At 34.0% G+C, this 144,179-nt stretch overlaps 1 protein-coding gene across 1 annotated transcript; it reads right to left on the bottom strand.

Moving 5' to 3' along the window:
• Window positions 1-33,284: 33,284 nt before the first annotated feature.
• On the bottom strand, window positions 33,285-124,337 carry LOC148941091 (interferon-induced very large GTPase 1-like). Its single transcript, XM_089104871.1, has 5 exons — window positions 124,144-124,337; window positions 121,627-121,752; window positions 95,585-95,749; window positions 57,556-57,654; window positions 33,285-38,470 (listed from the first exon to the last, which is right to left on the bottom strand). Exons 1-5 carry the CDS (start codon window positions 124,300-124,302, stop codon window positions 34,001-34,003), a joined length of 5,019 nt encoding a protein of 1,672 aa, XP_088960997.1. The 5' UTR covers window positions 124,303-124,337; the 3' UTR covers window positions 33,285-34,000.
• Window positions 124,338-144,179: the final 19,842 nt, after the last annotated feature.

Below are 144,179 nucleotides of genomic sequence, written 5' to 3'. Positions count from 1 at the left end.
GTCATTGACCCGATAGTGGATCAATCATCCATGAATAAATTATAACTTGTCAGCTTTAGTCTCGATTATAGATGGAAGCACATGTGTTCGTCTAGTATCTATTGGGGCCTCCCTACTTATGCCTTCCCAAGGTCACAACATAATTTGTGCTTTACTGAAAAAAATACAAATGAATGTGCATTGTCAGTTTTATATACATATACTGATATTTAGTAATCAAAATGTTAATATTATTTTATTTATTAAAGTTATAAAAGTAAAAACATTTATATTTTTTCAGTAAAGTGAAAATTATGTTCTGGCTTTGAGAAGGCATAGGGGTTTTGAGCCCAATTTATGTTAATTTCTGCTCGTTTCGAGGTTGACTCGGTTATTTATTGTGATTTCGGTTCTTTTTAGGTGTTATTTATTTATCAATTTTGTTTTTTGGTAATTTCACTTTTTGCAGATAATTTGATGGTATCTTTGCTCCTTTTTTGTTTAATGTAGTTATTTAATTTTCTTTGAAAAACTTAGTTTGAGAAAAAAGTTTTTTTTAATTAATATTGATCAAAATCACAACACACCATGTGTATTAAGTTGAAATCTTCATGAGTAGTTGATAAATGCCTGAATCTTCAAGGAATACTTGGGGGAAATTTATGATACGTAAAAAAAATTATATGCATCCGGGCTATAAACAGAGTGGATTTGAAATAACTTAAGAGCAGTTAAATGTCAAAATATCAATCAGAAGACGCTATGTGTATCTTAGTTGTGAGAAGGGTGTAAACGAGATATCCAAGGAACGACTAATGACATTTAGTAGCAATTTTCAAGGTTAGTTGAGATGGTGTTTAAATAGCTTAAAAGCCGCTAATTAGATCGATTATGGCAAGAAATTTTAGTCTTTCACAGTTAGCTAAGGGTGAAAAGGGCATTAGCCAAATTCCTGTTTGTAGTAATTAAGTAATTGATTAATTAAAGTAAGTAATCAATTAAAAAAAATCCGGAAAAGTAATTTTCAGAGAAAAGTAGAGAGCCATAAACTTAAATTTAAGGCCAGTAGAAATAGATCACTATTATAATTGAAATTTAAAATGACCGAAAAATTACTATTGAAGAATAAATGAAACCCAAAATGAACAAAAAATAAAAACAAGCAATCCAAGAAAACATAGAGATAGCATATACTAGAATCGATGAATAGACAAACCTTTAAACAAGTAAAAATTAGATTAAATATTGAAGTCAAACTGAAAAAGAGCAAAAGTCACTTCAAAAAGAAGTCTGTCAGCTACCCTTTTCCCCCTTCCCTAACCGTAAAAGCATAAAGCTTATTGCGTTATTTATGCTTTATTGAAAACTATATATATCTTAAACATTATAATTTTGTTTTTTAAAGTATTGTCGGAAAATCAATAAAATCACTATAATAATCAAGACGACTGAAAATAACAAATAATAAACTGAATATTTAATATATAATTATATTAATTCTTGGGAAACTCGGCAATTCAAAATTTTATTTCACTGTAAGTTTTTATTCTTAAGCCTATTTTTTAATGTTGTGAATAAAAAAGAAAACGTATGTAATATATTTTGCTTTCATTAAAACTACAAATATAAAATGTTATGGTGTGCTTTACTTTTGGGGGGTAAAGTTCTGGTTCATGGGCTTTTTAAGATTTAAAAAAGTAGTTGAGCTAGGTCATTGGAACTTTGGGAATGCATCCTGATTCTCAATGATCACATGCGAAGGTACTTTGAGGCACCTATTTCCATTCCTTGTAGTTTCAGAGGGTACTAACCTCTGATTATCTTTAAAAACTATTGTTACAAAAGTGAAATCGTCAAAATAGATATTCCGCTGAAATGGAACTTATGAAAAGTGATTCCAGCCTCGCATATCTCTTCAATCCCAATTCATGGAGTGTTGAAGGTCTGTAAATCAGCCACTTGTAGGACCAAGAATTTTGTTTTGCGTTGGATTTGAACACCTTCTCATTAAAAATATTTGCAAAGTATGAAAACCAAATCAGTATTTCTCTTGAAAAAACTTTATGCGACAATCAAACAGTTCGCAGTAATGAACTGTAAGTAAGAAGCAACTCGACTCAATAGCAACCGAAACTCTAAAACAAGGAATTTTGATATTAATAGATGTATCAAAATATTTTTCTTATTATGCTGATTCCAAACATATAAAATTCATTAAGTTTAGTGTTACTCATAAGAAGCTACGAGCCTGAAAATTTGTCTGATTTTGTAAAACAAGGGGTTGGATTTCCTGGCACTATTTAAAAACAATTAGAAATTAAATAAGAAATACAATTTTTTTTAACTGAGATTAAGGAGTAACATCAAAACCTAAAACGAATAGAAATTATTATGTATTGAAAGGGGTTGCCCTCTCCTCTTTAACGCTAAGGTTTGATTTTCTGTCCCAATTCTTTAAGAACGTCTCTTGAAACACAAAAGCTGTTTAAATATAACAATAGGTTTTTTTTAAACTTTATAAGAAACTCTAGCGTAAGGAACGAGGTCTTGAGGATGGGGTAACCCCTTTCGTATACGTATTAATTTCTTTTTGTCTTAGGTTTTGATGTTGCTCCTTACTTTTAGTTAACAAAAAAACTATTTTTTTAATTCTCATTGAAAACGGAAAGGTGGAGTGACAAATCATCAAAAGAGTAGGAGAAAAGGATAGATCCGATGGAGTCACAGAAACCTGTGTAATTGCTGACGGCAGTTGGTTCACAGCAGCTGAGTTGGAGTTACAGCAACCGATATAGCGCATTGTTGGGTTGTGATACTGTCATAGGGCTCCACTCAGAAAATCTTTTGCCCATAGGGATCAGGAAAATGTTTTTCAATATCTGTATGAAGTTCCAAATAAGAATAATATTTCTATAGCTCGGCACAAACTTATTTTGAATTTTACAAAAGAGATTTCTTAAGTCTTTTGAGCATTTATAGGAACTGGCAAATATCTACCCACCCACGGATAATCCTCTCACTAGACAGTTACTCCTAAAAAAATTCTTCCTGTGCATAAAATTTTCCTTATTTGGTAAAATTACCCTTTCGATCAAAACGTCCTCTAAACGCAGCAAGAAAAAAAGGACAATAATATGCATACAAAGTACCAGGAATCCAGTTAAAATGCTAACAACAAAAGTACGAAGAACAATAGGGAAATCTTTTTGCAAGACAGTGGAGATAATTTGAATAAATATTTCGGCCCTATGTCCAAGGGCCGTCCTCAGCAGGACAAAAATATATGAAAGAAAAAAGACTCACAACAACATGCGTCCAATAAAACCAAAAAGTAAAAAATTTTTCAAAGCAGTCCCAGCATCCTTACTTCAGGGAAGTTCAACCAGGACTGAAAAAAAGTGAGGTAAAACAAGGCAATTCAATGAGATGAAAGAAAAATAAGTTTAAAACACGTTCTTATTACTAATCTAGCCTTTTTGGCCGCTAACCTCAAAAGTCTTTTTGTGACCGGTTCTGTGGTAATATCTATCGGTTTTTTAAAATATTTTGTAAGATCATTTTTAATTAAATTTGTGTATAGAGCATTTAGTGTATATTCCCAAAGTTCCTATTTAAGAAAATATTATTATTAATCTTAAGTCTGATTTCAATTGATTCTCGGACTACCTGCTTTATGCCTAGGTCATTGCTAGTAAGGACGGATTCATCAAAAGTATATTGTGGTTAGGATTTTCAAAAATATGGCTGCCTAATGCAGAATCCGATGAAACAGTGGAAATATTAGAATTTAGAGCTTTGACAATATCATCTTTATGCTGTTGTTTGCGCTTTTCTAAATTCTGGTGTGTTCTACCTATACAATATTTGCCACAATCGCATGGTATTTGAAAGACCCCTCTTTGGCGAGTAACTGGGGTTTTATCTTTACCAGAATTTAGAAAATTTATGATTCTAAAATTATTTGTGAATACTACATACAGATTATTTTTTTTGCAAACTTTTTTAAGATATGTAGTGATTTTTGGGATATAGGGAAGGTAAATTATGTTTAAGGGCTCGTCAGACATCTCACTTGGTAAACTATCATTAATTTTACGGGAAGGTCTTTTCAGTCTACAGTTAATTACACTATTAATCAATAAAATAGGATACCCATTTCCAAAAAGTATGTCCTTGATAAAGTTTAATTCTGCTGTGATGTGGGAATCAGAACAAATATTTAGGGCACGTTCGATAAGGGATATTACGACTGCTCTTTTAACTTGTCGGGGGTGTTTTGATTTAAAATGCAAATATCTATTATTTTGTGTTGGTTTTCTATAAATAGTAAAATTGAGTTTATCGAAGCTACGAAAAACTAACACATCTAGGAATGGGATTTTATTTGCGATTTCGATTTCTAAAGTAAACTGTAAATTTCTACCGTACGTATTAAGGTGATCTAAAAAACCCTTAAGCTCATTTTCCCCGTAGTTCCAGAGTGAAATTACGTCATCCATGTAGCGTCCCCAAAAGATATGTTTCAAAAAATACGAATCTAATGCCCAATTTTCAATATGTCCTACATAAATATTCGCCACTAGCCTGGAGAAGGGCACGCCCATCGCTAAGCCATTAATTTGCTGGTAAAAAGAATTACGGAATTGGAAATACATTGAATACTTGTTACGGAGTTTAACCAAGGTCATTAAGACATCACAATTTATTCCTGCTGCTGAAGCTTCTATTAAGTGATAATTTTCTTTGATTTTATTTTCTAATTACTGTTCAGATACTGTGACATCAATATTTGTATACATTGAAACAATGTCAAAGCTACTTATAATTGTATTTTCGGAGATATTTTCGCTTTTTGAGTTTTTCAACTAAATCTACCGAATTACTTATATAGGATTTTTGAGAGTAAAGTAAAGGTTTAAAGGTTTTACATAACTATTCACCCATATTGGATGTGTGGGCTTTCGTACAAGCTATTATGGGCCTTAAAGGAATGCCTTGCTTTTGTAATTTTGGTAGACCATAAATTTTTGGGCAAAAGCTACCGTGGGGGAAAAATTTATTGTATAGCTGTTGAGTAATTTTACCATTTTACCATTTATAATTTTGTTTGCAAATTGATCAGTATGATCGTGGGTTGTAGTTCTATATGTTGTCTCGTCATTTAGATGAGAATAGATTTTTGTATCGTAATCTTTCGTATCCATGACAACCAGAGAATTGCTGTTATCTGCTTTAGTTATAATAATGGATGAATCTTTACGGAGATTAGATAGTATTTTAAGGTCATACAAATTATCTGGTTTTTGATTGGCGGAAAAATTAATCTTTTTTTGTTTGTTGTAAAGGGTATCTATAAGACTAGCCCTAACTTCATCTGGGTTGGGTATAGATGCATAACATTTGAGCACAGAAGATTCTAGAGATGAAATTAAATCTGCCACAGGGACATGTCTTGGAAGAAAAGAGAATTTTGGACCTTTTTCGAGAATTTGAATTTCTTTTGGTTCAAGCATTATAGAGGATAGATTAACAACAGCCGGTCCAGGAGTGAATCTTGGAGTGTAAGTAGGGCTATTCCTCGAAAATTCATATCTGAGGTTTTCCAATTTCTTAATAAGTCGTTCCCTTCATAAGCAGAAATCATGACTAAACAAATTTCTTTCCAATCTAGCAACCTGGCTAAAATCAAAAGAGAACAAATTTTGAAATAAAAATGTTTCTAAGGATTCTCTTTCAGAGGAAATAGTGGATCTTTTTTGTTTTTTGTCTTTAATAATGTGTGTTAATGTTTTAAATTGTAGTGTGCGAGCAAATTGCTCTTCTTTCCGGGTATTTAAGTGTAATCTGAATCTTAAAAACTTGGGAATAAGATTTTCACTTTTGCAAGATTCCAAGAATTTTTGCTGGTTAATAATATTAGCATGTTTTTTGCCTAAATTAATAAAGTAAAAGATATCATTGGTCAATTGCTCCCCATTAGCAAGACGAAAATAGCGACGAAGACCACACTGCCTTTCCATAACAAACAACAAAAGTACGAAGAACAATAGGGAAATCTTTTTGCAGGACAGTGGAAATAATTTGAATGAAATTTATTCTCATCTAAATGACGAGACAACATATAGAACTACAACCCACGATCATACTGATCAATTTACAAACAAAATTACAAATGAATTAAAAACTTTAAAACAAAATGGTAAAATTACTCAACAACAATACAATAAATTTTTCCCTCGCGGTAGCTTTTGCCCAAAGTTTTATGGTCTACTAAAATTACACAAGAAAGGCATTCCTTTAAGGCCCATAGTAGCTTGTACGAAAGCCCCCACATCCAATATTGGGAAATGGTTATGTACAGCCTTTAAACCTTTGCTTTACTCTCAAAGATCATATATATATAATTCGGTAGATTTAGTTTAAAACCTCGCAAATGTAAATATCTCCGAAAATACCATTATAAATAGCTTTGATAGTGTTTCAATGTATACAAATATTGATGTCACAGCATCTGAACAGTTATTAGAAAATAAAATCAAAGAAAATTATCACTTAATAGAAGCTTCAGCAGCAGGAATAGATTGTGAAGTTTTAATGACCTTGGCTTAAACTCTGTAAGAAATACTCAATGTATTTCCAATTCCGTAATTCTTTTTACCAGCAAATTAATTGTTTAGCGATGGGCGCGCCCCTCTCTGGGTTACTGGCAAATATTTATGTAGAGCATATTGAAAATTGGGCATTAGATTCATATTTTTTTAAACATATCTTTTGGGGACGCTACAAGGATGACGTAATTTCGCTCTGGAACTATGGGGAAAATTTGGTTAAGGGTTTTTTAGATCACCTTAATACATACGATAGAAATTTACAGTTTACTTTAGAAATCGTAATCGCAAATAAAATCCCATTCCTAGATGTTTTAATTATTCATAGCTTCGATAAACTCAATTTTACTATTTATAGAAAACCAACACAAAATAATAGATATTTGTATTTTAAATTTAACCACGCCCACGAGTTCAAAGAGCAGTCGTAATATCCCTCGTCAGCCATTCCCTAAATATTTTTTCTGACTCCCACATCATAGCAGAACTGAACTATCTAAGGGACATACTTTTTGAAAATGGGCATCCTATTTTATTTATTAATAGTGTAATTAACTGTAGACTGAAAAGACATTCCCGTAAAATTAATGATAGTTTATCAAGTGACATGTCTGACAAGCCCTTAAACATAATTTACCTCCCCTATATCCCAAAAATAACTACAAATCTTAAAAAAGTTTCCACAAAAATAATCTGTATTTAGTATTCACAAATAATTTTAGAATCATAAATTTTCTAAATTTTGGTAAAGATAAAACCCCAGTTACTCGCCAAAGAGGGGTTTATCAAATACCATGCGATTGTGGCAAAATATTATATAGGTAGAACACACCAGAATTTAGAAAAGCGCATACAACAGCATAAAGATGATATAGTCAAAGCTCTAAATTCTAATATTTCCGACGTTTCATTTGATTCTACATTAGGCAGCCATATTTTGAAAATCCTAGCCACAATATACTTTTTGATGCATCCGCCCTTATTAGCAACGACCTAGGCATAAAGCAGGTAGTCCAAGAATCAATTGAAATCAGACTTAAGATTAATAGTAATATTTCTTTAAATAGGGACTTGGAGGAATATACACTAAATACTCTATACACAAATTTGATTAAAAATGATCTTACAGAATATTATAAAAAACCGATAGATATTAACACAGAACCGGTCACAAAAAGACCTTTGAGGTTAGCTGCCAAAAAGGCTGGATTAGCAATAAGAACGTGTTTTTAAATTATTTCTCTTTCATCTCATTGAATCGCCTTGTTTTACCTTACTTTTTATCAGTCCTGGTTGAACTTTGCTGAAGTAATGATGCTAGGACTGCTTTGAAAAATTTTTCACTTTTTGGTTTTATTGGATGCATGTTGTTGTGAGTCTTTTTTCTTTCATATATTTTTGTCTTGCTGAGGACGGCCCTTGGACATAGGGCCGAAATATTCATTCAAATTATCTCCACTGTCTTGCAAAAAGATTTACCTATTGTTCTTCGTACTTTTGTTGTTTGTTATGGAAAGGCAGTGTGGTCTTCTTCGCTATTTTAGTTAAAATACTGTATAAGGCCCCAAGAAAATTCTGTACATGTACACCACAAAGAAGTAGTTACCGATCCCTAATAAATGCTGCCGGGAGCTAAGGGATCTTATCTGCTCAGAACAATGTCTATATCGTTTTTATTTTACAAAAAGTGGTTGATCCGGTTATACATATGAGCAAAGAGAGTGCCACCAAAAAACTATTCCTTTGGGTTGAGTCATTTCTGTTAACAAATCTCCATTGTTTTTTCATTCTCTATGACCACGGTTGCCTAGGATTTCAACAGACTAGTTTCTATCATTAGTAACCTCTTTGTTGAAGACTCGCTTGCAACAGACGGTGTAATATATGGCTGTATTTTGGAAGACAGGGGTGAGTCTTTACAACAATCCATCACTCGTGTGTGCAGGGAATGACATAAGAGCTAATCTAGTATGCCTCCCGTGGAATCAAATATTTATGGCGTAGTTACTTACAAGTTTCCGAAATTTAATTTTTTTTACTATTTTTAAAATGACTTTTACCTCTCCAGTTTCACTTTTTGTTTCATAGCCAATGGAGATTGAAGTAGAGATGCACCAGAAGGTCCGATACAAGATTTAATGTCCTTGGTAAAAGCCTGTACGAGATTTAATGTCCTCGGTAAAAGTGTTAAATCTATACCAAATCAGAGGCCTACAATCTTTGTACGAACAAGATCACGAGCCTCTTTCTAGGTCAATCACCGGAATTTATGTAACAGGATGCTATCGAAATCAACCTACGTAATAACTGTTTGTTATGATTCCAGACTTTTTTTTTATAAAATCCTCTTATCTGATTATCGATGATTCTTGAAGTAGAACTTTCATAGGGGATGAAACAAAGCTAGATATTATTCATATTTTTAATTGAATTGTATGAAAGGGAATAAAAGAGTTAAAAGCGCGTAACAGTTAAGGTAAGTCTGAGAGGATGGTAAGTTTAAAATGTATCTGTGCACCGTTGCCAGAACATAGGAAACGTCAGACATTAATTGACATTTTAGGGGATTAGGGTTTTCTGTAAATTGTAAAATCCAGTTTATCAGTGCTACGAATAATTAATACATCCAGAAACGATAATTTATTTGCATTTTTCAATTTCTAAGGTAAATTGTAAATTTCGATCATACAATAATAATTTAATAATTAATAATTAATAATAATAACAATAATTTATTTTTGACCCACTAACAATTATACAAAAGTGGAGTAACAAAAGAAAATAAAAAGTAAAGACATACAAAAACAAAACACATGCAAAACAATATCAATATAAAAACTACAAATACAAATCAAAACAATCGCACAAGAGGATGAAAAGGACCCAACCGCTTGCAGGCCTCATCTTTTAACTTGGAGTCCAACTTGTTATATGACGTCTATATATCAGTTGCATTAAACATTCAAATAATCTTACGGTTTCTATACCAACGAGGCAAATACAAAAGATATTTACAATAACGGATATACAAAACTCTAATATCCTGCATATCATTAATATTAAAAAATGGGTGCAAACCTGATAGAAAAGAATGGAATGGTCACAATACGTAGAATAGAGTTTATCCAATGCCTTACGAGAATGTCGGCCACGATTTGGAACAGTTTTAGCATAACCTGCTTTAAGCTTATTCTTAATATCTGCAAGTGCACTAGCACGGATAGCTGAAATAGAAGAGCAGATACTAATCCCGAGCCAACGCAGCGCAGGAGCCAGCTTAACTGAAAAAGAACTACAACTCAAATCACTACTTGGGTTTTTAGCATTGAAAACTAAATATTCACATTTTTCAGCATTAAGCACGAGGCCAATTTTTTCCAAAAGCTTAGAAACAAACTGGGTAGAATTAGCTAGGGTGAATTTTAAACGGCTAATAAGTAATAAATCATCTGCATAAGCAATATAAGATAAATTAGTTAGACCCGTAAAACACGACGGAAAAATACGAGAAAGCCCAGGGTATAAACAAGCATTAAAAAGGTGTGGTGACAGAACCCCTCCCTGCCTAAGTCCAGACGGAATTGGAATATTACCAAAAAGATCTCTCCAGACTGAAGTCGAACATATGAATTTGCATACCAAAAACGAAGGACACATATAACAGATGAATTCACTCCTAGCTGGGTAAGAGAATACCATAGTTGGCTGTGACAAACCGAATCAAAAGCTTTTGAAATATCTAACGCACATAAATGAATTTCCGATCCATCTTTTTGTGCTTGAATTAAAAAAGAAGTAAGAATTCAATGCGCATGTTGGCATCCAATATTTGGTTTAAACCCAAATTGATTGGACACATAATCAACATTTGGAAGAATTTCAGGAAGCAGGACATGTATTAGGGTGATCTAGAAAGCCCCTAAGTCCACTTTCCTCATAATTCCAGAGTAATATTGTATCATCCATATAACACCCCCAATAGACATGTTTTAAAAAATATGAATTTAAGTCTCAATTTTCAAGGTGTTCTACATAAATGTTTGCAAATAATCCGGATAGCATTTCTCTCAAAGAGAGACCATTATTTTTGTTGATAAAAAGAATTACGGAACTAAAAATACATTGAATACTTATTACAAATTTTGACTAGGGGGGTTTAAATTTTTCCACTAACTCTAGCGAATTACATATGTACGATTTTTGAGAATAACGAAAAAGTTTGAAGGCTGTACATAACCACTTTCCAAATATCGGAGGCCTGGGGCTATCGTATATGTTACAAATAACCTTAAGGAAATACCTTGCCTATATAATTTCCGTAAACCGTAAAACTTTGGACCAAAAGCTACCTCGAGATGCCTTTTAGGTTACTTTTTCTCAAAATGACATAAAATATGCTTACGGCTGTACTAGTCCACTTTAAGCCTTTTTTCCATATTATTTTATTATTTTTGTGACTCGAGTTCAGAAGAAAATTTTATCATATATTATTAGTATTTTCAACGGTTTTTTGGTAGCCTTGATGGTGCATTTTCCTTCTAAATTAGCTACAATAGCAATACCATCTATTTTTTTTTAACTTCTGGCTGTTTTCCAAATCATACCCGGACACATCCAAGATAAAATTTGAGGTATCAGCCCATTGAAATCCAGATTAATTATATTTAAAACATGTAAACAAATACCAATATTTAAGGTATTGCAAAAACATGAAAATAAGGGGGGAGGGGACATGGAAATGTCTGAGGTCAACAAAAGTACGATTCATCGAGAAAATATCAGAAAATTTATACATTATACTATGAATGACATGGAATAAAATGAAATACTACTACTACTACTAGCAACTCACTGCAACATAGGGACACCTGAGGCCAATACATCTACGTTCTATCAAGAAAATATCTGAAAAGTTTGAGTTATAGTACAAATGGATTGCAAAAACATGAAAATAGAACTACTACCAGCAACTTGCTACAACATAAGGACACCTGAGATCAATACAGATACGTTTTATTATGAAAATATCTGAAAATGTTGAAGGTATAGTAAGAAAGGCTTGCAAAAACATGATAATACTACTAGTACTAACAACTTACTGCACTACGAAGCCATCTGAGGTCAACAAAAGTGCGCTTTATCGAGAAAATATTAGAAAATTTATAGATTATAGTATGAATGACATGCAAAACATGAAATACTACTACTACTACTAACAGCTCACTGTAACAAAAGGACACCTAAGGCCAATACAACTATGTTTTATCAAGAAAATATCTGAAAATTACACCTGAGGTCAATGCAACTACGTTTTATCAAGAAAATATCTGAAAATGTTTAAGATAAGGTACAAATGGATTGCAAAAAACATGAAAATAGTGCTACTACTAGCAACTTGCTGCAACATAAGGACACCTGAGGTCAATACAGATACGTTTTATCATGAAAAATATCTGAAAATGTTGAAGGTATAGTAAGAAAGGCTTGCAAAAACATGATAATACTACTAGTACTAACAACTTACTGCACTACTAAGCCATTTTAGGTCAACAAAAGTACGATTTATCGAGAAAATATTAGAAATTTATAGATTATAGTATGAATGACATGCAAAAACTTGAAATACTTCTACTACTACTAGCAACTCATTGCAACATAAGGACACCTGATGCCAACACAACTACGTTTGATGAATAAAACATCTGAAAATGTTTAAGATATAGTACAAATGGATTGCAGAGAAAATGAAAATAGAACTACTACTAGCAACTTGCTGCAAAATAAGGACACCTGAGGTCAACAGAGATACGTTTTATCATAAAAAATATCTGAAAATGTTGAAAATATAGTAGGAAAGGCTTGCAAAAACTTGATAATACTATTGGTATTAGCAACTTACTGCACTACTAAGCCATCTGAGGTCAACAAAAGTAGGTTTTATCGAAAAAACATTGGAAAATTTATAGATTATAGTATGAAGAACATGCAAATACATGAAATACTACTAATACTACTACTAGCAACTCACTGCAACATAAAGACACCTGAGGCAAATGCAACTACGTTTTATCAAGAAAATATCTGAAAAGGTTTAAGATATATTACAAATGGATTGCAAAAAACATGAAAATAGAACTACTACTAACAACTTGATGTAACATAAGGACACCTGAGATCAATACAGATACGTTTTATTATGAAAAATATCTTAAAATGTTTAAGATATAGTAAGAAAGGCTTGTAAGAACATAATAACACTACAAATGCTAACAACTTACTGCACTTTTAAGCCATCCGAGGTCAGCCAAAGTATGGTTTTTCAGGAAATTATTAGAAAATTTATAGATTATAGTATGAAAGACAAGCAAAAACATGAAATACAACTACTACAACTAGCAACTCACTGCAACATAAGGACACCTGAGGTCAATATAGATACATTTTATCATGAAAAATATCTGAAAATGTTGAAGGTATAGTAGGAAAGGCTTGCAAAAACATGATAATACTACTAGTACTAACAGTTTACTGCACTACTAAGCCATCTGAGGTCAAGAAAAGTACGTTTTATTGAGAAAATATTAGAAAGTTTATCGACTTTAGAATGAATAAAATGTAACAATATAAAATACTGCTATTACAACTAACACCTTGCTGTAACATAAGGATGGCAGAGGTCGATACAACTACATCTCATCAAGAAAATATCTGAAAATGTTTAAGATATAGTACAAATGGTTTGCAAAGAACATGAAAATAGAACTACTACTAGCAACTTGCTGCAACATTACGTACGCGCACGTAACCTATTTTAAATTAACCTTAAAAATGAAACAAAGTAAGCTAACTTTTTTTCTCTTTTTTAAGAAAATTCAGAAGAAAACTTGAACATTTATGTACTTCTTTGAGAAAACTCAGAATTAAAGTGGAACTCTTTATCTTCATGGTGAATATTCATAATCAAAATAAAACGTTTTTTTATCTTTTACGAGAAATTTAGAAAAGAACTTTAAATTTTTGTCACCTCTTTGAGAAAAATCAGAACTGAAGTGGAACCTTTTTTTTCACTAGAAAAAATTAGAATTGATCTCTAACTTATTTTTTTCTTTGAGAAAATTCAGAAGAGAACTTTTCTTCACTTCATTGAGAAAACTCAGAATTAAAGTGGAACTTCTTATCTTCAGAAGAGAACTTAAACTTTTCTTCACTTCTTTGAAAAAAACTCAGAATTAAAGAGGAACATTTTATCTTCATGGTGAATATTCGCAATCATAGTATAACTTTTTTCTATCTTTAATAAGAAATTTAGAACAGAACTTTAAATATTTTTTCATCTCTTTGAAAAAAAACAGAACTCAAGTGGAGCCTTATTATTTTGTATGGAAGAAAATAGAGTCGATCTGTAACTTAGTTCTTTTCATTGAGAAAACTCCAAAGAGAATTTGAACTTTTCTTCACTTCGTTGAGAAAACTTAGAATTAAAGTGAAACTTTTTATCTTCATGGAGAATATTCACGATCAAAGTATAACTTTTTTCTATCTTCTATGGAAAAATTTAGAACAGAACTTTTAAATTTTTTATGTCTTTGAGATTTTAGAACTGAAGTGGAACCTTTTTATTTTCTTTGGAAAAAATTAGAATTGAACTTTAAATTTTTTCTTTTCTTTGAGAAATCTTAGATGTAAAGTGGAACTCTTTATCTTCATTGCGAATATTCGCAATCAAAGTATAACTTATTTTATCTTCTACGAGAAATTTAGAACAGAACTTTAAATTTTTTTCATATCTTTGAGAAAAATCAGAACTGAAGTGAAATATTTTTATTGTCATTGGAAAAAATTAGAATTGATCTGTAACTTTTTTTTGAGTAAATTCATAAATAAAAAGAGGAACCCTTTTAATTTTTAAAAATTAGAATTGATCTGTATCTTTTTCATTGAGAAATTTTTCAGAAGAGAACTTGAACTTTTCTTTCCTTCATTGAGAAAACTCAGATTTAAAGTGGAACTTTTTATCTTCATGGAGAATATTCACAATCAAAGTATGACTTTTTCTATCTTCAACAGAAAAATTTAGAATAGAGCTTTAAATTTTTTCACCTCTGAGAAAAATCTGAACTGAAGTGGAAGCTTTTTTATTTTCTTTGTAGAAAATTAGAATTGAACTGTAACTTTTCTTTTCATTGACAACTTTTCAGAAGAGAAATTGAGTTTTTCTTCACTTCTTTGAGAAAACTCAGATTTAAAGTGGAACTCGTTATCTTCATGTCGAATATTCGCAATCATAGTATGACTTTTTTTCTATCTTTTACGAGAAATAAAGAACAGAACTTTTTTTTTTTTCACTTCTTTGGAAAAAAAACTGAACTGAAGTGGAACCTTTTTATTTTCTCTACGAAAAATTAGAATGTATTTGTAACCTATTTTTTTTATTTGTGAAAATTCAGGAGAGAACTTGAAGTTTTCTTCACGTTACTGAAAAAACTCAGAATTAAAGTGGAACTTTTTGTCTTCAGAAAAGAACTTGAACTTTTCTTCACTTCTTTGAGAAAACTCAGAATTAAAGTGGAACTCGGTATCTTTATGGTGAATATTCACAATCATAGTATAACTTTTTTGTCTTTGATAAAATTCAGAAGAGAACTTGAACTTTTCTTCACTTTATTGAGAAAACTCAGAATTAAAGTGGAACTTTTAATCTTCAGAAGAGGACTTGAACTTTTCTTCAACTTCTTTGAGAAAACTCAGAATTTATGAAAAATTAAGCAAGAAAAACGGGTTTTAATTTTTATAAAGCAGTGAATACAATAAAATAAACACTTAATTAAACAAAAATACTCTAAATATTTCGGCCCAATGTCCGGGAGCCTTTCTCAACGGAAAAAAAGAAAAGAAAAAAAAATGAAACAAAAAATATTCTTTTTAAAAACCTTAACTTAAATCAAAATAAAACATACTAAACACATAAAGAGAGAAAAAAAGACATAAAGAGAAAAAAACAACACATTTATATACTGTGAGGAGGCGTGTTTGAATCAATATAGACATTCGATTTTGTTTATACGCCAGGTATTGGAAGTGTTTATTTAATATATTTCCATTTATATACTGTGAGGAGGCGTGTTTGAATCAATATTGACATTCGAGTTTGTTTATACGCCAGTGAAAGGAAGTTTTTATTTAATATACTTCCATTTATATACTGTGAGGAGGCGTGTGTGAATTAATATAGACATTCGATTTTGTTTATACGCCAGTGAATGGAAGTGTTTATTTAATATGTGAGTTTTGTTTCCTATTTATTTATATTTTTTCTTTTGTTGTTTTTTTTCTCTTTATGTACTTAGTATGCTTTTATTTTGATGTAAGTTAAGGTTTCTAAAAAGAACATTTTTTGTTTAATTTTTTTTTTCTTTTCTTTTTTTTCTGCTGAGAGGGCTCCCGGACGTGGGGCCGAAATACTCGGAGTATTTTTGTTTAATTAAGTGTTTATTTTATTGTATTCACTGCTTCATAAAAATTAAAACCCGTTTTTCTTGCTTAATTTCTCGTAAATGGAAAAGCAGTGTGGTCTAATAAATTAAACTCAGAATTAAAGTGGAACTCGTTATCTTCATTGCGAATATTCACAATCATAGTATAACTATTTTCTATCTTTAATAAGAAATTTAGTTCAGAAGTTTAAATGTTTTTTTCATCTCTGAGAAAAATCTGAACTGAACTGGAATCTAATTATTTTCTGTTAAAAAAAAGTAGTTCTGTAACTTATTTATTTTCATTGACAAAACACAGAAGAGAACTTGAACTTTTCTTCACATCGTTGAGAAAACTTAGAATTAAAATGGAACTTTTATCTTCATGGCGAATATTCACAATCAAAGTATAAATTTTTTCTATCTTCTATGGAAATTTTCTCTGGAAAAAAAAAGAGTAGATCTGTAACTTATTTCTTTTCATCGAGAAAATTCAGAAGAGAACTTCAACTTTTCCTCACATCATTAAAAATAATTAGAAATAAAATAGAACTTTTTATATTCATGGCGAATATTCAAAATCAAAGTATAACTTTTTTCTATCTTCTATGGAAAAATTTAGAATTACAATCCATTTGTACTATATCTTAAGCATTTTCAGATATTTTCTTTTCAGATATTTTTTTGATGAAACGTAGTTGTATTGGTCACAGGTGTCCTTGTGTTGCAGTGAGTTGCTAGTAGTAGTAGTCGTATTTCATGTTTTTCGTGTCATTCATACTATAATCTATAAATTTTCTAATATTTTCTCGATAAAACGTACTTTTGTTGATCTCAGATGGCTTAGTAGTGAAGTAAGTTGCCACTACTAGTAGTATTATCATGTTTCTGCAAGCGTTTCTTACTATACCTGCAACATTTTCAGATATTTTCATGATAAAACGTATCTGTATTGACCTCAGGTGGCTTTATGTTGCAGAAAGTTGCTAGTAGTAGTTCTATTTATACGTTATTTGCAATCCATTTGTACTATATCTTAAACATTTTCAGATATTTTCTTGATAAAACGTAGTTGTATTGGCCTCAGGTGTCCTTATGTTGCAGTGAGTTGCTAGTAGTAGTAGTAGAATTTCATGTTTTTGCATATCATTCATACTATAATCTATACATTTTTTAATATTTTCTCGATAAAACGTACTTTTGTTGACATCAGATGGCTTAGTAGTGCAGTAAGTTGTTAGTACTAGTAGTATTAGCATGGTTTTCAAAGCCTGTCATACTCTACCTTTAATATTTTTAGATATTTTCATTATAAAACGTATCTATATTGACCTCAGGTGGCTTCATGTTGCAGCAAGTTGCTAGTAGTAGTTCTATCTTCATGTTTTTGCAATCCATTAGTACTATGTCTTAAACATTTTCAGATATTTTCTTAATAAAACATAGTTGTATTGGCCTCAGGTGTCCTTATGTCGCAGTGAGTTGCTAGTAAAAGTAGTAGTATTTCATGTTTTTGCATGTCATTCATATTATAATCTATAAATTTTCTAGTATTTCCTCGATAAAACCTACTTTTTTTACCTCAGCTTGCTTAGTAGTGCAGTAAGTTGTTAGTATTATCATGTTTTTGGAAGTCTTACTTACTATATCTTCAACATGTTCGGATGTTTTTCACGATAAGACGTATCTGTGTTAACTTCAGGTGGCTTTATTTTGAAGCAAGTTGCTAGTTGTGGTTCTATCTTTACGTTTTTGCAAACCATTTGCAATATATCTTAAACATTTTCAGATATTTTCTTGATAAAACGTAATTGTATTGGCCTCGGGTGTCATTTTCAGATATTTTCTTGATAAAACATAGTTGTTTTGGCCTCAGGTGTCCTTATTTTGCAGTGAGTTGCTAGTAGTAGTAGTAGTATTTCATGTTTTTGCATGTTATTCATACAATAATCTATAAATTTTCTACTATCCGGGTTGCAGCGGTAGCTAGCAACCTAGTAAGAGACGATCACCTCCAATGTTAAGAAATATAAAACCCCCCAACTCCTAAAAAAAGAGTCAGATCAAAACAAAAAGTACACCATTAGAACCGCCTTGTCCGAATCCTCTATAAAGGAAACTTACCGCCCTTTGGCTTGAATAACAAAGAAAATATATTGGCTTGAAAATCAAGAAAATTGACTTTTACCACGTTATTCTCCACAAACGGGATATTTTTTTCTTTCCGCTTTTTTTCCTCCTCAGCTAGCTGGGCACCGGAAAATCATAGAGAGCTGTATAATAGCTCATTTTAAAGGCAATTGCAACATCTAGTGCCTTTTGTAATTAAAAATAAAATACTTTTAAAGTGGAATCAATTTTTTCAAAAAAATTGCATTTTTGATGTATTTTCATACTGCAGTCTTTTCAAAGATATTTGAATTTTTAGCAATCAAACAGTTCATGGTAATGAACTCTATAGTAATAATAGCTACTTGTCTCAATAGTAACCGAAACTCCTGGAACCAAAATTTTCTTTTTTGGCTTAATCGCTAAAATTATTATGTAAACTGCAAAAATATTTATGATGCCTAATCAGTAATTTAAACAACAAAAATACATGAAAATTTTATAATTAGTTTTACTTTTTGTCTCCTGGAAAAATTTTTTTTTTATCTCAGTTCAAAGTTATTATTGTATCCTGGAACCAAACTTTTTTTGGTTTGTAACCCGTAAAGTACGTATCTCCATATTATTGTCTTATAATTGCTTACATTAAAAGACGATCATTTGAATAACAAAGTATTGCTGACATTGGACTTAGTTAGATATTTGATTGTTTGAGGTTCGTCTCTTACTCTTTCAATGAAGAAAAAGCCATAGGCTTTTTCCAGTTCGTAATCATATAGCATATAAAAAACCCCAGCTGCAACTGATGTCATTACATAAAAGCTTGATTTAGTTAATTAAAACTTAGGATTATATAAGTACAATCAATGTCATGGTTGTAGAGATTGCTGAAACCTAGGAAAGAACAATCCGGGTTGCAGCGGTAGCTAGCAACCTAGTAAGAGACGATCACGTCCAATGTTAAGAAATATAAAAACCCATAGTTCCTAACAGAGGAGTCAGATCAAAAAAAAGTACACCATTTGAACTGCCTTGTCCGAAACCCCTGTATAGGGAACTGTCTGTCCCTTGGCTTGAACAGCAAGGAAAATATATTGGCTTGAAAATCAAGAAAAGTGGCAGCTACTACAACATTCTGCCTAAACGGGATATTTTTTTCTTTTTTCTTCTTTTGCAGAGATAGCTTGGCACTGGAACATCGTAGAGAGTTGTTCAATAGCTCATTTTAAAGGAAATTAATTAAGTTAAAAATCTATAGTAACTAAAATAAATTATTTCTAAAAGAGAATAAATTTTTCCACCAAAAACTGCATTTTTGATGTCTTTTCACACTGCAGTATTTCAAACATTATACCAGCGGTAAGATTTGAACCCACGCCTCCGAAGAGACTGGTGGCTAACACCAATGTCTTGGACCACTCGGCCAGGCTGCCTCTCATAAATAATATATATGTGAATCTGGGTTTTTATTTTTATAATAAAGAACGACCTCTTGCCTATACTAAATTATATAGGCCACTTATTACAGTAAAGAGCGACTTCTCGCCTATAGTAACTGATATATGGTGGTTCCAGGGGTAGCTGCAAGCTATCAAGACTGCAACAGTATCCGGGTTGCAGCGGAATCTGTAGTAATCCGGGTTGCAAAGGTAGCTAGCAACCTAGTAAGAGACGATCACGCCCCATAGTAAAAAATTAATGTAACCCATAACTCCTGAAAATCCGGGTTGCAGCGGTAGCTAGCAACCTAGTAAGAGACGATCACGTCCAATGTTAAGAAATATAAAAACCCATAGTTCCTAACAGGGGAGTCAGATCAAAAAAAAAGTACACAATTAGAACCGCCTTGTCCGAAACCCCTGTATAGGAAACTTTCTGTCCCTTGGCTTGAACAGCAAGGGAAATATATTGGCTTGAAAATCAAGAAAAGTGGCAGCTACTACAACATTCTGCCTAAACGAGATATTTTTTTCTTTTTTTCTGTTTTTCTTTTCCACAGATAGCTTGGCACTGGAACATCGTAGAGAGTTGTTCAATAGCTCATTTTAAAGGAAATTAATTGGGTTAAAAATCTATAGTAACTAAGATAAATTATTTCTAAAAGAGAATAAATTTTTCCACCAAAAACTGCATTTTTGATGTCTTTTCACTCTGCAGTCTTTCAAACATAATCGTATACCAGCGGTAAGATTTGAACCCACGCCTCCGAAGAGACTGGTGGCTAACACCAGTGTCTTGGACCAATCGGCCAGGCTGCCTCTTATAATTTGGGTTGCAGCAGTAGCTAGCAACCTAGTAAGAGACGATCAGTCCCATGCTAAGAAATATAAAAACCCAAAACTCCTAAAAATAGAGTAAGATCAAATCATAGTAAAGATTACATAATGTACTGATATAGTTCTTCATAAATGGTGTTTGTCTATACAGTTTTTTTATATAATTGTCCTTTATTATTGAAAATGCAGTAATTTTTGGGGGGTTTTAACAAAAAATTAATTTGTTAACTGAATTATAATAAAGAACGAGCTCTTGCCTATAATAAATTGCACAGACAACTTAACAATAGTTCAGATTACAGTATTATGAAAAAGCAAAAGGTATGAGAAAAAACTGCAAAACTTTGTAAACTGAAAAAATATTTAGTATGTTTTATTAGCAATTTCACTTTATGAAAAGAAACTAGATACATTCCTAACAATGTTTAAATGTTTACATTAAGGGACGATCATTGCAATAACAAACCATTGCAGTCTTTGGACTTAGTCAGCTACTTGATTGTTTGAGGTTCGTCTCTTACTATTTCAAAGAAGAAAAAGCCGTAGGCTTTTTCCTGTTTGTAATCATATAGCATAGAGTATGGGTTGCAGCGGTAGTATGATAAAGATCGAACTCTTTCCTATACTAAATTGCATAGGCAACTTCACTATAGTTAAGATTACAGTATTTATATTATACATCATTATAAATTATAAAAGGTTCAAATGTTCGAAGATTATAGAGTTATTACAGTAAAGAACCAACTTCTAGCCTATAGTAACTAAAAAAGATTATAATTAATATTAAAGATTCTTTTCCACCGATAGCTTGGCACTAGAACATCGTAGAGAATTGTTCAATGGCTCATTTTAAATCCGGGTTTGCAGCGGTAGCTAGCAACCTAGTAAGAGACAATCACGTCCAATGTTAATAAATATAAAAACCCATAGTTCCTAACAGAGGAGTCAGATCAAATTCAAAAGTACACCATTAGAACCGCCTTGTCCGAAACCCCTGTATAGGAAACTTACCACACTTTGGATTGAATAACAAAGAAAATATATTGGCTTTAAAATCAAGAAAATTGACTTTAACCAATTACATTAAAGAACGATCATTGGAATAAAAAACTATTGCCTACATTGGACATAGTTAGCTACTTGATCGTTTGAGGTTCGTCTCTTACTATTTTTTCTCGATAAAACGTACTTTTGTTGACCTCAGATGGCTTAGAAGTGCAGTAAGTTGTTAGTACTAGTGGTATTATCATATTTTTGCAAGACTTTCTTACTATACCTTCAACATTTTCAGATATTTTTCATGATAAAATGTATCTGTATTGACCTCTGGTGTCCTTATGTTGCAGCAAGTTGCACGTAGTAGTTCTATTTTCATGTTTTTTGCAATCCGTTTGTACTATATCTTAAACATTTTCAGATATTTTTTGATAAAACATAGTTGTATTGGCCTCAGGTGTTCTTATGTTGCAGTGAGCTGCTAGTAGTATTAGTAGTATTTCATGTTTTTGTATGTCATTCATACTATAATCTATAAATTTTCTAATATTTCCATCTCGATAAAACGTACTTTTGTTGACCTCAGATGGCTTGGTAGTGCAGTAAGTTGTTAGCATTATCATGTTTTTGCAAGCCTTTCTTACTATATCTTCAACATTTTCAGATATTTTTCATGATAAAACGTATCTGTATTGACCTCAGGTGTCCTTATTTTGCAGCAAGTTGCTAGTAGTAGTTCTATTTTCATTTTTTTGCAATCCATTTGTACTATATCTTAAACATTTTCAGATATTTCATTATAAAACGTAGTTGTATTGGCCTCAGGTGTCATTTTCAGATATTTTCTTGATAAAACGTAGTTGTTTTAGCCTCTGGTGTCCTTATTTTGCAGTAATTTGCTAGTAGTAGCAGTAGTATTTCATTTTTTTGTATGTCATTCATAATAAAGCCAGTACATTTTCCATTATTAGTCTAAAGACACGTACTTTTGTTGACCTCATATGGTATAGTCCCATAGTAAGTTGTTATCGCTAGTGGTGTCTGTATGTTTTTGCAAGGTAGACGTGTAACACCTTCAACATGTTATGATATTTTTCATGGTAAAACATATCTGTATTGACCTCTGGTGTCCTTATGTTGCAGCAAGTTGCACGTAGTAGTTCTAATTTCATGTTTTTTGCAATCCATTTGTACTATATCTTAAACATTTTCAGATATTTTCTTGATAAAACGTAGTTGTATTGGTCTCTGGTGTCCTTATGTTGCAGTGAGTTGCTAGTAGTAGTAGTAGTATTTCATGTTTTTGCATGTCATTCATACTATAATCTGTCAATTGTCTATTATTTTCTTGATAAAACGTAATTTGGTTGATCTCAGGTGCTTTAGTACTGCAGTAAGTTGTCATTAATAGTAGTATTACCATGTTTTTGTAAGCCTTACTTGCTATACTTTAAACATGTTCAGATGTTTTTCGTGATAAAGCTTATATATTCTCTGAGGCCAACCTGACTCTTATACATGATAATGGTAATAAGCTTACCTAAGCTATGGATGTCAGGTATTGTGTTATCTTGGAACGATAATTTCGACAGGACCTGTGCTTGTCATCATCAGGTTCAAATTCAAGACTCTTGCCCAGAATATCAAATCACTAAATAAAATAAAACTAAAATCACTGAAAAACACTAATAATAAGTCGAACCTGGAATTATTGTTGTAATATGGCCCGGATTTTGGTAGAGGTATTGATGGCCGCTATCCTAATAGATCTCAAAAAGGTTCGGTGTATAGAAGTAGGGTGGAGTTTTTTGCGAGTTTTTAGCCTATGGGTAAGGGGTTCCCAAATTTCACTGATGCGGAACTCTCCATTGTCTTTATTAATGGCTGGTTTGTTCTTAGCAATTTCCAGAGCTTCTCTGTTTTTCTGCTTTAAGAGTTGTGGAACAATAGCAAAAAGTTGAGCCTGGTTAAAATCAACGGAGTGAGAAGGGTTTTCAAAAATATGATGGGCCAGTGCAGAAAAAGTATCTTCCTCCTTAAGCTTTGTCTTTTTAAGGCAGGCATCAATGGAATCAGCATGTTCTTTTAATCGGTGATGTAGAGATCTCATGGTACGACCTATATAGGTATCACCACATAATTAAAAATTCTGTAGTCTATTCGCTGGTTGATAGAGCGTTTGTAGTGTGTTCCTCTGATTTGGAGCTGAAGGCTGAACTTGATCATATAAAAGATGTTCTTATAGGCAATGACTACCCCCAACAAGTCATTGATAAGGTTATCTCCAGGAGAAAGATTAGCACAAAAACCAAGAGCTCCCCTAAGACTGAAGAAGATAAACCCTTTTTGTCATTACCTTATATTAAGGGGATTACTGACATTTTAAGCTCCAAACTCACTAAGCTAGGCTTTAAGATGTTTTTTCCTTCTGGAATGACCGTCTCCTCCTTCTTAAACAAAGGCAAAGATAAGATCACTTCAGATCCACCAGGAGTATATGAGATTCCTTGCAGTTGTGGCGATACCTATATAGGTCGTACCATGAGATCTCTACATCACCGATTAAAACAACATGCTGATTCCATTGATGCCCGCCTTAAAAATATAAAGCTTAAGGAGGAAGATACTTTTTCTGCACTGGCCCATCATATTTTTGAAAACCCTTCTCACTCCGTTGATTTTGACCAGGCTCAACTTATTGCTATTGTTCCACAACTCTTAAAGCAGAAAATCAGGGAAGCTCTGGAAATTGCTAAAAACATACCAGCCATTAATAAAGACAATGGAGAGTTCCGCATCAGTGAAATTTGGGAGCCCATTACCCACAGGCTAAGAACTCACAAAAAACTCCACCCTACTTCTATAGACCCAACCTTTTTGAGATCTACTAGGATAGCGGCCATCAATGCCTCTACCAAAATCCGGGCCATATTACAACAATAATTCCAGGTTCGACTTATTATTAGTGTTGTTCAGTGATTTTAGTTTTATTTTATTTAGTCGTTTCATATTCTGGCAAGAGTCTTGAATTTGAACCTGATGATGACAGGCACAGGTCCTGTCGAAATTATCGTTCCAAGATAACACAATACCTGACATCCATAGCTTAGGTAAGCTTATTACCATTATCATGTGATAAAACTTATCTGTATTGACCTCAGGTGTCCTTATGTTGCAGTGAGTTGCTAATAGTAGCAGCAGAATTTTATGTTTTTGCATGTTATTCATACTAAAATCTATAAATTTTCTAATATTTTCTCAATAAAACGTACTTTTGTTGACCTCAGATGGCTTAGTAGTGGTGTAAGTTGTTTGTACTATCATGTTTTTGCAAGCCTTTCTTACTATACCTTCAAAATTTTCAAATATTTTCATGATAAAACGTATCTGTACTGACCTCACGTGGCTTTAAGTTGCAGCAAGTTGTTAGTAGTAGTTCTAACTTTATGTTTTTCGCAATCCATTTGTGATATATCTTAAACATTTTCAGATATTTTCTTAATAAAACGTAGTTGCATTGGCCTCAGGTGTCTTTATGTTGCAGTGAGTTGCTAGTAGGAGTATTAGTAGTAGTATTTCATGTTTTTGGATGTCATTCATACTATAATCTATAAATTTTCTAATATTTTCTCGATAAATCGTACTTTTGTTGACCTCAGACATTTCCATGTCCCCTCCCCCCTATTTTCATGTTTTTGCAACTCCTTAAATATTGGTATATATTTACATTTTTTAAATACAATTAATCTGGATTTTAATGGGCCGATACCTCAAATTATATCTTGGATGTGTCAGGGTATGATTTGGAAAACCGCCAGAAGTTAAAAAAATAGAGGGTATTGCTGTTGTAGCTAATTTAGAAGGAAAATGCACCATCAAGGCCACCAAAAAACCCTTTAAAATACTAATAATATGTGATAAAATGTTCTCCTAAACTCGAGACACAGAAATAATAAAAGAATATGAAAAAAGGCTTAAAGTGAACTAGTACAGCCGTAAGCATATTTCATGTCATTTTGAGAAAAAGTAACCTAAAAGGCATGCCGAGGTAGGTTTTGGCCCGAAGTTTTATGGTTTACCGAAATTACATAGACAAGGTATTCCCTTAAGGTTAATTGTAACATTTACGATAGCCCCATGTTTCCGATATTTGGAAAGTGGTTATGTACAGCCTTCAAACCTTTGCTTTATTCTCAAAAATCGTACATATGTAACTCACTAGATTTAGTGGAAAAACTTAAACCTCCCTAGTCAAAAGTTGTAATATCTATCCAATGTATTTTCAGTCCCCTAATTCTTTTTATCAATAAAAAAAAAATTGATCTCCCTATGAGAGCAATGCTATCCTTATTATTAGCAAAAATTAATGTAGAACGCCTTGAAAATTGAGCCTCAAATTCATGTTTTTTAAAACATGTCTATTGGGAGTGTTATATGGATGATGTAACATCACTCTGGAATTATGGGGAAAGTGGACTTAGGAGCTTTCTAAATCACCCTAATACATGTGATCGAAATTTACAATTTACCTTAGAAATTGAAAAATGCAAATAAATTATCGTTTCTGGATGTATTAATTATTCGTAGCACTGATAAACTGGATTTTACAATTTACAGAAAACCCTAATCCCCTAAAATGTCAATTAATGTCTGACGTTTCCTATGTTCTGGCAATGGTGCACAGATACATTTTAAACTTACCAATCTCTCAGACTTAGCTTAACTGTTACGCGCTTTTAACTCTTTTATTTCCTTGCATACAATTCAATTAAAAAAATGAATAATATCTAGCCTTGTTTCATCCCCTATGAAAGTTCTACTTCAAGAATAATTGTTAATCAGATACGAGGATTTTATAAACAAAGTCTGGAATCATAACAAACAGTTATTTTGTAGGTTGATTTCGATAGCATCCTGTTACATAAATTCTGGTGATTGACCTAGAAAGAGGCTCGTGATCTTGTTCATACACAAATTGTAGGCCCCTGATTGGTCTAGAAATACAACTTTTACCAAGGACATTATATCTCGTACAGGCTTTAAACCAAGGGCATTAAATCTCATACAGGCTTTTATCAAGGACATTAAATCTCGTACCGGACATTCTGGTGCATCTCTACTGATTGAATCTTTTCCACCAATAAGCAGCAGCGTTGCCAAGGGTAGCACTTAAGATTATTTAACATATTCTTAGGAAAACTTTTGACTATTCTAGCAGCTTTTTTTTCAAAGTGCTGGTTTTTTAGATTTTTTTTTTCATAAGAGAATGGGAAGGGGAACTTTCAATCTAGAAATGTGTCGATATCCTTGCGAAGGTTCTTTCATATATATACCTAAAATACTCGTTATGTTTCCCTATGCCCTGGCTCTCGGAAGAAAACTTTTCTAGTCCCTGGTTACGTCGGAAAAAAAAATTAAAAAGGAGTGGAAAGAGTCCTCGTGAATCTGTTTCTATTCCATTAAGTCAGGTTGTGATAATTAGATTTGATGGTATAACTGTTTTATTGAAGTCACTTTTGTTCACTACTTCGTGATTTTTAAACAGTTTGTGGGATCTTAATTGGTAAAAAAGTTAATCTGGTCATAATTCTTGAATGGGTCCGAATCCAACTTTCATGTAGTAGAAGTTGAGGTTCAACTACAATTTTAAAGAATTCCAAAAAACAACTTTTGCGTTCAAATTTTTCATTTGTATCTATTAATTTATGCTATATTTTTGCATAAATTGAATTTAGACACAGTTGTTCAGTCTAACTATTTTACGCCCGCCAGATTTCGATTCTAAAGGTTATTTCATTTTGATACTTAAAAGGTCGTTGACTGCTTATATTCTTTAGTCCCTAGAGACATCGGAAAACGAAAAATTGTCGAAATTTTTCAGGAATCTAATTCTATTCCACTGAGTCATTTAGTGTTAAAAATATTAGGTGATTTAGCGAGTGTTTTTAGCCCACTTTTTCTGTTATTTTAATAATTCGTAGGCTTGTAGATGATGAAGCAGCCAAGCAGGTTACAATTCTGGAGTAGGTCAAAATTCAATTTTTATATTGTATAATTTGAGAATCTACTAATATTTACAGAAGAAAGAAGCAAGAAAATCTAATATTACTGCTCGACCATAACATAGTTCTTTTTTAAACCCTTGACAATACTGAATCTGTGTTACATTCGGACATAATTCCTCATTTTAGTTGTTTCATGCCCATCAATTTACATTGTAAAGTGCTTTCATATTCAGACTTAAAATGTTCTTTGACTATTCCTATGCCCTAGTCCCTGGAGAAACTGAAAAGAATAATTTACTAGGAATTACGAGAGATCTCGTGAATCTAATTCAATCCCAGTTAGTCAGATTGTGATAATTAGACTATTTAATACAAATGTTCAATTACAGGAATTTCCTGGAAAATTTCCTCCTCCCACAGAACATTTCTGCAAGTAAAATTCTTCCCAAGAAAAATATCCCCTTTCTGGGATATTCCATACAAAAATTGCATCCTCGTCAGAAATTCTCCAGGAAAGCTGTTGCGGACGGTTCCACCAAACAAATTCCTCTTAGCATACTATTATTTGAAAAAAATTAATTTCTGATTGCTTTTCAATACACCATTCGGGGAATTTTTTTACATGGATATCCTGCCATTCCCATTGTTCTTGCTGAAAATTCACCAATGGAGAATTTTTAAGGCTGAAAATACCCCTCATAGGGAAAAGTTCTCTAAACAGTTTTGACCCTGGTAAAAATTTCTATTTGTAAAAAAAAATTGTATTATAAATTAGAAAGGATGACGTAGATAATTTCGAAGACCACACTACCTTTCCATGACGATAAATTACTACTTTACTACTGATGATGGTCAGTGCATATGGGACCGAAATATCTGGTATTTTTTGTGAATTTCTATGACTGTTGTCATCATCACTGTCTAATAAAGGATTTTATCCCTATTTGAACTTTTATTTATTAGAAAGGATGGCCTTGGAAGGGTTGAGGATGGTAGGAGGAGGAAAAACAAGATTGAGGGCTGAAATGGAAACGGGGCCAAGGATCGCACTTTGGAACCTTAAATGGCAAGAAATAATATCCAGTCAGATTTCAACATCTTTAAGCAAGTCTCTCATCTTATAAAAGAAACAAATTAAGCTTTTTGTTTTCAAGTAATAGGAATATTTTTGAATTTTGCAGAGCCAGACTCAATGCTAGGGAATTATAATTTTTATTTTAAGTTATCCTTAAAAAAAAAGATGAAATCTTTGTTCAAGAATAAACCAAACCTACAGCGAACAAAAAAAATATAAATGGTAAACTCAAAGTTAACAGATATTACTATAGATAACAAGCTGAAGCCCAAAACAATGAAGAACATTAGACAAATCTAAGAATTTTATCCAAAGCAAAATGCTGCAAACGACTTAAAGTCAACTGACGGTTTCATCCTTTTACTTGTCTGTTTATTTTGGTTTAATGTTGAAAGTGAACTGCTTTCTCTGCAGTCTTGCCAATTATTCACACTTTTTTGTCATTTACAAGGTATTTTTAGCCCTACGTTTGAAATTCGTAAGTGGTTGAATTTACAAAAATTTCGTAAAGCGTTATGTTTCATTTTGTTTTATTTATTTTAGAAAATGATATTAGGAAAATTTGTTTATACAAACAACAAAACTTAATTTTAGGAGCAAATTATGTAGGCAGATCAATGTTTAGGAAAATTACAGTTGATTAGATAAACTATTTTTCGAGAGAAGCTGTGGACTTTTAGTTTTTGTAAAACTCTCGGGATAGAGGGAGTACTGTCTATAGCTTGCTCCAGAGTCAGATTGGAGTACCTCCAGGACCTAGAACTACTATTGTTTTTCAAGTCTTTGGCTTTGTAAATAAGGTAGTTGCCTAGAAAGCAGTTTCTTTCAGCAACTATCTTAGTTATGTGTGTTTTAGAGTCGTATATTGGCTATACCACATGATCAGCTACAGTTTACAATCGTTTAATTATAATGCACTTGTGTTAGTATGCAGGAACCGAGACAACGTTAAGAATTTCTTCTCAAGTAGAATAACGTTTTAAGCCGAATTCATAAATTGATTTCCCAAATACTTATCTCCTCTTATTGATGCTTTTATTGCCCTGCTAAAAATTATTTATCCCCTCTGACTGTCCCCGTGGCCTCTTTTATCTTCCATGATTTTTAAAGTATCCAAGAGAGACCTTATGTATAGTTCTCATTTTGATAATAATTATGCTAAAAGAGCAGAAATACAGAAGAAAAAAAATAGGAAACGAATTTGGTTTCCTCAGAAACTGCGCAGTAAAAAAGCCGCAAAGGTCAACTCCATGGTTAAGATGTTCCGGATCTAGAAAAAGTAAGTTGTGGGACGTAAGCCCAACATATCTTCAGAGCACTCAAATCCATAGATACATGCTCGTTTTTAAATTCTGAAGTTTAGTAACGTTGCCATTAAATTCTTTCATAATTTAAGGATTTAGTCTAGCATGAATTTTACAGTACTTAACGTGAGTAGAGGTTACTAATCAAGAGCCTAAAAATTGGTTATAAGAAAAAAAACCTTTGAAGAACAACTTCAGACATTTCAGAAACATTCAGATATTAGACGATTCAGTCATCAGAGCAATTTCAAATAAGCTGCTTTCATCCCCAACTTGAGACGTTTCTTTTTTTACCATTTATTGTACAATGTTCAAAGTCCACTGGATATTTTGTTTGTAGGATAAATAATTAATTTATTCCTTGAAATCTTATACCAAATGACGGATTTCACTTTTAATTAGATTTCAGAGGTTTATTTGTTGTTTTTGTTATTGGTACCTTTTCTTTAGTTGATAAAAATAGTGATTTTCGTTCCGCTAGAACCTACAATAGGGTTTAAAATCAAAGTGTTCTTAGTTCTCTAACTTTTAGTTTTGCAAAGTCTACTCGCCATGCTTCTTTTAATGTTAAATTGCCTCAAGTTTTCTTAGGGTTTCATTTTATTAGTTCAAAAATTTAACCTTTTTAAGTTGACCTATTATGAAATTAAATAAAAAAAACAAGTTTTTTAAACTGAAAGTAAGGAGCGACATTAACACATACACCGAACAGAAATGATTCCGTATATGAAAGGGGCTGTCCCCTCCACAACGCCTCGCTCTTTACGCTAAAGTTGTTTATTGTTTTAAAAAATAAAGTTGCGAGAGAGAGTCAAACTTTAGCGTAAAGAGCGAGGCGTTGAGGAGGGCACAGCCCCTTTCATATACGGAATAATTTCTGTTCGTTTTAAAAGTTTTAATGTCGCTCCTTACTTTCAGTTTAAAAAACTTGTTTTTTTTATTTAATTTCTGATCGTTTTTTAGTTAATGCAGCTTTTATTTGCATAAAAATTTTACTTTTCTTTTGCTAAATGGATGTCTTTACAAATTAACTTACGTAACTAACTTCTATATTCGTATATTTTTCTTCTGGCAAAAAATACAAAGTTGCATATTTTTGCAGATATGAGCTTGAAACCTATGTAATAGGGTTTTCTGATACGCCTGATAGGGTAATCTGACGGTGTGATTTTCATTAAAATTCTTTCACTTGTAGGGGATGTTTCCCCCCTCTTTAAAAAATCGATTAAATTTTCTCAGGCTCGTAGCCTTTGATGAGTAATAATAAACTTAATAAAATTTATATATTTAGGATCAGCATTATAAACACATTCTTTTGATACATTTATTGACATCAAAATTTTGTTTTTAAAATTTTCGATTACTATTGAGCCGTATTGCTTGTTTTTTTATTGTTTTTTTTTTATTACGTATATGTTATTACTTATATGAAGTAGTTCTCCCCTTAGTCAATACCACGCTCTTTACGTTAAAAGTTAAAAAAAAAATTTGATTCACAAACCCCTGAATCACAAAGGCCGTTTAATTAGAATAGATAGCTCTTTTGAAAGCACTAAAAAAAAACTGTAGCGTAAAGAGTGAGGTATTGACTTGGGGGAGAGCCCCCTCACATACGTTATAATTTCTGTTCGTTTTAAGTTCTAATATTCCTTCTTACATTTCAGTTGAAAAAACTTATTTTTTTTTATTTAATTTCTGATCGTTTTTTAAATAATGCTTGGAAATCCGGCGCCCCCTACATAGAACTGTCCCTAACCCCAACCAAACAACCGCCCCGGAAAGTTTAGAACTTTAAACCCCCTCCTCTACCCCCCCCCCCCCCTCCAGAAAAAATACTTCCTGAAAATGGTGGTATACGTCCCAATAACCAATAAATAATGCTGGCAAGTCCGGCGCCCCCTTCATGGCAATTTCCCTTCCCCCATGAAAACTTCCTTCATGAACAGATCCTCCAACATAACCACTGACCCACCCTTCCCTCCCATTACCAGAAAAAAACCTCCTGAAAACTTCTGTATACTTCCCAATAACCAATACTATATGTTAACATTGGGTAAAGTTCATAACTTTTAGCCCTCCCTCTGGGAACGTCGGGGTATTAAGTCATCCTACAAGACATATGTATCATATTTTCGACCCTGCTGAACAAAATGGCTATCTCAAAATTTTGATCGGGTGACTTTGGGAAAAAAATAAGCGTGGGAGGGGGCCTAGTTGCCCTCCATTTTTTTGGTCACTTAAAAAGGGCACTAGAACTTTTAATTTCCGTTCCAATGAGCCCTCCCACGATATTCTAGGACCACTGGGTCGATACGATCACCCCTGGGAAAAAAAACAAACAAACAAACAAACAAACAAATAAACACGCATCCGTGATCTTTCTTCTGGCAAAAAATGTAAAATTCCACATTTTTGTAGATAGGAGCTTGAAACCTCTACAGTAGGGTTCTCTGATACGCTGAATATGATGGTGTGATTTTCATTAAGGTTCTATAACTTTTAGGGGGTCTTTCCCCCTTTTTTTGAAAATCATCCAAATTTTCTCAGGCGCGTAACTTTTGATGGGTAGCACTAAACTTGATGAAAATTATATATTTGAACTCAACATTGAAATCTGATTCTTTTGATATATCTATTTGTATCAAAAACCCGTTTTCTAGAGTTTCGGTTACCATTGAGCCGGGTCGCTCCTTACTTACAGTTCGTTACCACGAACTGTTTGACTGTTTGTTGTTGTAAAAGCAATACTTTAGTTTTGCCCTTTTTTCATTCCCCGAAGAATAACAACTAATTAACATACAATCAATTTTTCTTAGATCTGTTAAACTGTAGTAAAACCTTTAATTTTGTTTATAAGGTCTAAAACAAAATTAACTGCCATAACCAAACAAAGGAGAAATCTTGAATACACCATTGACTTTTTGGCCAGTCAGAAGATAAAGAGAATAACTTCACAAACATTTGGCCGTCATTAAATAAAGCGTGTGGAATCTGACGAAGACACAATTTAAAACCTGACTAAAAAAAGAGAAAGAAAATTTAAAACCAAAAGATACTAAAAATAAAAACTATCGAATCCATAGTTTTCACTGCGAAAACTCTCCCTTTATATGGATATTTTTGTATTTTGGGTTTAGTAAATGCCATCCCTGAAATTTTCGAAAACAGAATCTTAAATAATAAGTCTAAAGCAAAGTTTTCTCACCATTCCCAACACTTTTCTGAATTTGTATATCTGATTGAAATAGCTGTTTTCAAACCTTATCTACAAAGGTGCAAAGTAACTTCTGTAAGTGTAGAAAGAACTGGTCGATACTTGAAAATATGACAATACTTCTTTTATTCCATTTTTATCAACTTCCAATTTGAGTCTGGTCATAAAATGTCAAAAAAACCTTTGATTTGGTGTTACTGAGAGGCAACAGTAATGTTAGTCATATTTTTGATATAAGACAAATAGATAGTTTAATAGATATATTAATTAAAAATTATTTCAACAATAGCTTAAACAGTGAAACAATTACATCATCATATACTCTTTGGTTTTATTTTTAGAAAGCTTAGTTTTCATAAATGTTGGAGAAATAAAAATAAAATAAAAATGAAAAAAGACAAACATGGACTCAAAAAAAGGAAATAACGAACTTATGCCAGACTACCTACTAAAACATAACCCAGGACAATGTAATGTGTGAAGTAAATAATGCAGACAGGATTTTCGAAATTGAATCATTCCTTTCACTGGATTTTGAACATATGAAAAGTCTTTAGTCTGAATCCCAGTTGGATAGCTGAGATCATATCAACGATATATTAATGTTCATTCATAATCAAATATTTTGAAAAGAAACGAAATAAATCCAATAATTCTTTGTGTCAGATGTACCACATGAAAAATCAGTTGGTTAAACAAAGGTGCCTTGGCACCTATAGTTCAAAATACCTTTTAAGGGACTATTATCAAAGGCATTCAAAAGAAGCAAATAATCTTCTTTCGATTTAAAAACGTACCTTTTTTAATATTGAAATAGGAATTCCGCTTAACGGGTTCATCTCCTTGAATTCGTAAGATTGATTGACTCTCTTAGTTTAACCTTTGCATGCTAGAATTTAATAAGACCGGTGAGTTTATTTGATAGAGTATTTTCATTATAATTAATGTCATGTTTTCATCTTTAAACTTTGGAAAAATCTGGAAAAAAAATTGGAAAATCTTTTTCAAAATCAATCTTACTCTTAATTTTGTTTGTGACAACATTCAGGTCTTCTGCAGAGCATAGTGAGTCACAAGGTTTTTTTTTATAAAAATTTGCAATTTCTTTGTTATATTTCCGGATCAAGTATTCTCGGTAATCTGAGATACGCTGAGTTCTATCAGGCTGAAGCCAATCATTGAAAATCTTTGAAAAATCAGAGAAATGCCATTCTTCTCCATAATCAAGTATGAAAATCTGGTCAAGAGGACAAGTATTACAGGCATTGGCTGTCAACTGACCGCTATCTTTGTAATGCATACCTAACAAGCCATATGGCTGATGAAAAGTGTCATGAGGACCCTTGTGAGAGAAATCAAAAAAACATGGACTCTTGCAAAGGGGACAAGGCTTTTGACACGCCGTGCAAAATCCTTCTTCAAAATAGACGTTGTTTTCAAGTCGAGCCATAATATTAACAATGATCATTTCTTTGTTCAAGGATCCAAAGGACTTATGCAATGAAGCATTAATGGCTTCAATGTGTCCCAGTTCAAAATTCACATCCTTTTGTTCGAAGTCTGCCCGGCCAATAGTGTTCATTTCTTTTTTAAGTTCGTCTGGTATGTATCTGCTTTCGAAAACATTAAAGGACTTAAGTAGCTGACGAAATTGAAAACGTTTTAGTCCTTTTTCCTCGCCTTCTGGGGAATCATCATACGTTTTTCTAAGACAAGTTTCCAGTTTACCTTGGAACTCCTCCCATTTCTGAGTTTCAAGGACTTGCTCAATTCCAAGGCGGATCAGTCTGCTAGTTGTAAGTTTTTTTAGTTTAGCAACATCATTAATGAGATCTAAAACTTCTCCAATACCTTTTCTTTTCTTTTCTACCTCTTGAATCAAATATAAATCCATATGACCTTGCATATATTTTGCTGACCCAGGCCAAGATTTTTTTTTTAACATAGCGATAACAACTTCTTCAACTTCACTTTCAAAAGCTTTGAAAGTCTGTCTTGAAAAAAAATCAGAAAGTCTCAATTTTATGAATTCCACTTCTTCAACACCCTTTACAACGTCAAGATAAAAACCACGCATAACTTCTTTCATTGAACAGAAGCGCACATAAACAGAATTTTCTTGCTCCCACTTGTTTTGTATGTCACAAAAAATATGTACTAATAGATCGTATGCCGATCTATGAATTTTTTTTCTCTCATTCTTATTAATCCCTCTCAAGTTTTTTAGGTAATTTTCAATCTCACTAATAACGTCATGCACAACTAAATCAGAGTAGTCTTTTCTTCCTCGTGCAAACTTCATTACAACAGATGCAACAGCTCTCTCCCTTTCATTTTCAGTATTTTCGTCATGGGATACCCAATAAAAAAATTCCTGATTTTTACTCCCAATAGTCTGCCAGAAAGAGGGGCCACCTTCCTTGTTTCCCAATAGGAGATCAACTCCTAGGTATTTAATAGTTTGACTGTCTTTGTATGCCCTCATGACAGCCTCCCTGACATCCAAAGGAGGGTTTCCTTCTTTAGCCTTTTGTAAAATACTTTCAAAGGAATTTTCAAACATATCTATTAGTTCTTGCTTCGTTTTTTCTTTAATACCCATTAGTTTTGAAGCTTTTTTTACATGATTTCTCATTTCTTTTTCGTATTCTTTGATTTTCTCGTCAAAGAGAAGTAGATTTCTCAAGAATGTTTCCAGCTTGTTACGCCAAAGAACATTTGTAAGTTTAATGGTGTCATTAGCTATTGTTAAATATTCACGTTGCCACTTCTTTTTTTCTTCAACGATTTTTTCAACTTTGTTTTTAAATTTGTCAGTTTGCGGTCTCATCCTCACCTCGAAATTTTCAACAAGCTTCAATATTTCCCACAAGGTACTCGGTTTTTTGTTTGTAGAAGAGAAATCCTTTTTATATTTTGCGATCAAGAAATCATATTCGTCCTCATATGATTTGTGAAATTCGTTTCTCATATCATGATACTTTCTTTGAAGTTCAGTGTATGTGTATCTATCAATTACTGTTTCAAAAGATAGGTCAAAGTTAGCATTTTTCAAGCAGTCCCAAACTAAAAATAAATACTTGTCTAGGCTTTCTATTTTTCGGGCATTCCATCCTGGCTGAGTTACGACTTGGTCATGTATATACTCTCTGAAATCGATAATTTTCTCACTAAATTCCTCATTTGGAATATCGTTCGGTGGATCACCCTTAGTATTACATCCAAAAACCCGTATGTCCTCCTCATTAGTAAACATTGGAGGGAACCTAACAGAGGTGTGAACATCCGAATCTTGTACCAAATTTGCTGTTTTTAGGGATTCAGCAAGGTTTGCTGATAGTTCAGAAAAAATCATCTGAAGCTTATTTATGTTCCTTTCATCACACTTTACTTGATTATAGGCTGCAAATATCTTACAGCCAACTATGCCCTCTTTTTCCTCTGCCAGCTTAGATCCCTTGTACGCTAATGCAACAATAGGTAAAATGTCCTTCAAAGCATTGTCATTTTCTCCTTTAATAACAAGGATAACTGCATCTGATGGTAAGATGGAGAGAGTCGCAATTTTATTATCCCGCTTCACGCTACCATCAATACCTTTATGTTCGGGTGAGCGGACACCTTCAGTGTCAAATATAATGACATAATCGTATTCTTTTCTGTTTACTGTTTTTATTAGTGTCATTGAAAGACCTCTAGTGCACTGACCTAAGCTCGTTGTAAGTCGAATTCCGAACATGACATTCAGTAATGTTGATTTTCCGCAACTCTGCTCCCCTAGTACAGACAATACAAAAACTCTTTTGTTTGGGAGTAAATATTTCAAATTTTTTAAAATAGCTGCTATCCAATCATCATTTAGCATGTTTGCATCTCCATCATAAATTTCTAAGGTTTCTCCAGAAATCAGGCAAGCGGCTGCCATTTGTGGCAAATAGTCAAAATTTCCTGATATTCCAGATGAATAAAGTAATGCAGCTTCCCTCCACAAGTGACGTACAGACATGTAAGCATGGTTCCGTTTCTTTTTTGCAGTTATATACTCTTCCCTAACAGATTCTGTATAACGTTCCTGGTCTTCAGAGCCTTTAGTGAGTAAATTCTGGTGTTTGACGAATTTTGTGGTTTTTTCACGTAGCACTTCATCTAGTTCAGCCACAATTTTGGAATTCTTCATATTTAGTGCAATACCATCCTCAAGCACACGAAAATGAAGCAAAATATTGTCAATACTTTTTTTCTGGAAGCCTTTAAGGAAGTATTTCATTAGGGAGTGATTTTCTGGGTACTGTGCAGTAAAATTTTTGCAGTGACTCTCGCGAAGCTTCTTTTGTTCATATATTCTTAATTCTGTCTCTAAACGACCTTTTTCGTCATTTTTTAGTGTAAATTCGTTTAAATCGCCTTGCAATGCACCTTCTACAGCAAAACTTTGTTGCAGAACAAGAACATCTGACCTATAGTTTTCAATGCCATCCAGATCTGAAACATTTTTGTACATTTCTCTCAAAATGTCTAATGTAGGAAACCGTAAATTTGGTGTTGAGTGGCCATCAATAAGCAAAGAAATCGAGTGTAAGGGTTTTTCATGCTGTCCAGCAAAACCAAAAACCTCGCCTAATTTCTGTTTCTGATGCATTTCAATCAGATACTTCAAGGGGCCTTCAATAATATTGAAGGGACTATTATCAGGATTAATGAATCTCTTCTGACTAGGAATCCATACTGTAATGAATTGTGGTAAAGATTTTCTGGAAGAATATTTACTTATAAATGGAGATATTTTATCTAACTTAGATGAATATTCATCCTCAACCACAAGGTAGTCAACAAAACCATTGATGAATTCCCAATATGGTTCAAAATCACCCTGAATATGTATAACAATGCAGGCTTTCTTGTTCCTGTTTGTACAACAAACTAAACCTTGGCCAACCTCTAAAGGGGATATTTCAATATTTTTCTGAGAGCTTCTCAAGTTAAAGAGATCTTCCATAATATAGTTTGTAGAACTTTCAAAGTTTCTTACTTGGCTTATTATGGCAACTCGTGGAAGCTTTAGATCTTCTCCGAGAAACACGTGCTCTTCTATTCTTTGTGTTATCCGAAGTAACTCCAAAGTGTTTTTGGATGATATTGGAATAGAAAATCTTGATTCAAGCAGAAGCTCTAAGACATTTATGTTATCTCGGGGTGAATAAGTGTTAAGAAGAGTGGAAATATCTTGTTGTTCTTTATCAGAAGATTCATAATTGTTCAATTCCAGACGGTGAAGGAGTCTGTAAGATACACTATTCCTATCAGGGGGACAGTCAACAATGAAGGAACTGACAAGATTGTCTTCTTGAAACATTTGCTCCAAATCTCCATGTCTGTTCTGTGAATCACTGGTGTCTTTTGTCTCTTTTGTATTCCAATGTATGTCGAGTACCTGAAAGAAATACAAGACATATACAAAATGGCTATCATGAATGAAGATAAAACAATCTTTTGTAAATTTGCAAGGAACAATAGAACCAATCCGCTTTGGCGGCTCCTATTACCTCACACATTGGTATATTATTAACAAAAGCCTCTTCAGTTTTTTAATACGTAGCCAGAGTTAAACACCACAAAAATTTCGCAAAAATATCACCATGACAAACAGCCCTGTTCACATATATAAGTCCAATCAGTTTTTGTTTTGCGGTTGAAGAACAAAGTTTAACGGAAATACCCTATTAAAGGTTATTTGTTTGGATTGATTTCTGCGTATTATAGTTTTGATTTTAGTTTTGTTTGTGATTGAGCTATCAATTCTTTGCATTTTAATGGTTTGGGTATGGTAAAAAGATATTATACTTTTACATATGGTCATAATTTGGCCTACAGATTAGGAAAAGCCATCTTTAAAGCCTTTTTGCTTCTAATGGTTGATGTATTTCTTTGTTTGATGGCTGTAAACCCTTAAGTGCTTAGACAAAAATATTTAACGCTAATGACCTACTTACATTTATTTTTAGCCAACGTTCAAATTAGGAATTAGCTAGTTTAAATCTATTGAAAATTGTAACACATTTTTAATAATTATTGTTTGTTTTTAAAATTTCTGATAATAGCGTATTATATAGTATAATAATAAGTATACAACATAAGGTCATAATGCCAAGAGCGTACACACATCCGTTACATAAGGTCATAACGCCATTGGCGTAGAGACTGTCATTACATTAGGTCATAACAACTAGGACGTTAAGACCGTCGTTACACAAGGTTATAACCCCTAGAGCGTACAAACTATGCATTGCGCAAGGTCATAGTACCTAGGGCGCAGAGACTGTCATTGTTTATGGTTATTAAATAAAAAAAAAACTTTCCGAAAAATAAGTTTTTTAAAGAAAAGTAAAGGCCATTTTAAGCTTAACCTTAGCAGATACAAATACCTTTTAAAATTCTAACTCAAAGCGACCAGAAATTACTATTAAAGAATAAATGAAACCCAAAACGAATAAAAATTAAATAAACAATCATAGCAATAAACATTTTACAAGTAACAATATAAATGAATTAATAGATCTTAAAGCGAGTAATGCTTACATTGAATATGAAAATCAAGCTTAAAATCTACGGCAATCTGTCATCCTTCGTCCGCACAACGTGCCCTAGCCACCTCAGACTTTCTTTCGCTATATACCTACAAAGTGGCATTGAACCACATTTTTCGCATAGCCTATTTATGGAAATGCACTCTGTCAGTCCGGTACTCAGAAGAATCCTTAAGTAATTTTTCTCGAAAACATCTAACAAATGTTCATCCGTTTTTTGGAGCACCCATGCTTCAGAGCCATTTTTGACCACTGTCATCACTGTAGCTTCTAATATTCTAATCTTGGTTTGCAGACTTATCTTCCTATTCTTCCAAACTTTTTTTAACTGTGAAAACACACCCTGAGCCTTGGCTATTCTATTTTTAACATCTTCACTGCTCCCACCATCTTTACTAATAATTAAATAAAAAAACAAGTTTTTTAAACTGTAAGTAAGGAGCGACATTAAAACTTAAAACGAACAGAAATTATTCCGTATATGAAAGGGGCTGTCCCCTCCTCAACGCCGCGCTCTTTACGCTAAAGTTTGACTTTGTAGCACAACATTATTTTTTTAAAAAATAAAAAAAATTAGCTTAAATAGCGAGGCGTTGAGGAGGGGACAGCCCCTTTCATATACGGAATAATATCTGTTCGTTTTAAGTTTTAATGTCGCTCCTTACTTTCAGTTTAAAAAACTTGTTTTTTTTATTTAATTCACATTTAAGAGTCAAAAGTGATCGGATGGCGACTATCCTCCCACCCTACCAACCTTCTTTTCCCAAAATGCGTCCGATCGAATTTTTTTATAGCCATTTTGTAAAAAAATAGACCAAAAATAGTATAATAGAGCCTCCCAGGATAAAACAGCCCCCCCCCCAGAATCTGGGTGAAAGTTTTTTTAAAATGGGCTCTGGGGGTATATAAGGTTCTTATGGAAGGGATGGTCATATAAACTTCGGAGGAAGCTTATTTGATTGTAAATCAGAATTTCTAGTGCCCTTCTCAATAGTCAAACGTGATTGGAGGGCAACTAGCCCCCCGATAGCCCTTTTTCCCCAATTGCATCCAATAAAAATTTGGAGATAGCCATTTCAAAATAGTTCAAAGGCCAAATAACTATGCTTCCTGGGTTGACCCCCCCCCCCCCCGCCCCAGGAAAAGGGCTCTGAGTAACGCAACTTAATTATTGTTACTTTGATACTTTGTTTACTTTGATACCTATGGGGGAAGAGCACCGTGCAATTACCGGGAATGGCAATTTTTTGTGGTTTTGAAATTTATAGTAGTATATCTTGTCTTCATCAATTATGTTTGGCTACCCAAATTAAAAAATAAAAGAAGTTTTTAAATTAGTGTAGGTGACATTACAGTTTGAAATTAAGTGCAAAATATTATTATGTCACCGAGAGGAGAGGAGGTGGGATTAAAAAAAAAAAATAAAAAAAGGCTGTATGTTGTGCAAATTGCTTATTGTTACTTTGATACTTTGTTTATTTTGATACCTTGTTATCATATGATCCTTTCTTTACTTTGATGCTTTCGTACTTTGATATTGTTACTTTGATACTAGTTTTGATACTTTGATGAAAGTTTGATGTTGAAAAAAAATCTTATTTTCAAATAAGGAGTCTTTTTAAAAACTTGAAACTTTTTGCAATCAAAAAACGAACAAAATTTAATTTAAAATAAACTTTCCGAAATTGTTTTCCCCAAATTCTCTCCAAAAGAATCGGGGTGTACTTCTAATGAAGGATGTCTTTCCTACAAACAAGAATATGGCTATTGCCCGTTTCCCAAACGGTAAAATTATCAGTCTCTTACTTAAATTAAATAAAAAAAACAAGTTTTTTAAACTGAAAGTAAGGAGCGACATTAAAACTTAAAACGAACAGAAATTATTCCGTATATGAAAGGGGCTGTCCCCTCCTCAACGCCTCGCTCTTTACGCTAAAGTTTTTTATTGTTTTAAAAAATTAAGTTGTGAGACAGAGTCAAACTTTAGCCTAAAGAGCGAGGCGTTGAGGAGGGGACAGCCCCTTTCATATACGGAATAATTTCTGTTCGTTTCAAGTTTTAATGTCGCTCCTTACTTTCAGTTAAAACAAATTGTTTTTTTTATTTAATTTCTGAACGTTTTTTAATTAATGCAGCTTTTATTTGCATAAAAATTTTACTTTTCTTTTGCTAAATGGATGTCTTTACAAGTTAACTTACGTAACTAACTTCTCTATTCGTATATTTTTCTTCTGGCAAAAAATACAAGTTGCAGATTTTTGCAGATATGAGCTTGAAACCTATGTAATAGGGTTTTCTGATACGCTGAATCTGACGGTGTGATTTTCATCAAAATTCATTCACTTGTAGGGGGATTTTTCCCCCCTCCTTAAAAGATTGATTCAATTTTTTCAGGCTCGTAGTTTTTGATGAGTAATACTAAACTTAATGAAATGTATATAGTTAGGATCAGCATTATAAACACAATATTCTGATACATTTATTGACATCAAAATTCCCTTTTTAAAAGTTTCGATTACTATTGAGCCGTATCGCTTGTTTTTTTATTGTTTTTTTTTATTACGTATATGTTATTACGTATATGAGGGAGACCCTTAGTCAATACCTTGCTCTTTACGTTAAAAGTTAAAAAAAAATTTGATTCACAAACCCCTGAAATACCAAGGCCATTTAATTAGAATACATAGCTCTTTTGAAAGCACTAAAAAAAACTGTAGCGTAAAGAGCGAGGTATTAGCTTGGGGGAGAACCCCCTCACATACGTTATAATTTCTGTTTGTTTTAATTTCTAATATTCCTTCTTACATTTCAGTTGAAAAAGCTTGTTTTTTTTTTATTTAATTTCTGATCGTTTTTTAAATACTGCTTGGAAATCTGGCGCCCCCTTCATAGAAATGTACTTTACCCCAAAGGAACATCCTCCACGGAAATATTCTCAAGATTAACCCCCTCCTCTAGCCCCCCCCTCCCCTCCAGAAAAAATACTTCCTGAAAATAGTTATTTACTTCCCAATAACCAATAAATAATGCTGGCAAGTCCGGCGCCCCCTTCATGGCAATTTCCCTTCCCCCATGAAAGCTTCCTTCATGAACAGATCCTCCAACATAACCACCGACCCACCCGTCCCTCCCACAACCAGAAAAAAAAGCTCCTGAAAACTTCTGTATACGTCCCAATAGCCAATACTATATGTTAAAATTGGGTAAAGCTAATAACTTTTAGCCCTTCCTCGGGGAGCTTTGGGTGATTGAGTCATCCTAAAAGACATATTTATCATATTTTCGACCATGTTGAACAAAATGGCTATCTCAAAATTTTGATCGGGTGACTTTGGGAAAAAAATAAGCGTGGGAGGGGGCCTAGTTGCCCTCCATTTTTTTTGGTCAATTAAAAAGGGTACTAGAACTTTGAATCTCCGTTCCAATGAGCACTCCCACTATATTCTAGGACAAATGGATCGATACGGTTATCACTGGGGAAAAAAAACTAAAAACAAAGAAATAGGTATCCGTGATATTTATTCTGGCAAAAAATGTAACATTCCCCATTTTTGTATATAGGAGCTTGAAACCTCCTCAGTAGGGTTCTCTGATACGCTGAATATGATGGTGTGATTTTCATTATGGTTCTATAACTTTTAGGGGGTCTTTCCCCCTTTATTTGAAAATCAGCCAAATTTTCTAAGGCACGTAACTTTTGATGGGTATCACTAAACTTGATGAAAGTTATATATTTGAAATCAGCATTGAAATCTGATTCTTTTGATATATCTATTGGTATCAAAAACCCGTTTTCTAGAGTTTTGGTTACCATTGAGCCGGGTCGCTCCTTACTTACAGTTCGTTACCACGAACTGTTTGATACTACCAAGATAAGTGAAGCTGCCCACCTGATCAATCTTTTCATTACCCAACATCACCTTTTCATCTTCAATTATTCCTAGCCTTAGTGACTTAGTCTTCCTTACATTAATCTTCAAACCAATTCTAGCACCCTCAACTCGCAAAACCTCTAAAACTTCATTCATTTTGCTCACACCTTCATCTAGGATGCTTAAATCATCAGGATAATCCAAGTCCAGGAGACTTTTTCCTCCCCTTTCGATTCCGTGGTCTCCCATTGCCTTTCCTGTTCTCCTTAAAACAAAGTCCATCAAAATAATCCATATGAAGGGGGATAGAACACAGCCCTGCTTAACTCCTGATTACAAAACCAGCTGCTAACCTCATTTCCTACCTTAACCGCAGCAGTGTTATTTTCGTACATAGCATTAATGACTTTAATGTATTTGTCTGGTATACCATACAAGGATAAAACCTTCACTAAAGCTTTTCTATCAACAGAAACGAACACTTGCTCTTAATCTTTAGAACTGAGGACCAAAGGTGTTGGAAAATTAAGGCACTTCTCAATTATTGGCCTTAGAGTGAAAATTTGGTCGACACATCCTCTACCATTTCTAAAACCGCACTGCTCTTCTCTTAAAACTTTGTCTACGGCATCTCTCAGTCTAAAAAGTATCATATTACTAAGTAATTTACTACCTAGAGAGGCCAGACTAATGCCTCGATAATTACCACACTCACTTTTATCACATTTCTTATAAAGTGGCTTAATTAAAGTTTTCCTAAAATCGTTAGGTACTTCCCTTTTTTCAAAAATCATATTCATAATCTTCAATAACTTATTTCTAACCTTAGAGCCACCTTATTTAAGAAACTCATTTACCACCCTATCAGCATCTGGAGCCTTATTATTCTTCAATCCTTTTAATACTGTTGCTAATTCCTCCTCACAAAACAAATCTTCCTTCACATCCAAAGTATCACAAACTTTTTAATTTTCCTCTATATTTTTTCCTGCAACTCTATCTCGGTTAAGCAAGTTCTCAAAATGTTTGGCCCATCTCTCTTTAGTTTTTCTTTATCACTAATTGCGACCCTATTCCTATCTTTAACTGGGACAAGTCCGGATTGACTACTCCCTCTCAATTTGTTAACGTGCCAGTACAATATTTTACTATTATGCCGTCTAGCTGCATCTTCCAGATCCTCGGCAATTTTATCCATTGCCTCCACTTCACACCTTCTTACTTCATATTTTATTGCTTTCTCCACTCTCTTTACATTTCTTTTGTTTTCATACGATCTATCACTCAGATAATTCTTATACAAGTCCTTTCTCCTTTCTATTAAACATAAAGCTTTTTCACTAATACTCTTAGCTGCAGTTCTAGCCTTCTTCCCTAATACACCTTCAGCAACTTCAAAAATTATTTTTCTAAAATTATTCCAACCATATTCCACATTATCAAATTTTAAACTCTCAAGTTTAGCATTCAACTGTTCCTGGAAAGTTTCTCTCAAACTCTCATCCTGGAGTCTACCAACATCATAACTTCCCGGGAGGTGGTTATCCTTCCGAAAATTCAGCATTGAATTAACCCTAGACACTACTAGATGGTGATCTTTACTTTTAACATCAATAACAGCGCTCCTATATATACTAGTATCTTGTATTGATCCTGCCAGTCTTCGGTTCACAATAACATAATCAATAAGGTTTGCTGTCTTACCATCACCTGAATACCATGTTAACTTATGAGCCATTTTATGACCAAACACCGTATTGGTTATAACTAGATTGTTATACCTACAAAATTGCAAAAGTCTGTATCCATTACTGTTTTCTTTTCCTACACCAAATTTACTTAGGCTGGGATACCATCTATCCCTATTTCTACCAACCTGGGCATTAAAATCTTCCAATAATAACATCATAATTCTACCTGGGACCTTGTCTATTTGCTCCTGTAACTGTAAGTAAAATTCATCTGAGTCCCTAGCATCTCCGTCAGTTGGTTCTAGAGGGGCGTATACTACTATAACTTATACCCTTAACTTTCTAGTCATAAAATGAGCAATTAGTATTCTATTATTAATACCTCCCCAGCTTAAACAAGACTTAGCAGCTTCCTTATTCATCATGCGCTCTTAAAAGAAGAAGAAGCACATCCTGTTAGGTTAGTGGAGATTCTGCCAAAATTTACCCTGTCAGAACTATTCCTGTCAATATATAATTCATCCCAACTACAATTCTTGTCAGAACTAATCATTTCTGACATCCACACATCATGGACAAATGTTAAGGAAGCCCTCCAATCAACTTAGAAGTTGCACTCCTGTGTCATTCACCAAAAATACTTCCATTCCTCACAAAGGATGCATAGAAAACAATCATCAGGAAAGCCAGAACCTGGAAAAGGTGCAAAAAGAAGAAAGCACAGGAAAATTGGCAGAGGTATGCAAAGGCTTAGAACCTTGCATCCAATGCAATTAGGAAACTGAAGTCTGAACATGAGGAGAAGCTTGCCACAGATATCAAGACAAACCCCAAATCTTTCTAGAGACATGTTTCTGCTAAGAATCCTAACTCCCACACCATTCCTGACCTCAAACATAACAGCATAACCCACTCATCCCCAGTAGACAATCTAATGTATTGAATACCCAGTTTACCTCTGTTTTCACCATTTCATTTTTTCTAACTATCCCTGCAGCACCATTAGATTTAAAATCTGATCTAATGCCTGAATTGTCAGTTATTGAAGAAAAGGTTTTAACTAGCCATGATAAAATTAATGTTAACAAACCCAAAGAAGCAAACGGGATACACCCAAGTCTTCTCAAGGAGTGCTGAAATGTTCTCACTTCTCCCCTGCGCAGACTCATCTAGCTTTCCTTACAAACTGGAGAACTACCATCAGATTGGAAAACCTCCTATATCACACCACTTCACAAAAAAACGCCCCAAAGGTCATGCAGAAAATTATGCTTGGAACGAACAAAAATTACTACAAACAAGAGTTTGGGTATCACCTCCTTCTCTCATTGTAAAAGTCTAAAACCTACTGCGTCATTGGCGCTTTCCTGAAAACCAATTTTATGACAAATATTTTCTTTTTACTTAATATTGAAAATAAACATTAAAATTAAAGTAACATTCTGAACTGATGAGCTTTCAGCAATTAATATCATTATACATCAAATATTCGGTTTAATTTTTTAGCTCTTTTAAAAGTTGTTCAGGAAGAATATAGTTTCACTACAAACAAGTTTTTGGATACTGCCTCCTTACTTAACTGTAAATCAAAACCAAAAGCCTACTGCGTCATTCGCGCTTAACTACAAACGAATTATATTACAAATATTTTCTTTTCCAGTTCTTACAGCATTGAAAATAAAAATAAAATTACAGTGAAATAAATTCTTGAACGGATGGATATTTCAACAATTAATATCATTATACACCAAATATTCAATTTGATGTCGTTTATACTTTCCAAGACTGTTCAAGACGCATATAATTTTCAGTAAAGCGCCAATGACGCAGTAGGTTTTAGACTATTACAGTGAGAGAAGGAGGTGATACCCAAAGTCTTGTTTGTAGAAATTTTTTTTCGTTTCAAGCTTGATTTGCATATTCAATTTAAGTTTCACTCGTTTTAAGATTTATTTATTAATTTACATTAATATCTATTGCATGTTTGTTTGCATTGATTGTTTATTTGATTTCTGTTCGTTTTGGGTTTCATTTATTCTTTAATAGTAATTTCTGGTCGTTTTGAGTTTCAATTTTAAAAGGTATTTTTATCTTCTGAGCTAAAGTTTGAAATGGCCTTTACTCTTCTTTGAAAAACTTATTTTTTAAAAAGTTTTTTTTTTAATTAATTTTTGTTCGTTTTTGATCGCAAAAAGTTTCAAGTTTTTAAAAATTCCTTATTTCAAAATCAAACTATTTAAAAAAAAAAAATCAAATGTTCATCAAAGTATCAAAAATGGTATCGAAGTAACAATATCAAAGTGAAAAAATGGGTTTGTGTCAACCTCGGAGTTTTTACTATCTGATGTTTGAACTATTTTTAACAAAATGGCTATCTCAAAATTTGTACCGGATGATTTTGGGAAAAAGGGCGTGATGGGAGCTAATTAACCTTCGGTCTCTTTAGACTCTTAAAAAGTGCCCAAATGAGCCCTCTCTGAAGTTTATACGAGCATTCCTTCTATAAGAACCATATTTATTTCAGAGTATATCTTACAACGCCAATCCCTAGGCCCTGGGGATTTGTGTCGACCCCAGAGTTTTAATATCTGATGGTTGAACTAATTTTAACAAAATAGTCACCTAAAATTTTTATCGGATGGGTTTTTCCATCCGAAAAACCCAAGGGCGTGGAGGGCGGGAAGGGCTAGTTACCCTCCGATCTTTTTTCACTCTGAGAAAATGATCTACAACTTTTAATTTCCATCTAAATAAACCCTCTCTGATGTTTATACGAGCAGCCCTTCCATAAAAACCGCATACGGCCCCAGGACATAGCTTACAATGCCTTCCCCCCGTGCCCTATTGGGTTGTGTCGACACCGAAGTTTTTGTTGTCTGACCTTTGTTTTTTTTTGAAAAAATGACTCTCTCAAAGTTCTTATCGGATGATTTCGAGGAAAATAGGGTATGGAGGGGGGGTTAGTTGCCCTCCGACTTCTTTTGACTCTTAAAAAGTGAACTGGAACTTTCAATTTCCATTCATATGAGCCATCTCCGAAGCTTATACGAGCATACCTTCCGTAAAAACCATATATGCCCCCAGAGCAATACTTACAACGCCTGCCCCGGGCCCTGGGGGGGGAGGGTTGTGTCGACGCAGGAATTTTTCTTATCTGACCTTTGAACTATTTTAACGAAATCGCCATACCTAAAGGAGTTTTTGTTGTATGATCTTTGAACTATTTTTAACAAAATAAAATGAATACCTCAAATTTTTAATCAGATGTATTTGGGGAAGAAGGGCTTGGGGGAGGTTGTTGCCCTCCGATCACTTTTGACTCTTAAGAAAGCACTAGAACTCTTGATTTCCAATCGAATGAGCCCCCTTTGAAATTTATATGACGACCCATCCTATATGAAGTGACTCTGAGAAAAAAATAAATGGATTGCGGGGGGAGGCTAGCTGCCCTCCAATCACTTTTGACTCTTAATGAGTGAATTACAACTTTCAATTTCCAATCAAATGAGCTCTCTATGAAGTTTATAGGAGCATCCCTTCCATAACGACCATATATGCCCCCAGGGCATAACTTATAACGCCTACCCCTCGGTCCTGGGGGGGCTGTGTCGACACCGGAGTTTCTTGTTATCTGAATTTTGAACTATTTTTAACAAAATTTATATCTCAAAATTTTTATCTGATGCATTTAGGACGTGGAGGGGGGGGATGGGGCTCGTTGCCCTCCAATCTCTTTTGACTCTTAAAAAGTGAACAAAAACTTTCAATTTCCAATCAAATGAGCCTTCTCTGAAGTTTATGTGAGTATCCTTACCATTAGAACTATATATGATCCTAGAGCATTACTCATAACGCCTGCCTCCGGGCCCTGGGGGGTTGCATCGACACAGGAATTTGTCTTATCTGAACTTTGAACTATTTTTAATGAAATGGATATTATAAAAATTTCATCGGATGGGATAGGAGAAAAAAGAGTGTGGGGGGCTAGTTGCCCTCGGGTATCTTATGACTCTTAAAAATTGATCTAGAACTTTCAATTTTCAATCAAATGAACCCTCTCTGAAGTTTATACAAGCGTCCGTTTCATAAAAACCATAGACGCCCCCAGGACAACACTTACAACGCCTTTCCCCCGGGCCCTGGGGGAAGTTTTTGTTATCTAATTTTTGAACAATTTCCAAAAAATGGCTATCTAAAAATTAGTAGCGGATGGATTTGGAGTAAAAGAGCATGGGGGGACTAGTTGCCCTTAAGTCTCTTGACTCTTGAAAACTAAACTAGAACGTTCAATTTCCCATCAGATGAGCCCTCTCTGAGGTTTCTATGAGCATCCCTTTCATAAGAACCATACATGCCCTTAGAGCATAACTTAGAACGCCTTCCCCTGGGCCCTGGGGGTTGTATTGACACCGGAGGTTTTCTTATCCGACCTGTATTTTTAACAAAATTTATATTTCAGACTTATAATCAGATTGGTTTGAAAAAAGAAGGCGTGAGGGGGGGGGGGCTAGCTGCCCTCGGATCTCTTTTGACTATTAAAAAGTGAGCTCGAAATTTCAATTTCCAATAAAATGAGCCATCTCTGAAGCTTATACGAGCACCTTTTTTATAAGAACCATATATACCCCATGGCATAACTTACAACGCCTGCCCTCGGGCCCTGGGGGGTTGTGACGACACCTGAGTTTTTGTTACCTGACTTTTGAGCAATTTTTAACTTAATGGCTATCTCAAAATTTTTATTTTGTGCATTTGGAGAAAAAGGGGCGTGGGGGGAGCTAGTTGCCCTCCAATCTCTTTTTACTCTTAAAAAGAGAACTAGAACTTTCTATTTCCAATCAAATGAGTCCTCTTTTAAGTTAGTACGAGCATCCCTTCCATAAGACCAATATATATCCCCAGGGCATAACTTACAACGCCGGCCCTGGGGGGTTTTGTCAACACCGGAATTTTTTTTATATAATCTTTGAACTATTTTTAAAAAAACAGCTTTCTCAATTTTAATCAGATGCATTTGGGGAAAATGGGTTGGGGTGGGCAAGCTGGTTACCCTCCGATATCTTTTGACGCTTAAAAATTGAACTAGAAATTTCAATTTCTAATCAAATGAGCCCTCTCTGAAGTTTATACGATCATTCCTTCCATATTTGCCCCCAGGGCATAACTTATAACCCTTGCCCTGAAGACTGTGGGGGGAGTGTCCTGCTCAAACATATAATTTCCAGAATTTTAAACTGCGTTGAACGAAATGGCTATATCAGAATATTGATTGGATGTGTTTGGGGACATGGTGGGCGTGGAAGGGGTGTTAGTTGCCTTCCAATCACTTTTGACTATTAAAAAGCAATCTACCCATGTAATTTTTTCAATCGAATGAGCCCTTTCTGAAGTTTCTACGACATCGCTTTCTATAAAAACCTTATATGCCCCCAGGGCATAACTTACACCCCTTGCCCTGCTGAGTGGGGGGGGAGGGTTTGTTATCCTCAAAGACCTAATTTCCTGAATTTTCGACTTCGTTGAACAAAATGGCTATCTCAAAATTTTGATTGGATGTGTTTGGGGAGAAAGTGGGTGTGAGAGGGGGGTTAGTTGCCCTCCAATCACTTTTGACTATTAAAAAAGGCAGTAGCCCTTTGAGTTTCCAATCGAATGAGTCCTTTTTGAAGTTTCTACGACAAAGCTTTCTATAAAAACCTTATATATCCCCAGGGCATAACTTACAACCCTTGCCATGAGGGCTTTGGGGGAGTGTCCTCCTCAAAAACGTAATTTCTTTATGGAAATCAACTACGCTGAACAAAACAGCTATCTCAAAATTTTGATTGGAAGTGTTTGGGGAAATGGTGGGCGTGGAAGGGGTGTTAGTTGCCTTCCAATCACTTTTGACCCTTAAAAAGGGCACTTGAACTCTCGATTTCGAATCGAATGAGCCCCCTTTGAAGTTTTTACGACGACCCCTTCCATATGAAGTGCCTCTGGAAAAAAAATAATAATAATAAATATTGGAGGCGTATGCCCTTTACTATAGGGAACGCAGTAGCGTTGCCTCCCATAACGTTCTGGGGAGTACTGAACACTATTAAAAAAGGAAATAACATCTACCGCATTGGCTTATAGATGTGTTTCTCGGAAGAAGTAAGTTATTCTAGAGATTTGGAGGTGAATTTAGTCCCAGTGGCTAATTTAAATATTTTATAGGGGTATAAATATACTTGCCCTTTTAGTTGATGTAGGATATAATTTCGTTGCCAAATATATTGTATTTGTTTAAAAAAATTATATTAAATAAGAAATGTGTTCACCAGTTTTTTGTTGCTACGTTAGGGTATTTGACTTGACTACGGTCAATTATAGTTCATTTCAAATTTTTTGGATAGATTGGAGATAAAATTACCACGTGCAAATTTCTAGCAAAACATTTTCTTTTATCTATAAAGAGAAAAATATTTATTATAAACCTCATTATTTAGAGGTTCATTTAAGCAGCGAGTCTGCCAGACTTTATTTTAAATATTAATTTTTTTTTAATGATAATCTGTTCATTGATTCCATGATAATTTTGTAATTACTTTCAAGTGATGCAAGAGCAGGTATGGACACAGTTCCAAGGCTGCCAGTTGCAGAATTCGACCAAACTCCAAAAGCTACCGATACTTTAGCTGCACAATTTGTCTTTTGTTAGCTTTTCTTTGAGTAAAAGATATTTTTATATGTAAATTTGAAAGTTGCCATGTAGCCCTGCTAATTTGCTAGCCGATTTTTCCATGGCGGTGTAAGTGGTTAGAATAGGCCGTCGCCGTACGTGCAATTCATTGTTTCCGAATTGCACTCTTTGAGTAAAGGTCTCCCCTTTTTTTGCCTTGATTTATGCTTTTTTTAGACTTTGGCAGCTGCCAACCCTGGAGGCATGCTCAAAATGGAACAAAACATTTTAGAGATGAATATTTTTGGGCTTTATTTGTAGTGATTTGTATATTTAATTATTTGTATACCAGGCGTAATACTCACTACCTAAGGTCATAACACATTGGGTGTACATGTCGTCATTACATAAGGTCATGACACCTTGGGCGTTTTTTTTTTTGTAATGGAGATCTTTATTACATAACTGTAATAAAGACCGATATTACAAAAAGTCATAGCATCTTGGGCGTACAGACTGTCATTACATAAGGTCATTACGCCTTGGTACTACACACCGGCATTACATAAGGTCATAACACCTTGGGTGTACAAGCTGTAATTACATAAGATCATAACGCGTTGTGGGGACAGACGGTCATTACATAAAGTAATAATGCCTTGGGTATACAGCCCACCATTACATAAGGTCACGACGCCTTGAGCCTACTGACCATCATTACATAGTGTTATAATGCCTACAGCATTAGCCTACAGGTCTGCTCTGGCATGAGTTAAAAAGCAAGAGTTACCTCGCCAAGCAAGAGCATATAAATGTCACGACGCACCTTTAGCTTCATAGGCACCACACGTCAACCCAAATTTCAGTTTGTTCTCACCAACTGGACAAGTAACGAACAGAAAGTTCATAGTAGGTGACAGAAAGTCAATTTTGGCCTTCCACAAGAGTCTTCCACACGAGTGGCTCTGAGCATGGTGTCAAACAGTGACCTCACCTTAGGTACTGTCATAAAAATTTTAAGGGCAGAGAACATCTCTCCTGACACTATCCCAAAACTGGTGAAATTCTTTGATACGATCAAGAGATGGCAGCAACATCCCTCAAATATTCTTTTTAGAACCTAATCAAATTTATACTTATGAGAAGAGATCCTGTCTTGAAATTAGTTCCTGTATTGTTTCAGGAGATTAGAAATGAACTAAGATAATCATCTCTGGAAAGGATTTCCTGTTTTCAGCCGACTGTAAGGACCTAACTCACAAAATGAGGTTAGGGTTTACCTTCAAAATGAAATATATCAGTTCAAAGTGCCCCTCCTTTTGGCTAGCCTCAAAACCAGCTATTTTCTGCCACCTTGTCGGAGCCATCGTGAATTATTGCTATTTTCAAACCACCTAACTGCTCGCTTACATGGAAGACAGGCTTCTGCACAATTAGGAAAAGTCCATAGTGCAGAACAGTGTAAGGATCATTTTAATTCTTCTGCAGAAACTTGGGTTTATTCTGAGCGAGAAATCAGAATTATAACCTAAGCGACGGATCAGATTTTTCCGGATCTCTGGTAGACCTGGAGGTAAAGAGGGTGTATCTAACCCTGGAAGACATTGAGAACTCGATATATATAATCAGGACAGCTGAGAACTCTTCTTATGATAGCTGTAACCAACAAGATCAAAGCCTTTGCGGAGGAGCTATGAGACGAGGCAGTCATGGTAGTGACAGACAACTTGACAGTAGCCAACTAAATAAATAAAGAGGGCAGAAGCCACACCTTCTCCCTAGAGAAGGAATCCATAAAGCTCTTCAAGAATACAATGACCCTTAACGTTCGGTTGGGGGCAAGAAACATCACCAGGTTACTCAACATAGTAGCAGACACACTGTCGCGAGAAGGAAAAGGTCTGCCCGAGGAATGGGGTCTCAACGAGAGTGTCTTCAGAGCCCTGTCAAAAGAGTAAAGAATACCCGAAGTCAATCTATTTACAACTCGATTGAACTGAAAGATCAACGTGTATTTTTCACTAGTTCCAGATAACTTGCGATTGGCATAAATGCCCGAGTCCACAATTTGTTGGAAAAACACAGAAATGCCTTTACCCCATTTGTCCTGATCCCAAAGGCTCTAGAGAAGGTTTAGAATATTGTGAAATACCAAATAGCACAAATTGCTCCTAAATGGGATCGCCAAGCTTTGTACACGAATCTTCTCAACCTGCTAATAGGCTTGTCTATACCCTTCAGAGATCAGGTAGATATCCTCCAGCAAGGTCGACTGCGCCACCCAACACTAAGGAATATAAATTTACACGGCTGAAAGATATCTAGCATGGACTCGAAAAAAGAGGATTTTATTAGGGATTAGCCCTTGCAATTGCTCGGGCCCAGTGAGGATCTACCATCAAACTGTATAATTGAAAGTGGCAAGTGTTCGTGGTTTAGTGTAGTGAAAGGAAGATTAATCCGCTCAAAGCCAATGCTTAGACAGTAGCGGAATCCATAATGCATCTAAAGGCTGGTCACCCTTGTGCCATCCTTGTGCCCCTTCCTTCTTATAAGTTCTGATGTGTAGCACCCTATAGCTCCAAGCACGTTATAGCCAAATAAAGGCACCCTGATTGGAAAAGAGACTTTCCTATCAAAAGTTACGATTTTATAAGTTTGGACGTCACAAAATATTTTGATCCGGTGGCAACCCTGCTGTTTGTTCCTAATCTAGAGAAATGGAAAGACATGGAAGAAGGATATTTTAATGAGTTTACATAAAAAAAAATTTCCAAAATATACAGGCAACAACCCCCCCCCCCCTTCTCATAAGTTCCGATGTATAGCACCCTATAGCGCTAAACGCTTTCTAGTGAAATAAAGGCACCCCGCCATGAAAAGAGACTTTCCTATCAAAAGTTACGATTTTATAAGTTTGGACGTCACAAAATATATTGATCCGGTGGCAACCCTGCTGGTTGTTCCTAATTCTAGAGAAATGGAAAGACATGGAAGAAGGATATTTTAATGAGGTTACATAAAAAGACTTTTTTTTTAATATACGGGCAACAACTATCCTCACCCCTTCTTATAAGTTCCGATGTATAACACCCTTTAGCTCTAAACACGTTATAGCAAAATAAAGGCACCCTGCCTGGAAAAGAGACTTTCCTATCAAAAATTACGATTTTAAGAGTTTGGATGTCACAAAATTTTTTGATCCGGTGGCCACCCTGCTGGTTGTTCCTAATTCTAGAGAAATGGAAAGACTTGGAAGAAGGATATTTTAATGAGGTTACATAAAAAGACTTTTTTTTAAATATACGGGCAACAACTATCCTCACCCCTTCTTATAAGTTCCGATGTATAGCACCCTTTAGCTCTAAAGACGTTATAGCAAAATAAAGGCACCCTGCCTGGAAAAGAGACTTTCCTATCAAAAGTTACGATTTTAGGAGTTTGGACGTCACAAAATTTTTTGATCCGGTGGCAACCCTGCTGATGTTCCTAATTCTAGAGAAATGGAAAGACTTGGAAGAAGGATATTTTAATGAGGTTACATATAAAGACATTTTTCAAAATATACGGGCAACAACAAACCCCCCCCCCCTTCTTATAAGTCCCGATGTATAGCACTCTTTAGTTCTAAACACGTTATGGCAAAATAAAGGCACCCTGCCTGGAAAAGAGACTTTCCTATCAAAAATTACGATTTTAAGAGTTTGGATGTCACAAAATTTTTTGATCCGGTGGCCACCCTGCTGGTTGTTCCTAATTCTAGAGAAATGGAAAGACTTGGAAAAAGGATATTTTAATGAGGTTACATAAAAAGACTTTTTTTTAAATATACGGGCAACAACTATCCTCACCCCTTCTTATAAGTTCCGATGTATAGCACCCTTTAGCTCTAAAGACGTTATAGCAAAATAAAGGCACCCTGCCTGGAAAAGAGACTTTCCTATCAAAAGTTACGATTTTAGGAGTTTGGACGTCACAAAATTTTTTGATCCGGTGGCAACCCTGCTGTTGTTCCTAATTCTAGAGAAATGGAAAGACTTGGAAGAAGGATATTTTAATGAGGTTACATAAAAAGACATTTTTCAAAATATACAGGCAACAACAAACCCCCCCTTCTTATAAGTCCCGATGTATAGCACCCTTTAGCTCTAAACACGTTATAGCAAAATAAAGGCACCCTGCCTGGAAAAGAGACTTTCCTATCAAAAATTACGATTTTAAGAGTTTGGATGTCACAAAATTTTTTGATCCGGTGGCCACCCTGCTGGTTGTTCCTAATTCTAGAGAAATGGAAAGACTTGGAAAAAGGATATTTTATTGAGGTTACATAAAAAGACTTTTTTTTAAATATACGGGCAACAACTATCCTCACCCCTTCTTATACAACTATCCTCACCCCTTCTGTTGTTCCTAATTCTAGAGAATTGGAAAGACTTGGAAGATGGATATTTTAATGAGGTTACATAAAAAGACATTTTTCAAAATATACAGGCAACAACTACCCTCACCCCTTCTTATAAGTTCCGATGTATAGCACCCTATAGCGCTAAACGCTTTATAGTGAAATAAAGGCACCCTGCCATGAAAATAGACTTTCCTATCAAAAGTTACGTTTTTAAGAGTTTGGACGTTACAAAATTTTTGATCCGGTGGCAAACCCTGCTGGTTGGTCCTGATTCTACAGACATGAAAAAATATTATTGAGAAAGCCTTTCAAAAATAGATGACAAGTAGAGTGCCAAGGGTCAGGGTAAATAAAACTAATCAGGTAAAAAAAAAAAACTTATCTCTGATTGTCTTTTAAAACAATGCGTATGTCGTGTGGTTAACCTCTTTTTGTGAAAATTGCGTGATTTTTAGGCCTGAAAAACATTGGTAAATAGTACATGTGTTGCTTAAACCAAGGTCATCTGCAAAGTGGAGTACATTATCCGGCACTCACTGTTCGATAATTAGTTACATAACATGGGAGTAGAGTTGATACACTCCATCTCCAGCCTTATCTTGTCAAAAATCAATGCATCTTTAATCTCACGCTTTTCCTTAGCTTGAATATTTTCAAAAAAAATGCTTTCACCTAATAACGGATAATACATTTTATCACTTTTATCTGAATGAGCTACCTCGCAACTTTTAACAAGAATTTGTTCTAAAAAATTATAACGGAATAAAATAAAACAATGAACCTTGCTGATAATAAATAGGGTAAGCTTTGCCTTTTCCAAGATAACTTCATTACTTTGACTATTACAAGCTTTATAATTCTTCATGATCTAACCATGTTCTCTCGTTTATGTTCAATTTGTCATGGGATTCTTTTTTTTTTTATTCCCAATCCTGATTAACTATCAATGATTGCCGAGGTTTAGCTGACACAAAGTCTGATTTCTTTTTAAATAAAAATTAATTTACTTTTTTTCTATCCTTAACCAAACTAAAAAACACAGTTGAATAATTGGCAGTCAGTTAAGGAGCATGCATCTTACCTATAAATATGTTTGTCTAAGCTCTGTTGTTAGAAGACAAAATATATATACAGATTCGGAAAATTATTTAAGCTAAAGCACAACTTGCTTATGACATATTTTAACTGTCGGGCCTTGACTAACAAAATCAAAAATTAAACTTGCAAATTTAGTTAATCAAATGTTATAGAAATCGCACGCCTGAACACCTCAAATCTAAGATCAGTAGGCTTAAGTATATATTTATGTAAAATCTACCTTGATTTTTTCCATGCTTTGTTTGATTCGATCAGCTATAGTTGATGCCTTCGGTCGGTTAACATAATCGTGATCGAGCATTTGCTTCAATAGCAACACCTAAGAAAACAGAAATAAATCAACCTTATTTTTCCGTTTTTTCATAATACGAAGTAATCTACGCAAAGTAAAAATTTATTTGTGTGAGCTAAAAAGTCCAAAATCGAACAAACATTTTCATATTTTTACAACCCCTTTTTTCAAGATGCACCCAACTCATATAGCATATATTGAATTTCTCCAGATTATTGAGACTTATTTTGCTACATTACATGGGTAATGATACCCTCTTTAGAAGTCACAGGATCTGAGAATAGTATAGAAGGGGGCCAGACTCATCATAATGCTCTAAGCAATACCTTCAGGTACCTTTTGAGATATTAAGAAAAACGGGCTCATAAGATAATAAGAAAAAGCTTTAAATATTCTTCATTTTGACACACTAAAAACTGTCAATAAAGTTATACAAAAAATTTCGTCTACATTGTAAGTCAATCAGTGTCTATATTAAACCATAATTTTACAGACGGCTTGCCAATTTTCAGAGTTCTAATGATACTGAACTGTATTATAAAATATTAATTTTTTTATTTTGAGAAGGTGAAACCCCTACATTGCTTGATTCCTTATCAAGTACTTTGTTGTAATGAACTGTAAGTTAAGACAGACTCGTACTAGTAACAACAAAAACTCTAAGAAAAGATGTATTGATAACAAAATTTACTTCAAAGAATTGCGATTCATATACAAAGTACAATATATTAAAATATATCCATCAAAAGCAACAAGGCTGAAAAAAGTCTACCAACTTATTAATATGTAGAAAACACCCCCAAAAATGCAAGTAATCTTGATGAAACTTACACAATATAAAGTATTTCAGAGAACTCTTTTTTGAGGCTTTAACCCTCCTCTCAATCTACAAACACTTAAAATCCATATTTTACATAGAAAAGGTATTGTGTAAGGCCATTGCTCCTATATTACTAAGAAATATCCCTTAGAATGAGAACTAAAAGTTTTAGTTTTCTTTTGCAGTAATAGACAGTAAAGACTGAAGTAAAGAGTGAAAGGGGCGCAATATATTTTTCATTTATTTACTCTTTTTTGCCAAGGCACTCTGTATGAAAGTACTTGTCGGAGAAACTTCAGAAGGCGATTCTTTGATTAAATTAATTAAGAAAACATTTTCCGCAAAATGATTTTTTTTTTAAAGTAAAGAACTCGATTAAACCAAAAATGAACAAAAATATAATCAAATAATCTACCACGCATACAACTACCACAAATGAGTATCAATAAATAAATGACAACCAAAACGAACAGAAATTAAAATAAATAACAGAGTCAAACTCAAAACAAGCAGAAATTAATATGAGTAGGGTTCTAAGCCCCTATGCTTTCTAAAATCCATATTATAATTTATACTTTTCTGAAATATACATATACATATGCTGATATTTATTCCTTAACATTTTTATTAATTTTTGATTTCTTAAAGTTATCGAAGTGAAAACATTTAAAAGAATTTTTTTAAGTAAAGCATAAATTATAAACAAAATGGCTGTCTAAAGTTTTATATCTGATAAAATTGGAGGAAAGAGAGAGCAAGGAGGGGGGGGGCTAAATTCCCTTCGATCTCTTTTGACTCTAAAAAAGTGAACTAGATCTTTTAATTTCCAATCAAGTGAGCCCTCTCTGAAGTTTTTATGAGCATTGAATCATATTTGCCCCCAGGGCATAGCTTACAATGCCTGCCTTTGGGCTCTGAGGGCTTGTGTCGACTCCGGAGTTTTGTTATATGATCTTTTAACCATTTTTAACAAGATAGCTACCTCAAAATTTTTATCGGATGTATTCGGGGAAAAAGGGCGTATAGTAAAGTATAGCTATAGATATATGTCTTGAACAGTCTTGGAAAGCATAAACAAAACCAAATTGAATATTTGATATATAATGATACTAATTGTTGAAAGATCCGTCAGTTAAAGATGTTATTTCACTGTAATTTGATTTTCATTTTCAATGCTGTAAGAACTGGAAAAGAAAGTATTTGTAATATAATTCGTTTTCAGTGAAGCTCCAATGACGCAATAGGCTTTAGGTTTTTCAAACAGTTCGTGGTAACGAACTGTAAGTAAGGAGCGACCCGGCTCAATGGTAACCAAAACTCTAAAAAACGGAATTTTGATACCAATAGATACATCAAAAGAATCAAATTTTAATTCTGATTTCAAATATATAATTTTTATCAAGTTTAATTACACCCATCAAAAGTTACGCGCCTGAGAAAATTTGGCTGATTTTCAAAAAAAGGGGGAAAGACCCCATAAAAATTATAGAACCTTCATGAAAATTACACCATCTCAATTCAGCGTATCAGAGAACCCTACTGTAGAGGTTTCAAGCTACTATCTACAAAAATGTGGAATTTTGCATTTTTTGCCAGAAGAAAGATCACAGATGCGTGTTTATTTGTTTGTTTTTTTTTTGGTTTTTTTTCCCGGGGTGATCGTATCGACCCAGTATACCTAGAATATCATGGGAGGGCTCATTCAACCGGAAATTAAAAGCTCTAGTGCTCGTTTTAAGTGACCAAAAAAATGGAGGGCAACTAGGCCCCCTCCCACGCCCATTTTTTCTCAAAGCCACCCGATCAAAATTTTGAGATAGCCATTTTGTTCAACATGGTCGAAAATATGATAACTATGTCTTTTAGGATGATTTAATCCCCCTGGGGAAGGAATCCCCCTGCAAGTCCCTGGAGGTAGGGCTGAAAGTTATGAACTTTACCCAATGTTAACATATAGTATTGGTTATTGGGAAGTATACAGACGTTTTCAGGGGGGATTTTTCTGGTAGTGGGGGTAGGGGGGTGGGTGGGTCGGGGATTACGTGGGAGGATCTTTCCATGAAGGAAGTTTTCATGGGGGAAGGGACATTGCTATGAAGGGGGTGCCGAATTTCCCAGCATTATTTAAAAAAAGATCAGAAATTATATATAGAAAAAACAAGTTTTCAAGTGAAAGTAAGGAGCAACATCAAAACTTAAAACGACAGGAAACATTACGTATATGATTGGGTTCACCCCCTAGACAATACCTCGCTCTTTAAGCCAAAGAATTATTTAGTACTTTCATAAGAGCTATTTATTCTAATTAACGGCATTTGTGATTAGGGGTCATTTTAAAAGAATTGGAACAAAATCGAACTTTAGCTTAAAGAGCAAGGTATTGACTAGGGGGCGAACCCTCTAATATACTTATTAAAAATATATGAGTATAGAAGTTCGTTACGTAAGTTAATTCGTAAGTTACGTATATTTATTACTAATAAAAACGTTCGTAAATAAAATTAAACAAGTTTCGAGAAAGCCATTTGACCAAATAAAAGTAAAATTAATATTCAAATTTCGTTTTAATTATTCATGTACAGTGAGCCAAAATCAAAACCTGCATTAATTCCAAACGTTCAAAAATTAAATAAAAAAACAAGTTTTTTTTAACTAAAAGCAAGGAACAACGTTAAAACTTAAAACGAACAGAAATTATTCCATATATGAAAGGGGCTGTCCCCTACTCAACACCCCGCTCTTTACTCTAAAGTTTGGCTTTCTCACAACTCTTTTTTTTTAAACAATGAAAAACTTCAGCGTAAAGAGCGCATTTTGAGGAGGGGACAGCCCCTTTCATTTAAATAAAAAAAAAACAAGTTTTTACAACTGAAAGTAAGGAACGACGTTAAAACTTAAAACGAACAGAAATTATTCCATATATGAAAGTGGCTGTGCCCTCCTCATCGCCTCGCTCTTTACGCTAATGTTTTTTATTTTTTAAAAAAAAAAGAGTTGTTAGATATTCGAACTTTAGCGTAAAGAACGAGGCGTTGAGGAGGGGACAGCCTCTTTCATATAAGGAATAAGGGGACTAAGGGGAGAACCCCCTCATATACGTAATAACATATACGCAATAAAAAAAAAACAATAAAAAAAAAACAAGCGATACGGCTCAATAGAAATCCAAACTTTTAAAACCGTAACTTTTATGACAATAAATTTATCAAAATAATGGGCTTATAATGCTGATTCTAAATATATAAATTTTATTAAGTTTAGTATTACTCATCAAAGGCTACGAACCTGAGAAAACTTACCGGATTTTTTAAAGAAGGGGGAAACATTCCCTACAATTGAAAGAATTTTAATGAAAATCACACCGTCAGATTCAGCGTATCAGAAAACCCTTTTACATAGGTTTCAAGCTCATATCTGCAAAAATCTGCAACTTTGTATTTTTTGCCAGAAGAAAAATATACGAATATAGAAGTTCGTTACGTAAGTTAATTTGTAAATTACGTCAGAACCAAATTTAGAGACAGCCATTTAGTATCATGTTAATGAAATTTGTTTTCATTTTCGGGATGTTTGTTTTTTCATTAGACTGGGTGGGGGACTCATTAGTTAAATTCAATTTAGTTTTCCATGAAGTATTTTTTAATTTAGTGCACACCTGAGGATCCATTCAATATATTTAAGAATAAAGTTTTGAAAGTCAATATTCTTGAAATTCAGTTAACAGGTTTTGCCAGCAATCTACTTTATGCAAGTGAAAATGTGCTTCCATACCCTTTTTTAAGTTCAAAAAGTGAGCAAGCTCAAAAGCTTGCTCATAATCTATAAAACTGAGGACTAAAGGGGTCTAATGATACAGGAACTTCTCATTAATTAGTTTAAGAGCAAAAACTGGACATATGAATCCTCTCACCTTCCTAAAACCAAACGGTTCTTGTCTTAAAAACGTATCTACAGCATCTCTAAGTCTAATAAATATCATTATACTAAGTAATTTACTTCCAACAGAAGCCAAGCTAATGTCTCTGTAAATACCCCACTAACCCAAATCCTCTTTCTTACCAAGAGGTTAATTTATTTCTAATTTATCTATCTTGGCAAATGCCATATTAAAAAGCATCATTTACCACACTATCGGTAGGCCTATCTGGAGTCATATGTTTTTTTTTTATCGCTTTAAGACTGTCACCAATTCTCCCTAGCAAAAGCAAAATATTTCTTTGATTCTCAAGTGTCAGAGACTATTTTATTATTTTTTATATCTTTTCCTGTGACTTTATCAGTGTTTAGTACCTTTCAAAACATTTTAACCATCTCTCTTTAACTATTTTCTTTTCACTAATTGTGCCACTGTTTCCTATTTTTATCTAGAACAAGTCCAAAATGACTGGTCTTTTCAATTTTATAGCGTTCCAGCATCAAATTTAACAATTGCGACACCTGAATATAGCTTCGTTATCTTCAACAATTTTGTCCATGACCTGATCTTCCAACCTTCTATTCCTATTTGGAATTCCTATTCCTATTCCAACTTGGGGTCTAAAACCGTCTGCCCTAAGATTGCTTTACAAAAGTGTTACTGAAAGTACTATTCTGTATGCTGCTCCTATATGGATTAAATAAAAAGAACAAGTTTTTTCAACTGAAAGTAAGGAGCAACATTAAAACTTAAAACGAACGGAAATTATTACGTATATGAGGGAGGTTTTTCCCCAAGTCAATGCCTCACTCTTTACGCTAAAGTTCAAATTTTATTCCAATTCTTTAAGAATGACCCCTGAATCACAAAGGCCGTTTAATTAGAATTGATAGCTCTTTTGAAAGCACTCAAAAAACTTTACCGTAAAAAGTGAGGTAGGCTATTGACTAGGGAGTAAACCCCCTCATATGCGCAATAATTTTTGCTCGTTTTAAGTTGTAATGTTGCTCCTTACTTTCAGTTGGAATTTTTTTTTTTTATTATTTAATTTCTGATCGTTTTTTAAATAATGCTGGGAAATCCAGCACACCTTTCATAGAATTGTCCCTTCTCCCTTGAAAATATTCTCCATGGAAATATCCTCCAATGTAACTCCCTCCTCCAACAACTCCACCCACCAGAAAAAATCCTCCTGAAAACGTCTGTATATTTCCCAATAGCCGATACTACATGTAAACAATGGGCTAACTTCATAAATTGCAGCCCATCCCCAGCGGACTGTGCGGGATTAAGTCATCTTCAAAGACATATTTATTAACTTGTCGACTACGTTGAAAAAAATTACTATCTCAAAATTTTTATCTGGTGACTTTGGGAACAAAAATGAGCGTGGGAGAGGGCCTAGTTGCCCTCCAATTTCTTTGGTTACTTTAAAAGAGCATTAGAATTTTTAATTTCCATTCGAATGAGCCCTCTCGCGATATTCTAGCACCACTGAGTCGATACGATCCCTCCTGGAGAAATAACCCAAATATTACGCATCCGTGATCTTTCTTCTGGCAAAAAATACAAAATTCCCGATTTTTCCAGATAGAAGCTCCAAATCCTCTGCAGTAGGGTTGACTGATACGCTGAATATGATGGTTTGATTTTCATTAAGATTCTATCACTTTTAAAGGTTATTTCCCCCTTTTTTCAAGATTAGGCAATTTTTTTCAGGTTTCGTAACTTTTGATGGGTAAGACAAAACTTGATGAAACTTGTTTGTTTGAAATCAGCATAAAAATCCGATATTTTTTATTTATGTACTGGTTTCAAAATTCCGTTTTTAGAGTTTTGGTTACTATTGAGCTGGGTCACTCCTTACATACGGACCGTTACCATGAACTGTCTGATTAGTGCAATCAGGGAAACACATATAAGGAAAGCCCTACTATCAGCTGAAAGACCTTCCCTGATTTTCATTTCCAAATATTTTAGAACTGCTTCAAGTGAGACATAGCTACCATTTCTGGTGTACTTCCAACTGATTATCGGGTTATTGAAATATCCTTGTTACGTTTTCTTAACAAAAATCGTCCTAATAACTGGCCAAATTTCTCACCTCCTGTATTTGCATTATTTCACCATTCTGCCGATCAGAGTATTTTTAATGAAGAACTAGCTGCTTAGTTTTCGGGAATAGATATTATAATACAAAAGAATACCACTCCCTCTCTTGCTGTTCCCCGTATTGTTTTGACCAAGGCAATATATCATAATTAGTATAATAGGTTAAATAATTTCGTCAGTAGCTGGACGATGAACTTATTTCATAAAAAGGATGACCTATTGTCTCTTATGAAGTTCGACCCGTCTTCTTACTTATCCCAATTTAGAACTGGTCACAGCTACCTAAATTACTTCCTACACAGAACCGGGAAAAGCAACACTCCACTCTGCTTGTGTGGTGGTGTCAAAAACTGTTATCACCTCCTCTCTGAATGTGCTAATTATTCTTTTGCTTGCTCACTTTTGATGAAGTGTTTAAATCTATTAATCTTCTTTCTTTTCGATTTGTATTTGCTTAGTGTTTGTAAACTTACTCGGTCTTTGTTGATCCAATTTCTCATTGACACGGTCCAAATTGATCTATGTTTATAGTTGATTTCTAAAATGATATGTTTATTATTTAGATTGTAGTCCTTTTTCTTTCTTTTCCTTTCTGTGTTTTTGTTGTATATTTCTTTTTTTTATTTTTAATTTACAGTTTTTGCAATTGTATACGTGAAATACCAGGTTTCCGGTTCAGTCACAAATAAATTATCTATATGCTTGGCCTCAATAGAACTAGTACCAAAGTAGTAGTGGTGGTAGTAGGAGCAGTAGTAGCAGTAATAGTGTTGTATCAATTGTCGTAGCAACAGTAGTAGGAGCTGTTGTGATTGCATTAGTAGCATGTACATGTTTCCTTTTGGTCAGTTGAACATCAGCCTCATCATGGCCCGGAAGTCTCATCTTGATATGGTAAGGCAATCCAAAAATATTGCTGATATACCCCTTTGAAAATATGTACACACATATTATATTTTAATTTAGTTCAACTCAACATTTCCTTAGATGTTCATTTCAGTTTCCTCGGTTTTGGTATTGCTCACTACAGAAGCAGTAGTTTTAATGGTACTAGTGGTAGTAGTGGTATTAGTAGTAGTAGTAGTGGTAGCAGTAGCAGTAGTATTAGCGTCTAATTAATGAATTTTACGTCGTTTTGAGTCAAACTCAAAACGAGCAGAAATTAACAGAAGCTGGGCGCAAAACCCCTATGCTTTCCCAAGGCCAGAACAAAATTTGCACTTTACTGAAAAAATATAAAAGTTTTTACTTTTATAACTTTAATAAATCCAAAAATACTAAAATTTCAATTCCAAAATTTCAGTATATGTATATTACACTGACAATGCACATTCATTTGTATTTTTTCAGTAAAGTTCAAATTTTGTTCTGGCCTTGGGAAGGCATAGGGGTTTTGCGCCCAACTTATGATAATTTCTGCTCGTCTTGAGTATGACTCGGTTAATTATTGTAATTTCTGTTCGTTTTGGGTTTCATTTATTTATTGATGCTGATTTGTGGTAGTTTCACGATTGGTAGATTATTTGATTTTATTTTTGCTAATTTTTTGTGGAGTTCTTTACTTTTCTTTGAAAAACTTATTTTATGGAAAAAGTTTTTTTAATTAATTTCTGTTCGTTTTATAATGATATAGTCTTTTCAGAGAAAAAGAAAATAATACTTTTAATCTTTCCGTTTTTTAAGACTTTATAGTTTGGCCTGCTATTTGTGTGCTGGAGAAAAATTTTCAGTAATTCTTAACAACACACACCCTTTTAAAAATCTGGACAAGAATAGTACTGTTGAATTTAGTTTCATATCTCCTCTAGTTGACCTGAAATGGACAACTTGATACCATTCGCAAAAAAATCTGTTTACTCTCTTTGATAGCCTGGATACACTTACGCTATTTTGATTTGGTTAAATTTTAAGAGCAGAAGTAGCCCCGAAAGTTTGAACATGATGCACTCAGTCGTTCTTGGGATACTGCTGAGATGCCTTATTGGGAATTAGCATTATCACATTGTATTTTGATTTTGTCTTAAGCCAACATTTAGTTTTTAAACATGATTGGCAAATAGATGGGTGGGTGTAGGGGGGTGGGAGTAGAAGGGGGATTAGCTGCCCTCAAATAACTTTCGACTATAAAAAAGGGCATTAGCCCTTTCTATTTTCAATCGAATGAGCTCATTTCGAAGTTCCCACAACAACTCCTTCGATACGAAGTGCCCTTGTCTAAACAACAACAAAAACAAAAATACATTATACCCATATCAATCTTTACTATAAAAATTTCAAGCCTTCCAATTACTTTCGACTATTGAAAAGGGCACTAGGCCTTTCGATTTCCAATCGAATGAGCTCTTTTGGAAACAATAACACTTTTTATAAACACCTGATATGCCCCCAGGGCATATATAGTAGGAGGGACCCAATAGATACAGGGGATACACAATTTATTCATGGTTTGTTGATCCAGGAAGGGGACTATATTTCTGATAAACTGATTTACATAATCGAAGGGGACAGGATTTCTAAGAAATTGATTTACATAATCGAAGGAGACTAGATTTCTGAGAAATTGATTGATCTACAAAGGGGACAGGATTTCTGAGAAATTGATATGCATAATTGGCGGGGAATTTTATCATGAGGGGATTTCATCTTTAAATATGGCTTCTCAGGTCTTTAGGTCTGAGAGATAAATTAATATTCTATTTTTAAATATGGCTTCTCTGGTATTTAGGTCTGAGAGATAAATATTAATATTCTATCGAAGCCATAATAGTGTAACTAGGAACACCTTAGATTTTTTCAGAAATTCATACGAGATCAAGACAAATTGAATATATTTTACGCGGGAAATGGTTTCCTGGGAATTTCAAACGTGCCGTAACAAAGGAACACGCAGAAATTACTTTTAGGGGATTATTTGGGCCAAACAATTTGAGATATTTTAGGGATTTTTTGGGTGAAACAGTTTGAGACATTTTAGAAGATGATTTGGGGTGAAAATATGTGGTCGTTATAATACACAAGTTCCATTTGAACAGTGTTGTAAGGTTCCCTACCCCAACCCCAAAGGGCCCCATATGCCCGGGACCCAAGGGGCCCCCAAAGAGCCCCGGGACCATGGGCCCTCCAAAGGGCCCATTCCCCCAAAGAGCCCTCAAAGGACCCACTCCCCCCGGGCCCTAAAAGGGCCCCTCCCCCGGGACCCCCCAAAAGCCCCTCCCCCAGGACCCCCAAAGGACCCATCCCCTAGGGACCCCTAAAGCCCCCCCCCCCCTGGGCCCCCAAAAGGCCCCCTACCACCGGGCCCCCAAAGAGCCCCCCTCCATAGTTCAGAGTTTTAGTTTCATATCAGCTTACAGTTTTAGTTAGAATTATAGTTTAGTTTAGTTGTAGTTCAGAGTCTTAAGTTTCAAGTTAGACTCTCAGCACTTAGCGTTTTAGTTAGAGTAATAGTTTAGTTTAGTTGTAGTTGTGTTTTTGGACTTGTAGTTTAGTTTTAGCTAAACGTTTTAGTTTATAATTTTAGCCTAGAGTCTTAGATTAGAGTTTTTTGTGTTGCAATTTTTGTTTAGTTTAGTATTAGTTAAGAGTTTTAGTTTAGAGTTGTAGCTTAGTTTTAGTAAAGAATTTTAGTTCAGAGTTGTAGTTTAGTTTTAGTTAAGAGTTTTAGTTCAGAGTTCAGAGTTTTAGCTTAGAGTCTTAGAATAGAGTTTAAGTTCGAGTTATAGTTTAGTTTAATTTTAGTTAAGAGTTTTAGTTTAGACTTTAGAATTTTAGTTTAGAGTTTTAGTTAGAGTTATAGTTTAGTTTAATTTTTGTTAAGAGTTTTAGTTTAGAGTTTTAGTTTGATATACTCTAACTTTTAGTATAACTCTAACTAAAACTCTAAGCTAAGACTTTAAAATAAAACTCTAAACTCTAAGATAAAACTCTTAACTACTATAAGTCTAGCTAAAACTTTAAGTTAATACCGAACTGAAACTCTAAACTAAAACTCCTATCTAAAACTAAACTAAACTAAAAGTGCAAGGAAAAACTCTAAGCTATGGCTCTTGGCTAAAACTCTAAACTAAAACGTTTAGCTAAAACTAAACTACAAGTCTAAAAAAAACTTAATTAAAACTAAAATAAAATATAACTCTAACTAAAACTCTAAGTGCTGAGAGTCTAACTTGAAACTCCAGACTCTGAATTACAACAAAACTAAACTATAACTCTAGCTAAAACTGTAAGCTAACTAAAACTCATATCTAAAACTAAACTACAACTCTAAACTAAACTCTTAACTAAAACTAAACTATAACTCTAAACTAAAACTCTTAACAAAAATTAAACTAAACTATAACTCTAACTAAAACTCTAAAGTCTAAACTAAATCTCTTAACTAAAATTAAGCTACACTATAACTCTAACTAAAACTCTAAGCTAAGACTCAAAGCTAAAATTCTAAACTAAAACTCTTAACTAAAACTAAACTAAAACGCTAAACTAAAATTTCTTTACTAAAACTAAACTACAACTCTAAATTAAAACTCTTAACTAAAACTGAACTATAAGTCTAAACTAAAACTCTTAACTAAAACTAAAGTAAACTATAACTCTAACTAAAACTCTAAGCCAACACTCTAAATTAAAACTCTAGACTCTAAACTAAAGTTATACTAAACTTTAACTCTAACTAAAACTCTAAACTCTAAACTAAAACTCTAATCTAAAACTAAAAAACACCTCTAAACTAAAATTCTTAACTAAAACTAAACTAAACTATAACTCTAACTAAAACTCTAAGCTAAGACTCAAAACTGAAACTCCTAACTAAAACTAAACTAAACAATAACTCTAGCAAAAATTCTAAACTAACTCTAAACTAAAGCTCTAAATTCTAAACTAAAACTAAACTAAACTATAAATAGAACTAAGACTCTAAGCTAAGACTAAACTCTAAACAAAAACTCTTAAATAAAACTAAACTAAACTATAAATCTAACTAAAACTCTAAGCTAATACTCTAAACTAAAACTTCAAACTCTAAACTAAAACTCTTAACTACTTTAACTCTAACTAAAACTGTAAGCTAATACCAAACTAAAACTCTAAACTAAAACTCTTATCTAAAACTAAACTAAACTAAAAGTGCAATGAAAAACTCTATGCTATGACTCTAAACTAAAACGTTTAGTTAAAACTAAACTACTAGTCCAAAAACTCTTAGCTAAAACTAAAATAAAATATAACTCTAACTAAAACTCTAAGTGCTGAGAGACTAAATTGAAACTCTAGACTCTGAACTACAACTAAACTAAACTATAAATCTAACTAAAAGTATAAGCTAATATCAAACTAACACTCTATACTAAAACTCATATATAAAACTAAACAACAACTTTAAACTAAAACTCTTAACTAAAATTAAACTAAACTACAACTCTAAACTAAAACTCTTAACTAAAACTAAACAACAACTCTAAACTAAGACTCTTAACTAAAACTAAAACTAAGCTACCATTCTAAACTAAAACTCTTAACTAAAACTATACTATAAATCTAAACTAAAACTCTTAACTAAAACAAAAGTAAACTATAACTCTAACTAAAACTCTAAGCCAACACTCTAAATTAAAACACTAGACTCTAAAATAAAACTAAACTAAACTGTAACTCTAACTAAAACTCTAAGCTAAGACTCTAAACTAAAACTCTGAATTAAAACTAAACTAAACTATAACTCTAACTAAAACTCTAAGCTAAGACTCAAAACTAAAACTCCAAAATCTAAACAAAAACTCTAAACTAATAATAAACTAAAACTATAACTCTAACTAAAAATCTAAAGTAAAACTGTAAACTAAAACTATAGACTGTAAACTAAAAATCTTATGTAAAACTAAACTATATATGTAAACCATAGCTCTTAGCTAAAACTAAACTAAACTTTAATTGTAACTAGAACTCTAGGAAAACGCTCTAAATAAAAATTCTAGATCCTCAACTTAAACTAAAGTAGACTGTCAATATAACTAAAACTCTAGCTAAGACCCTAAACCAAAATTCAACTCTAACAAAGACTCTAATCTAAGACTCTAAACTCCGAACAAAAACTTAACTAGAACAATATTAAACTATAACTCTAACTAAAATTCTAAGCTAAAACTCTAAACTAAAGCTCTAAACTCTAATCTACAACTCTTAACTACTATAACTCTAACTAAAACTGTAAGCTAACACCAAACTGAAACTCAAAACTAAAACTCTTATTTAAAACAAAAATAAACTAAAAGTGCAAGGAAAAACTCTAAGCTATAACTCTAGGCTAAAACTCTAAACTAAAACGTTTAGCTAAAACTAAGAAACAAGTCCAAAAACACTTAACTAAAACTAAAATAAAATATAACTCTAACTAAAACTGTAAGTGCTGAAAGTCTAACTTGAAACTCTAGACTCTGAACTACAACTAAACTAAACTATAACTCTAACTAAAACTATAAAATAATATCAAACTAAAACTCTAAACTAAAAATCTTAACTAAAACTAAACTATAAGTCTAAACTAAAACTCTTAACTAAAAATAAACTAAACTACAACTCTAGACTAAAAATCTGATCGAAAACTAAACAATAACTCTAAACTAAAACTTAACAAAAATTAAACCAAAATATAATTCTAACTAAAACTCTAAACTAAAACTCTTAACTAAAACTAAACTATAACGCTAAACTAAAATTTCTTTACTAAAACTAAACTACAACTCTAAACTAAAACTCTTAACTAAAACTGAACTATAAGTCTAAACTAAAACTCTTAACTAAAACTAAACTAAACTATAACTCTAACTAAAACTCTAAACCAACACTCTAAATTAAAACTCTAGACTCTAAACTAAAACTATACTAAACTTTAACTCTAACTAAAACTCTAAACTCTAAACTAAAACTCTAATCTAAAACTAAAAAACACCTCTAAACTAAAATTATTAACTAAAACTAAACTAAACTATAACTTTAACTATAACTCTAAGCTAAGACTCAAAACTAAAACTCCAATATCTAAACTAAACTAAACTATAACTCTAACAAAAACTCTAAGCTAAGACTCTAAACTAAAACTCTAAATTCTCAACTAAAACTAAACTAAACTATAAATAGAACTAAAACTCTAAGCTAAGACTAAACTCTAAACAAAAACTCTTAAATAAAACTAAACTAAACTATAATTCTAACTAAAACTCTAAGCTAATACTCTAAACTAAAACTTTAAACTCTAAACTAAAACTGTTAACTACTTTAACTCTAACAAAACTGCAAGCTAATACAAAACTAAAACTCTAAACTAAAACTCTTATCTAAAACTAAACTAAACTAAAAGTGCAATGAAAAACTCTAAGCTATGACTCTAAACTAAAATGTTTAGTTAAAACTAAACTACTAGTCCAAGAACTCTTAACTAAAACTAAAATAAAATATTACTCTAACTAAAAATCTAAGCGCTGAGAGTCTAATTTGAAACTCTAGACTCTGAACTACAACTAAACTAAACCATAACTCTAACTAAAACTGTAAGTTAATATCAAACTAACACTCTAAACTAAAACTCATATCTAAGACTAAACAACAACTCTAAACTAAAACTCTTAACTAAAACTAAACTAAACTACAACTCTAAACTAAAATTCTTAACTAAAACTAAACAACAACTCTAAACTAAGACTCTTAACTAAAACTAAAACTAAGCTACCATTCTAAACTAAAACTCTTAACTAAAACTAAACTATAAGTATAAACTAAAACTCTTAAATAAAACTAAAGTAAACTATAACTCTAACTAAAACTCTAAGCTAACACTCTAAATTAAAATTCTAGACTCTAAACTAGAACTAAACTAAACTATAACTCTAACTAAAACTCTAAGCTAAAACTCTAAACTAAAACTCTTAATTAAAACTAAACTAAACTATAACTCTAACTAAAACTCTAAGCTAAGACTCAAAACTAAAACTCCAAAATCTAAACAAAAACTCTAAACTAATACTAAACTATAACTATAACTCTAACTAAAACTCTAAAGTAAAACTGCAAGATAAAAGCATAAACTATAAACTAAAACTCTTAAGCAAAACTAAACTAGAGATCTAAACTAAAGCTCCTAACTAAAACTAAACTAAACTATAAATCGAACTAAAACTCTAAGCTAAGACTCTAAACTAAAACTCTGAATTCTCAACTAAAACTAAACTAATTTATAAATAGAACTAAAACTCTAGCTAAGACCCTAAACCAAAACTCTAAACTCTAACTAAAACTCTAAGCTAAGACTCTAAACTCTAAACAAAAACTCTTAACTAAAACTAAATTAAACTATAACTCTAACTAAAACTCTATGCTAAGACTCGAAACTAAAACTCTAAAGTCTAAACTAAAACTCTTAACTTATACTCTAACTAAAACTGTAAGCTAATACCAAACTGAAACTCAAAACTAAAACTCTTATTTAAAACAAAAATAAACTAAAAGTGCAAGGAAAAACTCTAAGCTATAACTCTAGGCTAAAACTCTAAACTAAAACGTTTAGCTAAAACTAAGAAACAAGTCCAAAAACACTTAACTAAAACTAAAATAAAATATAACTCTAACTAAAACTGTAAGTGCTGAAAGTCTAACTTGAAACTCTAGACTCTGAACTACAACTAAACTAAACTATAACTCTAACTAAAACTGTAAAATAATATTAAACTAAAACTCTAAACTAAAACTCATATCTAAAACTAAACAACAACTCTAAACTAGAACTCTTAACTAAAACTAAACTAAACTATAACTCCAAACTAAAACTCTTAACTAAAACTAAACTACAACTCTAAACTAAAATTCTTAACAAAAATTAAACTAAACTATAACTCTAACTAAAACTCTAAACTAAAACTCTGAAGTCTAAACTAAAACTCTTAACTAAAATTAAACTAAACTATAACTCTAACTAAAACTCTAAGCTAAGACTCTAAGCTAAAACTCTAAACTCTAAACTAAAACTCCTAGCTAAAACTAAACTACAACTCTAAACTAAAACTCTTTACTAAAACTAAACTACAATTCTAAACTAAAACTCTTAAATAATACTAAACTAAACTAAAAGTACAACGAAAAATCTAAATTCTAAACTAAAACTCTAAAACTAAACAACACCTCTAAATTAAAATTCTTAACTAAAACTAAATTAAACTATAACTCTAACTAAAACTCTAAGCTAAGACTCTAAAATAAAACTCTGAATTAAAACTAGATTATATTATAACTCTAAATATAAGTCTAAGCTAAGACTCAAAACCAAAATTCCAATATCCAAACTAAAACTCTTAATTAAACCTAAACTATAATTAGAACTCTAACTAAAACTCTAAAGTAAAACTGTAAACTAGAACTATGAACTACAAACTAAAACTCTTAGGTAAAACTAAACAAGAGATCTAAACTAAAGCTCCTAAAATAAACTAAACTAAACTATAACTCCAACAAAAATTCTAAGCTAAGACTCGAAACTAAAACTCTAAATTCTCAACTAAAATTAAACTAAACTATAAATAGAACTAAAACTCTAAGATAAGGCTCTAAACTTTAAACGAAAACTCTTAGCTAAAACTAAACTAAACTATAACTCTAACTAAAACTCTAAGCTAAGACTCTAAACTAAAACTCTAAACTCTAAACTAAAAAACTTAACTACTATAACTCTAACTAAAACTGTAGGCTAATACCAAACTGAAACTCTAAACTAAAACTCTTAACTAAAACTAAACTGTAACTCTAAACTAAAACTCTTATCAAAAATTAAACTAAACTGTAACTCTTAACTAAAACTCTAAACTCTAAACTAAAACTCTAAAGTCTAAACTAAAACTGTTAACTAAAATTAAACTACAACTCTAAACTACAAGTCTTTACTAAAACTAAACTACAACTCTAAACTAAAACTCTTAACTAATACTAAACTAAACTAAAAGTGCAACGAAAAACTCAAAGCTAAGACTCTAGGCTAAAATTCTAAACTAAAACGTTTAGCTAAAACTAAAGTAAAAGTCTAAAAACACAACTACAACTAAATTAAACTATAACTCTAACTAAAACTCTAAGTGCTGAGAGTTTAACTTGAAACTCTAGACTCTGAACTACAACTAAACTAAACTATAACTCTAACTAAAACTGTAAGCTGATATCAAACTAAAACTCTAAACTAGGGAGGGGGCTCTTTGGTAGCCCGGGGGCCCTTTTGGGGTCCCAGAGGTAGGGGGTCCTTTGGGAGCCCTTTACGAGAGGGGGGCCTTTTGGGGGATCCGGGGGGACGGAGATCTTTGGGGGCGCTTTGGGGCCCGGGGGTAGGGGGCCCTTTGGGGTTGGGGTAGGGGACCTTACAACACAGTTCAAATGGAACTTGTGTATTATAACGACCACAGAGTTCCTTTGTTTCGGCATTCCTCCGCTGTCACATTTGAAATTCCCAGGAAACAATTTCCCGCGTAAAATATATTCAATCTGTCTTGATCTCGTATGAATTTCTGAAAAAATCCGAGGTGTTCCTAGATACACTATTATGGCTTCACTAGAATATTAATATTTATCTCTCAGACATAAAGACCAGAGAAGCCATATTTAAAAATAGAATATTAATTTATCTCTCACACCTAAAGACCTGAGAAGCCATATTTAAAAAATGAAATCCCCTCATGATAGAATTCCCCGCCAATTATGCATATCAATTTCTCAGAAATCCTGTCCCCTTTGTAGATCAATCAATTTCTCAGAAATCTAGTCCCCTTCAATTATGTACATCAATTTCTTAGATATCCTGTCCCCTTCGATTATGTAAATCAGTTTATCAGAAATATAGTCCCCTTCCTGGATCAATAAACCATAAATAAATTATCTATCCACTGTATCTATTGGGTCCCTTCTACTATAAATTACAACCCTTACCCTAAGGTCTGTTAGGGTGGTTGTCATCCTCTAAGACCAAATTTCCAGAACTTCCAACTACGTTAAACAAAATGGCTATCTCAAAATTTTGATTGGATGTGTTTGGGGTAATGGTGGGCTTGAGAGGGGTGGTAGTCGCTCTCCAATCACTTTCAACTATTAAAAATGGCACTAGCCTTTTCAATTTCCAATCAAATGAGCCCTTTTGAAGTTGCCACAACAAAACTTTCAATAAAAATCTTATATGCCCCCAGGGCATAACTTACAACCCTTGCCCTGAGTGCTGGGAGGGGTGTCATTATCAAAGACCTAATTTCAAGAACTTTCTACTACGTTAAACAAGATGGCTATCTGATCATTTTGATTGGATGTGTTTGGAGGAATGGTTGGCGTGAGAGGGGGGTTAGTTACCGTCCAATCACTTTTAAGTATTACAAAGGGCACTAGCCCTCTCAATTTTGAACTGAATGAGCCCTTTTGAAGTTTTACGACAACTCTGTCTATAAAAACCTTATAATGGCCCCAAGGCAGATTTTACAACCTTTGTCCTTGGGGCTCTGGGAGTATTGTCATCCTTAAAGACATAAATTCCAGAACCTTAAACTGCGTTAAACAAAATGGCCGTCTCTAAACTTTGATTGAGTGTTTTTGGGAAAATTGTGGGCATAAGAGGGGGGTTAATTACCCTCCACTCACTTTCGACTATTAAAAAGGGCAATTTCAATTTCCAATCAAATGAGCCCTTTTTGAAATTTCTATAACAACTTATCACCCTTGCACTGAGGGTTTTGAGGGGGTTATCATCCTAAAAGACCTAAATTCAAGAATTTTTAATTACGTTGAACAAACTAGATATCTCAAAATTTTGATTGGATGTGTTTGGGAAAATGGTGGGTGATAGAGGGGCGTTAGTAGATCTCCAATCTTTTTCAACTATTAAAAAAGGTACTAGCCCTTTCAATTTTCAATTGATTGAGCCCTTTCAAAGTTTCAACGCTTTCAATAAAAACCTTATATGCCCCCAGGACATAACTTACAACCTTTGCCCTGAAGGCTGTAGAGGGGGAGGGGTTGTCATCCTTAAAGGCCTAATTTTCAAAACTTTCAACTACGTTGAATAAATGGCTATCTAAAATATTGATTGGATGTGTTTGGAGAAAAGATTGGCCTCAGAGGAGGGTTAGTTGCCCTCAAATCACTTTCGACTATTAAAAAGGGCACTAGCCCTTTGAATTTTCAATTGAATGAGCCCTTTTTCAAGTTTATACGACAAAGATTTCAATTAAAACCGTATATGCCCCCAGGGCATAACTTATAACCCTTGCCCCGAAAACTGTGGGGGGAGTTTCCTGCTCAAAGGTATAATTTCCTTAACTTTGAACTGCGTGGAACAAAATGGCTATCTCAAAATCTTTATTGGATGTGTTTGGGGAAATTGTGGGCATGGAAGGGGTTTTAGTTGCTTTCCAATCACTTTCGACTATTAAAAAGGGCTATAGCTATTTCAATTTCCAATCGAGTGAGCCCTTTTTGAAGTTTCTATGACAACGCGTTATATAAACTTTATATGCCTCCTGAGCATAATTTACAACCTTTGCTCTGAGGGCTATGGGAGGGGGGTTTTTCATCCTCAAAGACCTAATTTTTAAATCTTGAAACTACGTTTATTAAAATGATTATCTCAAAGTTTTGATTAGATGAGTTTGGGGGAAAGGTGGGCGTGAGAGGTTGGTTAGTTGCCCTCTAATCACTTTCGACTATTAAAAAGGGCACTAGCCCTTTGAATTTACAATTGAACGAGCCTTTTTTGAAATTTCTACGACAACGCCTTCTATAAAAAACCGTATATGCCCCCGGGGCATAACTTACAACCCTTGCCCTAAGAGCTGTAAGGGATTGTCCTCAAAAATATAATTTCTATCTTGAAATCCACTACGCTGAACAAAATGGCTATCTCAAAACTTTCATTGGATGTGTCTCGGGAAATGGTGGGTTTGGAAGGGGTGTTAGTTGCCTTTCCATCACTTTCGAGCATTAAAAAGGGCACAAGCCTTTCCAATTTCCAATTGAATAAACCCTTTTCAAAGTTTCTACGACAATTTTTTCGATACAAAGTGCCCTGCTTTAAAGGAAAATATTAATAGATAATACATTGTGCCAAAATCGTTCTTATATGCCCCCAGGGCATAATTTAAAACCCTTACCCTGAGGGTTGTGGGGGAGTGTCCTCCTCTTTACTTAGTCCCTGTTTCTTGTCTTGTTCTCGAGTGTCTCCGTGCTTTTCTTAGGCAGCGCGATCGCGCTGCCTATGATTTATACAGCAACTTTCTAGATAAACCTTATATACCCCCAGGGCATAACTCAAAACCCTTGCACTGAGGGCTCTGAGGGAGTTATCATCCTAAAAGACCCAATTTCCAAAACGTTCAACTACGTTGAACAAAATGGATATCTCAAAATTTTGATTGGATGTGTTTTGGAAAATGGTGGGCGTGAGAGGGGCGTTAGTTATAATCCAATCACTTTCAACTATTAAAAAAAGGTACAAGCCCTTTCAATTCCCAATTGAATGAGCCCTTTTGAATCTTCTACGACAACGCTTTCAATAAAAACTTTATATGCCCCAAGAGCATAACTTACACCCCTTGCACTGAGGGTGCTGAGGGGGCTATCATCCTAAAAGACCTAATTTCCAAAACTTTCAACTACGTTGTACAAAATGGTTATCCCAAAATTTCGATTGGATGTGTTTGGGAAAAAGGTGGGCGTAAGAGGGGCGTTAGTCGCTATCTAATCACTTTCAACTATTAAAAAAGGCACTAACCCTTTCAATTTCCAATCGAATGAGACCTTTTGAAGTTTCTACGACAACACTTTCAATAAAACTTTATATGCACCCAGGGCATAACTTACAACCCTTGCCTTGAGGGCTGTGGGGGGATAGTTCCAAAACTTTCTAAAAGATCTAATTTCCAAAACTTTCAAACTATATTGAATAAAATAGCTATCTATACATTTTGATTGGACGTGTTCGGGGAAAAGATGGGGGTGAGTGGGGGATTAGTTGCCCTCAAATCAGTTTCGACTATTAAAAAGGGTGCTAGCTCTTTGAATTTCAAATTGAATGAGCCCTTTTTCAAATTTCTACGACAAAGATTTCAATAAAAACCTTATATGCCCAAAGGACATAAATTATAATCCTTGCCCTGAGGGTTGTGGGGCAGTTTCCTTCTCAAAAATATATTTTCTATCTGGAAATCAACTACGCTGAACAAAATGGCTATCTTAAAATTTTTATTGAATGTGTTTGGGGGAATGATTAGCGTGGGGGGGGGCTAGTTACCCTACAATCACTTCCAAATATTAAAAAGGGCACTAGTCCTTTGAATTTCCAATCGAATTAGCTTTTTTGAAGTTTCTACGACATCGCCTTCTTTAAAAGCTATATATACCCCCAGGGAATAACTTAAAACCCCTGCCCTGAGGGTTGTGAGGGAGTGTCCTCCTCTTTACTTAGTCCCCGTTCCTTGTCTCGTTCTCGAGTGTCTCCGTGCTTCACTTAGGCAGCGTGATAGCGCTGCCTATGATTTATACAGCAACTTTCTATGTATACGTTATATACCCCCAGGATATAACTCACAACCCTTGCACTGAGGGCTCGGAGGGGGTTATCATCCTAAAAGACCTAATTTCCGAAACGTTCAACTACGTTGAACAAAATAGATATCTCAAAATTTTGATTGGATGTGTTTTGGAAAATGGTGGGCGTGAGAGGGGCGTTAGTCACTATCCAATCACTTTCAACTATTAAAAAAGGTACAAACCCTTTCAATTCCCAATTGAATGAGCCCTTTTGAATCTTCTACGACAACGCTTTCAATAAAAACTTTATATGCCCCGAGGGCATAACTTACAACCCTTGCACTGAGGGTGTTATCATCCTAAAAAGTAATTTCCAGAACTTTCAACTACGTTGAACAAAATAGATATCCCAAAATTTTGATTGGATGTGTTTGGGAAAATGGTGGTAGTGAGAGGGGCGTTAGTTGCTATCAAATCACTTTCAAGTATTAAAAAAGGCACTAGCCCTTTCAATTTTCAATTGAATAAGACCTTTTGAAGTTTCTACGACAACGCTTTCAATAAAAACTTTATATGCCCCCAGGGCCTAACTTACAACCCTTGCCTTGAGGGCTGTGGGGGGATAGGTTGTCATCCTTAAAGATCTAATTTCCAAAACTTTCAAACTACATTGAATAAAATGGCTATCTACAAATTTTGATGGGACGTGTTTTGGAAAAAGGTGGGCATGAGAGGGGGGTTAGTTGCCCTTAAATCACTTTCGACTATTATAAAGGGTGTTAGCTCTTTGAATTTCAAATCAAATGAGCCCTTTTTCAAATTTCTACGACAAAGATTTCAATGAAAACCTTATATGCCCAAAGGGCATAAATTATAATAATTGCCCTAAGGGTTTTGGGGCAGTTTCCTCCTCAAAAATACATTTTCTATCTGGAAATCAACTACGCTGAACAAAATGGCTTTCTTGAAATTTTTAAATGAATGTTTTTGGGGGAATGATTGGCGTGGGGGGGGGGGCTAGTTGCCCTCCAATCGCTTTCAAATATTAAAAAGGGCACTAGTCCTTTGAATTTCCAATCGAATTAGCTTTATTTGAAGTTTCTACGACAACGCCTTCTTTAAAAACAATATATACCCCCAGGGAATAATTTAAAACCCTTGCCCTGAGGGCTGTGGGGGACTGTCCTGCTCAAAAATATATTTTCTATCTGGAAATCAACTATGCTGAACATAATGACTATCTCAAAATTTTTATTGGATGTTTGGGGGAATGATGGGCGTAGGGGGGGGGTTAGGTGCCCTCCAATCACTTTCGACTATTGAAAAGGGCACTCCTTTGAATTTCCTATCGAATGACCCTTTTTTGAAGTTTCTATGACACCGCCTTCTATAAAAAACCTTATATGCACTCGGGGCATAACTTACAACCCTTGCCAGGAGGGTTGTGGGGGAATGTCTTCCTCAAAAACATATTTTCTATCTGGAAATCAACTACGATGAACAAAATGGCTATATAAAAATTTTGATTGGAGATGTGGGGGGAAATGTTGGGCGGGGGGGGGCTAGTTGCCCTCCAATCACTTTCAACTATTAAGAAGGGCACTAGCCCTTTCAATTTACAATCAAATGAATCTTTTTTGAAATTTCTATGACAACACCTTCTATAAAAACCTTATATGCCCCCAGGGCATAACTTAAAACCCTTGCCCTGAGGGTTGTGGGGGAGTGTCTATCTGGAAATCAACTACGCTGAACAAACTGGCTATCTCAAAATTTTGATTGGATTTGTTTGGGGGAAACATGGACGTAGGGGGGGGGCTAGTTGTCCTCCAATCACTTTCAACTATTGAAAAGGGCACTAGAGCTCTCAATTTCCAATCAAATGAGCCCCTTTTGAAGTTTCTACGACGACCCCATCCATTATAAGGGCCCTGCTCTAAAGGAAAAAAATTAATAAATAGTACAGTGTGCCAACATCGTTCTTATATGCCCTCAGGGTATAACTTAAAACCCTTGCCCCGAGGGTTGTGAGGGAGTGACCTCGTCAAAAATATATTTTCTATCTGGAAATCAACTACGCTGAACAAATTTTCCAAAAGAATGGGCCCTATTTGAAGTTTCTACGACAACTCCTTCGATACGAAGTGCCCGGGTATGGAGAGAAAAAAAAAACACATTGTGCCCACATCATTCCTTACTTAGGCAGCAATAGCGCACTGCCTATAATACGGCCTTTTGAAAATCCATAGGTACATAACGTGTTTTAATTTATTTCAACATTCCTAACTACATTTGAAACAGTTCGTGGTAACGAACTGTAAGTAAGGAGTGACCCGGCTCAATGATAACCAAAACTTTAGAAAACGAAATTTTGATACTAATATATACATCAAAAGAATCAGATTTTAATGCTGATTACAAATATATAAGTTTCATCAAGTTTAGTCCTAACTATCAAAAGTTACGCACCTGAGAAAATTTGGCTGATTTTCAAAAAAAAGGTGGAAAGACCCCCTAAAATTTATAGAACCTTAATGAAAATCACACCATCATATTCAACGTATCAGAGAACCCTACTGCGGAGGTTTCAAACTCCTATCTACAAAAATGTGGAATTTTGCATTTTTTTTGCCAGAAGAAAGATGACGGATGCGTGTTTATTTGTTTGTTTGTTTGTTTGTTTTTTTGTTTTTTTTCCCAGGGGTGATCGTATTGACCCAGTGGTCCTAGAAAATTGTGGGAGGGAATTAAAAGTTCTAGTGCCCTTTTTAAGTGACCAAAAAAAATGGAGGGCAACTAGGCCCCCTCCCACACTCATTTTTTCCCAAAGTCACCTAATCAAAATTTTGAGACAGCCATCTTTTCAACAGGGTTCAAAATATGATAACTATGTCTTTTAGGATGACTTAACCTCCCGAACTCTCCGGGGAGAAGGCTGAAAGTTCTGAACTTTACCCAATGTTAACATATAGTATTGGTTATTGGAAAGTATACATACGTTTTCAGAGGGGATTTTTTCTGGTAGTGGGGGGTGGAGTGAATTGGGGGTTATGTGGGAGGATCATACCACGAAGGAAGTTTTTATAGGAGAAGAGACATTGCTATGAAGGGGCGCCGGATTTCCCAGCATTTTTAAAATAAAGATCAGAAATTATATATAAGAAAAACAAGTTTTTCAAGTGAAAGTAAGGAGCAACATCAAATTTTAAAACAACAGAAAACATTACGTATATGATTGGGCTCATCCCCTAGTCAATACCTCGCTCTTTAAGTGAAAGATTATTTAGTACTTTCATAAGAGCTATTTATTCTAATTAACGGCATTTGTGATTAAGGGGTCACTTTTAAAGAATTGGAACAAAATTCAAACTTTAGCTTAAAGAGCAAGGTATTGACTATGGGGTGAATCCTCTAATATACGTATTAAAAATATAAGAATATAGAGGTTCGTTACGTAAGTTAATTCGTAAGTTACGCATATTTATTACTAATAAAAACGTTCCTCAATAAAATTAAACAAGTTTCGAGAAAGCCATTTAACCAAATAAAAGTAAAATTAATATTCAATTTTTTTTAATTATTCATGTTCGGTGAGCCGAAATCAAAATCTGGATTAATTCAAAAACATTCAAAAATTAAATAAAAAAAAACAAGTTTTTTTATCAGAAAGTAAGGAGCGACGTTAAAACTTAAAACGAACAGAAATTATTCAGTATATGAAAGGGGCTGCCCCTCCGCAACCCCGCGCTCTTTACGCTAAAGTTTTTCATTGTTTAAAAAAGAATAGAGTTGTGAGAAAGTCAAACTTTAGCGTAAAGAGCGAGGCGTTGAGGAGGGGACAGCCCCTTTCATATACGGAATAATTTCTATTCGTTTTAAGTTTTAACGTCGTTCCTTACTTTCAGTTAAAAAAACTTTTATTTTATTTAATGACGTTTTTTTATTTAATTCTGAAAAGACCAACTGAAGGTCTTTCGTATTTTTGGAAAGAAAAGGTCATACAGGCCCACGTTTATTAATAAAAAAATAATATGTAAACAATGGAATAATTGCCAAACCTACATCTCTTGCTTTTGGAGCTGTAAGGGGATTGAAACCCTCAAAGACGCAATTATTGGACCTTTAAACTTTGTGGAATAAAATAGTTTTCTCAAAGTTTTGATTGAGAGTGTTTTGAAAAGTGATAGATGAGGAGGGGGGGGGGCTGTTGGTCTTCAAACTGCTGTTGATCCTTAAAAATGGTATAATAAATTTCAATTTCAATAACAGCGTTATTTGCCTAAGGGCCATAGCTTACAACCCCCGTCCCTGGACTTTGGAAAGTGATGTCAACAGTAGATTGTACATATTGAATTTGCTGGGACATATAGCAATTTCTATGTTATTTGCCGGGACATACACACCTTTTCAAAGAGAGTGAGTATCCTCTTACATGGCATATGGAATTTGCCAACAGCTATTTGCTTGCAGATCTGGTTTGGTGGGTATAGTCTGGTTTGGTGGGTATAATCTGGTTTGGTGAGTATAGTCTGGTTTAGTTTTTCAAAGAGAGTGAGTATTTGACATTTTTGCAAATTGGACACTATGAACGATATTTATTAATGTTTTGAATATTAGGAGTGTGAATGATTCTAATTAGTGATTGCATTGTATGAAGGTGGAGAAAAAAAGGATTAAACGGATTAATAGTTAAGGTAACCCCGAAGGGGTTGTTAACTAAGGTAATTTGTTATAAATTTGAAACAACATCAGTCTATGAAAATGGCTAACGACGATAGAATGACAATTTTGGAGGGAAAACCAAAAATACTCAGAATCGAAAATAAATGGGATCTGCCTCAAGGGCAAGACTCAGAAGCCCCCCCCCCCCCATTTTTTAAAAATATTTTTTGAATTTTTTTTACATGGTATTTTTTTTAACTTTTTTATGTATCTTAAAATGACATGAAATATGCTTACGGCTCTACCAATCGTACTCTGTGCTTGTTCATAGACACGACGCGGCTTTCCCATTGGTACTCTATGGCAGGTTATCGACACTACCTAGTTTATTGCATGCATTAAATCAGTATTTTTTACACAGTGGAAGGATAAACACACAATTGATATCTGTAAAAAAGTGAAGATGAATTATTTGACGAAAGTATGTGCAAATGATAAAATCATCGTCGTGTTGAATGCTGACAAGGAGAAATGCCTGAACTATGAAACAAGTGCAAGTGGTAACACTATTGGAAATGTGTGCATGCGTTGTCATGGCAGCGAGAAGTTATATTTCTTTGGAGTACCCAAGAATTTCAATCGTGTAAACGGTGGATATGCGAGAGTAACATTACCATTGAAATTAGTGCTCAAAGAGAATGCAAACTTAAAAATAATTGTCAATGATCGGGGACAACTCCTTGCTACTGTTGCTGGTAACACATTACCTGTTGATACATCCTATCATCATCTTTCTGGTATTAGCATTTTAAAGAGAATAAGAAGAAGACAGGCATACTCCTGCAATAATGTCATTAATCATATCTTGTCAATGTGCCAAAACTGCTATCTATGTAAAAACAATGTGACAATAGACAGTGAAATCACAGGCAGAATAAAAAGGACATTAGCAGACAATACCATCAATGAATATAAAGATGAATTGATGGAAAGTGAAGCGCAAGTATACTAATAATGTATAATAATGTATTTAACATATTGTTATACTAATATTCTATATATAGTTATTTCCTTAAAATTATCTTATGCATTCTTTTGTTAAGTTTTCATTATTTTTAGGGTATGCTAGAACGTCAAACGTTCAGAAGATCTATTGAAAAGATCAGAGATGTAAGAAAAAGAATTTTTAGTGATAAAGGTACTACTAACAGACTCAATGTTTCATAGAAGATAGAAAAGTTCAAGTTCTCTTCTGAATTTCACCATAGAACACATTTCAATGCTAATTTCACCAGATAAAATAAAAAGCTTCCGCTTCGGTTTCAAGTTTCCGAAAACATGAATAATTTAAATTTGACTGCTAAATGGTTCCATAGAAGACAGGAAAAGTTACGATGTGATTGTGACTATTTCCCATAAAGATAAAACGTCTCATTTTAATTCTAAATTTTCTTAAATTCAATTTTGACCTTTCTCAAAGAATCAAATTTAAAGTCCAGTTTCAAATATTTTCCTTAAAGAAGAAAAGTTCAACTTCGATTCTGAATTTTCTCAATGAAAATGAAATGTTATTGATCAATTCTATTTTCCTAAAATAATATAAAAATTTCCACTTCAATTCAGATTTTTCTCAAAGAGATGAAAAAATTTAAAATACTTCCAAATTTTTCATAGAAGATATAAAAATTCAATTTATCTTATGAATTTTACCAACGAACACAATTCAAGTATAATTTCCCAAGAGAAAATAAAAAGCTTCCTCTTCAGTTTTAAGTTCAACAAGACATAAAAAATTTAAAGTTCAGTTCTAAATTTTTCCATAGAAGATAGGAAAAGTTATACTATGATTGTGATTATTTTCTATGAAGATAAAAAGTTTCTTTTTAATTCTAAATTTTCTTAAATTCAGTTCCGACTTTTCTCAAAGAGATGAAAAAATTTTAAGTTCTGTTCCAAATATTTTCCCGGAAGAAGAAAAGTCCCAAGACATAGAAAATTTAAAGTTCACTTCTAAATTTTTTCGTAGAAGATAGGAAAAGTTATACTATGGTTGTGATTATTTTCCATGAAGATAAAAAGTTTCACTTTAATTCTAAATTTTCTTAAATTCAATTCCAACCTTTCTCAAAGAGATAAAAAAATTTAAATTTCTTCTTCAAATATTTTCCCGGAAGAAGAAAAGTTCAACTTTGATTCTGAAATTTCTCAATGAAAATGAAATAAGTTATTGATCAATTCTATTTTCCTAAAATAATATAAAATTTTCCACTTCAATTCAGATTTTTCTCAAAGAGATGAAAAAATTTTAAATACTGTTCCAAATTTTTCATAGAAGATAGAAAAGTTCAAGTTCTCTTCTGAATTTTACCAAAGAACATAATTCAATTCTAATTTATCCAGAGAAAATAAAAAACTTCCACTTCAGTTTTAAGTTCAACAAGACATGAAAAACTTAAAGTTCACTTCCAAATTTTTCCGTAGAAGATAGGAAAAGTTATACTATGATTGTGATTATTTTCCATGAAGATACAAAGTTTCACTTTAATTCTAAATTTTCTTAAATTCAGTTCCGACCTTTCTCAAAGAGATGAAAAAATTTAAATTTCTGTTCCAAATATTTTCCCGGAAGAAGAAAAGTTCAACTTCGATTCTGAATTTTCTCAATGAAAATGAAATAAGTTATTGGTCAATTCTATTTTCCCAAAATAATATAAAAATTTTCCACTTCAGTTCAGATTTTTCTCAAAAGAGATGAAAAAGTTTAAAATACTATTTCAAATTTTTCATAGAAGATAGAAAAGTTCAAGTTTTCTTCTGAATTTTACCAATGAACACAATTCAATTCTAATTTCTCCAGAGAAAACAAAAACTTCCACAGATTATTTTCCATGAAGATAGGAAAAGTTATACTTTGATCGTGAATATTCAAGTTCTCTTCTGAATTTTACCAAAGAACATAATTCAATTCTAATTTCTCCAGAGAAAATAAAAAACCTCCACTTCAGTTTTAAGTTCACCAAGACATAAAAAATTTAAAGTTCAGTTCTGAATTTTACCGTAGAAGATAGGAAAAGTTATACTATGATTCTGTTTATTTTCCATGAAGATAAAAAGTTTCACTTTAATTCTAACTTTTCTTAAATTCAGTTCCGACTTTTCACATAGACATGAAAAAATTTAAAGTTCTGTTCCAAAATTTTTCATAGAAGATAGGAAAAGTTAAACTTTGATCGTGAATATTGTGAATATTCAAGTTCTCTTCTGAATTTTACACAATTCAATTCTAATTTCTCCAGAGAAAATAAAAGGCTTCCACTTCAGTTTTAAGTTCACTAAGACATAAAAAATTCAAAGTTCAGTTCTAAATTTTTCCTTAGAGGATAGGAAAAGTTATACTATGGTTGTGATCATTTTCTATGAAGATAAAAAGTTTCACTTTAATTCTAAATTTTCTTAAATTCAGTTCCAACCTTTCTCAAAGACATGAAAAATTTAAAGTTCTGTTCCAAATATTTCCCCGGAAGAAGAAAAGTTCAACTTCGATTAGAGACGACACACATAGAGGGGGCAACACACACACACACACACACACACACACACACACAGAGAGAGACGACAAACACACAGAGACAACACACACAAAGAGACGACACACACAGAATGAAACTGAATTACAATATGAATATGATCAGGAATTGTTTACACGTCAGGTTGGCCGAGTGGTTAAGGCACTAGACTAATGCTCTGGTCCCCATACGGGGTCGTGGGTTCGAACCCCACACCTGACAATTTTTTTCTTATGTACTTTTTCTTTCATCATGTCTTGTGATTTCACTAAATAACTTCCGTAAAAGGATTTATGCAGAACCTAAATTGTTAGGGCCTTTAATAGATTAAAAAAATAAAAACTAGAAAAGTGCAAAATGTTCAAATTCTCTTCTGAATTTTCTTAAAGAAGAGAAAAAAGTTAGCTCAATTCTGAACTTTACCAGTGAAACCGAATTACAATATGAATATGATCAAGAATTATTTACAAGTCAGGTTGGCCGAGTGGTTAAGGCGCAAGACTTAGGATCTGGTCCCCATACGGGGTCGTGGGTTCGAGCCCCAAACCTGACAATTTTTTTCTTATTCTAAATCTTTGAAAACAGCCTCTATTTCTGACCGTTTAAGTTTTGATGTTAGTGTTGTCAGTCAAAAGCTATGAGCTTGAGAAAAGAGCTTGATAAAATTGCCTGATTATCGAAAAATGGGGAAACACCCTCCAAAAGTCGACAGGAATACCCCCCCCCCCCGGACATCTATTGTCAGACACACTATTTCTGTAAAATCTGAGCTATTAAGGGTTTTTGACAATAAACTCTAGTTTTTTGTAAGAAAATTATGGAAAATACAATTCTCTGGTTCAAATGTGAACCAACTTTATTTCATTTTTTAAGGTTAATTTAGACGAGGTTACGTGCGCGCACGTAACCTCGTCTAAATTAACCTTAAAAAATGAAATAAAGCTATTTCGACTTTGCATATTTTATTCAACATATCCGACAATTGATGCAGAAAAAGCATAGAGTTTGTTACTTACTTACTTACATTTTTTTTCATAATTTCTTGAATTAAATTTCTGTATTGTGCATCCAAATGGGGAATTCAAGAAAGAGTTTGTTACTTGCTTGCGAATTTTTTTCATAATTTCTTGAATAAAGTATTTGTATTGTGTATCCAAGGGGTGACTTCAAGAAAGAGAGTGTTACTTACTTACAAATATGTTCATATTTTCTTGAATGAAATGTCTTCTTTGTGTATCCAAGATGTGAATTCAAGAAAGAGTTTGTTACTTACTTACTTACCTACTTACAATTTTTCATAATGACATAATGACATATCCAACAACAGATGTTGATAAAGAATTTATTCATTCCGATACCTAGATTTTGTCAATGTTACCTCAAGTGTCTGACAATAGATGTATGCAAATTCCTTTTCTCAAATCTCCGATGTTTTAATATACATTCTAAACTGTTGATGTGTTAGCTTACTCTAAAAATAATGAAAACATTACAATGTAATGCATAATATATTTTTAATGAAATAATGCTATGTAAAATATTAATACAAAATTATATTATGACACATAGTCATATACACGTTCACTCTTAAACATTCAGAAACGATGGTTTCATGATATAGAATAGTTTTTATCATGTCTAATGCATTTATCACCATCAGGTATATCCTTAGGTATCCAGTGCGCGAAGAACCTGAACTCGTCTTCAGGACGGTGATACACCCCTTCAAAGATAGGACACTTCAATTCTTCTCAATTTAAAAGTGGAATCCTAGGTTCACACATTCAAATGAAAACTTTATCTGTAGGTAAGTTACCTTTTACATAGAGTGCTTCAACCGCGAAAAACCTGCAAATTTCACTTACTTCCTCCTGAACATTTCTAAGTTCCTGACCACTATTATTAAGTGGTGTAATCACTCTATCGTAGAATTCCAGTCTGTTTATACGATGTTATGTAGTACTCCACAAGCTTTTATCATACTCATACATGTTGTAGTTCACTATCCAATGATAACAGTCGATTTCTTCGAGTTCCATTGACAATAATAAAAATTCAAATTCAAATATAACACCACAAGATGATTTTTTTAAACCGATAAATTCTGTGTCATAGAGTCCTATCATCTTGGAAGCTATTAATATAGTTGTTAAGAAGAGAAATACATCATCAAACTTTTATATCTTCGCTCAAGGTAGAATGGAGTTATGGCTAGGGGGATGGTTCCTAAGAGCATCTGAATTCATTTTGGGGAGGAGTCATAAAAATCTTAGAATTCATTGCGAGGAGGAGTCATAGAACTCTCGGTATCTCTTGCATGCAAATGAAGTCTGGAAATTACATTTTTTTTTATAATTTCTGTATTGTGTATCCAAAAGGTGAATTCAAGAAAGATATTTTGTCATTTTAAGATATGTACAAAAGAAAAAGATATAAAAATAAATAAAGTTGAATAATTTCGAAGTTTAAAACAAAATAGTTTGTTTTATGAAAAAAAATTATTGAATTAGAACCATCAGTCTTCATCATTATGAGTATCCAAAACTGGACTTAAGTTTCACATTTGAACTAGAGAATTGTATTTTTCATAATTTTCTTACAAGGAAACTAGAGTTTACGATAAAAAAACCCTTATTAGCCCAGTTTTTAAAGAAATGGTTTTATTTTTCGATCCAAAACTAGACTCGAGTTTTACATTTGAACCAGAGAATTGTATTTTACATAATTTTCTTACAAAAAACTAGAGTTTACGGTAAAAAAACCCTTAATAGCTCAGATTTTACGGAAATAGTGTGTCTGACAATAGATGTCCGGAGGGGGGCATTCCTGTCGACTTTTGGAGGGTGTTTCCCCATTTTTCGATAATCAGGCAATTTTCCCAAGCTCTTTTCTCAAGCTCATAGCTTTTGACTGACAACACTAACATAAAAACTTAAACGGTCAGAAATAGAGGCTGTTTCCAAAGATTTAGAATAAGAAACAAATTGTCAGGTGTGGGGCTCGAACCCACGACCCCGTATGGGGAACAATCTTAAGTCTAGCACCTTAACAACTCGGCCAACCTGACTTGTAAACAATTCTTGATCATATTCATATTGTAATTCAGTTTCATTGGTAAATTTCAGAATTGAGCTAACCTTTTTCTCATCTTTAAGCAAATTCAGAAGAGAATTTGAACATTTTGCACTTTTCTAGTTTTTTTTATTTAATCTACTAAAGGCCCTAATAATTTAGGTTCTGCATAAATCCTTTTACGGAAGTTATTTAGTGCAATCACAAGACATGATGAAAGAAAAAAAAGTGCATAAGAAAAAAATTGTCAGGTGTAAGGTTCGAACCCACGACCCCGTATGGGGACCAGATCTTGAGTCTAGCGCCTTAACCACTCGGCCAACCTGACTTCTAAACAATTCCTGATCATATTCGTATTGTAATTCAGTTTCATTCTGTGTGTGTCGTCTCTTTGTGTGTGTCGTCTCTTTGTGTTTGTCGTCTCTCTCTGTGTGTTTGTCGTCTCTCTCTGTGTGTTTGTCGTCTCTCTCTGTGTGTATGTTTGTGTGTATGTTTGTGTGTATGTGTGTGTGTGTGTGTGTGTGTATGTTTGTGGGTGTGTGTGTGTGTGTGTGTGTGTGTGTGTGTGTGTGTGTGTGTGTGTGTGTGTGTGTGTGTGTGTGTGGTGTGTGTGTGTGTGTGTGTGTGTGTGTGTGTGTGTGTGTGTGTGTGTGTGTGTGTGTGTGTGTGTGTGTGTGTGTGTGTGTGTGTGTGTGTGTGTGTGTGTGTGTGTGTGTGTGTGTGTGTGTGTGTGTGTGTGTGTGTGTGTGTGTGTGTGTGTGTGTGTGTGTGTGTGTGTGTGTGTGTGTGTGTGTGTGTGTGTGTGTGTGTGTGTGTGTGTGTGTGTGTGTGTGTGTGTGTGTTGTGTGTGTGTGTGTGTGTGTGTGTGTGTGTGTGTGTGTGTGTGTGTGTGTGTGTGTGTGTGTGTGTGTGTGTGTGTGTGTGTGTGTGTGTGTGTGTGTGTGTGTGTGTGTGTGTGTGTGTGTGTGTGTGTGTGTGTGTGTGTGTGTGTGTGTGTGTGTGTGTGTGTGTGTGTGTGTGTGTGTGTGTGTGTGTGTGTGTGTGTGTGTGTGTGTGTGTGTGTGTGTGTGTGTGTGTGTGTGTGTGTGTGTGTGTGTGTGTGTGTGTGTGTGTGTGTGTGTGTGTGTGTGTGTGTGTGTGTGTGTGTGTGTGTGTGTGTGTGTGTGTGTGTGTGTGTGTGTGTGTGTGTGTGTGTGTGTGTGTGTGTGTGTGTGTGTGTGTGTGTGTGTGTGTGTGTGTGTGTGTGTGTGTGTGTGTGTGTGTGTGTGTGTGTGTGTGTGTGTGTGTGTGTGTGTGTGTGTGTGTGTGTGTGTGTGTGTGTGTGTGTGTGTGTGTGTGTGTGTGTGTGTGTGTGTGTGTGTGTGTGTGTGTGTGTGTGTGTGTGTGTGTGTGTGTGTGTGTGTGTGTGTGTGTGTGTGTGTGTGTGTGTGTGTGTGTGTGTGTGTGTGTGTGTGTGTGTGTGTGTGTGTGTGTGTGTGTGTGTGTGTGTGTGTGTGTGTGTGTGTGTGTGTGTGTGTGTGTGTGTGTGTGTGTGTGTGTGTGTGTGTGTGTGTGTGTGTGTGTGTGTGTGTGTGTGTGTGTGTGTGTGTGTGTGTGTGTGTGTGTGTGTGTGTGTGTGTGTGTGTGTGTGTGTGTGTGTGTGTGTGTGTGTGTGTGTGTGTGTGTGTGTGTGTGTGTGTGTGTGTGTGTGTGTGTGTGTGTGTGTGTGTGTGTGTGTGTGTGTGTGTGTGTGTGTGTGTGTGTGTGTGTGTGTGTGTGTGTGTGTGTGTGTGTGTGTGTGTGTGTGTGTGTGTGTGTGTGTGTGTGTGTGTGTGTGTGTGTGTGTGTGTGTGTGTGTGTGTGTGTGTGTGTGTGTGTGTGTGTGTGTGTGTGTGTGTGTGTGTGTGTGTGTGTGTGTGTGTGTGTGTGTGGGTGTGTTGCCCCCTCTATGTGTGTCGTCTCTAATCGAAGTTGAACTTTTCTTCTTCCGGGGAAATATTTGGAACAATACTTTAAATTTTTTAATCTCTTTGAGAAAGGTTGGAACTGAATTTAAGAAAATTTAGAATGTATACCCTAAAAATAATGAAAACTTAACAAAATAATGCATAAGATATTTTTAATGAAATAACGACATGTAGAATATTAATATAAAAATATGTTAAACACATTATTATACATTATTAGTACACTTGCGCTTCACTTTCCGTCAATTCATCTTTATATTCATTGATGGTATTGTCTACTAATGTCCTTTTTATTCTGCTTGCAATTTCACTGTCTATTGTCACATTGTTTTTACATAGATAGCAGTTTTGGGACATTGACAAGATATTATTAATGACATTATTGCAGGAGTATGCTTGTCTTCTTCTTATTCTCTTTAAAATGCTAATACCGGAAAGATGATGATAGGATGTAACAACAGGTAATGTGTTACTAGCAACAGTAGCAAGGAGTTGTCCCCGATCATCGACAATTATTTTTAAGTTTGCATTCTCTTTGAGCACTAATTTCTCTGGTAATGTTACTCTCGCATATCCACCGTTTACACGATTGAAATTCTTGGGTACTCCAAAGACATTTAACTTCTCGCTGCCATGACAACGCATGCATACATTTCCAATAGTGTTACCACTTGCACTCGTTTCAAAGTTCAGGTATTTCTCCTTGTCAGCATTCAACACGACGATGATTTTATCATGTGCACATACTTTTGTCAAATAATTCCTCTTCACTTTTTTACAGATATGAATTGTGTGTTTATCCTTCCACTGTGTAAAAAATACTGATTTAATGCATGCAATAAACTAGGTAGTGTCGATAACCTGCCATAGAGTAGCAATGGGAAAGCCGCGTCGTGTCTATGAACAAGCACAGAGTACGATTGGTAGAGCCGTAAGCATATTTCATGTCATTTTAAGATGCGTAAAAAGTTAAAAAAAATAAAAAAAATCCCATGTTAAAAAAATTCAAAAATTATTTTTAAAAAATGGGAGGGGGGCCTCTGAGTCTTGCCCTTGAGGCAGATCCCATTTATTTTCGATTCTGAGCATTTTTGGTTTTCCCTCAAAATTTGACCCCCCCCCCCTCCCCTGCCCTCAGAAAAGGGGGAACGATGGGCCTCTGAGCCATCCCCGTGAGGCAGATCCCCTTTATTTTCGATTCTGAGTATTTTTGGTTTTCCCTCCAAAATTGACCCCCCCCCTCCCTTGCCCTCAGAAATGGAGGAAGGAGGGGCCTCTGAGCCTTGCCCTTGAGGCAGATCCTATTTATTTTCGATTCTGAGTATTTTTGGTTTTCCCTCCAAAATTGACTCCCCTATTCCCTGCCCTCAGAAATGGGGGAACGAAGGGCCTCTGAGACTTCCCCTTGAGGCAGATCCCGTTTATTTTCGATTCTGAGTATTTTTGGTTTTCAATCCAAAATTGACCCCTCCCCTCCTCTGCTCTCAGAAATGGAGGAAGGAGGGACCTCTGAGCCTTGCCCTTGAGGCAGATCCCATTTATTTTCGATTCTAAGTATTTTTTGGTTTTCCCTCCAAAATTGACCCCCCCCCACTCCCCTGCCCTCAGAAATGGGGGAACGAAGGGCCTCTGAGCCTTCCCCTTGAGGCAGAACCTCTTTATTTTAGATTAATAGTTTTTTTGTTTTTACCTCAAAAATTAACCCCCCCCCCCCTCCCCTGCCCTCAAAAATGGGGGAACAAAGGGCCTCTGAGCCTTCCCCTTGAGGAAGATCCCATTTATTTTCGATTCTGAGTATTTTTGATTTTCCCTCCAAAATTGACACATCGGAGAGGTAAAGCTAGGTCAACAAACAATATCATTCTATCGTCGTTAGCCATTTTCATAGACTGATGTTGTTTCAAATTTATAACAAATTACCTGAGTTAACAACCCCTTCAGGGTTACCTTAACTGCTAATCAGTTTAATCCTTTTTTTTCTCCACCTTCATACAATCCAATCACTAATTAGAATCATTCACACTCCTATTATTCAAAACATTAATTAATATCGTTCATAGTGTCCAATTTGCGAATTCCTTATCCCTTTTTGCAAAAATGTCAAATACTCACTCTCTTTGAAAAACTAAACCAGACTATACCCACCAAACCAGACTATACCCACCAAACCAGATTATACCCACCAAACCAGATCTACAAGCAAATAGCAAGGGCTGTTGGCAAATTCCATATGTCATGTGAGAGGATACTCACTCTCTTTGAAAAGGTTTATATGTCCCGGCAAATAACATAGAAATTGCTATATGTCCCAGCAAATTCAATATGTACAATCTACTGTCAACCCTGGAGGCACTGTTATATTATCTTTGGACTATTTTGAACAAAATGGCTTTCAAATTTAAGTCAAATGAGCCTCTTCCAATTTTCACACGACCACCCCTTCCATAACCACCTTAAATGGACCGGGCATAACTTACAACAATTGCACCCAGGCTCTTGAGTACTGTGTCAACCTTGGAGGTATTTGTGTATAATTTATAGACTATTTTGAACAAAATTGAAATTTCAACATTTTGATTGATACCATTTTGGGGAAACAAGGGCCTGGGAGGGGGGGGGACTAATCACCCTCTGATTACTTTTTAATCTTAAAAAGGGAATTAAAACTTTTAATTTCCCATCAGATGAGCTTCCTTCAAAGTTTATACGACACCTTCCATAAAAGCCTTATACTTAAAACTTTTGCCCCCAGGCTCTGAAGGTTTATGCAAACCCTAGTTTTGTATGCTATTTGGACTGTTCTTAAGAAAATTGCTCTCTCAACGTCTTAATCAAATGGATTGTGGGATGAGAGCGTGAGGGGGGGGACTAATTTTCTACAATCACTTTTGACTATTAAAAAGGGCAATATAACTTCTGATTTCCAAACTATTGAGCTTCCCTTTGAAGTTTATACGACCACCCCTTTTATAAAAACCTTATATGTCAACAACTGACAACTAGTATAACATATAGCCCTTGCCCTAAGGATCATTGTGAGGGGGTTGACACCCCAATGGTATAATTACTGGACCTTTCAAAACGTTTGTAGAATGTGTTTGGAGAAATGATGTTTTTTGGGTTGGGGGGGAATCCCTCCAACCACTTTTGATTCTTACTAAGGGCATTATAACTTTTAATTTCCAATCGACTGAGCTCCTTTCGACGTTTCTGTGACATTTTCTTCCATACTCAGTGCCTTGTTAAAAAAAATGTGTGACCACTTTACTGTTTAATTAAGCAGGGTTACTGAAATGCCCAAGATATTAAAGGATAAAAAACCTACCTCTTCAGGATAGTTTTCTGACAAATTACTGGGAAATATTTTCTGCTTCAATTCTGTAATTGTTGAATTACGTTCATGGAATGTAGAAAAGGGAACAAGAAGCTCAAAAAGAATAATTCCCAATGAATATATATCATCTGCAAAGACGTATTCAAATCCAGCTAGCTGCAAAAAGATAAAAGTTTGACATAGTGGAGAAAAAGCACCGAAACAGATTACTAGAAATTTACTACTTTTCTCATAATTTTGAAAAAGGTAAAGTTTCAAGCAGGGAGAACTGTCTAATTGGGAAGGTATAAGGTAAGAAAATATAAAAGACTTGGAAACTGGATTGTCAGTTTAATATATACATTCTGATATTTTTCTTTAAGGTTTTGATAATTTTTATTTTTTCAAGTAAAAAAAGGTTGAAACATTTGAAGTGTATTTCATTTTCAGCAAAGCGTAAATTATGTTCTAGTCTTGAGAAGGCACGGGGGTGGTCAGCCTTACTCACAATAATGTTTGCTTGACTTGGTTAATTATTGTTATCTCTGTTCGCTCTGGGTTTCATTTATTTACTAATGGAGATTTTGTTAGTTTTACCCTTGGAAGATTATTTGACTTTACTTTTTCTTATTTTTGGCTTAATGGAGTTTTTTACTTTTCTTTGAAAAGCATGATTTTAGGAAATATTTTTTGAATTGGTTAATGTTCGATTTTTACTGACAGTCTTTTTCATGCAAAGAAAAATGCTGCATCTTTTTTATAAGAACCCATAGTTTGGCTTCCTATTTGTATGTTGGAGAAACTTTGACAACAGTTTTTAATCTAGACAAAATTATGTTGTTTGATTTAAGTGTATACCTCCTCAAGTTCACCTGAAACATGAAACCTAATATTATTTCCAAGACATTCTATTTGTGCTCTTTGACAAGGTGGGTACACCCACACTCTTTTCATTTATTTAAAATGCAAAACTAGAAACCGAACTTTCGAAGGAAAGTTCAGTTTGGCTAGCCGATACTTACCTCATACGTTGGTACATCTATTAACAAAAGCTTTCTTCGGTTTTGCAATGCAAAGACGGGGTCAAGACACCACAATTCCACCGAAAACAAACGTTTCCACAGCGATCCAGTCCCTCTCCATAACTAATTCAGGCCAGTTTCTATTTTGAACTAAATCCCTTATAATTCCTTAACTCTCTATGAGCGGGGAGGAGGGAGGGACTCTATGTACCAACGTATGAGGTAAATATCGGCTAGCCAAACTGAACTTTCTTTCGAAAGTTCGGTTTTGGCGTCGCCATTACCTCATACGTTGGTACATCTATTAACAAAATCTTAGATTCAAACCGATTTGGTGGTGGGTTCATAAATCAACTAATATAAAATATTAGTTTCAAACTCAAGTATTCAAATGTATAAACTATAGAACTGTCTGAAGCGCAACAAAATGTTGAGCATCGGTTCTACCTTCTATTTCGTGAAGGTAGTGTTGTCTGACAGAAGACTCTGAAGGCGAGTCACCAGTACTCATTATATCAGCAAGTGGTACTGATTTTGATAGCGCCCATGACGCCGTCACGGATCTTGTGTCGTGTACTTTCCTTTTCTACACTCTTCTTTTGCTGCCTCATATGCCATAGTTATGGCCTGCTTTATACAAGAAGAAATGGTTCCAGCGGTCACCTCTCGTGGTTCTGTTTTAGCAAAAGGATTGAAGAACCTTTTTCTCCCTTTTCTGACCGCCATGTTATCTGTTCACTGTGCGTAGGCCGATAGTATTCTCACTGGACACAACGCTGGATATACATCTAGCGCGGGAAGAAGGATAGGAGAAGGTATCTCAAGAGGCTTCACGGTTTCGGGTCTGGAAGAAGGGAGAAACCTGAGAGTTACTGAATTATCCGAAAATTGTGCTGTACTGAAAGACAAGGCATGTATTTCACTCCTTCGACGACCAGATGCGATGGCAATGATGAATACCGTCTTAAGAGTAACATCCTTCATATCAATATTCCACAGGTCAAGAAATCGTGAAGTTCTAAAATACCTTAGAACAAGGCCACGACCCCAGGCAGGAATATCATGTTGTGTCCGCGGTGACTCGTGCCAAAATTCTGTACTATTTTCGTCAAACAAGTATCTTGGCTGATTTCTGTTCCTGTAGCTAGAGCTAGCGTTCCAAATATTGCTGCTTTACAACCTTCTATCGTTGATGGTGCGAGGTTTCGACCAGTCTTAAGATATCATCATGAATTCTGCAACTGTCTGAGCACTGGTTGCGAGAGGATTAATCTTCCCATCACTAAACCAACCAACGAACACTTGCCATTTTCCATTGAACAATTCGATGGTAGATCGTCGCTGGACCGGGCAATTGCAAGTCCACGCTCGATATCTTCCAGCCGTGTAAATTTAGATTCCTTAGTGCCGGGTGGTGAAGCCGACTCTACGGGAGGAGATCTGACTAATCTCCGAGGGGTATAGGCAAGTCTACTAGCAGGTTGAGAAGACTCATGTACCAAGCTTGGTGAGGCCATCTCAGAGCAATTAGCATTATTTCGGCAGTTCACAGACTTTTGAACATTTTCCGGAACGTTTGGGATCAGGGTAAATGGAGGAAAGGCATAGCAGTGTTTGTTCGACCAATAGTGGACAAGGGCATCTGCGCCGATCGCAAGAGAATGTAGAACTGGTGAGAAATATACGTCGATCTTCCGGTTCAATCGAGTCGCAAATAGATAGACTTCTGGCAGTCCATACTCTTTTGACAGGGCTCCGAAGAAACTGTCGTTGAGACTTCATCCCGTGGGCAGACCTTTTTCTTCTCGTGACAGTGTGCCGGCTACTAGATTGAGTGACCCGGCGATGTGTCTTGCCCTCAAGTGAACGTTCAGGGCCATTGTAATCTCGAAGAGCTTTATGGGTTCCTCCTCTAAGGAGAAAGAACGGGTTCCACCCTCTTTGTTTATGTAATTGACTTCAGTCGAGTTTTCCGTCAATATTATGACTACCTGATTTCTTAGCTCTTCAGCAAAGGCTTTGATTGTGTTGGCTTCGGCTTTCATCTCGAGGCAATTTATTTGAAGAAATTTCTCTTCTGGAGACCAAGTCTGTGAAGTGTCTTGATGTGGGTCCTTTAGATAGCCACCTCGCCAGTAGGTTGAGCTGTCGGTGAATATTGTTCTGGAAACAATTGGGGGCTTGAGAGGAAGGCCTTGACTCAGCAAATTTTTGTTCAGCCACTGTGAAAATGCCTGAGGTATCGGCCCCTTCAAATCCTGGTTAATTGCATTTAAACATGTAAAAAATTAACTATATTTAAGATATTTTTGAAAAAGCCATCCCTCCCCCCCCCCATGTCCTAAATGTTCCCTCATTATGACTTTTCTATTTACTAACTTTAGCACATCAGCTATTCATGCAGACATCCACCAATAAAATCCATATTAAAAGAAATTACCAGAACTTTAAAATTACACACAACGCAAAAATTAATTTTGCGTAATCTGCTAAATTAAATGTCTACTGGCTAGATACAGTTTGCGAACGTTCATAAAATGTTGAATAGTTTATTGTTCCTAAGTGACGCACTTGAGACACAGAAATTAAAAAATAGAAATGCTTTGTCAGCTAAGGCAGGGAACAAGTTTAAAACTTAAAATAAATATAATTACTCTCTATTTTTAAAAACTTCTGACTGTTTTCCAAATCATACCCCGACCTATCCAAGATATAATTTGAGGTATCGGCCCCTTAAAATACTGATTAATTGCATTTAAAACCAATTGATAAATAATAATATTTAAGGTATACATGGAAATGTCAGATAAATTTAGTAACTGTATTAAGTGGTTTAATGAATTTACGCTCATAAATAATGCCTAAAAAGACATATTTTTCGCCTCATGTAAATTTGGGGTAAAGAGATGACTTCTTTATTTGAATATTCTCGTTTACATGATTGATTTTGTGCCTATTTTAATCTTTTTTTCGACTCTGATTTTATTCGAATAGTAATTATAGCTAAGCACAGCTACAAACACGATTCATTTGCAAACATCCATGCTAAAACATTTAAATAAAGCAAGAATATAAAAATGCTTTTACCTACTCCCACTTCGTAACCACAAACTGTGTTTTGATTAGACATCAAATCCAAAGAGAGAGAACTACTACTAACAACTCACTGTAACATAAAGCCACTTGAGGTTAATACAGATACGTTTTATCAAGAAAATATCTGAAAATGTTTAAGGTATAGTACAAAAGGCATGGAAAAACATGAAAATATAACTAATACTAACAGCTCACCGTATCATAAGCCCACATGAGGTCAAAGTAGATACCTTTCATCAAGAAAAGATTTGAAAATGTTTAACCTATAGTAAGAAAGGCGTGCAAAAACGCAATAATGCAACTAGTACAAACAACTTACTGCACTACAAACTCACCTGTGGTATCAAAAGTACATTTTATCAAGAAAATATTAGAAAATTAGAAGATTATAGTATGAATGGCATGCAAAAAAATGAAATAATGCTACTACTACTAGCATTTCGCTGCAGCATAAGGACACCTGAGGCCAATACAGGTATGTTTTATCGAGAAAATATATAAAAATTTTTAATGTATAGCATAAAAGGCTTGCAAAAACATGAAAAAAAGAACTACTACTAACAACTCCCTGTGACTTAAAAGACACCTGAGGTCAATACAGATACATTCTATCAAGAAAATATCTGAAAATGTTTAAGGTATAGTATGAGTAGCTTGCAAAAAACATGAAAATAGAACGACTACTAAAAACTAACTGTAACATAAAGCTACCTGAGGTCAATACAGATATGTTTTATCAAGCAAATATCTGAAAATATTAACAAATTGCTGCAATATAAGGACACTAGAGGTCAATACAGCTATGTTTTATCAAGAAAATATCTGAAAATGCTGAAGGCTTAGTAAAAATGGCATGCAAAAAACATGAAAATAGAACTACTACTAACAACTAACTGTAACATAAAACCACCTGAGGTCAATACAGATACGTTTTATCAAGAAAATATCTGAAAATGTTTAAGGCATAGTATGAAAGGCTTGAAAAAATACTACTAGCACTAACAACTTACTGCCCTACTAAGCCACCTGAGGTCAACAAAAGTACATTTTATCAAGAAAATATTAGAAACTTATAGATATAGCTTTTTTCCAAGAAAATAAAAAGGTTCCACTTCAGTTCTGATTTTTCTCAAAGAGATGAAAAAGTTTAAAGTTCTGTTCTAAATTTTACCGTAGAACATAGAAAAAGTTATACTATGATTGTGAATATTCTCCACGAAGATACAAAGTTCCTTGCAAAAATGTTCAAGTTCTCTTCTGAATTTTCTTGAAGAAGAGAAAAAGTTAGCTCAATTCTGAATTTTACCAAAGAAGAGCTACAGTTCAATTCTAAATTTTCCATTTAATTTAGACTAGGTTACGAGCGCGCACGTAAGTGAACTAATAAGTTCAAGAAAACTTGAACTTTTCTTCACTTCGTTGATAAAATTTAGAATTAAAGTGGAACTTTTTTTTTCATGGAAAATTTTCACAACCATAGTAAAACTTTTTCTATCTTCTACAAAATTAGAATTGATTTTTAACGTTTGTCTTTTTTATTGAGAAAATTCAGAAGAGAACTTAAAGTTTTCTTCTCTTCGTTGAGAAAATTTAGAATTAAAGTGGAACTTCTTATCTTCATGAAAAATGTTGATCTGTAACTTATGTCTTTTTCATTGAAAAAATTCAGAAGAGAACATTAAAGTGGAACTTTTTATCTTCATGGAAAATATTCACAACCATAGTATAGCTTTTTCTATTTTCTACGGAAAAATTTAGAAAAAAACTTTAAATTTTTTATGTCTTTGGGAAATTAAGAACTGAATAGAAAGCTTTTTTTTCATTTTCTTTGGAAAAATTAGAATTGAACTGTAACTATTCTTTGGTAAAATTCAGAATTGAGCTAATTTTTTCTCTTCTTTAAGAAAATTTAGAAGATAACTCGAACATTTTTGCACTTCTGCGAGAAAACTCAAAAATAAAGTTGAGCCCCTTACCTTTATGGCGAATCTTCACGAACTTAGTATAACTTTTTTCTATCTTCTACGAAAAATTTGGAACATAACTTTAAATTTTTTCATCTTTTTGAGAAAAATCTGAACTGAAGTGGAACCTTTTTATTTTCTTTGGACAAAATTACAATTGATCTGTAACTTATTTCTTTTTCCTTGAGAAACTTCAGAAGAAAACTTAAATTTTTTTCACTTCGTTGAGAAAAATTAGAATTAAATTGGAACTTTTTATATTCATGAAAAATGTTGATCTGCAACTTATTTCTTTTTCATTGAAAAAATTCAGAAGAGAACTTGAACTTTTGTTCACTTCGTTGAGAAAATTTAGAATAAAAGTGAAACTTTTTATCTTAATGGAAAATATTCACAATCATAGCATAACTTGTCCTATCTTTTAAGGAAAAATTTAAAACAGAACTTTAAATTGTTTTATGTCTTTGGGAAATTATGAACCGAAGTGGAAGCTTTTTTATTTTCTTTGGAAAAATTAGGATTGAACTATAATTCTTCTTTGACAAAATTCAGAACTGAGCTAACTTTATTCTCTTTTTTAAGATTATTCAGAAGTTTACTTGAAAATTTTTGCACTTCTTTGAGAAAACTCAGAATTAAAGTGGATCTTCTACGAAAAATTTAGAACAGAGCTTTAAATTTTTTTATGTCTTTGGAAAAAATCAGAACTGAAGTAGAACCTTATTATTTTCTTGGAAAAAAAGTTAACTTAAATAAGGCTAACTTTATGCATGTCTCTCTCACTATACCCGTGTTTCTAAGAGAGTGTGCAGCCATCTATAACTAAAGGTGTAAAGTGTAATCTAAAACTATAGGTGTAAAGATGGCAGCAGTCAAGGTAGTGAAAAGGTGTCGTCTCTCACTATGCCCCTTTTGTTCGAGAATTTCATTTCGAAATTTTTTCATATTGGTGTATGCTCAGACTTTGATATAAGTTCTGTTAACCCATTTAAGTTTCTAATATATCCCCTATGAGTCTCCTAGCCGTATCTATATCTCTGAAAAATCCTTTTCTTTCATCTTCAACTTTTTAATTGACATTCTAAGCATTTGATGTGCTATCATACCCTAAAAATAATGAACACTTAACAAAGTAATGCATAAGATATTTTTAATGAAATAACGACATGTAGAATATTAATATAAAAATATGTTAAATGCATTATTATACATTATTAGTATAATTGAACAACTTTGGTCATTTTGAATCTGTTCTATAAAATAACTCATCATGTTCTCTCTGGATTCTAAAGTTACCCTCTTGTCTTAGTTCTTAACCAGTAGAATAATAATTAATCCATTTTGAGTCATACAAAATTTTTACTGATGTATCACCTACTGGTTGAATATGCACTTCGTCTTTTGTGTTACTCGGTTCATTGACTATATGGTCAATAGTATTAATAACGTTAACTTGCGCTTCAGTTTCCATCAATTCATCTTTATATTCATTGATGATATTGTCTGCCAATGTCCTTTTTATTTTGCCTGTGATTTCACTGTCTATTGTCACATTATTTTTACACAGATAACAGTTTTGGCACATAGACAAGATATGATTGATGACATTAGTGCAGGAGTATGCCTATCTACTTCTTGCCTTCTTTAAAATGTTAGTACCGGAAAGATGACGATAAGATGTATCAACAGGTAATATGTTACCAGCAACAGTAGTAAGGAGTTTTCCCCTATCATAGATGATTATTTTTATGTTTGCATTCACTTTGAGCACTAACTTCTCTGGTAATGTTACTCTCGCATATCCACCATTTACACGATTGAAATTCTTGGGTACTCCAAACGAACTGAACTCCTCGCTGTCATGACAACGTACACATACATTTCCAATGAGATCCCCATTAATGCTTGTTTCATAGTTCAGGTATTTCTCCTTGTCAGCATTCAACGTGACGATGATTTTATCATGTGCACACACTTTCGTCGAATTATTCATCTTCACTTTTTTAAAATATGATATCTTAGTTTATCCTTCCAATGTAAGAAAATTACTTATTTAATACCCATAATAAACTAGGTAGTCTCGATAAGTAACCATAGAGTGTCACTGCTACGGTCGCATAGTCTCGATGAGTAGTCATAGAGTACCGTTGGTACAGCCACAAGCATATTTCATGTCATTTGAAGGTATATAAAAAAAAGTTGAATAATTTCCAAGTCCATCAAAAATCAGTCCAGTAAAAGGGTGTTACTGCAAATATTATTTTTCTAATAGTAAAAGTCATAACTTGGCTTTATGTTACAGTGAGTTGTTAGTAGTAGTTTCATTTTTATGTTTTTTGCAATCCATTTTTACTATATCTTAAACATTTTCAGATATTTTCTTGATAAAACGTAGCTGTATTTTCCTCAGGTGTCCTTAAGTTGCAGAGAGTTGCTAGTAGTAGTAGTAGTAGTAGTAGTAGTAGTAGTATTTTTATGTTTTTGCATGACTTTCATAATTTAATCTAAAAATTTTCTAAAATTTTCTTAATAAAACCTACTTTTGTTGACCTCAGGTGGCTTAGTAATGCAGTAAGTTGTTAGTGCTAGTAGTATTATCGTGTTTTTGCAAGCTTTTCATACTATATCTTAAACATTTTCAGATATTTTCTTGATAAAACGTATGTGTGTTGACCTCAGGTGGTTTTATGTTACAGTTAGTTGTTAGTAGTAGTTCTATTTTCATGCTTTTGCATGACATTTGCACTAAACCTTAAATATTTTCAGATATTTTCTTGATAAAACGTAGCTTTATTGGCCTCAGGTGTCCTTATATTGCAGCGATTTGTTAAAATTTTCAGATATTTTCTTGATAAAATGTATCTTTATTGACCTGAGATGGCTTTATGTTACAGTGAGTTGTTGGTAGTACTTCTATTTTCTTGTTTTTTGCAAGCTATTCATACTATACCTGAAACATTTTCAGATATTTTCTTGATAGAATGTATCTGTATTGACATCGCCTGGTTTTATGTTACAGTCAGTTGTTAGTAGTAGTTCTATTTTCATTTTTTTTTTGCGATCCATTTGTAATATACCTTAAACATTTTCAGATAATTTCTTGATAAAACGAGTCAATTTTTAGTAGGAGTTCTATTTTCATTTTTTATTTGCAATCCATTTGTACTATACATTAAACATTTTCAGATTTTTTCTTGATAAAACGTAAGTGTATTGACCTCAGGTGTCCTTATAATGCAGAGAGTTGCTAGTAATAGTAGTAGTGTTTCATGCTTTTGCATGCCATTCATACTATAATCTGTAAATTTTCTTATATTTTCTTGATAAAACGTACTTTTGTTGACCACAGGTGACTTAGTAGTGCCGTAAGTTGTTAGTACTAGTAGTATTATTGTGTGTTTGCAAGCCTTTCATACTATAGCTTAAACATTTTCAAATATTTTCTTGATAAAATGTATCTGCATTGACCTCAGGTGGCTTTATGTTACAGTGAGTTGTTAGTAGTAGTTCTATTTTCATGTTTTTTTCATGCCATTTGTACTATACCTTAAACATTTTCAGATATTTTCTTGATAAAACGTATCTGTATTGACCTCATGTGGCTTTATGTTATAGTGAGTTGTTACTAGTAGTTCTGTCTGTTTGGATTTGATGTCTAATCAAAACACAGTTTGTGGTTTCGAAGTGGGAGTAGGTAAAAGTATTTTTATATTGTTGCTTTATTTAAATGTTATAGCATGGATGTTTGCAGATGAATCGTGTTTGTAGCTCTGCTTAGCTATAATTACTATTTGAATAAATCAGAGTCGAAAGAAAGATAAAAATAGGCTCAAAATCAATCATGTAACCGAGAATATTCAAATAAAGAAGTCATCTCGTTACCCCAGATTTACATCAGTGTTTTTACAAATTTATATGTCTTTTTAGGCAATATTTAAACGCCTAAACTCATTAAATGACAAAACACAGTTACTAAATTTACCTGACGTTGCCATGTCCCCCCCCCTATTTTCATGTTGTTGCAATCCATCTGTACTATAGCTTAAATATTGTTATTTATTTACATGTTTTAAATGCAATTAATCAGGATTTTAAGGGGCCGATGCCTCAAATTATATCTGGGATAGGTCCAGTTATGATTTGGTAGACAGTAAGAAGTTTTTAAAAATAGAGAGTAATTATATTTATTTTAAGTTTTATATTTGTTCCCTAATTTAGCTGAAAAACCTTTTCTATTTTTTAATTTCTGTGTCTCAAGCGTGTCACTTGGGAACAATAAACCATTCAACGCTTTATGAAAGTTTGCAAACTGTATCTAGCCAGTAGACATTTAATTTAGCAGATCAATCAAAAATGTCTATGAAAATCGATGTTTTCGTTGTGTGTATTTTAAAGTGCTGGTAATTTCTTTTAATGTGGATTTTATTGGTGGGTGTTTGCATGAATAGCTGATGCGCTAAAGTTAGTAAATAGAAAATTCATAATGAAGAAACATTTAGGACATGGAGGGTGGCTTTTTAAAAAAAAATACCTTGAATATAGTTATTTATTTATATGTTTTCAATGCAATTAATTAGGATTTTAAGGGGCCTATACCTCAAATTACATCTTGAATAGGTTGGGGTATGATTTGAAAAACAGTCAGAAGTTTTTAAATATAGAGAGTAATTATATTTTTTCTAAGTTTTGAACTTGTTCCCTACTTTAGCCAAAAAACCTTTTCTATTTTTTAATTTCTGTGTCTCAAGCGCGTCACTTAGGAAAAATAAGCTATTCAACGTTTTATGAACGTTTGCAAACTGTCTAGCCTTAGACATTTAATTTAGCAGATCAAACAAAAATGTCTATGAAAATAGATGTTTTCGTTGTGTGTAATTTTAAAACGCTGGTAATTTCTTTCAATATGGATTTTATTGGTGAATGTTTGCATAAATAGCTGCTTCGCTAAGGTTAGTAACTAGAAAAGTCATCATGAGGGACCATTTTGGACATGGAGGGATGGCTTTTAAAAAAAGGATAAAATTATAAATGACATATTTAATAATGCTAGGCAAATAGTATCAGTAATGGATGTCCAAAGCATTCGCTTGTTTAACTCCCGAAAGATGAGGTCAGAAATGACGTTCTGATAACTTTTTTCTTACACATTTTTAACTTTTAATGGAGCCTCTATTTTGAAATTTGGGGGTTTTCCTAAAAAAAAGTTGAAAGGAAGGGGTCCCTAGGAGGTTGGGGAGAGGGGACCCTTGGAGGTTGAGGTCATTGGTTTTTGCAGTCCTTGATTGTTCATACTCATAATCGTCTCACTAGTTGATTTCTAAGGATTTCTAAGGATTGTTCTGAATTTCTTTATTAAAATTTCTTTCTTGGCATCTGCATCTTTATTAGTATCAGCTTTTTATACTGACAACACTGCTTAAATGGTACTTGTATAATGTACAGAACACAATCGGGCAGTAAAGTAAGTGCCTTCCACATTGCCATCTGATTCCCGATGACTGTGTTTCTATCAACTTTTTAGCATGCTCCATTGTCAAAAAAATATTCTGTTTTATACGCCTCTCACATTGCGCGCTTGTCTATTAGCCTAAATCAACCAGAGAGGTTTACCCCAATAATTCCTATTAAATTTCAATTAATCTCTGGAGTTTCTTCTTTTCTGGGAACTGTGCACAGATATATTTTAAACTTACCATCCTCTCAGACTTACCTTAACTGTTACACGCTTTTAACTCTTTTATTCCCTTTCATACAATCCAATTAAAAATATGAATAATATCTAGCTTTGTTTCATCCCCTATGAAAGTTTTACTTCAAGAATATTCGATAATCAGATAAGAGGATTTTATAAACAAAGTCTGGAAACATAACAAACAGTTATTACGTAGGTTGGTTTCGACAACATCCTGTTACATAAACTCAGGGTAAATTTCCTGGGAGTCTGATGATGTCACCTTCTTAGCCAAGTATTTCTAACCCTTGATTGGCTTAGAAAGAGGCGCGTGATCTTGTTCGTCTACGGATTGTAGCCCTCTGATTGGCTGCCATCTTGTATGTATCGTATGTAAAGAAGCATTTCTACTAATTTACTCAGTCATTCCTGAGTTACACCCTTAAGACAATACGTATACGGCTAATGTGTTTTGATTTTTTTATCACTCTACTCAGCATTATCTGAATCTTTCATCTGAAGTCTCTTCGCCATTTTGGAAAGTAAAGTTCAATATATATATATATATATATATATATATATATATATATATATATATATATATATATATATATATATATATATATATATATATATATATATATATATATATATATATATATATATATATATATATATATATATATATATATATATATATATATATATATATATATATATATATATATATATATATATATATATATAATATATATATATATATATATATATATATATATATATATATATATATATATATATATATATATATATATATATATATATATATATATATATATATATACATTTCTTAATAACATATACTATATGTAAACAATGAAAGAATTGCTCTGAGGACTGTGGGGAGGTTGATATCCCGAAGATATATTCACATATTACTTTTGACTCTTTAAAGGTATCTAGAACTATACATTTCCAATTAAAAGACCCCCCCCCCTCTAAAGTTAACCAGACCATTCTTTCTATAGAACTGTATGTTCCCTCGGGGCATAACTTAAAACCCCTGCTCCCAAATTATGGGGAGTTGTGTTAAACCCAAAGGCCTTGTTTTTTTAACTATGACTATTTTTTCACAAAATAGTATCTCAAAATTTCTATCAGATGCATTTGGGGAAAATAGTACATTTGTGTGTGTGAGGGGGAAGGAGTAGCTGGCTTCTAATCACTTTGACTCTTAAAAAGGGCACTAAAATTTCTGATTACCAATCCAATGAGCCTCATTTGAAGCTTATACAATCTCCCATTCTATAAAAACCTTACATACCTTCAGTGCATAACTTACAAACCTTGACCTGAGGGCGTGGGGGCTACCATCCTCAATGACATATTTTTGGACCTTTCAACTAAGCTGATCAAAATGACTTTTTCAAAATTTTGATTGGATGTGCTTAGGGAGATAGTAGGCGTGGAGGGGAAGCGAGGTCCCGTCAATGAGGTTCTTTCGAAGTTTCAAAATGACCCATTTTATCATAAATTGAAAGTTTTAACGAGGGGTTGAAACAGCCCCCTTTCCAAGGCCCTCATGGCAAAGGATAAAAGTTATACCAGCTCCCTATTTAGCATATAAGGTTTGTATGGAAGGATTGGTCGTATGAACTTTGGAGAGGGCTCATTCAATTGGAAATTAGAAGTTAAAGTGCATTTTTTAAGAATTGTAAGTAATCGGAAGGGAACTGCTTTCACCATCTCCTAAATTCCTCTTTTCCCCATATGCGTCTGTTAAAAATTGTTGATATAACCATTTTGTTCAAAATATTACCAATAACCCCCCCACCCGATTTCGGGGGGTAAGGACTGTAAATGAGCTCTGGGAGAATATAAGGTTTTTAAGGAAGGGGTGGCCTTATATACTTTATAAGAGGCTCTTTCATGGGAAATTGAAAGTTTTAGTCCCCTTTTCAAACAGTTCGTGGTGACGAACTGTAAGTAAGGAGCGACCCGGCTCAATGGTAACCGAAACTAAAAAAAAACTGAATTTTGATACCAATAGATACACCAAAAGAATTAGATTTTAATTCTGATTTCAAATATACAAGTTTCATTAAGTTTAATTTTATCCATCAAAAGTTACGCGCCTGAAAAAATTTGGCTGATTTTCTAAAAAAGGAGTAAAGACCCCCTAAAAGTTATAGAACCTTAATGAAATTCACACCATCATATTCAGCGTATCAGAGAACCCTACTGAAGTAGAGGTTTCAAGCTCCTATCTACAAAAATGTGGAATTTTGCATTTTTTGCCAGAAGAAAAATCACGTGTTTGTGTTTATTTGTTTGTTTGCTATTTTTTTCTTTTTCCCAGGGGTAATCGTATTGACTCTGTGGTCCTAGAATATCGTTGGAGGGCTCATTGGAACGGAAATTAAAAGTTCTTGTGCCCTTTGTAAGTGACCAAAAAAATGGAGGGCAACTAGGCCCCCTCCCACGCTCATTTTTTTCTCAAAGTCACCCAATGAAAATTTTGAGATAGCCATTTTGTTCAGCATAGTCGAAAATCTAATAAGTATGTCTTTTAGTTCCCAGGGGAAGGGCTGCAAGTTATGAACTTTGCCCATTGCTTACATATTGTATTGGTTATTGGGAAGTATACAGACATTTCCAGGAAGAATAATTTTTTGGTTGAGGGGGGGGGAGCTGGAGGAGGGGGTTACTTGGGAGAATCTTTCCGTGGAGGATGTTTCTTTGGGGTAAGGGACATTTCTATACAGGGGGCGCCAGATTTCCAAGCATTATTTAAAAAACGATCAGAAATTAGATTAAAAAAATCAAGTTTTTTCAACTGAAAGTAAGAAGCAACATTAGAACTTAAAACGAACAGAAATTATTACGTATATGAGGGGGTTCTCCCCCAAGTCAATAACTCGCTCTTTACGTTACATTTTTTTTTAGTGCTTTCAAAATAGCTACCTATTCTAATTAAACGGCCTTTGTGATTCAGGGGTTTGTGAATTAAATTTTTTTTTAACTTTTAAGGTAAAGAGCGTGGTATTGACTAAGGGAAGAACCCCATCATATACGTAATAACATATACGTAATAAAAAAAATAATAAAAAAAACAAGCGATACGGCTCAATAGTAATCGAAACTTTTAAAAACGGAACTTTGATGTCAATAAATGTATCAGAAGAATGGGCCTATATTGCTGATTCTAAATATATGAATTTTATTAAGTTTAGTATTACTCATCAAAGGCTACGAGCCTGAGAAAATTTACCTGATTTTTTAAAGAGGGGTGAAACATCCCCTAAAAGTGAAAAAATTTTAATGAAAATCACACCGTCATATTAAGCGTATCAGAAAACCCTATAACATAGGTTTCAAGATCATATCTGCAAAAATCTGCAACTTTGTATTTTTTGCCAGAAGAAAAATATACGAATATAGAAGTTCGTTACGTAAGTTAATTTGTAAATTACGTCAGAACCAAATTTAGAGACAGCCATTTAGCAACAGAAAAGTAAATTTTTATGCAAATTTTGTTTAATTATTCAATGACGGTGAGCCAAAATAAAAGCTGTATTAACTAAAAAACGATTAGAAATTAAATTAAAAAAACAAGTTTTTTAAACTGAAAGTAAGGAGCGACATTAAAACTTAAAACGAACAGAAATTATCCCGTATATGAAAGGGGCTGTTCCCTCCTCAACGCCTCGCTCTTTACGCTAAAGTTTGACTCTGTCTCACAACTTTATTTTTTTAAACAATAAGAAACTTTAGCGTAAAGAGCAAGGCGTTGAGCAAGGGACAGCCCCTTTCATAGACGGAATAATTTCTGTTCGTTTTAAGTTTTAATGTCGCTCCTTACTTTCAGTTTAAAAAACTTGTCTTTTTTTATTTAATAAGAGTTAAAAGTGATAGGTGGACCAACTAACTCCACAACAGTCAACTCTACAGCCACAGGGTAAGATCTGTAAGTGAGGCAATTCACCAATTTTTTACATATAGTATATGTTATTGAGAAAGGTAAGCAGATCTGGCCTTTACTATACAAAAACGAAGGGTATTCAAGTGTGCCTTTCAAAGAATGTTGAAATTAATCTTTAACTAAATCAAAACACGAACATCTAACGGCCTTAATCACAAAGACCGTTAATTAGAATACATGGCTCTGATGAAAGTAAAAAAAAATTAGCGTAAAGAGCAAAGTATTGACAAGGGGCCGATCCCCCTAATATACGTATTAAAAATACACGAATATATAAGTTCGTTAGGGAAGATAATTCGTAAGTTACGTATATTTATTACTAATAAAAACGTTCATAAATAAAATTAAACAACTTTTGAGAAAGCCATTTAACCAAAAAAAGTAAGATTAATATGCAAATTTCGTTTTAATTATTCATGTACGGTGAGCCAATGTTAAAACCTGCATTAATTCAAAAACATTCTGAAATCAAACAGTTCGTGGTAACGAACTGCAAGTAAGGAGCGACCCGGCTCAATAGTAAGTGAAACTCTAGAAACCGAAATTTTAATGCCAATAGATACATTATTAGAATCAGATTTTTTATGTTGATTTCGAATATATAAGTTTCATTAAGTTTAGTCTTACCCATCAAAAGTTACGTGCCTGAGAAAATTAGCCTTATTATCGGAAAAAGAGGGAGACAACCTGTAAAATACATAAAATTTTAATATAAATCACACCATCAGATTCAGGGTATTAGAGAACCCTACTATAGAGGTTTCAAGCTCCTATCTGAAAAAATCTGGATTTTTATTTTTTTTTGCCATAAGAAAGATCACGGATGCGTGTTTTTTTTGTTTTTTTTTCTTTTTCTTTTTTTCCCAGGAGTGATCGTATCAATCCAGTAGTTCTAGAATATCGTGAGAGTCTCATTCGAATAAAAATTAAAAGTTTTTGTGCCCTTTTTAAGTGACTAAAAAATTTGGAGGGCAAGTAGAAAGGAGGGTGCTAGTCGTGACAGGAGTCCATATATGGGCATAGAGTCCCTAAGGAGATGATTTTCGTCAGTGAGAATGAAAAAACAGGATTTTTCTCACTTAAAAAAACAGGATTTTTCTCACATTGATGGATGTTTCTTGGACGGTTATGTGTGTCGGTCAATTTATTTGATGTTTTTCACGGATGTCAACATCAATTTAAGTCTGTTTTATGGTTTTTGTCACTGAGAATGAAAAAACAGGATTTGTCTCGCTTGAAAAAAACAGGAATTTTCTCACTTTTATGGTCGTTTCTTGGATGGTTATGCGTGTTAGTCAATTCATTTGTTGTTTTTCTCGGATATTAACAGCCACTTATGTTTGTTTTTATGGTTTTTGTCAGTTAGGATGGAAAAACAGGAAGTTTCTCACATTGATGGATGTTTCTTGGACATCAATTTATGTCTGTTTTATGGTTTTTGTCAGTGAGAATGAAAAAACAGGATTTTTCTCACTTTGATGGATGTTTCTTGGATGGTTATGAGTGTTGGTCAATTTATTTGTTGTTTTTCTTGGATGTCAACAGCAATTTATGTCTGTTTTATGGTTTTTGTCATTGAGAATGAAAAAACAGGATTTTTCTCACTTTGATGGATGTTTCTTGGATGGTTATGAGTGTCGGTCAATTTATTTGTTGTTTTTCATGGATGTCAACATCAATTTATTTCTGTTTTTATGGTTCTTGTCAGTGAGAATGAAAAAAACGGGATTTTTCTCACCTTCATGGATGTTTCTTGGATGGTTATGAGTGTCGGTCAATTTATTTGTTGTTTTTCTTGGATGACAACATCAATTTATGTCTGTTTTATGGTTTTTGTCAATTGATTACATAATATCTCCGAACAGATAACACTACCCAGTAATTTCCTATCTTATGCTCTATCAAAAAGGGGTTTCTCACCTCCAGGAACTATATTCAAGCTTTAGTTTTTTGAGGTTTAGGAGGAAAACAGGTAACAAGGTGGGTTTAAGTTATGTATCTATTACATGTTATGTTTTACCCCCCACCCTCCTAATATGCAAATATACGGCCAAAATTTTTTCCTAAACTTACATTTTTATTCCATTTTGTTTTATTCAACTAGCATTAACCAAACTTAACTTCTCACATGTTCCCAAGATATTACAACAGTACCTTTTTTTCCTGCATTGCTTTAGTATAACAGTGTGACATCCTTTTCACTAATAAATACCCATAATTTTTTGAAGGCCTATAGGGTATATGTTCTGAAAATTCAATCGATTATTATTATTGTTGCTGGTTTGTCTGTGAGTCCAGACAATTTGATGTTAATATGTTAGTCCTAAAACTCAGCTGCCCTTGCCTGAGACTATAGGCAGGCAGACCTTATATCACTTGTTCACCTGCAAATCCAGACAACTTGTTGGGTCAACCAATTTTGAATGAATTTTGTGTTAGTGTAACTGTCTGAGCTTATAAACTGGGTTGCCTGTCTAAGACTTTAGGCAAGTAGACCCAATGCCACTGGTTTGCACACAAGGCCAGGCAACTTTTCAGTCAACCAATTTTCAATTAATTCTGTTTTAGTGTAACTGTCTTGGCTTATAGATTGGGTTTTCTGACTGCGGACTGCAAGTCCAGGTGACTTAGTGGTCATGTTAATCCTAAAACTTGGTCAAAATGCCTTAGACTCTAGGCGGTAAGGCCTACTTGAAAAGTCTACTTGAATTACAATAGAGATGACTAAGATTTTTGGGCAGACTCACAACAGACAATGTCTATGGAACTTGCTGATGAAGAAGCATCCTAAGCCTAATTTTCCTGGCCACATAAATTCTCAGGTAGGTTGACTAAGTTTTAGGATTGATGTGTGACCACCAAGTTGCCTGAACTGCAATTGGAACTATGAAAGGCCATCTGTATGACTTAGTTGTTTTCTCTATGTATCAGTGGGATAATGTAATTTCTTTTGTATGACATTTTAGTGGATCATATATTAAATAAGAAAACTAAAAAGCATTCTGTATAACTTTATTCATGTTTCTCTATAATAATTTGATGTTTAAAAAGTCATAGAGAAGAGTTCATATCATTCTCCATGTATAATGGAAACAATATTGCCTATTCTTTTGATTTGATAGTATCTAGTATATAATAGTAAATGACAATATTTGTTGCTTAGAGTATAAAGAAGCAATGACTTTAATATTGTAAGTTATACTGAGCTCGCCTAAGTAACTTATATTTCTAATATAAAAAAACATAAAAGGTATATGCTACTATTATATAGTAACTATGAGGTACATTTATATCAAAATATTCAAGCAAATCACACAGCCTACTAGGTGTCTTACCTTAGCCTGCATAAGGTGGGCTATCAGTGGAAGTCATGGTTAAAAGATCCTGGAATGCCAAAAATCCTAGCAACATCAAGACTAGGCCTAGTCTAGCCAAGCTCTTCTCAAGAAGTATTCCTTAAGAGTATTTTTCAAAGAAAAGAGCTTTGCTGAACTAGGTTCTGATTTCTGTTTTACCAAAAAATACAAGAAAACCAACACTGTCTAAGTCTATATGCTGATTTATTTTTTTTTGCTCATTTTCTGCTGTTTAACAGCACACGTTCTTTATTTTTGAAATTGGCCACGAACTTTCGTATTGGAATACATTATGTAAACAGGTGATCTTTCTCCTTAAAAAATGGATTATCGGTTTTTCACACAAATTTAAGACGTATATGGCTGTGTAAGTTTGCACTTGACCAATTTAATGAATTAGTTTTCATTTTAGGTGTCCTTGGCACTTTAAGAGCTTAGAATTTTAGCTTAGAGTCTTAGCTTAGAGTTTTAGTTAGAGTTCTAGTTTATTTTAATTTTAGTTAAGAATTTAGAGTTTTACCTTAGAGTCATAGCTTAGAGTTTTAGCTAGAGTTCTAGTTTAGTTTAGTTATAGTTAAGAGTTTAGAGTTTTAGCTTAGAGTCTTAGCTTAGAGTTTTTGTTAGAGTTCTAGTTTAGTTTAGTTTTAGTTAAGAGTTTAGTGTTTTTAGCTTAGAGTCTTAGCTTAGAATTTTTGTTAGAGTTTTAGTTTAGTTTAGTTTTAGTTAAGAGTTTGGAGTTTTAGATTAGAGTAATAGCTTAGAGTTATAGTTAGAGTTGAAGTTTAGTTTAGTTATAGTTAGTAATTTAGATTTTTTAGCTTAGAGTCGTAGTTTAGAGTTTGTGTTAGAGTTTTAGTTTAGTTCAGTTAAGAGTTTAGAGGTTTATCATTGAGTCATAGCTTAGAGTTTTTGTTGAAGTTGAAGTTTAGTTTAGTCATAGTTAAGAATTTAGATTTTTTAGCTTAGAGTCTTAGCTTAGAGTTTTAATTAGAGTTCTAGTTTAGTTTAGTTTTAATTAAGAGTTTAGAGTTTTATCTTAGAGTCTTAGCTTAGAGTTTTTGTTGAAATTCCAGTTTAGTTTAGTTAAGAGTTTAGAGTTCTAATATAGAGTCTTAGCTTAAAGTTTTACTTAGAGTTGAAGTTTAGTTTAGTTATAGTTAAGGGTTTAGAGTTTTAGCTTGGAGTCTTAGCTTAGAGTCCTAGCTTAGTTTAGTTTTAGTTAAGAGTTTAGAGTTTTACCTTAAAGTCTTAGCTTAGAGTTTTATTTAGGGTTCTAGTTTCGTTTAGTTTTAGTTAAGAGTTTTGAGTTTTACCTTAAAGTATTAGATTTGAGTTTTAGTTAGGGATGTAATTTCATTTAGTTTAGTTAAAATTAAGAGTTTATAGTTTTAGCTTAGAGTCTTAGCTTAGAGTTTTAGTTAAAGTTATTGTTTAGTTTAGTTTTAGTTAAGAGTTATAGAATAGAGGTTTAGCCTAGAATCTTAGCTTAGAGATTTAGTTAGAGTTGAAGTTTAGTCTAAACTAGCATAACCACAAAATTCCACAAAATTGCATAGAAATACCAAAACCATAGGTTAGATTAGGTTAGGTTAGAGGTTAGGTTTCTCAATTTTTAATTTAGTTTTGATTAGGTTAGCTTATCATGAGCGCGCAGGATAAGCTAACCTAATATAACTGGTAAAAAGTCAACAGGGGGGTATTTTACGGCGAGTATTGTTAGGTTAGGTTAGATCAAGTTAGGTTAGGTTAAGTTAGGTTAGGTTATGTTAGCCTACGTACACGTGCGTACGTAGGCTAACCTAACCTAACTAAACCTAACCTAACTTGATCTAACCTAACCTAACAAAAACTAAAGCTTAACTAAACTACAACTTTAAGTAAAACTCTAAGTTATGACTCTAAGCTAAAACTCTAAATTCTTAACTGTAACTAAACTAAACTTCAACTCTAACTAAAACTCTAAACTAAGACTCTATAGTAAAAATCTAAACTCTTAACTAAAACTAAACTAAACTACAACTCTAACTAAAACTCTAAGCTAAGACTCTAAGCTAAAAACTCTAAACTCTTAACTAAAACTAAACTAAACTAAAACTCTAAGCTAAGTCTCTAAGGTAAAACTCCAAACTCTTAAATATAAATAAACAAAACTAGAACTATAAAAAAAACTCTAAGCTAATACTCTAATATAAAACTCTAAACTATTAACTATAAATAAACTAAACTTCAACTCTAACAAAAACTCTAAGCTAAGACTCTAAGCTAAAACTATAAACTCTTAAATAAAACTAAACTGAACTAGAGCTACAACAAAAACACTAAGCTAATACTATAAGCTAAAAACTCTAAAATATTAACTAAAACTAAACTAAGCTAGAACTATAACAAAAACTATAAGCTAAGACTCTAAGCTAAAAACTCTAAACTCTTAACTAAAACTAAACTAAACTAGAACTCTAACAAAAACTCTAAGCTAAAACTCTAAGTTAAAAACTCTAAACTCTTAACTAAAACTAAACTAAACTAGAAATCTAACTAAAACTCTAAGCTATGACTCTAAGGTAAAACACCAAACTCTTAACTAAAAATAAACTAAACTAGAACTATACCAAAAACTCTAATCTAAGACTCAAAGCTAAAAAACTCTAAACTCTTAACTAAAACTAAACTATAACTCTAAGCTGAATGTCTAATGTAAAACTCTAAACGCTTAACTAAAACTAAAATAAACTCTAAATCTAACAAAAACTCTAAGCTAAGACTCTAAGGCAAAACTCTTAACTATAAATAAAATAAACTTCAAGCTAAGCACAAACTCTAAGCTAAGACTCTAAGCTAAAACTCTAAACTATTAACTAAAACTAAACTAAACTAGAACTCTAACAAAAACTCTAAGCTAAGACTCTAAGCTAAAATTCTATACTCTTAAAGTACCAAGGCTACCTAAAATGAAAACTAATTCATTAAATTGGTCAAGTGCAAACTTACACAGCCATATACGTCTTAAATTAGTGTGAAAAAACCGATAATTTATTGTTTATGGAGAAAGATCGCCTGTTTACATAATGTATTCCAATGCGAAAGTTCGTGGCCAATTTCAAAAATAAAGAACGTGTGCTGTTAAACAGCAGAAAATGACCAAAAATAAATAAATCAGCATATAGCCTTAGAAAGTGTTGTTTTTCTTGCATGTTCTGGTAAAACAGAAATCAGAACCTAGTTCAGCAAAGCTCTTTTCTTTTAAAAATATTTTTAAGGAATACTTCTAGAGAAGAGCTTGGCTAGACTAGACCTAGTCTTGATGTTACTAGGATTTTTGACATTCCAGAATCTTTTAACCATGAAGAAGTGTAAAGATAAACATTAATGATTCTAAAAGAAAGTATCAATATATAAGCTACCATATTGGTAGTTTTGCAGACCTAATGACTTCAACTGATAGCCTACCTTATGTAGGCAAAGGTAAGACACCTAGTAGGCTGTATGATTTGCTTGAATATTTTGATATAAATCTACCTCATAGTTACTATATAATAGTAGCATTTACCTTTTATGCTTTTTTTATATTAGAAATACAAATTACTCGGGTGAGCACTGTTTGACTAGGCCTATTAAAGTCATTGGTTCTTTACAGTCTAAGTAACAAATATTTTCATTTGCTCTTATATACAAAGCACTATAAAATCAAAACAATAGGCAATATTGTGTTTCCTTTAAACATGGAGAATGATATAAAGTCTTCTGTATGACTTTTTAAACATCAAATTATTATAGAGAGACATGAATAAAGTTATACAGAATGCTTTTTTGTTTTCTTATTGAATATATGATCCACTAAAATGTCATACAAAATAAATTACATTACCCCACTGACACATAGAGAAAACAACTAAGTCATACAGATGGCCTTTCATAGTTCCAATTGCAGTTCAGGCACCTTGGTGGTCATATATCAATCCTAAAACTTAGTCAACCTACCTGAGAATTTATATGGCCAGGAAAATTAGGCTTAGGGTGCTTCTTCATCAGCAAGTTCCATAGACATTGTCTGTTGTGAGTCAGCCCAAAAATCTTAGTCATCTCTATTGTAATTCAAGTAGACTTTCCAAGTAGGCCTGTCCGCCTAGAGTCTAAGGCATTTTGACCAAGTTTTAGGATTAACATGACCACTAAGTCACCTGGACTTGCAGTCCGCAGTCAGAAAACACAATCTATAAACCAAGACAGTTACACTAAAACAGAATTAATTGAAAATTGGTTGACTGAAAAGTTGGCTGGCCTTGTGTGCAAACAAGTGGCATAGGGTCTACCTGCCTAGAGTCTTAGACAGGCAACCCAGTTTATAAGCTCAGACAGTTACACTAACACAAAATTCATTCAAAATTGGTTGACCCAACAAGTTGTCTGGATTTGCAAGGTGAACAAGTGATATAAGGTCTGCCTGCCTATAGTCTCAGGCAAAGGCAGCTGAGTTTTAAGACTAACATATGAACATCAATTTGCCTGGACTCACAGACAAACCAGCAACAATAATAATAATTGAATGAATTTTCAGAACATATATCCTATAGGTCTTCAAAAAATTATGGGTATTTATTAGTGAAAAGGATTTCACACTGTTATACTAAAGCAATGCAGGAAAAAAAGGTACTGTTCTAATATCTGGGGAACAAGTGAGAAGTTAAGTTTGGTTAATGCTAGGGAAATAAAACAAAATAGGATAAAAATATAATAGTTTAGAAACAAATTTTGGTTGTATATTTGCACATTAGGAGGGTGGGGGTAAAGCATAGCATATAATAAATACATAACCTAAACTAACCTAGGTACCTTTTTTCCTCCTAAACCCCAAAAAACTAAAGCTTAAATATAGTTCCTGGAGTGAGAAACCCCTTGTTTATAGAGCATAAGATAGGAAATTACTGGGTAGTGTTATCTGTTCGGAGATATTATGTAATCAATTGACAAAAACCATAAAACAGACATAAATTGATGTTGTCATCCAAGAATAACAACAAATAAATTGACCAACACACATAACTATCCAAGAAACATCCATCAAAGTGAGAAAAATCCTGTTTTTTTCATTCTCACTGACGAAAACCATAAAAACAGACATAAATTGATGTTGACATCCAAGAAAAACATCAAGTAAATTGACCAACACACATAACCATCCAAGAAACATCCATCAATGTGAGAAAAATCCTGTTTTTTCATTCTCACTGACAAAAACCATAAAACAGACATAAATTGCTGTTGACATCCAAGAAAAACAACAAATAAATTGACCGACACTCATAACCATCCAAGAAACATCCATCAAAGTGAGAAAAATACTGTTTTTCTATTCTCACTGACAAAAACCATAAAACAGACATAAATTGATATCCAAGAAACATCCATAAAAGTGAGAAAATTCCTGTTTTTTCATTCTAACTGACAAAAACCATAAAACAGACATAAATTAATGTTGACATCCATGAAAAACATTAAATAAATTGACCAACATTCATAACCGTCCAAGAAACAACCATAAAAGTGAGAAAATTCCCGTTTTTTCAAGCGAGAAAAATTCTGTTTTTTTCATTCTCACTGACAAAAACCATAAAACAGACATAAATTGATGTTGACATCCGAGAAAATCATCAAATAAATTGACCGACATACATAACCGATCAAGAAACATCCATCAATGTGAGAAAAATCCTGTTTTTTCAAGTGAGAAAAATCCTGTTTTTTCATTCTCACTGACAAAAACCATCTCCCTAGGGACTCTATGCCCATATATGGACTCCCGTCACGACTAGCACCCTCCGTTCTACTAGGGCAACTTGACCCCCTCCCACGCTCATTTTTTTCTTGAAAATACCCAATCAAAATTTTTAGATAGCCATTTTGTTTAGCATCGTCAAAAATTTAATAAATATGTCTTTGAGCATGACTTAATAAACCACAATTCTCGGGGGAAGGGCCGCAAGTTATGAACTTTGCCCATTGTTTACATATTGTATTGGTTAATGCGAAGTATACAGACTTTTCAGGAGGGATCTTTTTCTGATGTTTGGGGGGGGCTCAGAGGAGGGGTTTGCGGGGGAATATCTTTCCTTGAAGGATGTTTCCTTTGGGGAAGGGACATTTCTATGAAGGGGGTGCCGGATTTCCAAGAATTATTTAAAAAACGATCAAACATTAAATAAAAAAACAAGTTTTTTCAACTGAAAGTAAGGAGACACAATAAAACTTAAAACGAACATAAATTATTACGTATATGAGGGGGTTGTCCCCCTAGTCAATACCTTGCCCTTTACGGTAATTTTTTTACTACGTTCAAAAGAGCTATCTATTCTATTTAACCAGCCTTTGTGATTCAGGGGTCTGTGATTCGAACAAAATTTGAACTTCAGCGTAAAGAGCAAGGTATTGACTAGGGGGTAAACTCCCTAATATACGTAATAAAAACATACGAATATAGTAGTTAGTTAATTCGTAAGTTACGTCAAAACAAAATTTTGAGAAAGCCATTTAGCCAAAAAGCAAAATTAATATGCAAATTTTGTTTTAATTATTCATGCACGGTGAGCCAAAATCAAAGTTGCACTAATTCAAAAACTTTCAGAAATTAAATTATAAAAAACAAGTTTTTTTTAATTGAAAGTAAGGAGCGACATTAAAACTTAAAACAAACAGAAATTATTCCGTATATGAAAAGGGCTGTCCTCTCCTCAACGCCTCGCTCTTTACGCTAAGGTTTGATTCTGTCACACAACTTTATTTTTTATAACAATAAAAACTTAAGCGTAAAGAGCAAGGCATAAAGCCAATATTTATTAAGCAATTTTTGTAGTCTCTGGGTTTCACTTCTCCCTTCATTGTGATTTCTTCATCAAGGACAAGGATGAACATTTAACATTGGCTTTAAATTTTATGTTTTTCCTAAAATAAATTAGTGACAATGATTACCTGTCCTGGGCTCATATACGTCATAGTACCGACTTGACACGTTTTATCACCTTCGATCATCTCTTTTGCAAGACCAAAGTCACCAAGCTTGACACGTCCTTTGCCAGAAAAGAATATGTTCTTTGGCTAGATATCATAAAACAGATATCAAAAAACAATCTTACAAAGATAAAAAGAACTCTTATTGCTTATTAGACTAATTGTCCAACTGAAAAAGAAAAAACATCATAGAAATATAGTCCTTAAGCCAAAATACCAACTTCACGACCCTAAGGCCCAGCAAACTTTTTTTTTTACTTTTAAGATCGTATAAATAAATCCTTTAACTCAAATAAATCTGGCTTAGCATCAGCTAAGAAGCTGTGGTAGGGATTTTGGTAATTTGGCCCTTTTACACATGTAATAATTAATTGTTATCACCAGTTTATAACATTAGAATGTAAAACTTATTTTTCGTGGTTTTAAAGTCAATTCCTCCCCTGACCCCCTCCATCCTCTTTATTGTTACTTATTCTGAAAGAAAGTGGATCTCTGCAAAAGAGAGTCAAATTTTATGTTCTAATTTTGACTTGATCAGAGCGAAAAATGTAGTTCAGAGGTCTGTCCGACAAGTGTAGCACATTAGGATTATTATATATCACAAAAAGTAGCCCTAAAATGGCATCATTTTGCAGTCAACTTGTAGCATGTATTAATCTGGACTACCAGTTGAAAATCAAGGTTGCAGACAGGCAAAATCTATTGCAAAGCAAAGAATACTTGTCCAATCCAATTTATGAATTTTCTTTCATTTATTTCTGGCTGGTTTTGATTTAGTATTTTTTTCTCTTCTTGTGGAGCTTATTTCAAAAGGCTAGATTTTTTTTCTGAGCACTGAGGACAACTTGGCAGAGGTCCTTGTCGAAATATTTGCTTGATTTTCGTTTTCATGTTTTTGCTACTGGCTGACAAAATTCTCGTTTTTCTCACCTATTTGGTTTTGTTTTTCATGTCTTATATCTTTTCTTCTCTTTGTTTCATCCAAAGCCAATCGTCAAGTCTTGCTTTATTTCAGATTTGGATTTGTTTTCACTTTTGGAAACTAAGAGACCAGTTAAGCCAATCACTCGTGACACCAGATATCGTCCCATATACCAGGCCCCCATTTTTATTTCTCTCAAATATAGACTTCGGTGGGCGAGAGAATTTCTTATCTAACTGTGGGAAAATCTCCTGATTAATAATGACCTAAAGCCCCAAAAATCGTTGTTCTTTTTTGGTTACTCCATTTTCCTAGTGGGCTTATGAATCCCTCCTTCAAGCAAATCCTAAAAATTGCTTATCATTGTTGTTACGAACTTTTTCAAAATATCTCAAGGATTCCCCTCTTCAAAATATTAAGCCTGAATGTGATGGTTATACAGCTAATTCTCTCAATTAATTTATGTTGGATATATTTCAGATAGCTGTAGAACCTATTGCCAAGATGTTCTGTTGCTGCAATGGAAATGGGCAAAAGATGGAAAATTTTGAAGTTATGACTATAAACTACAAAAAGCTTTTTTTGTCTTTGGGGGCTCTGAGCAGTAGGCTGGTGTAATGGCTATTTATTGTAGATTGGAAGTGCCGGGTCTGTGGCCCCAGTTGTCCGATAAATACAGTGTTTCTCCTGTAAATAAATTGTATTCAATCGCACACTAAAGTCATTGATTTTGTGTCTTTGTGTCTAATGATAACAATGAATTTGCTTACTTATTATTCAACCCATTGTCCCTCAACATGATGTTAAAAGTTTGCGAATTAATACTGAGCGATGTATCAACCCATGGATTTCATTTTTCACTTGATTGCTGGATATTTTTACCTGACATGGAGAGAGGTAACATTGCTTTTTGTATGTTTAGTTGTATATAGTTAGTTCAAGGTAGTTAATTAAAAGTTTTTGATCTTCATAGTTCAAGTTCACACTTTAATTTCAAGTTGATAATAGGTCCATAATAAGTTTTGATCTGAAACTCTGGTCAATAAAAGTAGGTTATACTTTCTGACCTCTCTTTTTGTTATCCCTAGCCCAGTTAGGTTTGAGAAGGGAGTGTTAGGTGGGTCCTTAATATATTTTGAGGGTTGGCCCCTATATTTACCAATATTGTTATGTATATCCTCCACCTTCAATACACCAGATTCTTCCTTTTTGACCAATTGGATGCGTATAGTGTCTTTTAATTTATTTCACCACTGGCTAATAATTCGCAAAAAGTTTCAGCTTGATATCCACTTATAAAGAATTGTAGGTGCCCTTTTTTGACAACCAGGAAACACATATTTTGTTTTTATGTAGTTCATTATTCTTCCTCAGTATTCTCTGAACGTTTCTAGTTTTTACCCTGAGCTCTTCTTGAGATTTTGGTGATACGGCAACAAATTATACAACAACGTTATTCTTTACACAGGCATTTATTTTCCTTTGGTTATTATAAATAATCCTGAATCACAAATTGAAAACTTACAAAGGAAGTGCAAGGAAACAAAATGGTTTACCTTTATATCTCTATGAACAATATTGTTTTTGTGAATATACTCAATTGCATTAACCACGTGTAGAAATATATCTAATGCCTTCAATATAGACTCTTCTTTTTGTCTAATCTCTTTATTATTTAACCAGTCCTCGAGGGTTAGCTTTTCACACAACTCCATTTGAATAAACAAATAAGTCTGTTCATCTCTCACTGCTGAAATAAAACAGTTTAAATTACTACAGTAATACTACTTCGCAATATAGACATGCAGAAATATTATTTGCACAGTAGGAATACACAAGCCTTACTTTTATAGAAATAGTTTACCTGAAGTTTTTCCGCAAACAAATTAAAAAAACTACCTCTAAGAGTAGTTTCTAGATGAAATATTTATGTTCCAACAGAAAAAGTTTTCCTACAAAACTTAAACTTAAAATTGTATTTTCAGGATTAATAATTTGACTTTACATTAAAAATAAAATTTCTATTTGAATTATTGGTGTGTAATAAAAAGACTGAAAAACTTGGCTCATGCCTTTCCTATGATTCACAGTCTTTGGTCAATACTGACTGGCTCATAAATAAGTCACCTACTTTTTCTCCCATCTTAGGTTAATTTATAAGAAAGCCATAGTTTTAAAAGATATACCTAATCAGTAATTTTAGTGGTTTTATTCAAAAGTAACTGGGTAACTTGCGATTTGAAAGTTCATCTCGACGAGCTCACACGTATAGCTTGCTTTTTTTCTTCTCACATCTAATATTGAATCAACCGTAGTTTCTTGCCTGTAGAGTTATATAGTAAAAAAAAAGTCACTAGTAATAATATTATTATTAGATTATAAGAAGCAAATGTGTTCAGCCAAATCTTTTTGGCTCACCACTATAAATTTTAGATCCGTCAGACAAGGGAAAGTTTTTATTCTACGTAACAAAACAAAGCGTTGCTACCCATGGACATTGGAAATTACCGCTTAGCACAAGGTTAGATATCATAAAATCTTATGACAGACGGCATCTAAATTTTTTCTTCTAATTTTTTACTTTTCGTTGTTTCTGCCATAGGTGCAACCTAGTAAAAGACAAAAACATCCGATAGTATCAAAAGAAAATAGCCCAAATTCCCGAAGAAAGATATTGGATCAAACAAAATCAAGACTATAATAGCCGTCTTGGCCGAAAACCCTAAACAGGAAGCTTAAAGTCCTTTGGCTTGAACAAAAAGGAATATCTATTGGCTTAAAAAATAAGGAAAGAGGGTACAACCACGAAATTCTGAATGGAAAGCATCTTTTTCTTCTTTTATTTTCCTCTCTACGCAGATAAATGGGCACTGAAACATTACAGACAGCTGTTGGAGGGCTCCTTTTAAAGGAAATTGCTATGTCAAGTTTCTTTTGAATTAACAAAATTAATATTCAAACAAAATTAATTTTAACAAAAAACTACATTTTGTACACAAGATGGTTAATTACGTTATGGTCAATAACATTGTTGTTTTGTGTGACGATAAAATTATGGTCTAGATATGCTCTAGTTTTTCTATAGTAAAGAATTTGGCTAGCAGCGGTAGCTTGCAACCTATTAAGAGACAATCAAATCCAACAATAAGAAATACAATAGCCCATAACTCCTAAAAATATAATAGTAAAGAACGAACTCTAGCACACAGTAAATGATATATTAAAACGAATCGTTATATGCATGATGATCCAACACAATTATCTTTTTACAAGATAATATAACAAAAACAACTTTTGAAAAGTTAATTCTCTGGGATATGGTGCCATTTTTGACTGATCTCGCTACCTGAATCCTCGTGGTTCGGTTTTTTACCATCCAAACAAAGAAGAATCCATAGACTTGTTTTCTGCGTGTAATTATCTTTGAAAAAATTTGTTTCGTCAAGTAGTTCCAGAGGAAAATATTCACTGTAAATTCGACTCTCAATGGTTGAAAATGACAAGTCGTTTGAATAACAAGCATACTTTTTTTTTACTTAATAGACATTACAAAGGCTAGGGGACTCTCATCTTGAGAAGTTTCTCACGCAAGAATTCTGTTAAACTAAGACAACAAATAAACTAATTTTGTATGGAGACTAAAAATAGAACTTATTCTAAATAATTTAGGGCAAAGAGCGAACATAGTAACCGAAATTCTAAAACAAAACGCAATTTTTAACAGAATATAGCCTATAGCAAAAAATAATATTCCTAGCTGTGGGCTACGCCGACAAAGATTGTCTGCTGTAAAATATGTGCTGTCATCCTCCTGAATATAAATTCTCCATGTAAATCCAATCAATATTTTGAGAAAGCCATTTTTTCAGCATACTTGAAAAGTCTCGAAACTACGTCTCTGGAATATCAACCCTCACAGCCCTTGGGGCAATTGCTGTAAGTTATATCATTGACCCATTATTTAAATATGGAATTTTTTATTAGGAAAAAAGGTATTTTTGACCTTTAGTATTCAAACAGACAAATAGAATTCAGTTAAAGCTTTCAGATAAAATTGAGGAGAGTGTTCAACTAAATGAAAACACATTTCGTTTATACAGGTGGTCAAAAGGGCCTAACTCAAGCTTGTTTGACAGTATTAAGTTGGAATTTTCAAAGAATGATAAGGGGTTGACTCAAAAAGTAATATTTGCACACTACTAATACTATTGCTACTACTACTACTACTACTACTGCTTGTAAAACTGCTATTACTTCTACTACTACTAGCACTAAGACTGCTACTGCTACTTGTAATGTTGCTATAAACTGTAAAGATATAACCCCAGTTGCAACTGACATCATCATATAATTTTACTATATCTACACTATTTAAGCGGGAAATAAAGTTGTATTTATTTTTTTTTTTTGAAAAAGGCTCAATAATTTTTTTATTGACGCAGAGAAAATTTTTGACTTGGAAATATGATCTAGAATGGTCACAACTTAGAAAAAAAATCGTCTTTTCTCCAAGATTAATCGTCTTAGTTTCTAAAACCTCATGCAAAATATGCAAGATGACGAATGAATCTGAACCGCTAAAGTAAAGTCTTGGAAAAAGTTAAATTATTTGAATGCATAAAAATGTATAAGAATGTATAAAAATGTTTTAAATAATATATGAAATATATAAATTATAATGAAACAAAACGATTATGCTAAAGAACGGATAATAGCCCCTGGTGGTTGTAAAGTTAACAGAAAATGTAATTATCAACAAAAATACACCACCTTATGCATGATGATGCAGCACACTTAGCTTTCAACAAGATAATATAATACAAGTATCTTCTGAAAAGTTGCTTCATTCGGGTATTGTACCATATTTGACTAGCCTCGCTGCCTGATTTTCTGTGGTTCGGCTTTTACTATTCCAGCTAGGAATAAGTCATAGGCTTTGTTCTGTCTGTAATGTATATAAGGCGGTTTTATACTTAGAACTGATCTAGCTTAGAGACAGCCTGAGATAATTTTATGCAAGCTTAAGGTCGAGGGAGGGTATAAAGAGCTAAGTGATTATTTGGATGAAGTGTCAAGAAGACTCGATGGTGATAGTCAAAGTGTTATTAATGGTGAATGTCAAAGTTTCTGCTAGTGGAAAAACAATAATGAAGTTATACGGTAGGAGCCTGGACAAGGTGGCTGAAATGATTGCTGAAATGATGGCTGAAATATGTCATACCTCCGGATATGACATAACCTCCCTCAACCCCTTGGGTAAAGGTTGTAAGCCATATAAGCTTCCTATTGCTATTATATAATTGGTTATTAAGAAAAGGGCGTATTTCAATCTTGGGTTTCCATAACAGCTTAGGGTATAAACATGAAACATTCAGAAAATGTTGAGGGAGATGTAGAACGAAATTAGAACACATTATATGCCGGATGGTTGTCTAAAAGGCATAATATCATTATCTAAAAAACACCAGAGGCTATTAAGTTTAAACTTTCGTGGCATGTTGAGGGGAATGCTCAAAAGGGGCAACCAGCCCCCTTAATTTCTTAGATTCCTGCCCTCCCACCTGAACGTTGATGGATATTTTGAAAAACTATTTTTCTCAAAATAGTCAAAATGACTAACAATAATGTCTCTGGAGATGCCATGGCCTCTCCCCAGCTCCTGGGGGAAGGGAGGTACATTTTACAATTTGACCATTTTCTTGCATATAGAATATATCATAGGGAGGTTGGAAACGCTTAATCTTAGGTGGATCTGCAAAGTCTAAGGATATTAAAGTCAATTTTCGGGAGTGTCAACGAGTATATTGAGCTATATCAAAAGACAATAGGTGCATTCAAGTTATAAAGCAGGTTTATGTGCAATATCTTAGGAACAAATAAGGGCACTAACTTCAGACTTTCAGGGCCATTACTACTAAAACTGCTACTGTGACTGCAAATGCAACTACTTGCGACTGTGACTTAGTTCGGTTGCTACGGTTACTGCTGTGACGACTTGTGACTGTGACTACTTGTGACTATGACTGAAACTACTTGCAACTACTATTCACTGCAACTACGTTTGGGAAGTTTCGAGGGAAATTGAACAAAATTAAAACACACTATTTACGTGCATGTTGTCTAAAGGGCTTATCAACAATATCTCTCAGAAACAAGAGGGTATTGAATTGAAACTTCCAGGGCATATTTAGGGGGATGGTCGAAAGTGATCAAAGAACAGCTAACCCTCAAAATTACCCTTGTTAGATATCCCCTCCACAGAATCAATGAAGATTTTGAAAAAAAATATATATTTTACTCAGAATAGCCTAATGGTCTTAGAACTAATCCTTGGGTAAGGGCTGTAAATTATACAGTTTACCCATTGTTTGCATACATTGGGAAATTAATTGGAAATAGAAATATTTTTTTTTTCGTGTTGTGTCCAAAAATACTAATGATGTTAAAGTGAATATTAAAGGAATGGTGAGAGGAATGTAAAACAAAATCAAAAGAAACTGAGTCCATCAAGGCTAACAATAGGCTGAATCTGCAATATCTTAGAAGCACATAGGGTATTAACTTAAGACTTTCTCGACTTCTACTAAAGTTTAGAGAGCAAACAGCCACGCTTATCCTTTTCAAACCCCTTGACCTGAATACCAAATAAAATTCTGAAAAACACTGTTCAAAATAGTCGAACGGTGTACTGATTGTGCCACTGGGGATACCCTGCCCGCCTTCGATCCAAAAGCTAGGATTGTAAATTATTCAATATGCCCATTGCTTACATATGTCATTTATCATTGCAAATGTCGGGTAAAGTTTGATTCTGGGTGTGTTAAAATAGGCCAAGGCTATCATAGGCAGCGCAATAACTCTGCCAAAGTAAAGATTGTTGTGGGCACAATGTATAGTTTATTTATTTATTATTATTATTATTTAGACCAGGGCACATTGTATTTCTATATACGAAGCTGTCGTACAAGCTTCAAAATGGGCTCATTCCATTAGAAATAAAAAGCGCTAGTGCCCTTTTTAATAGTCAGAAAGAAATCGGAGGGTAAACAAGCTCCCCTGCCCCAAAAATCGCCCAAAGATATCCAATAAATATTTTGATCTAGCCATTTTTACAGCATAGTTGAAAGGTCCAGAATTTTTGTTTTAGAGGATGACAACCCTCCCCCCCCCCGCACAACCCTCAGGGAAAGAGTTGTAGGTTATGTTCTGGGGGCGTAAAAGATTCTTATAAAAAAGGTGGTTGTTTCAACTTCAGTTGGGACTCATTAGATTGGAAATCACAAGTTTAAGTACCCTCTTTAAGAGTCAAAGTAAAAGGAGCACTTTTACCCCCCCCCCTTATGTCGTAATTTCCCCAGATACATCTGATATAACATTTTAAGATAACGATTTGATCAAATAATAGTTCAAAAATCAAATAACAAGCCTTTTGGGTTGACATAACCACCCAGGGTCTGGGGGCAAGGATTGTAAGCTAGAGCCCGGTGAAATGCAAAGTTTTTATGGAAGGAGTGGTCGTTTGAACGTTGAAAGAGAATCATCCAATTGGAAACGAATAGCTCTAGTTCCCTTTCAAAAAGTCAAAAGTGGTGGATGGCAACTAGCCAGGGCAACTAGCAAGGCCCAGGGGCCAAGGTTGTAAGTTATGCTCAGAGGCAAATAAGATTTTAATGGACAGGATGGTCGTATGAACTTCGGATTGGAGGGGACTTATTTGACTGGAAGTCTGAATTTTGAGTCCCCTTTTCAAGAATCAAAAGTAAACTAAGGAAAATCACCTCCTCCAAAGCCTATTACTCCCGAAAAACACATTCGATCAAGATTTTAAGAGATACCAGTTTGCTCAAAATTTATTAAACTTCCAGCAATTATGTCTTTGGGGAGGTCAACCTTTCCACAGTCCTCGGGGCAATTCATTTATTGTTTACATACAGTATATGTTACTGAGAAGGTATTTATATTAAACTTTACTTTCCAAAAAGACGAAGGCCATTCAAGTGAGCCTTTCAGAGAATGTTTAATAGAGTGTTGAACCTAATAAAAATACAATATGTGTATACGAATTGTCACAATCGTGTAACTCAGGAGTGACTGAGTAAATGAATTTTAAATATTCAGGAAATAATAAAGGGAAAAGTCAAAAAAGCAATATTCGTATGCTGCCACTACTACTAAAACTACCACCACTACTACTGCTACGACTACTGCTAGCACATACTCCATTTACAATTTTGAGGAGTATTTTGAGCTTAATCAAACACGCTATTTGCATATACATCGTCAAAAGATTGTATCTCAAGAATTGATTTGAGTATTAAGTTGGAACTTTCTGAGAATGTTTAAAAGGGAAGATCATCTGACCAAAAAGCAGTGTGTAAACAATACTGCTAATACTACTATCACTGCTACAATTACTACTGCTACTACTACCACTACTACTCCTACTACTGCAATACTTCAACAACTACTTCTATCGCAACTACTTGTAAGGCTAAAAGCATTGAGATGAAAACTTCAAGAAGTATATGAACATACAGGTTATCAACAGGTCACATCAGCTATGCCATAGCAATGGCTAACTGTATTGAGTTGAAACTTCCAGGACTTTATGACAAGGATATTCAACTGATTTAAAGGCAATATGCTTTTACTACTATACTAATTTTACGGTTACTACTAGTAGTACTACTACTAGTACCACCATAATACTATTGTGACTATTACTATTGTGACTCTCCAGAAGTTACTGCTAATAATCTTAACAAGTTCCTTGCTTCCATCGTCCAGAGCCTTCCAGCATTGTCTTATCAATTACCTACTGATGTTCTCCCACCTGTTTTCCCCTCCATATCTCCGTCTGAGATCGAAAGAAGAATTGGAAAACTACGAAAAACAAGTGTCCGCCCTTTAGATATCCTGTTTCCTCTTATTAGTGCTTTCAGTAAGTTCGTTTCAAAGCCCTTGTCTGTTATTTTCAACGAGATTACTGAGTCTGGCCAATATCCACAAATTTGGAAACAGGGTTTCATAAGCCCCTTAAAAAAGAAAGACGGAAAACCTGGTTTTGAAGGTGTTCGCCCTATGTCACTTACTCCTATTTTCTCTAATCTATACGGAAGATTCCTCGCAGATTGGATAAAGTAGAAAATCCTACCTCTTACTGACCTGAGACAATTCGGAAACATCAAATCCACCTCTATTTCCCATTACCTTGTATTTCTTTTTGACTCAATTGGGAAAATTCTCGAAAAACCTAATCGCTGGCTAAATTTAATTTCTATTGACCTCCTAAAAGCATTTGACCTTGTTAACCACAATATAGTGTATTACAGGTAATAACTTGGTGAAAAAAAAACCCTGTCTTCTTAATTTAGTAACTGAGATAAATGAGCACTTCAACAAGGTCTAGACCTTACTCATACATCCAATAACCTAGGAAAAATAGTACAACCAACACAATAATCTGAAAATTCAGTCCAAAATAGAGCAAACTCAGCATTAATAAGTGTAAATCATTGTCTCAAAACCAAGCCATAGCACTTTAAGTCTACAAAATTTAATATTCCGCAGGTAATCACCACATATTAGGGCTCCTCAGAGAAAAACTCATTTTCTATATGGGTTTCGGTGCCTAAATTTCCTTATCCAGGCATTTGAGCGCGCCATGCCAGAGAACCATCTGGCATACCCCTATGTAGTGACACCAGTGGAATATCTCTAAACAATACAAAACCCAAATATATGAAAAAGTACCCCAAAAAAAATTTCCAAGCTTCCTTCACTATCCCTCACCTACAACTGAATCAAAGTAAAAACATCCCAACTCTGAAAGAATAACCTGTCAACCAATTTAACTCCCATAATGACAAACCCTCAACTGTCAACAAAAGCCATTTCACTTTCAAACTCAATTTCTACGAACTAATTTCCCAACATCCACCATAACTCAGCACCTGCATATGTCAAAACAAACTCTAAATTCCAAAATTATAAAGGGAAGAGAAACAAAATTTTCATCCAACAAGCTACCTCAAAATATCATTCAAAATATCTTGATAATTTTTATTATACTTATTTAAAAGTTGATTATATTGAAAACTAAGTGTAGCAATGGAAACTTTAGTACTTATAGGGATAAAAAATTGGCTGGCTATACTAAGTGTGGTACTAAATACTGACCGCGTCAAAGGCAATGTTATGCCCAAAGGTCGTGAACTTACACCTTGTAATTTCTCCGATAGCACCGCTTACAGCGCTGAAGATTGTGCCAACAAGGCCTGCGCCACGCTCAATTATTGAGTGAAAATAAAATGTACAGCCATGTAAACGTGACCTCTTTTTCTTGAGCTATCTGGAGATCCGATTCCCTGGGAGCATTACCTTGGAGATATTGCGAACTAATTACCTGTCGCTAGGCTAAATACGGACATATGAAATGGAATAAACACAGATAAAAAAGCAATAGATTTATTGAACTTACATACTTAGGTGCACAGCAATGGGTCATTTGAAATGACAATAACGGTGAAAACGATGAAAGAATATAAGAATTCTGTCTGAATGGTCCTGACTCTGATTTACGAATCATCTTCAAAAAGCACTTCTACCCCACTATCATAGGTAGCTCTTCAGTTCTGCGCTGTAAGAACTGGTTCATAATTGGCCCGAATGGTCCAAGGATGCGAACCTTTCGTCCAAAAAATTCTTTTAAATATTTCTGATGATTCAAGCGTTCACACGGTTCTTACCATTTAAACTTCCTCAGAAATATTGTGCGTAGCATTTTTTTTGTTACTAATTATCTTAGCGAAATTGGAACGACTAGCGTCGTTTTTGACTGAAGCTAGAATGCAATTCCTCTTTTTGCTGATTAAGAATTTAGACTCTTGGAAGCGGTATTTGAACTGAACTAGGGGACGTTTAATTTCTTTCCGAATCATCTTTAGAAGGAAAGAATCTTGTATTTTAAATATATAGCATTTTTCTCCCGGTACATATCACCCTTCCCATCAATTAATGACGCCCCGTCATTAGTAATTGCTTGCCTTTGGGCTTTTTAAAATGTTTGCCATTTATTAACTATTTCTTCTACATAATTATTTTATATTTATGTTATGGCTTAATCAGGAGTGCTAAAAATTTTCTCTATTACTTTTCTTATTTTATTCTACATCCTTATCTAAAATTCATCTACCGGACTAAGATTATTAATGGTTCTAGGCTAGCTACTATACTAAATATTTTTTTTTTAATTCAATTTTTACAAGGCTTTTTTTTTATTTTGCTGTCTATATGACATACTACATTCTATCTACACTACATTAAACGGATAACATGATATCACTACACCTAATTCTACTTGAACATCTAGTGGTGCATACATGAATGATTTATAACAAACAATATTGGGTTTACCATATTCACTGGTAACATTAAAACACTTTCACTATTGGGATTTTTGAGTTATCAAAGTTATTAGGAAATAACATATGTAAATTCACATCTATTTCATTACCTTGGAGTCCTTAGTGTACTCAATCCTCCTCTTGTAAATTATTGTCCTTCACTCCTTTCGTCTTGGCAAAAATTTTGAAGCATTTACGTTATGGTGTCTTCATGGAACAGTTGGAGCCTGATTGTGTTCACACGACAAGTTTTCTCTAATTGTCAACTGGAAAATGATTACTCCCACTACAGGTGTTGGCATATGCTATCAGGGTTCATTCTCACCTGCCCTTTTTTTTGAAAGTTCATAGGATGCCTTATCATTAAGGGGTCGAACACTGGGAGTGCGTTTATTTTCTTCTCAGCATATAATTTTTAGGATATTTTGGGGCACATAGAGAATATATTCTCGCATACAATGGTTCATTTGTGCCTTTTATAAAATTGTTAGCTCATGGCTTGCGTCGATTAACCCTTGCTGTGATTCCTGGGTTAATCACGGAGTAATTGAAGTTTGGATTTGGAACGGGTTGTCATCAAACTATAGTGACTCTTTTAACATATTGTCTTTAACTTCAACTTCAAACATCTTCAAATGTCATTTAACTTCAAATATTGTTAAATATCATTTATCTTGTAGTGCTCGAAGGGGTTATCAGAATTAAATTTAAAATTGTCTTTAACTTCAACTTCGAATATCTTCAAATGTCTTTAAATATCATTTAACTTCAAATATCGTTAAATATCATTTAACTTCAAATATCATCACTATACAATCAAATGATTTTGGGGCCCATAATGAGTATCAAAGGCGATATCTATGTGTTTATATCTTGTACTGACCGATGGGGTTCTCAGAATTTATGTGATTATGTAGTTCGATAAAGCACTGGATACTGAGATTCAAATATAATATAACCTGATACGTAGTATGGTTCAGGGTCGAAGAAACAACGATCAAAGGTAACTTTTGTTTTTGTTGCCGAAGCTGTGATGAAAATTGCATGGAGTCTATGGCGAGTACTCTTCGTTGATTGAGATATGATGAAAATAGATGCTACTAGGTTGTATCTGTACTGGGCAACTCATTATAATGCTCAATATCCAATGTTTCCATCCACTTCTTGTAATAAAAATAACGAGGCAGAATCACACGTTCTTTGAAGTAAATACTCATAGTACAAATTATAGTACAAATAAGTCACGTTTGAGACAGAGTTAAGTAAATACACTGATATTAGGACAGAAAACTAAATTTTTATCGTTTTGGTTATAATAAAACGACACAATTCTCATTGGGAAATTCAATACATCGACGTTTCTTCTAAGTTGTTATAGCCTACCGACGTTATAAAATATTAATTCTTCAACTTTAAGTGTGGTCTCTTATTATACTTTGTAATATACACTACTATATACACTTTATTTTAACTTCTTTGAATACTTAGTTAATATTTACATTCGATTTTAAATAATCATTTAAACAGAGTTTATGCTACATGGTTAATTTTGAGGTCAAATTTTACAACAAATTTCATGTCTGCATTTCTCACGTCCGTCCGTGCTGTTTAAGAAACGCATTTTGCAGCGTCAAAACCACACATTTTGACGTAAACGATACTACAATGAAGGAACAAGACATAACAAGTACGAGTGGAGCCCTCTATACCCACTTGTTTTCTAATGTCTTCCCTATTTCTCGGCTTAGACGTTCTCATGGGGCTCCGGGTTTAACCTTTGCATTTCAGCTGTTTCCCCGTGTTCTTCTCTTGGTTTTCGTCTTCTTAGTCTTAGGATTTTCCGTAATTAAAAGTCAATAGGGTTCTTATGGTCAGGGAAGTCGCGAATACTAAACATACGGCCAATAGTATGTTACACCAGAAATTGGTCGATTCTTTGAGTTAATTCGTGTTTCTTTCTAGTCTTTTTACTTGTTGAAACATGGTCTCGGAGGGTTTGGGGTCCAATTTCATAAGGATCTTCCATGCGTCATGACTAGTCGCAATGAATTATCCTGCTTGGATATTTCTCCATGTTTTACAATGTCTTGGGCCACTGCATGAACAACGAGGACTATGATGGTATCCTTAAGCCTCATCTTATTTTTTGTTTCTAGAATTAATTTATCATTAATTTACCACATTTTTTGCAAAAGTCGTTTGTTTACTGCTTTCTTATTATTACATTTTTTTTCAAAGGCACTCTAATTTTTACTTAGATTATTTCTTATTATGTAATCATTTTGTGGCAATGGCCAAAGAAAACTGATTTGTAGACGTAAAACAGAATAAATATTTTTATGATTAGATAAGTTAGGCAGTAACGTTAGGACTCCCGAGCTTTATTCTGATCGTGATATACCTCTATGACTGGTTGAGATATAACTTTAAAGCGTAGCTAGTAATCGTTATACAATTTAATTTTACATTATATTTCTAGAGTAAGAAACACATGAATAAGCAAGCGTGCAGCATTTAATTACACTGGTATCCTATTTTATGTGTAGGCCTAAAATAATTATAATCTGCACTAAGACAAAATATTTCATATAATTAGACGCTTCTGTACTGGTAATTTCTTGTTTTGGATAATATCCATCTTGGTTAGGACATGGGTCGATTTTTCATGGAAAATCCGAGGGAACCGCCAAAACCCAACAATTTAAACGCTGCGTGGGCTTTCGAGTTCCTCCCCAGGCTTCCCACAAAACGTGGTCCATCTATTTGGATTTGATTCACAACTTAATACTGAGTAGGGGATGATTTCCATAGTTCTTTTGTAGAATAAAAGTTGAATTCCATGGAGGAGTAAAGGGACGTATCCATGCTAAACTCAAATAGGCGATTTGGGCTAGGTGAACATCCGAAATCCTCGATTCTATACGTGTTGTTCCACACCCAGTGTCCAATGACCAAGTATAACAACAACACGTATAGAACCGATGATATTGACTTTGAAAACACGGTTGGTAGGGGAGACCAAACCTCCCCTCCCCATGATATAAGTTCCGTTATTGATCTCAATAACTTGGTGTATTATAGGTTGTCCAACTGATTAATTCACATTTATAGGGGTATAGTTGATTTTCGTAAGCTAGTACCTAGTAGGTAGAATGTGCCACACAGGACCTAAAAACACTATTTGTCACCATCGGTCGACCACGAGCTTCCCACCTCGGGCCTTTCTCCCTGATCGCCGACGTTTTGACATCAATCGTATTAGTATTTTTTTTCATTAATATTTACTTGGTTAACTTTACTTGCACACTGTTAAATTTATTGTGGTGGATCACAAGTTGATTTTCATAAGGGATTTGAACTTTTTCTTCACATTAATTAGGGATATTTCCATCTGTTAGGTTTTTTAACCGTTCTGCCTGACTGTGTCGTTGTTTTCTCCTCTGTTTCCTGCGGTTTTTCTTTTTCGATATTTCTTGCGAAATAATGTCGAACTTTTTTTACTGATTTTTCAAAAATTCTTGGCCTTTTAATTTCATTTGTTTCGCGTGTGCGGCTGCTGAGGTCGGTCTTGATTTTCCTACTTCTTTAGCTACTATATGGTCTGATTCACCGTCAGACTCTTCAGAACTAGTTTCTGACGAATCCGGATTAGAACTTTTAGAGGTGGCACTTTTTGAGGTGTCACCTGCCCTTCCTTCGTAAATTTATACTCCTCTGGAAGTAGAAGGTTTATTCCCTAAGTCCTCGTTTTGAGTCCTCAACTCGGGGGATTTGAAAGATTCTTGAGAGCTTTGGGAGGAGTCAAGAGTTTTTGCGGGGTTCCTCCATTGTTTGAATGCCATGTCCTCAGGGGGATCGGGCATTTTTGGCACTAGTGTTTCCCTCCATGAAGTCCACTGTTTAGGTTTGACCTTGGACACAGCTGTATCATGATATTGACCTTGCTGGTCATCCTTTGGAGTTTTATTCTCGGGCAATGTACTTTGACTTGTTTTTATGGGAAAATTTATTAAATCCATAGTCTCTCGCAGGTTTGTTTTAGTTTGATCTTTGGGAGGAGTTTACTTTACAGAAATAACGAGGGTTTCTACGGCTCTGTTTAATTCTTCCTGTACAGATAGGGGTCTTTCTATCGGTGTTGCAGGGAAAAACATATCGTCTGGAAATCTTTTGGGGGGGACATGGGGTCAAACTACTATTTGGAAAAAACTGGGTTTTTGGAATTATTGTATAATCTAAATATCTGGCGCTCGCCGATGATTAAGTTTTTGGACTTTTTGGCGTTCTTATTCTTACTGGTATTAGGGATTTTTTCTCTGGGATAACTAGATTTTCCGTAGCTAAAAATTCTTCAAAATTTTCCTGATCACTGTCATTCTCGAAATAGTCTTGCTTGAAATTGAAGGGTTTTATTGCTCTGCCAATCTTGACCTAGGGGGCTCATTTTCTGCATCTGACGAATCAGTAGAGGAGGGATGTGATACCCATCTCTCTGGAAATTTGGCTCTTTTTATTTGGCTAACATGCGCCTTGTAAGTTCTTCCACTATCGGGGTTTTCCCCCGATTTTAAAAGTATATTCCTTATCGTACTTTTTGACTATTCTGTACGGTCCAGAATATTTGTTGGAATTTTTTTTCCTTCCGTTTTTGCCTCGTTCTTTAGGTAGACGCAGTCTCCTACTTTGAAATCTATACTCCCCTTGACTTTGGGTTGGTTTCTTAGCTCTTGGTTTATTTTACATTTTTCCAACTCTTGTCTAACTATTTTATAAGTTTTCCTCATCCTATTTATGAATTATTGTTTATAATCCTCTGAGTTATTATAATACTGCTGGGATTTAATAAGCTCATCACACGGGATTCCGAAATTACGTCCAAAAAGTAAATAAAATGGATTATCTTCGGTTGTTTATGAATAAGCAGTGTTGATTATGTTGGGCAAATAAGGTAAGAATTGATCCCAGCCGCTCCTATGGTCTTTCGTGTAAATAATTGATACGCTCGAAAATATTTTATGCCTGTTTTCTATTTTACCATTAGCTTGTGGGTGGTACAGGGCTGTCACCATTTTCTCTATATTAAGAAAACTCATTAAGTCTTTTGTTACTTTTGAAACAAAATTGCTCCCGTTGTCACTCAAAATTTTATTAGGAATGCCAAACTGCAAAAATAATTTTGCTAACGCCTTACTTGTGGCATAAGCACCTTGATTTTTTAATGCTTTTGCAAAAGTAAATCCGGAAAAATGATCTATAACCGAAAGAATACAAGTATGGCCTCGGCTAGAAACAGGCAAGGCTCCACTTGTTCCGTATAAGTCAAATGAGATGATATCGAAGGGGTACTTTGCTACCGGGATCCTTCCCATTGGAGGATTAGGGTAAGCTGGGGGGATTTTTCTTAAGTTACATGCTTCGCATGTACTTACAAATTCTTTAAGTTTTGTCATTGCAGACGGTACGTAAAAATATTGTTTTAACTTATGGAACGTTTTCATAACTCCTCAATTCCCACCTGTATCTGAATGAAAATATTCAAATGCAGGCCCTATTAAGTTTTGTGGTAATACAGGTATTATTGAGGTTTGGTTTCTATTTGTCTCAGAAGTCACGATTCTACACAGTATCTCTTCATCAAGATCATAGTAAAAATTATCTATCTCTTTTCTAAGACCTTTGAATTTATCCGGTAACGCATCGTCATTCACAAAATAATCAATTGGTGCTACAAACATTTCTTCCTTTTTTTTGCTTTCTTTTTATATTCTCCAAAGACAAGGGACAATAGTCAATTTGATTTTCTTTTACCGTATGTTTGCATTCGTTTTTCTTACATTCATGTTTGCTTTTAGCATTTACAGTGTTAACTTCATTTTCCCCAGTTTCCGATGGAATATTTTTTGGGTATCTACTCAAAAAGTCACAAGCTGCATTTTGTTTACCTTTTAAATGTTCAAATTCGTAATCTAGGTCTTGGATTTTCTTAATCCATCTAGCTAGAATGCCCGTGGGGTTTTTAAATGTGCACAGGTACTGCAAGCTTTTATGATCTGATCGTAGTATAAACTTTCTACCAATTAAATAATGTCTAAATTTGCCCAAGTGGTGGATAATAGATAGTAATTCTAGGTTTGTGGCGGAATAACTACTTTTGCCTTTTGATAAAGTTTTACTCGAATTGCATATAACTTTTTCTATTTTTTGTTTAGGCGTTCCCTCTAGAGGATTAGGGTTTTCTACCGGGATTATTTGCGAAAGAATTGCGCCAATGCCTTTTGAACTAGCATCGGTTGTAGCCACAAATCTTCCGTTTTCGAAATCAGGGAGTGATATTATTGGTTCAGAAGTGAGTGCCTTTTTGACATGGTCTAGGGAAGTTTGAACTTCCTGGGACCAGGTAACCTTACGGGAGTTCCCCTTGATTAATTACGTGAGGGTTTTTGCAATTTTAGCGTACTTGCGAATAAATTTCCTGAGGTTGCCAGTAAGACATAAAACACATCTTTATTATGTTTTTATTTTGGGGGGTTGGATGTTTTCGACACATTTTATTTTATCAGGGTTTTGAGATATCTCTCTTTGTGTCAATGGTGCACATAAAAACTTAATCTTAGGTTGAAATAAATTTACCTTCTCAGGCCGGCATTTTAAATTTCCTTGCCTGAACTTCTCGAACACCTTAACTAACGTTGCTAAGTTATGTTCAGTGTTTTCTCCCACGCATATAACATCATCAACAAAATGAATTATATTCTTTAATCCTCTTAACAGGTACAATAGGGGTCTACTTAGCGCGCTTGAACATGTTTTTAGTCTGAATGGTACCCTTAAGTATTCATATGAACCACATTCAGATGCTGAAAATGCAGTTTTATGGACATCCTTTTCGGCAATTTTCACTTGGTGGTAGCCTTGGGTAAGGTCCAAAGAAGTGAAAATTTTCTTTTTGCTTGAAATTGAGTCAAGAATTTCATCTATTCTTGGTAGAGGAAATTTATCGCTAACTACTTGTTTGTTGAGGGCTCTATAATCTACTACGAGTCTAAGATCTCCATTCTTTTTGGTACTAAGATCACTGGTGCACTATACGGACTTATACTTAGGCGTATAATTTCATTTTTTTCTAATTCATGGATTTTATTCTTTAACCACTCTTTGTGTTTATATGGCAAACTAAATGGCTGTTTTGCTACGGGATTACCAGTCGTTAAAATTGAGTGTTAATAAAACGGTATAAGCCCCATTTCATCTTAAGATGCAGAAAACACAACTTTAAAATTCCATAATAATTCGCATAATTTTTTCTTAAGTTCCAAGTCCGTAATATGATCCATATTAAATTTGTTTAAAAATAGTGATTTAGTAAAGGATATTTGTTATTTGAAGTTTTAATACCGTTAACTAGGTTTCTTTTAGAATTTTCCCATCTATTTAAATCATTCTCCGTTAAAACCTGGATTTGAACCAAACACGTACCCTTTTTAATTGTAATTGTATCATTTTCGTGATTATTAGTTACCCAAATAAAACCTTCTCCTTTGTCATAAGATATAATCTGTTAATCTCGCATAGCAGATTTTCGGGTATTTCAGATGGGGTCGCAAACCATTTTTCTGATTTGCTAACCACTGGCTCAATCATCTGTGATATTTGAATTTTTTGCATCGTTTTGGGAGGGACTTTTGTTTTTCTTATCGCGAATCTGGCATCTTGCGGCGTCACGTTGGGTTTTACTATGTTCTTCCATAATTCCGCCATTTCTTTAATTTAATTTGACCTGTACTGTCTCATATCTCCTATTTTTATTTTTGCAGATTCAATACTTTTATTATTTAAATTTACTTCATTTCTGCAATGTCTTTCAGGGTAATTGAATGAATTTCCAATTATGCCATGTCTTTGCGATGCATGAGGTTCAAAATGCTGCGACATTATACCACCAGAAATTCTGTTTACTGTTACGGTGTTTTCGTAACCTCTGTTACGACTTCTTAGGGTAGAAATTTCGTCCCCTACCTTAGCTGGGTAGACAAGCCTCTCATTTGTAACGTCTAATAGTATTCTATTAGACCTTAGAAAATATGCACCTATAATAGCCTCATATGGAAAGTTATCGCATATTATAAAATTTGCCGTAAAGGTCCTATCGTCTCTTTTTACGTTTAGGCAAATTGAACCTTTTGCATTCAATTTATGCCCTGTCACACTCTTTAAATTGGGATTATTAGGGTTCCTTTGTCGCCTAATATGCAGAGGCAACATATTAAATACGCAAGAGTTTATGATACTAATTGTTGCACCGGAGTCAATCAAGGCTTTAAAATAAACATTTTCTACACAAAAATCATTAAATATAGGTAACTTGTTATTAATATCACTACAAGACGGCACTAATATTGTCTTGGACCAATTAAATATTCCAGGCACCCTCAGGGTCCAATTTATATTTCTGAGGGGTCTGAAACGTTTCCCTGAGGATTTATTTCATGTTTCGGTGCCTGTAATAGATATTCAGACGTATGAGTTTCCGTAGGCTTATCTAATTGATTTACGTTTGTCTGTCTTCGCCATGTATTATTATAGTAACGTGGATGTCTCCTGTCGGTGCCGCTTGCTGGCATTGACTGCCAATGCCGTTGGCTTGCAAAATTTTCATTTACCATCGGCAAATTTTCGTGATTTCTATATTGCATTCTCGCATTATATTGGCTTTGACGAGTATTTGGGTTTTCAAATCGGTAATTAATTTGTCTGTTGGGGGAGGGTTATACAAATTTGTTTGGTACGTATTGTAAGGTACTGATTGGCACAATCCCCCCTGGCTATAGCCTATTGCACGACCGGTGCTAAAATTTGTTCTTCCAAACAAATGGTTGCCGTAATTGTGCGTATTACCGACAGCAATTCTTGGTATGCGATTGGGGACATAACGGCACTCTCTCGCGATATGACCATCACGATTACAATTATAGCACCTTATTATTGTAGGGTTATTTCCATAATTTGATTGTTTGATAGGCTGAAAACGTACTGTTTTCTGACTAGCGGGTTCTGGCGTTTTATTTCTTTGTGGCACTGGGGAGTTATCCCTTGAAAAGAAATTGGGGGATGCCTGATCGCTCTTGAAGATTAGGTTCGTGTTTGAATCACCTAGGCTATTTCGTTTTGCTTTACTATGATTACCAACCATCGTATCAACTTCGATCAATCACTCTACCTCCTGAACTGCAAGATCCAACGTTTGAATATTTTTAGATATTACCACTCTATATAGTTTTGGGGATAGCCCTTGCAAAAAGGTATTTAGTATGACTTTTTCATACAGTAGCCCCGAACCACTTCCGCATTTTGCCTCTACCGAAATGCTTATGTTATCAAGGTATTGTCCTGAATTCTGTGAAAAGTAAAAGCTAACTGCTCTGTGTTTTAATTTATTTATAGAACTGGTGTCTAGAAACCTATTTTTAAATACTTTTAACAAGTTATCAGCCGTGTTTTTCGGCAAGTTGACGTTATTGCCTATGATCTGTTGGGTCTGTTTTAAGAAGGTTAAGGCCTGGCCATTTAATCGTAGTAGGAGCATGTCGACTAACGCTCCTAGGTCTGTTTTTGTTAGTTGTACAAAGTGGGTCAATTGGATATTAAATTCGTCAATATCTGACTGACCATTGTACTCCGGGATAGATTTTGCTATTTCTATATTTTTCACGACTAACTTTTGCACTATTAATAAGTCATTAAGGTCGTCCGACATATTTTTTTTGCGTTTTAATCAACGTAAAATAAATTTTATTTTTTCACTTATTCTATTTTGGGGGAGGCTATTATCTCCTATGAGATATAAGGGTTTTCCTGTCGTAGCCTAGTGGTTATAGGCGTAATCACTTTACTTATATAACTGTATCTCTCTAATAATTAAATTCGAATTACAAAGTTTATAGCGTAATTAGTTCGCAATTTTTCTTCCAATTTCCGACTGCGCCATTTGTAGCGATGGAAAAAATTGGTATTTGTAGCGATGAAAAATAGGCTGGCTATACTAAATGTGGTACTAAATACTGACCGCGTCAAAGACAATATTATGCCCAAAGGTCGTGAACTTACGCCTTGTAATTTCTCCGATAGGGCCACTTACAGCGCTGGAGATTTTGTCAACAAGGCATACGCCACGCTCAATTATTGGGTGA

This window comes from Artemia sp. Qi Xiang Cuo, chromosome 19, assembly GCF_049724085.1.
Source record: "Artemia sp. Qi Xiang Cuo chromosome 19, ASM4972408v1, whole genome shotgun sequence".
NCBI classification, from domain to species: Eukaryota; Metazoa; Arthropoda; class Branchiopoda; order Anostraca; family Artemiidae; genus Artemia; species Artemia sp. Qi Xiang Cuo.
The sequence above is the reverse complement of the archived record's forward strand: the minus strand, read 5'-3'. Positions and strand labels throughout refer to the sequence as shown.

What these genes read in the sequence shown, in the direction of transcription:
- LOC148941091 (XM_089104871.1), bottom strand. Translation starts at nt 124,302, where the DNA reads ATGGAGTTGTGTGAAAAGCTAACCCTCGAGGACTGGTTAAATAATAAA. An exon ending in CGTATATGAGCCCAGGACAG is followed by an intron (nt 95,750 to 121,626) that starts GTAATCATTGTC and finishes ATCTTTTTGCAG; the next exon opens with CTAGCTGGATTTGAATACGT. An exon ending in CAGAAAACTATCCTGAAGAG is followed by an intron (nt 57,655 to 95,584) that starts GTAGGTTTTTTA and finishes CTGTTTTCTTAG; the next exon opens with GTGTTGCTATTGAAGCAAAT.